Here is a 100954-nt window from a genome sequence, read left to right as displayed (position 1 = left end):
GTTTAGACCGAAGTTTAGACTGTCTACTTTTGGCTTTCAGATGAAGTTTTCAATGAAAACTTGTTTATTTACACTGTTTTTGCAACTGATTGATACCTGCAACGTTGTGCTCTCTCTCTCTCTCTATCTCGTGTGTGTGTGTGTGTGTGTGTGTGTGTGTGTGTGTGTGTTTGTTTTGATCATGCATGTTTGCTCACGTTTGAATTTACTTTTTCCTCCTATGCTTTGTGAAGCATCCATGGGACCTTGAAAGGCACTATGTAAATAAAGGAATCAATATTATCATTATTTCCAAAATAATTAAATCTGGGTTCATTCATTAATCATTTGAATTACTTAGCTACCATACATTCAGTTTAATTACCGAATAACATTACTTATATTCAGCACTTTTTAACGCTGTTCTAAAATTATTATTTATTTTAAGATAGCATCTATTAATTTTCTTGTACTGTTTAGAAATTTAGGAAAACAAAATGCCTGGGCTATCTCTAGTCAGTTGGGTTTGTAGGGTGACCAGACGTCCCGAAAAATTCGGGACAGTTCCGAAATCCAAGCAGTTGTCCCGAATCCCGAATCCTGCCCTAATTGTCCCGAAAATTAGAACAAAGTCTCAAGAGCAGACTCTCGAGTAGTTATAGTGTGATAGAATATTAAAAATTGCTCATTGCCGTCCTGCAGCCAGCTGCTGTCGGCTGCTCATTGCAACCATAGACAGTAAAAGAACGTAGAGAGCTGCAGTAGGCTACGTAGACTACGTAGGCGGCAAGGCGCGAATTTCATGCTCAAAAAAGTCACAAGGAGTGATTTGATTGGATGTTGCTGATGTTAAAGCGCAGTGTTTGTTTTATTTGTTTCATGATGACACTTGAGTTCAATGGTTTTTTTTATTTGTATTTCCGTGTTTACATGACAGACAGTCATTTCATTCAGAATTCCTCAATAAATAATTTTGCCCAGATTTTTTAAATTCATTAACCCCCCCTAAGTCTAAAACCCAAAAACTTAACTGCATGCTTTGCAAACTTTCTAACTAGACAAGAATGATGTTTGTCTTAGATTTGATACATTTATTAACCCATATTAAGTAACTTTCCTTCACTGCACACAATTCCTTTATGTTCTACATTGTCAATGTTGTGATAAACTGAAATTATGTTAAATAAGTGAAAAGAGTCTCGATTATTCAATAGCGTCTGGCTGCAGACTTGCACTCTCAGACTTGCACGCTCAGACACGAGCGCTTCCGCTGCAAGTGACGTCACTTGCACGCTCAGACACTAGCGCTTCCGCTTCAGCGTAAACTATTGACTTGTTAAAAGTTTAAATAATGTAAATCGCTGGTACAATTTTCTGAATTGGCTGCAAAATGACAATTATATTATTATTATTATTACTGAACAAAACGAGCTAATGCCTGTCAGTCTAACTCTGTTTACTTTAAACAAAGACTGGCTGTGTCGGATTGAGAACAGATCATTCAAAAGTCGTTTCGTAAACATTATATATATATATATATATATATATATATATATATATATATATATATATATATATATATATATATATGCTTTTTCGTTACATGATAACATTTTTACATTTCACCTTAATACACGCTATTTTTTATCTCTGATACAAATAAAAATAAATTAATGTTATGCCTAACAACCACTCACGGTATTAAATACATAAAGGAAACTATTTAATAGAGTGCTATTACATGGTTTGCACGTTGAACCCAGTGTAGTTCAATAGCGTTTGGACCGTCCCGTCCTGTTTTAATGTCTACATTTTTTGTAAAATACGTACTGTCAAATACATGCAATATTCGGTCATTCGACCTTGCATCTCAGTTCAGTTCAGCACAGCTCATTACATTAGCGGAAGCGCTTGTGTCTGAGCGTGCAAGTCTGAGCGTGCAAGTCTGAGAGTGCAAGTCTTATTTGGGCGATTGAAGTTTCAAGATTTCAACAGTAGCATCTCTGGGATGATTTCCCATGAGCCTCTGCTCTGCATGCTGCTGTTGTTCTGTCTGACTCTGAATCAACACTCGTGTTGTTTGTAAATACTCCAAAATTGTAAAAGGTATGGTCGAGGTTCAGTTTTTAATCCGAATAATGTGTTGGATTTGTATTATGTTACAACCAAATGAACATTCTCAGCGTGGTTGAACCGTTTTTCTTCGTAACCGCCTGCTATTTTTCTGGCTTTTTAGCCTGTTAGCATCTAGACAGAAGAGCAGACATGTTAATGGTTTTTCCTTATTATACTAGATCAATGACTCAAACGTGAATGTCTCGGATGCCTTAATATTGAAGTGCTTTTCTCCTGACTGTCTTTTGATTCATACTAATAGTAGCCAGAGTTTAGCGATACTCGTGTGGGAATCTGAATTAGCTTGTTAGCCGGTTTGTCTCCGTTCATAGAGTCTCATGTGCATGTTAAAGGTGTTTAATCTCCACAATATAGGTGCTTATTAAATTCTCATTGATACACGTAGATATACAGCTCAAAACTAGCAGTTTCTTTGGATGTATTATTATTTGTGCAGTTGAAGTCAGAATTTTACATACACTTTAGTTGAAGTCATTAAAACTAATTACTTAAACAATTCGCAGATTTAATATTAGCAAACTGTAGTTTTGGCAAGTTTTTAAGGACATCTACTTGGTGCATGCCACGAGTAATATTTCCAACAATAGTTTACATACACTTCTTTTTAACTGTTAACTGTGCCTTTTAGTAGCTTGGAAAATGTTAGAAAATGATGTCAAGCCTTTAAACAATTAGTCAATTAGCTTCTGACATGGGACCATCATACCAGATGTGTCAAGAAGGAGACACATCCTGTCTCCTAGAGATGAATGTAATTTGGAGCGAAAAGTGCAAATCAATCCCAGAACAACAGCAAAAGACCTTGTGAAGATGCTGGAGGAAACGGGTAGACAATATCTATATCGATATAACCTGAAAGGCTGCTCGGCAAGGAAGAAGCCACTGCTCAAATAAATATATAAAATAAATAATTATCTGTGCTATTATTCTGATATTTCACAGTCTTAAAATATTTTGGTCCTAACTGACCTAAGACAGGGAATGTTTTCTGTGATTAAATGTCATTAAACTGAGTTTAAATGTATTTGTCTAAGGTGTATGTAAACTTCTGACTTCAACTGTAGGTATGTGTGTGAGTAAAATGAACGTTTTTGTTTTATTCTTTAAACTACTGACAATTTCTCCCAAATAAAAATATTGTTTTTTTAAAGCATTTTTTTTTTTTTTTTTTTTGCAGAAAATGACAACATGTCAAAATAACAAAAAAACTGCCTTGTTTCCAGAAGTTAATATACATTTTTAAACTACACAGTACAATGTTTGATCTTGGGAAGAGTTCAGAAATAAGTAATTGGTAGAATAACCCTGATTTTCAATCACAGCTTTCACGCATCTTGGCATGCTCTCTACCAGTCTTTCACTTTGCTTTTGGGGGACTTTATCCCACTCCTGGTGCAAAAATTCAAGCAGCTCTGCTTTGTTTGATGGCTTGTAACCATCCATCTTCCTCTTGAACACATTCCAGAGGTTTTCAATGCAGGTCTGGAGATTGGGCTGGCCATGACAGGGTCTTGATCTGATGCTACTCCATCCACACCTTGATTGACCTGGCTGTGTGGCATGGAGCATTGTCCTGCTGAAAAAAACAATCCTCAGAGTTGGGGAATATTGTCAGAGCAGAAAGAAGCAAGTTTTCTTCCAGGATAACCTTGTACTTGATTCATGCGTCCTTCTCAAAGAGGAATCTGCCCGATTCCAGCCTTGCTGAAGCACCCCAGATCATCACAGATCCTCCACCAAATAACACTGTGGCTTCAAGGCCTCTCCAGGTTGCCATCTAACCATTAGACGACTAGGTAGAGGATCAGTGATGGTCTGGGGTTGAATGGAGAAATGTTGTCAGTACTTGATAGAATAAAACAAAAATGTTAATTTGACTCAAACACATACCTATAAATAGTAAATTCAGAGAAACTGATAATTTTGCAGTGGTCTCTTAAATATTTGCAGAGCTGTAAATCCTCTCCTTTGTGTAGTGAATATTATTTTGACTCTATACATAACTGATTTTGTGGCATTGTGCACCTTTGTTTTGCTTGAGCTTCAAGCATTAGCTAGCATTCACTTATTGGAATAGTTCTCCCAAAAATGAAAATTCTCTCATCATTTACTCGCCCTCATGCCATCTCAGATGTGTATGACTGACTTTCTTCTGCTGAACGCAAACAAACATTTTTAGAAGAATATCTATTAGAATCTCAAAAAAAAGCACAAAGGCATCATAAAAGTAATCTATGAGAGTCCAGGGGTTAAGCCTATATCATCAAAAGCTGTAGGTGTGAGAGAGAAACAGATCAATATTTAAGTCCTTTTTAACTACAAATTCTCCTCCCTGCCCAGTAGGCTAGGTGGTGATATGCATGAGGAATTGGAATCACCAAAAACAAAAGGATGTGGAAGTAAAAGTGGACATTTATGGTAAAAAGGACTTAAATATTGATCCGTTTCTCACCCACACCTATCATATTGTTTCTGAAGATAGAGATCTATCCACTGGAGTTGTATTGATTAGGGATGGCACGAGGACTCGGGCACTCAGACGTGGCAGCAATGATCGATCATGAAAACGAATAGTGATCACGCATGATGTGACTTTTCACTTAATTTGAAATCCAGTGAGAATTACTTGACAACTAAACACAAACGTGTCAATGAGGGAGCTTATTTTTAATTTTGAGATTTATTATGTTGAAACTTTGAGGGGTACATTGATTATCAGAGTCTTCTCAAGGCAAACAAACTGATACATCGCTGCAATGCTATCATTACAATAATCTAAACAAAGATTTACTGTGTTTTGAAAACCTGTCTCTGTAAAAATATGATTCTTTATGTTTTGACTATGCAATCTTTTGTACATTTTGTAACATACTATTTTATAACAGCCTATAATAATGAATAGATGATACACTGGAAGAAGTCGCAATGCATTAGACATGTTATTATATATACAGTTATGAACATGTAATTGCCCCTTGAGTACGCAATTAATTAGTCAGAGTAGCCAAAATGCCCATCCCTAGTATTGATTAGTCCTACTTTTATGCTGCCTTAATGTGCTTTAAAATTCACCATTCACTTGCATTGTGAGGACCAACAGAGCCGAGACATTTTTCTAAAAATCTTTGTGTTCAGCAGAACAAAAAAGTCATGCAAATCTCAGATGGCATGAGGGTAAGTAAAATACATTTTCATTTTTGGGTAATCTATTCCTTTAATAGTGTTGGTATATTTATGCTCAGTCAGACATTTTTGCTGTCATAATGTAATTTGTAAGAAGCTGACATGGTTTGATCAGCAATTTAACATTGTGCCAACATCCTCTTTTTCCCTTCAGATGTCTGAGTTGTTTATGGAGTGTGAAGAGGAGGAGTTGGAGCCATGGCAGAAAGCAAAACCAGAAACAAATCTAATAGATCTGATTGATGATGACGATGATGATGATGATGAACCAATATTTGTTGGTGAAATCTGTAGTTCCAAGCCTAGAGCCAAAAAAAGACCAGGTACAGCTCATATTTTACTTGCACACTGCTGCTTCTGTTTTGTTTTTAGTTTTTTTCGGACACTTAGTTTTTTTTATTCTTCAGATCATTGATTCTGATAAATGTTTTTCTTGTGATATTCAGGTGTTGGCAACCAACGGAATGTCTCCATTTCAAGAACTCATACGGTGGCATCATCACAAAAGACATCCCAGACGAACTCCACCAGGGTGGATACAGGTCCTACAATAATGGTTAGAGGCACAGCCCCTCAGCCTATCATCATTAACAATCAGGTAACTTTCATATGCAAGTCTTGTTTTTTTTACTACCACTATTTTTTCCACTTTGCCATTTTTGTGCTAATTATATGCTATGCACAATGAAATGTGGCTAAAAATGTCTGCCCATTACAGTTTAACATTATATTAGTAAAGAATATGCTATGAGGTGGATTTAGTGATGCAGATTCTGGTAGGCTGGGCTTTTTGGCCTGGTTACTGAATATCTGTGAATATTTGTCTTTACCAGGGTTACATTGTGGCATCACCACAGAATCTCAACAGCAACACCTCATTCATCAGCTCTTTGGGGACACAGTATCTACCAGGAACGACTTTCACTGTTGTGCCAGGTGTGTTGCGTCTCCATTGTTGCTTTGTTTTTGGATGTATGCCAGTTTTAAATCCTGAAACTTTTTGTTTGGTTTCTCTCCATCTGAGGTGAGTTATTATGTGAATCATTCTTCACTTTGCTTGTTTGTTTCCTAAGCAGCAGGTCAGCAGATGGTGCCGCAGGTCAGTGCAGCACCACAGCCTGGGGTCATTCACAGGCCTCAAGTGCAGCTCATCCAGAACAATGTGGTGACCTTGACCAATGTACAGGCTCCTGCTAACATCTCTCCTCAGTCCCAAACAGTCTCACAAAACAATCTGGGTATCATTCCAGTAAATCCAGCCAAGCAGAAATCCTCAACCCCACAAACTATGAACAACAGAGGTAAATCTTTGTGTGTGTGTGTGTGTGTGTGCTAAATCTGTAAAATTTTGTTTTTTGAGCTCTAGCGCACTTTGTAATGGAATATATTATTGATATTGTATTTTTAGAGTCATTTTACCAACTTTTCCTGCTCTTGAGTCATCTGTTTATATTTTACTAATTTATTGACATCCATATAAACAAATTTAAAAGGCTAAAGGCATCAAAGTTTGTTTTAAATAAACAAAGGCTAAAGGCATCAAAGGTGTCAGTCGCTAGTGCGCCTCTTGAGGCCAGGGGAGTGAGGTTTACACACACTGCACAGCTATCACGTATTGGGGCAGGCTCTCGTTATACTCCCCATCTAAACCTCACTTCAATCCGGGTCACAGCACCACTGTAACAGTGCTACTCGATCCGCTTCTAGCGGGATTCGAACCGGCGTCAGTCGGCATGGGAGGCAGGCGTGCTATCGAGGAGGCTAAAGGCTCTGTGCCTCTTGAGGAAAGGGTAGTGAAGTTTACACATACCGCACAGCTATCACGTACCAGCTGGCTCCCTTTACACAACAATAAACACTTCAAATACTTGTATGCTACAACATTATCATCACATGACCTCACCACGATGTATGTTTAATTCAGCAAGTGTAGTTCAGTTATCATCTTGGAAATACATGTTTATTTTACATTTTAAAAAAAAGTTTTAACTTTTGGCAGCCTAATCCAAAAAAAAAAAAAAGATGTGACAATTATGGTTGGTTTTGGTTTTAAAATGAAAAAGGAAGGTTAAGTAGAGCACATCACACTGTGGTTTCCAGTATTTCGCACAGTGTGCTCCATATACTGCAGGTTTTTTGCAACTGCAGTAGGTTATTCAGGTATGCATACTATGCACTGTGTACATACTATATTTATCATTTTGCTTTGTGTCCCACAGATAATGGCACAACAGTAAACGAGACAAAAAACAGTGTGTCCAAAAAAGGTAAGCTTGATATGGCTAAGTGTTTGTCCATAATGTACTACAGGATTTCCAAAAGCAACAAGCTCGGTTCATCTTGAAGTCTTCAGCCTTTCTTTCTTTGACATCTGCAGAGAACGAATCACCCTTCACAAAGAAATGTCCCCAGTGTCAGAATTTGTTCTTCCTAGTTACTCCTTTAAAAAATCACATGAAGGTTGGTATGCTTTACAATCTTTCATAGTAAATCAGTCTTTTCCAATAGTAGCTTAACATTATAGAGCTGCTCAGTCGGGCAAACTTAAATTGAAAATATTAACATATACTCTTCTGACTTCTGGAGCATTGTGATATAGACCGACAGACTGGAGTGATCCATGAATTAAAATATAGTATTGAGATGGTATGACACTCCTCCCCTTTTCTGTCTTCTTCAGTTCTGCTGCCCTCATTTGTTGGATTCTGCGTTCCCCTCAACATCGAAACCTGACAAACAACCCACCGCAGCAAAAGTCTATGACTCTGAGAAACTCATCATGCTGGTTTCAGACTTCTACTATGGCAAATGTGAAGGAGACCCATCTCTGATCCCGAAAGCCAAGTCCAGCACCACCTTCAAGTGTAACAGTTGTTTAAAAATGCTCAAGAACAATATCAGGTATAAGTTTGATTGGAGGAGCCATGCTAAATATGACAAACCGTAACACACTGGAACAGGTTAGGTTATTGAAGAAACATCTTTAATCTCTAAAGTCTAGATCCAAAGTATTTAAATATCTGTAAAGCAGGTCACAGCATGCAGTACAGTAACTGTATTAGAGCTCAATGTAATGCGGATAGTCACTCTGCTCATGAGAGCCATTAGCTACAAGAGCCCAGAGACATAGAGAAGACGAGGGGGGATTCAGCCATTCACAGACCCCATCACTGGATTCCCTTCTCAGATGGATGACATTATCAGACCCCCGCTCCCTCCTGGGGCCCCAGATGAATAATGGAGGATAGTTTGGCTGCTATAAGAACTATTCCTGTGATTAAATAACTTCACTCAGCCACGCCGTGTGAAAAGCCATTGTAAGCTCCTTTTAATGGGGAGGTGCGTTTGCAGCGCACCCCCAGTTCTGGCAGCGGGGGTCATAGTTCAGCCGCATAAAAATCCCTATTAGGGGAGCTGAGGTTGCAGAACGTGCTGACTGAAAAATGGGCTGCTCCACGTCAGGGCGCTGATGGCAAAGAGGCTAGAGGCAGCCTGAGCATCACATCATTAAACAAAATAAGAAGCGGTGTGTAATTGCCGGTATTAAAATGACTATTATGCACAGTTAAATGTGAACTTTAAGTAGAATATTTGCTAATTTATCTCTTGAATACCCCTGGGAGCTCCAATGCTTCTTGAGTGCACGCAAACACAGGCCTTGCACTGTTAAAAGGTGATTTTTAATGGTGGTTGTTTGTAATTTGGCTAATTATGTTAAATTGTGCATGTGTATTATGTTGCTTTCCCAAACGACATTGAACATTAGCTACTTTAACTTTGGTCTCTTTTGGACACATTTGATGAATTAGGGTTTATGATGAGTTGATAGTTCAGGACACTGCTCATTTGTATCTTCCCATTCCAGCATAATCTATAGACAAAGCTGAAAAATAACCTGTTTAAAAAAAATAGAGCATGAACATCAGTGGCTATGTCTGAACTGTGCCATTTAGAGTTCTCTGAGGATGCATGTGCCTATTTTTAGATAACTTTTGAACAGCAAAAAGAAACTCCACTACTGAGAGTGTAGACACTTTGTAGTGGTTTACCTGTTTGAATGTTCTACATCTGTTTGACATTCACTTCCTCGCACTTCAAAGGCTTTCCTGTTTAGTTATCACACATTTGTCAACGGCAGCCCCACTTGTGTCAGTGCGAGTTCTCCCCAGACTGCAGCTGGGGCATTTAACTCATCGAGTGTCATTAATGTCACAGGTTGCAGGTGTCACGAATGGCTTCTCACTCTTACTGTCTCCATCTGCACTCCTTTGGTTTATTTTCACTCGTTCTCTCTGTAACACCATCCTTTTTCCTTCTCATCCCTCTGTTGTCATTTCCCTCCCTCTCAGGTTCATGAACCACATGAAGCATCACCTGGAGTTGGAGAAGCAGAACACTGAGAGCTGGGAGAGTCACACTACATGTCAACATTGTTACCGGCAGTACTCGACACCCTTTCAACTGCAGTGTCACATAGAGAGTGCACACTGTCCCTTTGAGTCCACCAGTAAGTCACAACCTCTATAGCAACCCTTAACCACCATTACACCACATTTAATTTACCAGTAATTCCAGGACTGAGTTGAGCTTTTTTTGATTGCCAGTCCCACTCCATATCCCTGGCTTTTAAAGATATGACTCTGATAATTAAATTGTGTCATTATTTACACATGTGTCATTACAAATCTTTAAGATGTAGATTAATCTTCATGCTGCTCTTGTAGTTCTTGTTCTATGATCAGTTCATATTTACCACGAGTGTCAAGCTCCAAATAGTACAAAAAACCACCATAAAAGTATTGTAAATGTAGGCCATATTCCAAGTTGTCATACAATACAACTGTTGAAGCTCTAAAATCAGCCGTGCTCATATTCAAAAACAAATATGGCACATTTAGATGCAATGTATCAGATTTGACATCATTGACACCAAATACTGTTGGTTTTTGCATGTCAAGTGACTGCTTGTGACATCAGTTCGGAAATGCAGAATTGAGAATGAGATTTGAAAGCTTATGCAGAAGGAAAGTTTATCAATGAATAATAACTTAAATTTGGCTCCCTTGTTCACTAAAACTTTTATGACTTCAGAAGACTTTGAATATAGCTCACTAGTCATGTGGACTAATTTAACATTAAATTCTGTCATTAATAGAGCTGTCAATCGATTAAAATTGTATATATAAATATTTAGCGGTTGACGATGGATGGATGGATATAAATATTTACTGAGAAAGACCCTCAAATAACTTTCATTCAAATTATTGATTTAAATAATTATTAAACAAATATTTATAAAATATATATAAAATTAAACTAATTATAAGGCATTACATTATTGTGGCAGATGAGTAAAGCGTTGATTAGACAATACAAAAATTGGCTTTAGGATCCAGTTTGTTTATCCCCATATTATTTATCATAATCGAATCATTGGCCTACAGTCCACAGCAATTCATTTAGCAATTGAATCTGTCTGAGATTTATAATAAGTGTTTGTCTAAGGACATGAACACAAGCATCAGACAGATGCTTTGGAGCGTCTTACTTTGGTTGCGTCACATCTCTAACATAAAATTTTAAGTTTAACATAGTTTGAAACTTCGATAAAAATGTCTTGAGATCCCAGCATTTGGATTATGCTCCATTAAGATGTGTATGAACTTAAGAACAAGACTCATCTTGCGCTGTCTGCTGTGGGTAAGTGTTTTTTTTTTTTTTTGGTCTGTATAAGATGCTTGTTGCTACACAGCTGGAGTTTTACTTACTGCCCCCTGGAGAAAAAAGGTGGTACTTATATCTTGAATTGCTCAGATGGTAGGAATATTCCTTATTACAGTCTGGGCTCATGATTAAATATATTTTTTTTTTTTATGCGTTATTTTTTTATAAAAATTAATCACTGAATTAGTGTTAAATCGACAGCCTTAATTTATAAACTATTTCATTCATTTCATTTTGGATTTGGGAGACACAAGTGTAAGTAAATAATGACAATTTAGATTTGTGGGAGAATAATTTTTTAAATGAACAGTTTAACAATAAAATTCTGTTTGACATTACCATCTTAATTTGGTTGGAAAAAATTGCCAGTGGTGATATCATTGGAATTATTAATGCTTCGCCAAAGGGAAATTAATGATAGATGTTGCTGAAGGTGCTGTAAGGGTTTTTAGCCATTCTAACTTACGTGATACTGAGCCACTGACTTATATACACTGATACTGTTGAGACTGGCACCAAGCAGAAGAGCAGAATTACTGCATCTTCCCATGAGAAAATAAATTTTTGTTTACTGAATCTAGAGCTGTTGCAGAGACCGGTGATTTCGCTGGACTCTTATTTCAGTTATGTCTTTCAGGGAGTAGGAACATTTTCTGCCTACCATTCCATTAAAAAAAAATCACAACACCTTAAAACATATTGTATCTTTGTTTTTCCGAAGCTAACTGTAAAATATGCGAATTGGCCTTTGAGACGGAGCAAGTGCTTCTGGAACACATGAAGGATAATCATAAACCTGGAGAGATGCCCTATTCCTGTCAGGTAAAGCTTATTCATTGTTCTGTGTCATTTTTATTTCAAGATGCTTGATTCTCACTTTGTTTTTGCTATTTTGAAGGTCTGCAACTACAGGTCATCCTTCTTCTCTGATGTGGATACACATTTCCGCACAGTTCATGAAAACAGTAAAGACCTGCTTTGTCCTTTCTGCCTGAAAGTCCATCGCAGTGGCCATATGTACATGCAACACTACATGAGACATCAAGTGAGTATCACTTCATATTTATGTATTTGAGTTTTAGGGAACAAAGTAGGCATTTGAAAATGGATTTATTGCCTACTTGTTTACTACTTTAAACCCAGTCTTTTGACGTGTTCTTAGATAGGGCTTCATCTTTCTTTCTGTCTGTGGATTTGGGGCTTGTGCTTTAGCTGAAGTCAGCACAATGTGCAACTCACTTGTGAGTTGCCCCATTGGCTCTCACTCCAATGTTGGATTGATTTGGTTGTCTGCTGAACACCTTGGTGCAATATATAACAGGCTGACAGTGGAGGCTTACTCTCCTCACCTTCCCTGGTTATTCCTTAAGGGTCTCTCCCTGGCAACAGCATACCAGACCAACCACAAGTCAAATTGGTCAAGAGGAAGAGAAAAGACTTTAAGATCTGGCTTGTAACAAAAATAACAGTAGTACAAGTGGGGGGGGTGATGTGGATTGGGGACATGTCTGCTAAGTTGAAGCTGAAGCGTGTAATTTTTGCGCACAAAACGGAATTGCAAACATAAACATTGTTTTCAAACAGATTTCCCACGAATACTCCCAATCTTATGTAGATCGAACAAACATAGTGCTGCCCCAAACTCACAGCATTGATTGTGGTTGTGTCAACATTGAATGTTGGTTGTGTCAGGTGTCTCATTTTTATGGCACCACAGAGAAATAAGTGTTTAAACTTTACAGTTTGAGAAAATCAACCTACGAATGGCTTATCTGTAGTAGTCCGAAAGCATTTTAATATAAAATAAGTTCAGCGCTTTAGCTTTAACCCCTTAACATCCAGCCTCTTTTTGTGGATGAGATTGAAAGCGACATACCCAAAGTAAAACTCTTACAGTTCTTGAACCATTTGGTCTACAAACACAAACTTTGGCTTGTTTGAAAGTAGACACTCAGACATTTGTTATTAAAGAGTAAAAATGTATCATTTTAGTATAATAAAATTAGTTAGAGCTATTCAAATATTTTGAAGAGTGACCACAAATATTATTTATAAAATACTTTTTTTATTTTTAATATTCAAGACTATGTACAGTGCCCTAACACATCTGATACAAAGCCACATGTCTGATGAAAGTTTGGCACAAAGTTTGAAGTCAGTATGTTTCAAAATTATTTATGTAAGTATACTTCCAAATAAGGTCACTTGGAGGCACCAATAGACCACTTGTTGTAACAACGTAAGCCAAATGTTGACATTGGTTCAAAACACACAATTTGTTTATATTTCAATGTAAAAAAAAAAAATACCACACAAACCAAAATATACATACAATATCATCATTTTATTATTTGAGAATATATTCTAATGCATTCGATATATATTTATGCACACAAACACAGGCCGCGGTTTTCCAATCCGAACCTTCGCAAATCAGCATCAGGGATATAATCAACTCTTATATCATTTTCATCTTTTCATTGGCTACACGACCCATCAGTCAAAAATGATCTAGTTTCTCATTAGCCGGCTTTATCCAGAGACAAACATGGATGATGGAAATCTTTACATCACTCCTGTCGACTGTCCTGTTTGGCTATTCTGAGTGACTACCCAATCACAACTGTACAGAAAATGTTGAGGGAGGGCTCATTTTGTTCATAAGACCCTCCCAAAAATCATGCTTTGTTGTTTTGCTACTGAAACACTACACCGAGTGCAAGTTAATGGACTTGAATGATAACGTGTTGAATATATAAAACCTGAGCAAAGATGGATCGATCAATATTCCTTCATATTTGTAAATGTTTAGACTAAAATCGCTAATAGATTTTATTTATTGGACTCTTGAAGTTTGGAGGATTGTTTTCATCTGTGTTTGGCTGGAAGACAATAAATGTAAGAGCTTCCAGTTTCAATTTCCGTGTTTTGATATTCACTCTTGACACATTTAATAAAATATTATTGTTGCAACTTTGCGATCATTAAAATTGTTAAGATTGTTAAAATCTTGAGACCAAGATCTTTCAAATGATATATTGGATGTCAATATTAGTTTACAATTTCACAGTTTAAACATGCATTAAACATAAATTAAATGTAAATAAATACGCAAGTGGTTCGTTTTTGACCCACCTGTCGTTAAGAGGTTAACAAAATTGCATTATTTGTCTTATGAGAAAACAGGACTATAATGGGAAATAATTGAATATGACTTCTCACTTAACTATATGTACTGTGTTCATCTGATTATATTTTCTAGAAAAAGGGAATTCAAAGATGTGGAAAGTGCAGACTCAATTTTCTCACCTACAAGGAAAAGGTGGAGCACAAAAAAATCTTCCACCGAACATATAAGAAGCCAAAAATTCTTGAGGGATTGCCTCCAGGAACCAAGGTCTGCTGGAGCTGACATCCTTTAAAATGAAATGCCACTTAACATGGAATATTGGATTCAAATGTTCATTATCATTTATTTTATCTTCTCAGGTGACTATTCGGGCTTCACTTTCTGGTGCACCAGTATGTCAAAAGACTTCAAGCAAATCTTACATTGTTCCCACAAGTCCCGAAACAACCAAACAACCCAATAGAACACCAGCACACACAACTAGACCCAGCATTATTTGGGCAAAAACAAAAACCACACACCAGCCAAGCTTGACTCGAACTGTCCACAATAATGAGCTTAAACATTGCATGTGAGTATTGTTAGTAGTCATGGCACTTACCTAGTTAATGTGTTGCATTACAAGTTAGACTAGAGAGTCACAGCCTATATGCTTCAGACTGTATTGACAAGACTTTATTCTCCACAGACTTCCAAGTGGAGGACATAAGTGTGCCGAGTGTCTCACCGAAGTTGTGGACCCTTACACTCATTACCCTTTGTCACTGAAGTGCAGCTTATGCAAGTTCAGAACTAGTTGCCAGAATGCATTCAGACAGCACATGGTCAGGTAAAGAGAAGGCAGAGAGACATTTTCAGTTTCAAATGTAAGTCATCAGATCTCTAGACAATGGTTGTTTCATCTCCAGGTTTCATGGCACTTCTAAAAAAGAACATCTTGGCAAATTGAGGAAGCCTCCACGTGGTATGCGGTAAGTTTTGATGCTTTGTGTCACCATTTACTTTTTAGCAGTGATGGAGGGTTAATGTATACATTTCGGAAATATATTTTTTCTTTTCAAGGAGTCTTACACTGGTGTGCCTCAAGTGTGACTTTCTGGCAGATGCCTCTGGCTCTGACCAGATGACCGAACATTTGCTCAGCAGGCCGACCCACACCTGCCAGGTCATCATGGAGCCAGGTATCATACTCAGTCATGATCTCTCTGCAGAAATTTCAGATTTATTTTGTGGCAAATGTCAAATTGTCTTACATACTGTTTTTACATTTTCAAGTTGCAAATGGGGGATCAAAAATGAACAGGTAAGAACATAATTTTCTTGTGTTTGCACATGCATCATTTAGTACAGACTGTTATACTATTTGTTTGAGAGGACACATGTCAGTAAAATTTTAAATAAGCCAGTATAGGCACATGAGATTTCAGTAGGCATTGTTTGGTCTTAATTTGGCTGTTCATGATTCTGTAATTTAAGTGTTTTACACTGTAATTAGGTTGAATAAAAGGTTTAAGTTTGTTGCTTATTGTTACGGCTTGATGTGTCCTTTTTAAGAAGTTGGTGGTTTTATTATAAATATTCTGGCATACCTTTCATTTGGGCTCATTGTTAGCTGTATGATGTATTGGTGTACAATGACACCATATGCTTATTTGTATTTTTTTTTTTAAATGTAGAGGTTAGGGCTGTGAAAAGAGAATAAAAATAGACTAGGAAGTGTAGCTTGCCTGATTGAGACAAATTACCTTTTCTGATGAAACAGGGGTGTGAATACAGTCCCTCTGACCTATGAATTGTTTGCAAAAATCATTTATTGTAAAAACAATTTATCTATATTTTCATTAGTGTAATTGTGATGCATATTATGTGGTATTCAGGAGACCTCGCTTAAATTAAAAATGGGAGTTTTGGCATTAATTAAGGCTGGAAAACATCTATATTAATGTAGACCACAGAGAGTGGTCCTTGTGAGTTGCTGTGAGGGGGAATTGGAAGAATTGCTGTATACTTACCTGGTTCAAATTAGAATTTCACCATAAAGTGAAAACAGATGAATTGCTTCATACTTGACTGTTTAAGAAAAACTAATCAGAATAGAAATAGAATAAAGTAGAAACAATTTTCTACTAAAGGTATCCCCCAATTGTTTGATAGGATTTATGCTGTGGTTTGTAATGTCATTCAGTTGAGGGCTCTTGAGTGAATCTCAAGAAATCTGCCAAGATCATGTCCAGGTTACAAAGAAATACCATCTTGCTGAAAGAAAATAAAGCCATTTTTCGACCAATAACAATTTTGCATTGTGAAATTTATTTTTCAAGACAGTCATGCGAGACAAACACTCAAGCACTTTATTAGGAAGACCTGTAATCCTACTTATTCATGTGATTTATCTAATCAGCGAATCATGTTGCAGCAGTGCAATGCATTAAATCTTGCAGATACAGGTCACGTGAACCCTAATGTTCACATCAAACATCAGGATGGGGAAGTAGGCCCGCCCTACTCCTCGTCACAATAATGTATTTTTCTTTTGCATTATTTTTCTTTCTTACTCTTCAAAGACACTATCATTAATCTTACAGTTCACACAATATCGTTTGGTTTTAAACATTGTCCACCAACATTTACTCTGACTCACATAAAACAAGACTTGCACCATTATATTCATGCTGTTTTGCCAGAGGGAATCTGGCTCCCCCAGCTGAGCCTGGTTTCTCCCAAGGTTATTTTTCTCCATAAACTAACATCTTATGGGTTCACTGGGGGCCTAAAGGCATGATTTTTAATCACGTATTAATTTAAACTGCTCAATGAGGACTTAAAGACATTACACCATATTTTTCTGTAAGCTGCTTTGAAACTATGTGTGAAAGCATTATACAAATAAAACTAACTTGATTTCAGTGTGAAATGTAACCTGGACATGATTTGTGGAATTAACATTACTATTGTAACTTAAGTTTTTTAAATTGTGTATCAGTCAGGGGATCATACAGTTTACAAATTTTAAAGGAAATTAGTTTCACTCTCACATTTCATTTTCCTTTGCTTTTCCCTTGTTTGACCTCATAATTCAGCTCAATGGAGACCCTAGATGACTCTGAACTTCTCTTTATTAAAACCGATTCTGAAATCATGGTTAGTGATGAGACGGAACCCGTTCAAATCAATGATATAAATCCTATACCAAACAAATACAGCACTACAGAGGATGGGTCACAGGTTCTAGAAACTGACCAAAGTGACCCAGCCAAGGGGAAAGATGAGACCATGCCCAGTGATGTGCCAGAAGAGGAATCACCTAAAAGCCTTCCCCCTCACTCCCCCTCTGAGGCTTCTGTCAGCCCACTTTGTTCCCTCTCAGATGGAGGTGGTGTAACACCCTTTGACTTTCTGTGTACAACTGATGGAACAGAGTCTGTGAACACAGACTTGCAACTAGAAGCTCTAACTCCATCTAAGGTCCTGGAGGACAACGTCACTGAGAACTCACAAGAGGAGATGGATGGTTAAATGCAACTCATTGCAAACAAGAATGAGAATCCCTTGAAGCATAGCAAGACTCCAGAAGCAGCAGAGTTTCTCGCAGACTGTCTCACTTTCCCCCTTTTTTAAAGATGTACATTAGTTGCAACTTTGTTTCTGGATCCAAGATTAGATGAAAAGATACTGTTGGTGCTAAAGCATGAGTTCAAAAATATTGTTTCTGTAGAAGTACAATATAACTGAACTAAATGCTTTGTCAAGAAGCACCCTCTAGTTTTAAACTGAGTTGCAATGGCTGTAATTAATGTGAATGTTCTTATACATATGATTGTTTTTAAGGCTTTAGCCCACAGTCATCATCTCCATTGGGACTACAGATTATCAAACAAAAAGTTACCAACTTGGTTACCATCTGCCTTTTCAAGTTCAGCAGGTTCTCAGTAGTCTGTTCATAGGAATAAATGCCTCATGAAAAATAAATATATATTTTTAGATTTGTTTAATATTTTATGGTTTGATGGATGGATGTACTTGATCAGGATAGGACCCTGAATTGAGGATCACGTCTCACATTGATTGAGAGTGAAAACAATGTAGAGATTCTCTTCATTTGTCTTGAATCAATAATAAACTTTTATAACATTAACAGGAGTGGAGTGTTCGGTTCATACATAAAGAGATGCATATTCTCAAGTTATATTATCTGAAGCTTTGTTCAGTAGTAATTGTGATGCTCTTTCTAGCTTAATTTGGTGAAAAGCACCCTCTTGTGGTATCATGCATTTACATTTCTGGATTAAAACAAATGTTTCGTCTACAATGTGTAGAATTACATTGTTAGTTATCCAAATATTATTTAAATATATGACACACAACGTGTAGCCTATAATATAAGGGAAAATATTTTTTTTCCAAGGAGATAAAATTAAGAAATCATTTAAATGTCTTATTTAAAACACGTGTCAAATTCGTGGAGCTGTAGACTTATGTTTGTCCATGATGACTTCAGAAGAATTTAAAAACATTTAATATTTAACTTTAAACATTCAAATTGGAGTAATCGTCAAGTGAAGGTATGTAACCTGGAATACAAACCTAAATCATACATTTCAGAAAAGTTTTCAAACACGAATATCAAGTTTTCTTAGTGTATCTCAATTTGACTTGTTTTCATAAAAATGTGCCTTTTCATAAAAATTTCAAAATGTAATATAAATATGATACTTTTTAAAACTTCACACTCAATCACATGCTTTATATCACTTTTAGTTTTTCTCTCTCACTATTTTAAAACAATATTTTTTTTTTTAAATTATATTTTTCTGGTTGCACCCACTGATCTATATATATAACTGGATAGCTCATGACGTCACAACAGTGAAGCTACTGCGCCGCCATCTTGGTATTCCCTAACGTTCTGTATTCCTATGGGTCTCAATGAGAAAACGTCTGTTTTGGTGAGTAATTTTTACCTATCCAGTCACATTAAAAACAATGTTTTACGTCTGCATACACTGCATCACAATGCAATCTTCCTAAATATGTAATTCATTATTTATTTTGACTTTCATTTTTTCCCCCTGCTTATTCTAAATGTGAGCGTGTTATGTTACTCTTTATTGCAGCAGCATTACGTTCAGCGGCGCACGTGTTACCTCAATAGAAATAAGTTTAAGAAACTGAGGTAAGATATCAATAGACTTTTTTTTGCAGGCTTTAAAGTTTTTATTTTGAATACATACTTATGTTTTGTAGCTTTTGTTTACGTTGAACGTGCATTGTGGTTATTTTCTTAGGATAAATGAATATTAGCTGTGCAGCTAACGTTAACTTAGGAAAATAACCACAATGAATAACAGTATAACTCACCAAGTTAGCTTTTTTGGTCAAGTTGAATATCTAATTGCAGATCAACACCGGTTACATATGATGAATATAATGTGGGCTTGCATTAATTCTCTGTGTGTGATTTGTAGTTTTTGCAGTGCACGCCTGAAACCGGACCAGCTCACGGGCATCATTTATAAAGTGATCAATTGGAATAGACGCGGAGCAGGGCTGGACTGGTAATCTAGCCTACCGGACATTTTTCCGGTGGACCGACGCACTTTGGGGCCGATCAGGGTGGACTGGCCATCGGGAGAACCGAGCGGGCCGCTGTGTCGGCCGCGATAATCTAAAACGAGCCGCCGCCGAACACTCTCCCCCAACAACTTTTGGGCCAGTTATGTCAAATCCCGGGCCGATTTCTCTTTTCAGTCCAGCTCTGACAAGGAGCACATGGATATTGTTGAAGTTAAACAAGGTGAGTTTGCCGTTTGGATTTCAATAAACATCCCACTGAATGTTAGATAAAACTGGAATTGGTTTGCAACAGGAGGAAAAGCTGTATGAGGAGACATTGTTAAAACAGCTCTTCAGTGAAGCCAGGCTGACAGAGTAAAACATATTATACTATCTGTTTTTATTTGCAATGAAGATACTTTTGCAACATGCAATATAAGTCTCATAAAATTACTGTTTCAGATAGTTATAACATTTAATATTAATAGAAAAGTTGACCCAAATATGTAAATTCTGTCATCATATACTCAACCTCATGTCCTTCCAAATCCATGTGATTTTCTTTTGCAGAACCCCCAAAAATGTATTTTGTATTCCATATAAGGAAAGTAAATGGTGAGCAAAATAGCTTGTTTTGGTCACCAACAGCTTTCATTATATGGACAAAAACATTTTTTAAAATGTCATCTTTTGTGTTCCACAGAAAAAGTCATACAGGTTTGGAAGGACATGAGGTTGAGTAAATAAATAGCTGTGCGTAAGGTCTTAAGTTGGGGTATAAAGTTCAAGGCTTCGTAACTACTAGTTAGTTTGCAACTAAGTCGGTGCTAAATTTGGTTGCTCCACCTGTTCTTAAGGCAAGTCTTAACTAGTAATTCGTAAACTCTCCGTAAAGTGATGCGTAGTCGCATACTATGACGTTTACCTGCATTGATCCAATAAGCAGCCTTCATATTTGTACACAGAAGTATTAAAAAGCCGTGAACTTCAATTTGATTTTGTTGCGGTTGAAGTACAAACCTTGTTTGCTTACGTAGAGGTCACAAGAGCAGCTCCCTTGAGAGACATATTTTGATAATTAAGATATTATTTTAATTAACATTTTATACTTTTATATTTGACTGTCATTCATATGTTTTTGCAGCCTGAAAAGGAAATCATACCCTTATTTTATTATATGACTCAAGCTTGTAAAAAATTGTATAAATGAATTAGTTAGTTTGTATGGTAATTATTCATCATATTTATGAAACACCTAAAACAGGCAATTAATTGTCATAATCACAATTATTTGATTGATGCCTGTTATGCATGAGCTTATTGATGTCATAAAATATCAGTCTGCTTTTTTATTCCATCAGTTACTCCTGCTCGGAGTCTTCCGTAAATATTTAGTTTATACTTATGGTTACGTCGTACTGAAGTTTAATGGTGCAATGCTCAATTATTTAGTAGTGCGTAAATTGTGACTTCATGCTCATTTACGCCACAACTAAGCTAAGTTTAAACTTTTGTATAGCTGGTGCAACCGGCTCCTGATCTTTATATCAAACTTTTCTTTTTTCTTCTATTTTGCAGTTCAAGCTTGCCCAGAGTTTTCTTAAGCCGTTTGGAGTGTGATGCAGCACATGTTTCCTTGGCAATGAAGTGGAGCCTGATGTTTGTGCAGCTTTCTGCAATGCACTGAGTATGAAGATGTGATTGTTGTACATGTGTGCCTCAAGTTCCTTGAATGCAGAACCACCATGGAGATCCAGAACCTTTGTGGGGACAGAGATGGGCCTTGTGAGTGTGTGCTGTTGAAGAAATCTCTCAGCTGTCTTGCAGACTTTCAGGACGCTGTCTGACGGTCTTATAAATCCACCTCAGGACTTCATGTCGATTATTGTTCATCTTGGGAAGAGCTCTCGACACTGAGTGCTGATAAACAGGTAGTGCACAGAATCATCTTCATAGTTGTTTTAACTGCAAAGCCTGCTATGTACCCCACCACAGCCTCTTTGAACATGGACAAGCTGGGACGACATACAGTGATGTTTTTCTCTGAGTCTTCTGTTTCAGGCTGAACATATCAGAAGATGTTGCCTCCAGTGTCACTGTGCTATCCAGTGGGGAACTGTTGCCACTAGCTCTGATGGCATGTCTTGCTACCATTCTTTTGAAAGCTGAATAATGTGGGATTGTTGTTAAATCCATTAGCAGATTTGTTCCCACATATCTGCAAATTTTTATTGTATTGTTCAGTTTAAGTCAATTTATGTGTGTACTTGGAAGCTTTTGTTATTGAACAAATAAATATGTATGATTTCCTTGTGTGCATATGTCAATAAACTTAATTCTAATTATGATTTAAAAGATCAGGGGATTGTTGAAATAATAAAATTCTCACAAGCTGGTATGTACATATTCCAGAAATGAATGCAAATGGATAATTCCATTAAGTAAAGGTAAATTAATTTATGTGTGTGTGTGTGTGTGTGTGTATATATATATATATACTATATATGAACTTGTGTATACTACGTTTTATATTTGATTCTTCTGGATTTATTCTGAAGAGGTACTGTCTAGTTACATTATCAACACAAAGCTAGTCGTTTTATTAACAACTTTAAAACTTGTTGATGTGCATGCCCCCAAATTAGTTCACATTTACTATATAATCTAGTCAAAAATGGTTAATAATGTTGGAAATTACGCAGTTGTATAATTTGTCAACATTATGAATAATGAGCATCAACAGATTTAAACTACGAAGGCAGAGAAACATTGCATCCTGTAACAATCTGCAGATGGATAACTTTGCTTTTAAAAGGGGTATTAATACACTTTGGTGTTGTATTTTTACTGTTGATTATTAAAGATTATGATCGTTATGCCCACTCTACATGGGGATAACGACTAATGTGTGCTTAATATGTACATAGTCATAAATTACAACCTGAGGGCACTTTAGCCGCATCCTTAAGTGAGTGTTGTTTCGCGGTTAAACGCTGCACATGCCACGATGCCCTCTGTCGGTAGGAAATAGTAAGATGGCCGCCAGAGCACTTCCGGTAGCTTCACCTACTGCTGGCAGTTTAGAATTCTATGAGCAATCCAGTTATATAGATCAGTGGTTGCACCACATTTTTACTGAAGCCCTAGAAAAAAAATATCACAATTAATTTGAACTCAGAAATTGAAGACATATGTTCATCATATTAGGGGATTATTAAAGGATTTTTTTTAGTTAAGCGAAAATCGGGAAATGACGCCACCTTCAATAAGCGCGTGCATGCATAACGCTTCTCAATAACATTGCAACATTAATCTGGTTTAGTAAAACTGATTATTATAATGGACATAATGTGGGCCCCTAACTGTGAAAAATGACTGGACAGTCTTGACTGAGTTTATGAAATGTTACATTTACTCTACTGGGACTCTTCGTGTTGATCCTTTAATCAATGCGTGACATTTCTGTAATTAAGGTGGAGGTGGCTATAATGATAGTGTCTGTCGCTTTTAAAGCATTATATTAGAAGATGTGGAACTAAACCATTTATAAGCCAAAGATCAAGGACGTCTTTGTGAAAAGTCATACCAGACACAAATGTATTGTTACTCAAACACCTGCTTCAAACTCACCCTTGCTAATATTATTCTTTGGAAGTGACGATTTTGCTGTAGAATCGTTGAAACTGCTACATGCATCTCTGTAAATATGTCCGGTCTGTATAAGTATAACTACATTTTGGGCTATCCCTCTGTTTCATCACTCATTATGTTGCTGTTTTGCTTTGTAGAGATGACACAAAACCTGAATCATAAATTCGCTTGAGATCGTGACATTGTCTTGTGATGCTCCAGTGCGGAAGTTTGCAGAGCAGCACAAACTTCCTCTACATCAATGGCCAGATGTGGACTTAAGCGCACATTTTGATGTGGGTGTGGTGGTGGTGTCCTGTTTAATTAAGGAGAACATCGTTAACAAAATGCCATATTAAGTTATGAGGAACAATATGAGGAACATGTGCAACAAGAAATGTAAATATATATATATATATATATATATATATATATATATATATATATATATATATATATATATATATATATATATATTTATTTATTTATTTTTAGTGACCGGTTAAGTGCTTTTGGAAAAGATGTGTTTTTAGCCGGTTTTTGAAGATAGAGAGTGAGTTAGCTTCCCGGATTAAGTTGGGAAGGTCATTCCACCACCGTGGTATGATGAAACTGAAAGTCCGGGAAAGTGTTTTGGTGCCTCTTTGTTTTGGTACGACAAGGCGACGTTCCTTAGCCGACCGCAGGCTTCTGGTGGGAACGTAGCTCTGCATAAATGTTTTTAGGTATGCTGGAGCAGCATGAACTAATAAATATTTGGTATGATTCTGAATGTGCACTTTAGTCTGCTCCAAACTTCCATACAGTGCTATAGTGACCGTGTCAAGGGAGTAACTATAATGCAAATAAAACCCAAGAGTAAATATAAATGTGCATAGTAGGACTAACAGACTAATATCTTAATATTAAAACATAATTCTTTCCTGCAATATATTTCACAGTATTCCATTTGATGTTGGCCCCATTCTCCAACAAGAGCTGCAGGTTCTAGTTTTTCTTGAAATATTGGCTTACATTTTATTTTTGTCACTAAAATCCAGACAGTATTCCAAGATTATTTATTTTCACTGTATCAGCACCATTTTTTTAATTAATGGCATTCACATGGATTATGTTTGTAACTGTTTAAGACACCTTCCAGAAAAGATAGCAAATAGAAAGGAGCAACTTAAAAATGGTGCAACCTTTAGTGTAATGACCTCTGCAAATTCTAAAGCACCCTTAAGACCACCTGTGTGAAAAGGATCTTCAAACAGACAAACTACATTATACAATCGTCTACTCTTAATTATTATCTTCAGCTCCCAAAACCAGTTCCAGAATGCCCAGTATAACATGGGAAGAGCACAGTTGTGACCACATTGATCGACTATGTCAAGCTATTGGATTAAGGGTAAGATTCTAAGAAGTATGTAAATGTTCATCATTTGTATTTTAATCATCATTAAACAAAGTGTTTACATGTTTTTATGCAACCAGAAAAAAAAAAGTTTTGCTCTACATAAAGATGGCCTAGGCTATAAGAAGATTGCCAAGACCCTGACACTAAGCTGCAGCACGGTGGCCAAGACCATACAGCGGTTTAACAGGACAGGTTAAACTCAGAACAGGCCTCGCCATGGTCGACCAAAGAAGTTGAGTGCACATGCTCAGCGTCATATCCAAAGGTTGAAGGGGTGGGGGGTCAGCCTGTCAGTGCTCAGACCATGGTCTGCATGGATTTCATCCCAGAAGGAAGCCTCTTCTAAAGATGATGCACAAGAAAGCCCGCAAACAGTATGCTGAAGACAAGCAGACTAAGGACATGGATTACTGGAACCATGTCCTGTGGTCTGATGAGACCAAGACTTGAAACTTATTTGGTTCAGATGGTGTCAAGCGTGTGTGGTGGTGGGAGTGTCATGGTCTGGGGCTGCATGAGTGCTGCCGGCTCTGGGGAGCTACAGTACATTGAGGGAACCATGAATGCCAACATGTACTGTGACATACTGAAGCAGAGCATGAGCCCCTCCCTTCGGAGACTGGGCCGCAGGGCAGTATTCCAGCATAATTACGACCCAAACACACCTCCAAGACGACCACTGCCTTGCTAAAGAAGCTGAGGGTGAAGGTGATGGACTGGCCAAGCATGTCTCCAGACCTAAACCCCATTGAGCATCCTCAAACAGAAGGTGGAGGAGAACAAGGTCTCTAACATCCACCAGCTCCGTGATGTCATCATGGACGAATGGAAGAGGACTCCAGTGGCAACCTGTGAAGCTCTGGTGAACTCCATGCCCAAGAGGGTTAAAGCAGTGCTGGAAAATAATGGTGGCCACACAAAATATTGACACTTTGGGCCCAATTTGGACATTTTCACTTAGGGGTGTACTCACTTTTGTTGCCAGCGGTTTAGACATTAATGGCTGTGTGTTGAGTTATTTTGAGGGGACAGCCAATTTACAGTTATACAAGCTGTACACTCACTACTTTACATTGCAGCAAAGTGTCATTTCTTCAGTATTGTCACATGAAAAGATATAATCAAATATTTACAAAAATGTGAGGGGTCTACTCACTTTTGTGAGATACTGTGTGTGTGTATATATATATTACAGTGAAAATAAATAATCTTGGAATACTGTCTGGATTTTAGTGACAAAAATAAAATGTAAGCCAATATTTCAAGAAAAACTAGAACCTGCAGCTCTTGTTGGAGAATGGGGCCAACATCAAATGGAATACTGTGAAATACATTGCAGGAAAGAATTATGTTTTAATATTAAGATATTAGTCTGTTAGTCCTACTATGCACATTTATATTTACTCTTGGGTTTTATTTGCATTATAGTTACTCCCTTGACACGGTCACTATAGCACTGTATGGAAGTTTGGAGCAGACTAAAGTGCACATTCAGAATCATACCAAATATTTATTAGTTCATGCTGCTCCAGCATACCTAAAAACATTTATGCAGAGCTACGTTCTCACCAGAAGCCTGCGGTCGGCTAAGGAACGTCGCCTTGTCGTACCAAAACAAAGAGGCACCAAAACACTTTCCCGGACTTTCAGTTTCATCATACCACGGTGGTGGAATGACCTTCCCAACTTAATCCGGGAAGCTAACTCACTCTCTATCTTCAAAAACCGGCTAAAAACACATCTTTTCCAAAAGCACTTAACCGGTCACTAAAATAAATAAATAAATATATATATATATATATATATATATATATATATATATATATATATATATATATATATATATATATATATATTTACATTTCTTGTTGCACTTAAATCTGTTTTGTATACTATTATGATGATAGTGAAACTTTGTAATATGGCACTTTTTGTAGCTGTCTCCCTAAGTTGATTCGCTGATGTTCTTCCTCTTTTGTAAGTCGCTTTGGATAAAAGCGTCTGCCAAATGAATAAATGTAAATGTTCGAATTGTTTTGAACACAAGCTCACTGACTACATCAGACAAAATCTGTACATTGATTCTGCACCCAAACATTGTACTCAGTCACCGACCTCAAGCTCATTATGCGAGTCCTCATAACTTAATATGGCATTTTGTTAACGATGTTCTCCTTAATTAAACAGGACACCACCACCACACCCACATCAAAATGTGCGCTTAAGTCCACATCTGGCCATTGATGTAGAGGAAGTTTGTGCTGCTCTGCAAACTTCCGCACTGGAGCATCACAAGACAATGTCACGATCTCAAGCGAATTTATGATTCAGGTTTTGTGTCATCTCTACAAAGCAAAACAGCAACATAATGAGTGATGAAACAGAGGGATAGCCCAAAATGTAGTTATACTTATACAGACCGGACATCTTTACCGAGATGCATGTAGCAGTTTCAACGATTCTACAGCAAAATCGTCACTTCCAAAGAATAATATTAGCAAGGGTGAGTTTGAAGCAGGTGTTTGAGTAACAATACATTTGTGTCTGGTATGACTTTTCACAAAGACGTCCTTGATCTTTGGCTTATAAATGGTTTAGTTCCACATCTTCTAATATAATGCTTTAAAAGCGACAGACACTATCATTACTAGTCATCAATCACAGTGGGTTAGACTAAATAATATAGTTCTGATGTGAGGCAACAGGTTGTTGAGCTTCACAAAATAGGAAGTGGCTAAAATAAAATTGCCAAAGCATTGAAAATACCCATTTCCACCATAAGGGCAATAATTAACATGTTCCAATCAACTGGAGATGTTTAGAATTGGCCTGGAAAAGGACGTGTGTCTATATTGTATCCATGCACAGTGAGGATTGTGGTTCAAGTGGCCAAAAATTCTCCAAGGATCACAGCTGGAGAATTGCAGGAATTTGTTGGGTCTTGGGGTCAGAAAGTCTCATAAAAAATATCAGACGTCACCTACATTACCACAAGTTGTTTGGGAGAATTTCAAGAAAAAAAGCCTCTGATCTCATCCAACAACAAACTCAAGCGTCTTCAGTTTGCCAGACACTACTGGAACTTCAAATGCGACCAGGTTCTATGGACAGATGAAAAAGAAAAAACCCAGAGATGGGTTTGGCGCACACAGAAATGAAGTACCCAATGCCCACGGTTAAATGTGGTGCTGGATCTTTAATGCTGTGGGGCTGTTTTTCTGCCTGAGGTCCTGGGAATCTTGTTTGGATACATGGCATCACAGACTCTATACATATATAAGCCATAAACCTGGCTGCCTCTGCCAGAAAGCTTACAATGGGATCTTCCAGCAGGACAATGATCCAAAACAAACATCAAACTCAACAAAAAAAAATGGTTCACTGACCACAAATTCAAGGTTCTGCCATGTCCTTCCCAGTTCCCGTACCTGAACCCCATAGAAACCTGTGGGGTGAACTAAAGAGGAGAGTCCTCCAACATGGTCCTCTGAATTTGAAGGATCTGGAGAGATTCTGTATGGAGGATTGGTCTCAGATCCCTTCCAGGTGTTCTCCAACCTCATTAGGCATTATAGTAGAAGACTCAGAGCTGAAATCTTGGCAAAGAGAGGTCAATAATTATGGCCAATGCTTTTTGGAGGAAAATCTGTATTTAATAATTAGATATTTCCTCTATTTTAATTGTTTTACTGCAATCAAAGGTGTATAATATTGTAACGACCTTCTCAAGGAGGACAGGGAAACTGGGGATCTGGCACAAGGTAAGTCTTTTAATGGTTCTTTATAATGTGCAACCATACACACACACACACACACACGTAAGCACAGGAACGCTGAGTTGCTGTACGTCCGTCTCCCTCTGCTCTGTGGCTGCTGGCTTTTTATCCGCTCTCCTCGCTCTACTGTAATTAGAGACAGGTGTTAGACATAATTTAGCTCAGGTGAGAGCGCCCTTACCGCTTTTCTCTCCCGGACGGGCGCTTGACCACGCCCCCGCTGCCACATACCCCCACCGCCCGACTCAGGCCGGGGCGTCATCCGGCCTGCCTACCACTCCCCCCATTTCTGGAGAGGAAGTCAGCGGCAGCCATCTGCACCCCCGGTCTGTGGACCACCTTGAACTTAAAAGGCTGGAGGGCCAGATACCAACGGGTGATCCGGGCGTTAGTATCTTTCATGCGGTGGAGCCACTGCAGTGGGGCATGGTCCGAGCAGAGGGTGAAGGCCCGCCCCAGCAGGTAGTACCGGAGGGTGAGGACCGCCCACTTGATGGCCAGACACTCCTTCTCCACGGTGCTGTACTTAGTCTCCCTTAAGGAGAGCTTCCGGCTAATGTACAGCACCGGGCGCTCCTCCCCCTCCACCAGCTGCGAGAGTACGGCCCCCAGCCCTCTGTCTGAAGCGTCCGTCTGTAATAGAAAAGGGAGAGAGAAGTCAGGTGCATGCAAAAGCGGCCCCCCACAAAGTGCAGCTTTAATCTGCGTAAACGCCTGTTGGCACTGCTCCGACCACTGGACCGGATCTGGAGCCCCCTTTTTAGTGAGGTCAGTCAGCGGGCTGGTGACGTCCGAATAATTAGGCACGAATCTCCTGTAATAGCCAGCCAGCCCCAGGAACTGCCTCACCCCCTTTTTGGTCTTAGGTCTAGGGCAAGTCGCAATCGCCGCGGTCTTATCAATTTGGGGACGCACCTGGCCATGACCCAAGTGGAACCCCAGATACCGTACCTCCACACGCCCAACCGCGCACTTCTTAGGGTTTGCTGTGAGCCCCGCCCGCCGCAGCGATCTCAGGACGGCCCTCAGATGTTGCATGTGCCGCTGCCAATCATTGCTATAAATGATGATATCATCTAGATAAGCAGCGGCGTACGCGGTATGCGGTCTGAGGATCCGATCCATGAGTCGCTGAAACGTGGCTGGTGCCCCAAACAAACCGAAAGGAAGCGTTACGAATTGGTGTAATCCAAACGGCGTGGTGAAGGCTGTTTTCTCGCGGGACATTGGTGTCAAGGGGATCTGCCAATAACCCTTTGTTAAATCCAGGGTCGAGTAAAATCGAGCAGTACCTAACCGATCGAGCAGTTCATCAACACGGGGCATTGGGTACGCGTCAAATTTAGACACCGCGTTGACTTTTCTGTAATCCACACAGAACCGAACAGACCCATCACTCTTAGGAACAAGAACAACCGGGCTGGACCAATCACTGTGGGATTCCTCTATTACGCCCATATCAAGCATTGCATCTAATTCTTCCCGAACGATTTTCTTTCTATGTTCGGGTAAGCGATAGGGGCGGCAACGCACCACCGCGCCCGGTTCGGTCTCGATGTGGTGCTGTATGAGGTTTGTACGGCCCGGGAGAGGGGAAAACACGTCCGCAAACTCCTTTTGTAACTCAGAAACCTCTGTGAGCTGCCGCGGTGAGAGTTGGTCTCCACAAGTGACCGGAGTGTTGAGATTGTAGTCTTTGTTTATCTCCGGTCCGAGCTCCGCCCTCTCCGGAACTACCGTGGCCAACGTCACAGAGGCCGCCTCCTCCCTCCACAATTTCAGGAGGTTGAGGTGATAGATTTGACGCGCGCCCCCTCTATCGGTACGTATAACCTCATAATCGAGATCCCCCACTCGTCGTGTGACCTCAAAGGGTCCTTGCCACTTGGCGAGTAATTTAGAGCTCGATGTTGGGAGTAATACGAGTACCTTGTCTCCCGGTGCAAATTCCCGTAGCCGAGCACCCCTGTCATACAGCCGGCGTTGGCGTTCTTGAGCTTGGAGCAAATGCTCTTGTGTTAATCGCCCCAGTGTGTGGAGCTTTGCTCGAAGATCAAGAACGTATTGAATTTCATTTTTGGCATTAGAAGGTCCCTCCTCCCAATTTTCACGGATGACATCGAGGACACCGCGGGGGCGTCGCCCGTACAGCAGCTCAAACGGGGAGAACCCGGTGGAGGCTTGCGGGACCTCTCGTACCGCAAATAACAGGGGGTCTAGCCACTTATCCCAATTTCTAGCGTCATCGTGCACGAATTTACGAATCATGTTTTTGAGCGTTTTATTAAACCGTTCCACTAGGCCATCTGTCTGAGGATGGTAAACGCTAGTGCGAATCGATTTAATGCCCAAGAGCTCGTAAAGTTCGCGAAGTGTCCGTGACATAAAAGTTGTGCCTTGATCGGTGAGGATTTCTTTCGGAATCCCCACCCGGGAGATTATCTTGAAGAGTGCCCCTGCAACACTACGTGCGGAGATGTTGCTCAGAGGCACTGCTTCCGGATATCGCGTCGCGTAATCCACTAGGACTAACACGAAGCGATGTCCGCGTGCTGACCGTTCTAATGGCCCGACGAGGTCCATCCCAATTCTTTCGAAGGGGACCTCGATTAATGGTAGAGGGCGCAAAGGCGCTTTTGGGGTGGCCGGTGGGTTTACCAGCTGACATTCGCGGCACGCCGCACACCACCTGCGGACGTCACCGCCAATGCCCGGCCAATAGAAGCGGGCTATTAGACGGAGAAGTGTTTTTCGTTCCCCTAGGTGACCGGCCATAGGATTATAGTGAGCCGCCTGGAAAACCATTTCCCGACGGCTCCGTGGAATCAATAATTGTGTTACTTCCTCCTTTGTTTGGGCGTCCTGCGTCACCCTGTATAAGCGATCTTTAATAAGCGAAAAATACGGATATGAGACGGCGACACCCGGCCGGAGTTGTTGACCATCGATTACTCTCACTTGGTCAAAGGCGTGCTTAAGGGTATCATCCCGCGACTGCTCCAAGGGGAAGTCCCCTCCGGGAATTCCCGGAGAGGAGGAGCGTCCACCTCGCCCCTTCCCACGTCACTCGGAGCAGTCGAGGACGGCCCTGGCTCCGCCTCCCCCGCCAAAGCATCGCACATCACACACCCCTTCACTCTCGCGCAGGACCCATCCGCACAAACTCCCTCCAATAACTTTCTAAAATTCGGCCAATCCGTACCCAAAATTAGCGGATGGGTGAGGCGGGGACTAACCGCTGCCTCTACACTATGTTTTTCTCCCCTGAATTTGATCGCCAGAGTCACCACGGGATATTTGTGAATATCCCCGTGTACACACCTTACCCTCACCAGTTTAGCTGAGCCCAAAGCCCCGGGTTGAACCAAGCGTTGGTGGATGGTGGTCTGGTTACAGCCGGTATCCAACAAAGCTTGGTATGTACCCCCTGGATTCTTACCGGAATCCGGTACGCTCCAGCCCGATCGGGGGCAGCCTGTGGAGCATCGGAGACCCGTACCACCGCCCCTATTTCCATCAGCGGGCACTGATCCCGGAAGTGGTCCGGGTCTCCGCACCTCCAGCAGACCGGCCCAGACGCTGCGGCCGCACCCGTGCTGGCGGGCGCCCCCACCTGAGGAGGAGAGCGGCTGAAGGATGGAGAAGGGCTTGGTGGGCGTTCCCAAGACCGGGGAGCTGGGCGCGCGAACGCTCCACGCCTGCGGGGGGCAGGAACGGACCCTGGGGAGAGAGCAGAGCGAGAGGGAAGAGGGGAGGGAAAAAAACAGGGGAAGACACAGGGAAAGGGGAGACAGACAGAGAGGGCTCATCCGCCCTCGGAATCGCCGCCATGTGGTCCTCCGCGAGTCGGACGGCTTCCTCCAGCGATGCCGGGCGGTGGCACTGGACCCACTCGGCCGTCTTCTGGGGCAAACGCTGAACAAACTGCTCCAGTACCACCTGGTCGATTAGTTCCTCGACGCCGCGGTCCCTCGAGAGCAGCCACCTCCGACAAGCATCACGGAGCTGCTGGGCGAATGCAAACGGGCGGTCGGACTTATCAAGCTTCAAGGCCCGGAAGAGCTGGCGACTTTCTTCCGGGCTTCGACCAACCCGTTGCAAGATGGCCTTCCTCAGATCGGGATAAACCAGGAGGCTTGTTGCCGGCAGTTGTTGCGCCGCGAGCTGTGCTTCCCCGGACAAGAGAGGGACTAGCCGGGCTGCCCACTGGTCTTGGGGCCACCCCCAAACCTCCGCCGTTCGTTCGAACAGGTCGATGAATGCTTCTGGGTCATCTGCCGGCCCCATCTTCTGTAACGCGGGTGGGGGCAATGTGGCGCGGGTGTCCGGGGTCGCGGCTGCGGCTGGAGCGGCCTCCTGGCTGAGGAGGCTCCGGATGGCGTGCCGGTCCTCTGCTTGAGCCCGCATGATCTCGAAGAACCGACGATCCTGGTCTTGCCGGAGCTCAAGCAGGGATTGTTGGTGGCTCTGATGGAGTGTAGCGAGGGACTGGAGGACTTCCGTCAGCTGGGAGGACTCTATGGGGCGACTCTGTTCCATCATCAATTTTTCCCGGGTTTCGGCACCAGTGTAACGACCTTCTCAAGGAGGACAGGGAAACTGGGGATCTGGCACAAGGTAAGTCTTTTAATGGTTCTTTATAATGTGCAACCATACACACACACACACACACACGTAAGCACAGGAACGCTGAGTTGCTGTACGTCCGTCTCCCTCTGCTCTGTGGCTGCTGGCTTTTTATCCGCTCTCCTCGCTCTACTGTAATTAGAGACAGGTGTTAGACATAATTTAGCTCAGGTGAGAGCCTTACCGCTTTTCTCCCGACGAGCTTGACCACTGCCACAAATATATATATATATATATATATATATATATATATATATATATATATATATATATATATTAATCATTTAAAACCACATGATTGCAACAGGCTCCAAAACAGTTCAGACAGTCAAGTGTTTACAACTGTGTAACATCATTTTCTTCTAAAGGCACTTATTAAAGGGATAGTTCACCCCAAAATGTAAATTCTCTCATCATTTTCTCACCCTCATGCTGTGCCAGCAATGCCTCAAGACATTCTTTGTTCTGCTGAACACAAATGAAGATTTTTAGAAAAATATCTCCACTCTGTTGGTCCATTACAAGTGAATGGTGGCCAGAAAGCATGTAAAGGCAGCATAAAAGTAATCCATGACTCCAGGGGTTTAATTAATGACTTACTGACTCACTAGCGATATGATAGGTTTGGATGAGAAACAGATCAATATTTAAGTATTAACTATAAATCTCCACTTTCACATTCTTTTGTTTTTGGCAATTTGCATTCTTCATGCATATCACCACCTACAGGGCAGGGATAAGAATTTATAGTAAAAAGGACATAAATATTGATCTGTTTCTCACCCACACATATAGCTTCAGAAGGTATGGATTAATCCACTGGAGTCGTATGGACAGAGGTGGATAGGTTCGTGCTACATTTACTTGAGTAACGTTTTGGGAAAAAAAAAAATACTTTTATGACTGTTTTATGGTGGGTACTTTTCACTCTTATTCAAGTAAATTTCTGATGAAAAATGTACTTTTACTTCATTACGATGGGTAACGTTCCTGTCGTTGCATTCACAACAAATTCACACAGCTGCACACTGTCACTCAATTGCGTTCAACTCCACAGCAGCAAGCCTGAAAAACAAACATTTCTTCACCTCACAAATGCCTTCATTTTACACCAATACAAGAATATATTTCAAGATTAAAATTGCAGCTCCAACTTAAGAAAACACTATGAGGTAAATTTGAGTGATTGTGTTAATGTGGGCTTGTCTGTGTCATGGTGATTACTCATTCATTTTCAGCATGAATCTGTAACTGTGGGCTCTAAGACCTCAGTTTCTAAGTTTAAATTTTTATATCAGTGCCTACAGTGTACATTGTAAACAACCGCATTAAGTGCGATTGTGACACATGCACAGATTTTGACAGGTGTGGGAGGCTTTGTCTTATGGACAACACGCTTCCAAACACAGAGATAAGGTGCAATTTACTCCTAGAGTTCAGAACTAATTATCTAAATTCTTTCGACACTGAAAATGCTGGAACTACACTGAACTAAATTCAGGCAGGATGTATAAAGCTGTGAAATAACGACACAAAGGCATGAATAAACCATGATCTTGCTTCAGTGTAATTATACATTATATATCATTTGAGAATGTGTGATATTGTTCATGTTTTTCACCATAATAATTACTAGAAAAAGGTTTAAAAGAAAAGGCATCCTTTAAGTGATATTTCAGCCTTTATTTAATATTATATCCTCTTTTCCCTGCCCTGATGTTGTTCCAAACCTGTGTGACTATGTGTTTTGAGGAAATCTAAAAATATTAGACAGAATGTTAGAGACTGACAGTCTCAGTCACCATTCCCTTTAAAAATATGGAGGGGGAAAAACATGCAGTGAAAGTAAATGATGATTAAGGTTAGTATTATGTCTAACATTTCCTTAAAGGAATAATTTTCCCAAAAATGAAAATTCTCACAGCATTTACTCACCCTCCTGACATCCCAGATGTGTTTTTTTCTTCTTCTGCTGAACACAAATATTTTTTGTAGAATATCTCCGCCCTATTGGTTCAAAGAATGCAAGTGAATGGGTACCAAAAAGTAGAAGCTCATAAAGCACATAAAGGGAGCATTAAAGGAATTCAAATGACACTGGTTCAATGCATGTCTTCAGAAGGGATTTGATGGGTGGGCGAGAAACAGATAAATATTTAAATCCTTTTTTATTAATAAACTCCACTTTCACATTCTTCTTGTGTTTTTGGTGATCCAATTCTTTGTACATATCGCCACCTACAGGGCAGGGAGGAGAATTAATGGTAAAGAATGACTTCATATATTATAAAGTTATAGATATTTATATGTTTCTCACCCATCTATCATATTGCTTCTTAAAATCACTGGAGGTATATGAATTACTTTTATGCTGCCTCTATGTGCTTTTTGGAGCTTAAAAGTTCTGGTCACATTTACTTGCATTGAATGGACCAACAGAGCTGAGATATTCTTCTAAAAATCTTCAACTGTGTTCTGCAGAAGAAAGAAAGTCATACACATCTGGGATGGCATAAGGGTGAGAAAATGTGAGCATTTAAATTTTTTGGTGAACTATCCCTTTAATTTGATGCATGTAAGAAAGAAGTCATATGGGTCTGGAACAACATAGTGATGAATGATGGCAATTTCCATTATTGACAATAATATTAATAAACGTATTACTATTATTAATAATCATTCTGTAATGCATGTGAAATGTGTATCATGTACAGGAATACAGGAGAGTAAACACCCATTATGTTGTATGTGAAAGTAAATATAGTTACTCACTACTTGAGTATTCTTTTTATTGGATACTTTTACTTCAACTTGAGTATTTTTTTTAAAAGTAATTGTACTTTTACTTGATTAAAGTTTTTGGCTACTTTACTCAGTCACCACTGCATATGGATTGCTTTTATGCTGCTTTTATGTCCCTTTTGGAGCTTCACATTTTTGGTCACCGTTTACTTGCATTGAATGGACCTACAGATCTGAGATATATTTCTAAAGGTCTTTGTATTCTGCTGAAGAAAGAAAGTCATACACATCTGGGATGGTATGAGTGTGAGTAAATGATGAGAGAATTTTCATTATTTGGTAAAATATGCCTTTGAATGTTTGGGCAGTGAAGACTCAAGTTTGTGATGTTTAGCAAGCAGAATTTTCCCCCATTCATTCATTATGCAGGTCTTCAGCTGTACAACTGTACAGGGCCTTCATTCCCTTATTGAGTGCTCTATAATGCACCACACATTCTTGGAAGGCCAATCTATCACCCACACACATTGCTTATGGAGCCATGCACTTGTAATCTGGTATGTGGATTGCTGCTGTCCTAAAATATAGCACAGGTTGAATAGAATTTACAAATCACTTAATTTTGTTTTTATTAGCATTTTCCATACTGTCCCAACTTTTTCAGAATTGGGGTAGTGCATTATTTTGCATTGTAATGGCTTAAACGGCATTGTTGTACAATTGGCACTGTGTAATATGGCATTCTCGTGTCTTTGTCTCTTTTTCCACTCAATTACTCTATAAGGGTGGCTGGGTTGGATTCAAAACTGTGAAGTTTAAGAAAAGGTTGTCAACAGTAGATTTCTTTCCAGCGTGTGCTGAAGAAATATCCCTCCCTAACCACCTGTCTGTTCCATAGCTACAACGAGAGTTCACAGTCTCCAGGAGGACAGGACAGTAACATGCCACTGCAGAAAAAGACTTCAATTTAAAGAATGTATTGCAATCATGACATGGTCAATCTGAAATCAACAGCTCTAATTTAATGGTTTTGCCTGTTTTAAGACAATGTTGTATTTAGTAATAGGCTGTATAGTTGCAAAACTCTTCACATTTGTAAAGTCATAAGGGGAATGAATGTGAATACAATAAAATGAGTTTAGACATTTATTATACATTGAAGTTGGCTTAATTGTTTTGAGGTCTCTGGACCTTCCTGACTGAACAGGCTATTAAAATGTCTTTTCATAATTTAAAAGGCAGTTTGCTGGAGCTAACACCTTTTAATTTTGTCAGTTGTGGGGTGGGCACTTGCTGTTTTGTCTGTAACCTGAAATATCATTGGTTATTCCCTTTTCCAGGAAGTTAGTTGTTATTGGCTCCCTTTTATTTTGAAGAACCATAAACTTACCGGTTCTTCAGGAGAGCCAAGGCTTCATCAAAGGACACTGCATATTAGTCATTATTAATTTATTTGTTGCTAATTCTTCATATAATAGGGCTGATGTAATTTTATATAATGTTTGTAAGTACTGTGTATCATTGCCAGACACTTTAAAATATTAAGTTGACCAGCTAATTGTTGCATTCCTGTGATGTAACTATAGAACTTTAAGAACTGCTATTTATATATAATATAATATACAATCTGACTTGTGTCTTTGCAGTTGTAAGACACTTTATAATTAATTGAAAGGCTGTGAGACCAGGAAAATAAATCATAGCCTTAGTAACAGGAGGATAAAACGTGTCTGTGTCTTGGTGACTTTAAACCATTGATTTCAAGTTGCTATGGTGACTGTCTTTAGTTTGCATAATGTATGTCACTTTAGTAAAAAAAAAAAGTAAATTAGAGTACATAAATAAGCATGCAATATAAACATCCATCCATCCATCCATTGTCAACCGCTTATCCTGTGTACAGGGTCGCGGGGCAATATAAACATTTTAAAGAAAAAATATTTTGTTATCAGCCTGGATGTTGCTGTCTTGTCAATATGAGTGGTTGATTGTTTTATTTTGCGTTCCCTACCTACACGTCACCCACAGCTATGCCTTTAGGCCTGAACTGTGCCTAAATTGTAATTAATAGCTGTAGTTTACCACACCAGGGGCATTTTAGACTTTTTCACAGGATACTTTTCAGATGACTCTTTTTACATCATTGCTGTCAAACAAAAGCATAGTCAGCAGCTCCATCACCCTGTAGCTCAAGACCGGTTGCCCACTGAAGCTAAGAAGGGCTGAGCTGGATGGGAGACCACCTGAGGAAAACTATATATATATATATATATATATATATATATATATATATATATATATAGATCAGTGAGAATAACCAATATTTACGGTTACAGACAAAACAGCAAGTGCCCAACCCACGACTGAAAAAAATTAAAAGGTGTTCGCTGTAGAAAAGTTTGAAGAATGATTTTGCTCGCACGGCAGTTGCGCGAGAGTTTTATTGCATGTGCAGTAGATTTCGTGCGCGCGAGTTCTTCCTTTTTCCTCGCGTGGCTTAAATCTATCGCACGTGCGAGCGTCAATAACGCGCCCGGATTATTGGCATTTATTTGCCGCATAGGGAACCGTAAATACTAGAGTGGGAAAAAAAACTGTTTTCATTGCAGACGCACTGTGTATTTTTTTTGCTGGTAGCTGCTGCCACATACGTCCCGCCTTCATACCGCCTCGTCTCAGCAAATGCTGCTCTCTCATTGGCTAAACCCTTTGTTTATTTTCGCGTCCGAAGTCAAGTTCGGTTCCATTAACAACCTGTCAAATCCGAGGACTGCTGTGAAACCGTCAACGCCGCCTTGCATTTTTACGTAGCAAGTCGTCATTCGAAAAAAAGAGAAAAAAATGCCGTTTAGCAACGCGTTATGGCACGAAACTAAAGAGCTATGATATCCTTGAAACTGAGTATAATCTGCTTCGGTTGTTGTTTTGTTGAGGTAAAAAGAGAAGAGCGAGCTAACGAATAGCCGTGTCGTTAGCTAGCGCGAGCCCACACAGGCTACTCACATCTTTCCTTACATATTTATAAATGGCAAGTACACTTTTTTTATGTATTTATTTTATTTGTTTTTCTTTGTTGCTTTCAGCATTTTATGTGCATGTTGTCATGTAATGGATGTTGTTATGCTTGACTGCTCATGTTATTATCTTTGGGAAAGCCTGTGTTCTCTGGTGTAGTGATTTGAGACCGTTACCTAGTAACTTAATACGTGCACATGTAACACAATATTTATCAAACTCGGCACCAGCACATTCTGTGCTTTGCACGTATGTACTTTGTGACATTTCAAACTAGTCATTATTTGTAATTGAGTGCATTGTATCGAATATATATTATGCAAATGTAGGGCTAATGTTCAGGTTATGTTTGTGCTCCTTAACCAATTGAACAGTTGTTAGATGAGCTCGTAATACTTTTAAACTTATAATGCTTTGTGCAGCTGAGGGATAATCGTGTTAAGTATACAATCCCAAATAACAGACAGCCGTGGCCAAAAGTATTGTCAGTGACATACATTTTGTGTTTTGCAATTATTAAAAATGCATCTGATCACTCTGCACAATAATCTAGAGACAATGTGAATCAACACCACAACAACTGAAGCAGAAAACTTTGCAAAACACAAAATGTATGTAAGAAAGTTACAACATTTTCTTTTGTATTTCACAGAAAAAGAAAGTCATACAGATTTTTGGAGCAACATGACAGTGAGTAAATGATGAGGAAATTTCATTTTTGGGTGAAATTTCTCTCATCATTTACTCACCCTCATGACATCCCAAATTTATTTGACTTTCTTTTTTCTATAGAACACAAAATAAGATTTTTTCTTTTAAAGAATATATGAGCTCTGTAGGTCCATTCATTGCAAGTGAAAGGTTTCCAGAACGATAAAGCTCCAAAAAGCACAAAGATTTACAGTAAAAATGACTTAAATGTTTATCTGTTTCTCACCCACACATCATATCACTTCAGAAGACATGAATTAAACCACTGGAGGCATGCAGATTACTTTTATGCTGACTTAATATGCTTTTTGGAGCTTCAAAGTTCTGGTAACCACTCACTTGCATTGGATGGACCAACAGGGCTGAGATAATTTTAATATTACTCAAGTTAATTATTGAAAATAATTCCATATCAAGGTTTATGTATCAACTGACGTTAAAGGTGTTGTAAGCTGGTTTTTGTGTGTGTGTGTGTGTGTGTGTGTGTGTGTGTTTGTGTATGAAATGAGAAGCAGAAAATGACCCTATTCCCTGAAAGATATCAATGAAATAGGTTCAATGAAACATCACACCTGTCTCTGACGGCACTAGTTTCTATAAATGGTGATAAAAAATTGCAGTGGGCTGCGGTCAGTTTGACGGTTGTCAATATCATTTTAAGAAGGCTATTTTTCTACTGTTGCTTTTTGCTACGGGAAGACCTAGAACTGTTAAAATCGCCTATAGCACCTTTAAGTGTAAAGTGGTGGTTCATCAAGTTTGCAACATATTACATGTTGTTGTTTTTTTTTTATGGCTCAAATTTATTTTTAAATCTCTGAGAACAGACCCTGTGGCCAGTCTAGAGAATTTGCTAACATGTGGGCTTAAGCTGTAACATGATTCCAGGCATGATAATTACAATTTGCTTAATTCTGTTTGTTTACGAGGTTTACAGTAACCATCAGCCAATCATTTTTGAGCTAAAATGAACATCAGGCTTCTTACACGTGTCAAATTTTACATGTCCATTGGCTCATTGGATCGCTTTCCTATCTAGCATGATTATATGTTTGTTTGTTTTTTTACAGGAAAGAAGATGCTGTATTTTATCATTCTGTTCACTCAACGAGGAGCTGGAGAAAGATCCTTTGTGAAATAAGCTTGGAGAAAAAGCAACCTAGTTTAAGAAACAATGAGTCATCAGTCTGCCACTTCACATCCATCTCAATAATTTTTACATGCACTTGGGCAATCCTTATCCAACCTGCCTTCAACCTCACTCATAAGCACACTACCGGTGACCCCACTGCTGCTCCTTCAGGCTGGGTACGGAGCTGGTCTGGCCGTGTGCCCCTCCAGCACTGCGTGTTAGTGTGAGATGGAGCGGCAGGAAGCAGGTGGTCGCTGCCGCTGTGGACTGTAATGTCAGAGCCCAGCAGCCCCGGTGAGAGCCAGCGCGGCGCTCCCAGATTCTTCGTGGGCTGCGCAGAGGATGAGAGCGAGGGCCTGGACGATTTCGCCAGCATGAGGACAGAAATAGAGCTGTACGAAGATGACCTGGAGGACAACTCGGTATGGATTGAGTGCAGAACAATTAAGGGTCTGGCCTAATGGTGGTGTAGGTAACGACAGTTGATGTGCTGGACATCCATAACAGACATCATAAAATCACTCTCTTTTAGTGGTCGTCCGTTAGGGAAGTGTTACTGAATTTTATTTCCATACTGTGATGGGCCCAGACATAGAGGCTAAAAGAGATCAAAATGAATACAATTCCAGATGCAGTTTATTAATTAACCAAAATTCCAAAAAATGAATATTTGGTGCAGAATGTGGGACTTTTAACTACAAAAAAGGGGCTCATATTTTGAAATGATGGAGACATTACGATGTCAGTTACAATGCTCTATATTTAAGTCCTTACCAAATTACATTTTTTATAGCCTATATAATTGTCAAATGAAGAGTTTTGTATATATAGATATTTCACCTGATGAGGTTTAGTAAGAAATAAGGGTTATTTTTTTAAAATTATTATTGTTACAAGACATTAAGTTGGAGACACGATGTATGTGCTGACAGGACACGTCTCCATATAGTTGCATTTATCTTTGCATGTCCTCGCTTCAGTGTAGAACACTTGATCATCTAATTAAAATAACAAAATAAGCAAAGTGAAGATACAAATATGGAAGAATATGGTCAACAATGAAAGATTTAGATACAACCAATCCCTGTTAGTCACAAATAAAAAAACTATTGCTATAGATTTTTATTGATAACTGATAGTTCTAAGAAGTCGCAGTCAGCACTGATTAATTGGTAAAATCGATGTGTATCAGTCTAGCTCTACTTGTTCCAACTACAATCCAGTACACATTGTTAAATTGCAAAATTTTCAATGTGACGAATAGTTGACTATGGGCTGTTACTCTTGAGGTGAGCGTTAAAGGAATAGTTAACACAAAAATGAAAATTCTCTTATCATTTACTCACCTTCATGCCGTCCCAGATGTGTATGACTTTCTTCAGCAAAACACAAATGAAGATATTTAGAATAGTATGTCAGCTCTGTTGGTCCATACAATGCAAGTGAATGGTGATCAGCCCTTTGAAACTCTAAAAATCACATAAAGGAATCAAATGTAATCCATATGACACAAGTGTAAACACTATAACTTCAGAAGTATATATACATATCTTCAGAAGTAAAATAACAGGTGTGGGTGAGACCAACAGAGCTCAGATATTCTAAAAATATTATGGTTTGTGTTCTGCAGAAGAAAGAAAGTCACACACATCTGGGATGGCATGAGGGTCAATACATGATGAGAGAATTTTCAATTATTCAATGACCCAAAGTCAATTATTCTGCTGATGCTACAGTTACCACAAGTACAGCATGTTCATTTCAAGAAATTTTGTTTTTTATTTCTCGTAAAATGCAGCTGTTTTTAGAACTACTTCATGACACTTCTGTGAATGTGGCTTTCTTAGAAACAGCTCAGCTGTATTTACCAGTGGCAAAGTGATGCACAACTGTTATTCAGTCAACACATCTAGATCTACTTCACTGCTATACAGTTATATAAAATAAATAAACACCCATGGAATGTGTAACAGCCAATCAGAATCAAGTTTTCAATAATGCCATGGTATTCATTTAGTTTTTTTTGTTATTTTAGAATATTTTTTTATGCAGTGCCTACTGAAAAGACCATCTTAGACAAGATTATTTATGCTGGTTAGTGTTGGTTTGGTGCTGGTCTAGCTGGTAGACCAGCATAGCCTTGGAGTTTGTTCACCAGCTGGGGAAGCTCATCAACCAACATGGTGTTTCTGGTGAAGCTGGTAGACCAAGGTATTTTTGCTGGTTAAGCAAATGAATAAGCTTGGTGATGACACTAGCATCCAAAACACAACATATGTTGGCCTTTTCAGCAGCTATATGTCTCATATCTTCCTGTAAATCATTCTAAACTCTACTCCGCCATTGAAGTTTTTTGTCGAGGTCTGTACACTGGAGTTGGGCAACCTACACACTTTCGACACTGCGGTAGCAATCTTGCTGCCTTTATGCATCAGAGTTCAGAATGTTTTGGTAGAGATATGTCTCACTTAAATCTCTGCTATCTCTGTCAAGCCTCCAGAGCATCAGATCGTGGTGGGGATTTGCTGTATGATGAAGAAATCAAAGTCCAAACCCATGACTCAGATCTTGGAGCGTCTTTGTAAGTTTGAGTACATCACCGTGGTCATCTTTCCAGAGGACGTCATACTCAATGAGCCGGTGGAAAAGTGGCCGCTCTGCAACTGCCTGATCTCCTTTCACTCTAAAGGTATGTCTTGCACTCTGTATGAACTTGCCCTTTTGAGCTGGTCTTAGATCAGGTTTCTCCACTGAAATTCTAACCATAAAATTAGTTGCATTTAAATTATGAACCAGTTGTTGATGAGTAGTTACCTAACATGCTGCATCACTAATCCAATAAAACACCGTGAATCTTGTGTTGTGTAAATATACCTGTTAGGAAATCTACACTTTTTTTCATGCATGTGTGTTATGTCTTTATCGAGTCATTTGCATTCTGTACTTTCTCTTGAATTAGGCTTCCCACTGGATAAGGCAGTGAGTTATGCAAAGCTCCGTAACCCACTGCTTATCAATGACCTTAATATGCAGTATTACATACAGGACAGGTATTCCTTTTAATTCACCATATATTTTACAAGTCAAATCACAGTTTTGCATATTACCTTATGTTTACAGACATTTCATCATTCAGTATGACTACCTCTAGAACCTTTCAGTCATTTTTTATCATCTTTTAGGAGGGAAGTATATCGTATTCTGCAAGAGGAGGGGATAGATCTGCCACGTTATGCTGTGTTAAATCGTGACCCTGACAAACCTGAAGGTGAGTCAATGCTTGACATGGAGCAGTTTGTTTATGTAGATGTTGATGTATTGTTGTAGAGGTGGTCAAATGCAAATATCTACCATAATGTGACATCACAATGTGGAGGAAGTAGAGAATTTGTCGTTTTGGCGGCTTGGTTTTAGCAAATGCTCTTTTTGCGGTGAGGAGGAAGTTCTGAAACTTGCCGTATGTTTTTATTTACAACGAACACTTGCATGTCAGAAGATTAAGGAATATTCAATTCCTCATGTCATTACTCCTCTAAAATTAGGCTAGATGTCATCAATGTACGTGAGCAGAGGCAAAGCTTTCAGTTTTTCATCCTTTTTTCCACAATGACAATGTCTTGTGCCATAGTCATTACTATCGCAACCAAAGTAGATTGACTCCACTGATTGAACAAACAGATGTGATTTTATTACATGCAAAATGACAGTGTAGACAGTATTCTCAATCTCAGTTCTGTTTTTAAATCCAATATTTTCAGTTCAGACTAGGAATGTGCTGAACAACTAATTTCACTGACGTTTAAACGCAAATGTTGGAGTTGACTAGTATAAAATTAAGAAACCCTCAGAAAACAGTAAAAATAAATTGTGTGTTTATGCAACCCATTTAAAATACTATCTATTCCAAAAGTTGTATCTGACACCAAATTCTGCTGAAAAGGGGCATTTATCTGCAACATACTTGCCTTGCATTGTGATCATTGTACGTAAATTAAATTTAGAACATGACACACATTCTCTGAATCAACGTTAGCGAATACATGCATATTTATTGTAATTAATTGAACGAATAGGCAGTTCAGGTCCAATAGAGCAAACCTAACTGGCTGTTTTAAATGGAATTCACAAAGTAAAAGTTACTTAACATATGAAAACAGTCAGGACATTGAAAATAATGAACATAAGGCAAATCTACTAGAGAGAAAAAAAATTCACGACATGCATTAGCTCTAATCTGACAGCTGTTATGTAAAAATGTAAACCAATAACAGTTACAATGTAAATACAATAGCTATAGGATAGAAAAAATAGGATGTGAGGAATGTACAATAAACCAAATGTATTGTCTTAAACATGACGTGCACACAGAATAAAAGATAGTTTAACCAGTTAAGGTATCGGCACATTGTTGAAAATTGCCTTCTTGATCAGCAAGGTATTACAAAAATGAATGCCTAGCCTAAAACAAAAATTTTCTAGGCTACATAATCAAAGCATACATTTTTGACAAATAAAATTAACATATGTCAACATGGCCCAGTGAAAGATGGGACCTGACTCACCTGAGGCGATTATCCTGCATATTAAACTCGCAAGAGTGCACAGATTTAAAGAAGATTAAAATGTGAAAAAATCCGTAGCGATTTGCAAGCCAATGTTTCGGAAATCCGCTTCCCGCATTTTATTTTTGATGTATTAATTATATTTAAAATATGTAGCATTAACATGACCATAATTTAAGGGCACCCTTTTTCAATTATAAAGCCAGAGGTAAATGTGTAAAAATGTTGAACAACTAGTAATTCCAGTGTCAACTAGCAGCATCAGAACCATTTAGTCGACTGGTTGACAAGTCTCACAAATTCTTAGTTCAGACTCTGGTGCAGTTTGAACAAAGTTTTTTGTTTTTTTCTGATATTTTTGAAACCGCTCCTCTTGTTATTTGATTGCTTGAATACCTTATCGTTCAGTAGAATCATTCGCCAAATTATCTGAGTGTCCTGCTTACTCTTTGTCCTTATTCATTTTAGTCTTTGAGAAAATATAACCCCTTATGTAGTGCAATTTGAATGCCTTTTATAGGTCAAAAGTACAAACATTGAAAGTTGAATGACAATCAGAGAGCATAATTGTCTCTGCTATAAATCCACATTAAAGTCATATCTCAGATGTTGAAAATGTTGTTTCCATTCATTGGAACACTGTATTCATTGGCCTTTACTTTACTTCCTTTGTTTTGCCACAGAGTGCAACCTGATTGAGGGAGAAGACCAAGTTGAAGTTAATGGTGAAGTGTTTCTCAAACCCTTCGTAGAGAAGCCAGTTTCTGCGGAGGACCATAACGTGTACATCTATTACCCAACCTCAGCTGGTGGAGGCAGCCAACGCCTCTTCAGAAAGGTCTTTAAGCAATAGCTCCCTATTATCTGTCTTATAGAGGTTTAGCTGCAGCACTCTCAGTCATAGAGGCACATCATTTGTTCTAATTCCCAAAATAGAGCAAACTTTGATGCCGTGAAACAAAAAAAAAAACATGCTGATGTTTTGTGTTGGCCTCCCCTGTCAGCTGTTTTTTAAGGAAAAGACATAATTGCAGAGTTTAGTGCTATGATCAGTGTTGGGGAGTAACTCAAATTAGTGGTGCTACTCACTTAACAAGATTTTTCAGTAGCATGTCAGTGGCTTGTCTGTTTGCAAAATGGCATATTTTTTCCACTAACATGCAACATGCATAGTGGCGGAGCGTGACAAATTGTTAAAAATATTTTTTGGTTGGAATTCTTTTTGTTTTTTATTTTTTTTATCCATATGTATTTGATTCATTTATATAAATTAGTGTAAAGGGATCAATGGAAAGGAGGAGGCGAGAACCGGCTTGATAATATAAATTATAGTTTTAATGAGAAACTTAAAACAAAGACACAAACACATATGACGGACATGTCCGCTAACGATCTCTCTCTCTCTCCCACGATACACTGCAGTCGACCTTTAAACCTCAGAGGCTTGATTAGCCTAATACGGGACCGGGTGTGTAGGATCACGACCCGGCCCCGCCCTCCGCCCTGCCACATTCCTCCCTCGTTCTCTCAGGCTGGGGAGCCCCCGGCCTGACGTACATCCCCTTCCCTGGGGGAGGGTGTGCTTTACGTGTAGTCTGCCGGCAGGTCATCCCCATCTACCTGGACGAGGGAGGGGACAAGGGAAGGGAAACAGAAATGATTAAAATGGGGGGTACTTCCTGTAACAGTGTAGTACCCCCCAAAAACTGTAAAATTTAAAAGAGGGAAAAGGCCAACACAGAGCGACAGTGAGAGAGAGCGGAGAGAGGGATAAAAAATAAAAAAAAAACTCTTACTCGCCAGTTCTCTGATACGCTGCAGCTTGTTCCTCGGCCACTCCTCCACCCTTTATCGGACAACAGCCGCGCCTCTCCGGGCGGATCCGAGGCAGTCCTCCAGCCCCTGGCGGACGGAACACCCCGCCGTGTTCTCGGGGAACAGAAGGGGTCTCCCCCGCCCCTGGCAGCGGCTCTCTCGCTCCAGGCGGTCAACAGCGAGCCCCTTCCCGCTCGCGGCCGGCGGTCTTAAACCCCACCGCGTTTCAGCGGCCGGTAGGTGACTCCTGTGCCCCTGGCAGTGGCCCTGACCGCTCCAGGCGGTCGGCCAGGAGCCCTTTCTCCCCTCGCGGTCGGCGGCTCCGTTGGGGTGGACGGTAGTGGCGAGAACTCTACTACGGCATATCCCTCCTCCTTCCCTGGCTTCGGCACCAGTGTAAAGGGATCAATGGAAAGGAGGAGGCGAGAACCGGCTTGATGATATAACAAAGACACAAACACATAAGACGGACATGTCCGCTAACGATCTCTCTCCCACGATACTCTGCAGTCGACCTTTAAACCTCAGAGGCTTGATTAGCCTAATATGGGACCGGGTGCGTAGGATCACGATCTGGCCCCGCCCTCCGCCCTGCCACAATTAGGCTGTTTTCTTTTGTTCAATTTGGTTTTAGTATTAGTAGTAATAATATAAATATATGTGTTAAAGTTTGATGCTCTTCAAAAATCCTTGCTGTTTTTAGTGCCTGACTGCATTGATGAAAAAATAACTATAATCTGAAAGTTATATAATTTAAAACTTGCCATTTTAAATAGTATCAATGTAGTTAGCTTAGTAACTACATTTTTAGTAACTTGTAGTTTAGTTATCTACTTCAAAAGGGAAGCTTGAATGTAGTTTAACTACTTCAAATTATTAGAAACTTTAAGCTTTTCAAGCTACAGTTTCTAAGTAGCTTCCCCAATATGGGCTACAGTGTTGTGTGATCTATAGTTTATTAACCAGACACATGGATTCAATGAAAGTATGCACGGTGCACAATTTGAAGTGGAAAAACATTTGAGTGTAAATGCATTTCTTTCAGATTGGAAGCAGAAGTAGTGTTTACTCTCCAGAGAGCAGTGTGAGGAAAACAGGTTCCTATATTTATGAAGAATTCATGCCAACTGATGGCACAGATGTGAAGGTACAAAATAATTGACCCACTGTGCCACCCAGAGATTGCATTAACCTGTTTGTCTTGCTCTGTTAGAGAATGGATTTGTTTCTTACACCCTGTCTACACCGGGTACGTCTGTTTACGTGACGCAATGGCTCGAGGTTATCTACACTGGAAGCATCGCCATGAACATTCTAAACCTTTTCATTTGTGTAGTAGCGTCAACACGTGCAGCGCAAAATTTGTTGTCGCCGCGACAGACACGCCAGCAATGGATGCTTCCGGTGTAGACAGCATCATTGATTATAATGGGATTCTATTGCTTTTGATGCAACTCTCACATCCGGTGTAGACAGGGTGTTCGATTTCTTTTTTTTTTACCCAAACCATTTTACCCAATGGAGCCAATGTTTGGTGCTTGTTATACTGTTTGAGGAAATGTTTCTGAAAATCTTTGTTGGTTTTATAACTCTCCTTCATAAATCAGATAAGAAATGTCCTATTATCTTTTGATTCAGTGTATGTTTGTTTTGGGACAGGTGTATACAGTTGGGCCAGATTATGCTCATGCAGAGGCACGCAAGTCCCCTGCTTTGGATGGAAAAGTTGAGCGAGACAGTGAAGGCAAAGAAATCCGTTACCCAGTCATGCTCACTGCCATGGAGAAACTTGTGGCCCGCAAAGTCTGTCTGGCATTCAAGGTCAGATAATTTGCTTCGTTTTCAATTTCCCAAGAGTTTTCTGGTCAAATATATTTAAAGGGGCTTTAGGGTTTCATTTACGTCATTTCCAGGTTGGTTAAAAACAAATCATGTTGATTTTGTTCATAGCAAACAGTGTGTGGATTTGACCTCCTCCGTGCTAACGGCCACTCATATGTCTGTGATGTCAACGGCTTTAGCTTTGTGAAGAATTCCATGAAATACTATGATGACTGTGCCAAGATTCTAGGGTAAATCACACCTTATGATTATCAGTTAAGGTTCAATGTTTATTGAACCTTATTGCTGCAAAATAAATCATGCATGAGTTGTTTGTGTTGAGTTTGGCCTGAATGTTCTCTCTTTCAGAAATATTGTGATGAGGGAACTAGCTCCTCAGTTCCAGATCCCTTGGTCTATACCTACAGAAGCAGAGGACATTCCAATTGTCCCCACTACGTCAGGCACCATGTACTTATCACACGCCACACTGACTCTTTGCCCTTTGGCTTATTATAGTTGTCTGCGCTATCCATTATTACAGTACGACTTCAATTCCATCTTGTTTCTTCATATTAATAATGATCTCCGCAAACACAAAGCAACAAGAATACAGAAAACTTGCTTGTGGTTTGCTTTTTTGGTTTTGCTAAATAAGCCAAAAGGTACATTACAATGTTCTTGCTATAATACCATATTTTGTAGAATCAGAATTACTTTTGTTTTTTTTCTCTCCGTTTAGGATGGAGCTGCGCTGTGTGATCGCTGTGATCCGTCATGGAGATCGCACACCAAAGCAGAAGATGAAGATGGAAGTGCGAAATACAATGTGAGCTCCTTTCATCTACTTAATAAATAATTTACTCGAATAGTAATTGTCTAAATAGCACAAAATAAAAAAAAATAAAAATCATTGTGCTTTTTCCTTTTGTACAGGTTTTTCGAGCTTTTTGAAAAATACGGTGGATACAAAACGGGCAAGATAAAGCTGAAGAAACCCAAACAACTACAGGTAACTGGATCATAAATTCAGTTGCATTTAATTTATTGTCATTTGATGGGAAAACCTCTCCATATGTGTTTTACCATCCCCACAGGACGTATTGGACATCACAAGGACACTCTTGGCAGACATGGGACAGCATATTGACTGTGAGATTGAAGAGAAGAAGTCCAAGCTTGAACAACTGAAGACTGTTTTAGAAATGTAAGTTAATGTCAGATATTAACTGGGTCATGCTAACTGGCACACTTTCAGAATGCCTTGGTGGCCTCCTTTCATTCTTTTGACATGTTTTGACATATTTTCCAAAGAAATAGCTACATGGCTCTCAGTCGAAACGTTAATTATAAAACTTGTTCAGAGTTGCTTTGGTTTATAATCACATGTTTATAGTGGTGACAGCTTTGCTACTTTAGAGGGCAGACTACCAGGCAAAACACAAAAAGCATTTGATAATTGATAGGGTCAATTGTTATGTAAACAGCATTACTTTTATTCCATCCATGTTCTTAACACATTTTCTTACTATAAAATGTTACAATAAATTTAAAACACAGTACTTTCATATTTCTAGTTTATCAAATGAGATGTCTCTAATATTTCTTAAAGGAGATTCAGTTTGTGATATTGCCAACATGCTGTATTTTTGTCTCTTTTCTAAAGTTTTGTGGGGGGGGGGGTTCCAGGTATGGCCATTTCTCTGGAATCAATAGGAAAGTGCAGCTAACCTACCTTCCTCATGGACAGCCCAAAACATCCAGTGAGGAGGAAGGTATAAGTCTAAAATAACTCATAACAGGACTTCCACTGTACACTGTGGTATACAGATTTTAACACTAGGTGTGATTTTCCCAAAATGAATCACTGTGACACTGCTGGGGCCTCTTTAAAACAATAACACTTTTCGCAAAGCAGGAGAATACAGTTGTCAGTCCTGTTTTAGAATGCTAAATTATGTTCTGTTCATACCCAATTCAGTTAGTTTTGAGAGTAAGAACTGCATTCTGTGAATGTAGTGACTACCAAAGGTGAAAGTTCACCTGAAAATGAGAATGGTCCTCAGTTTCTCACGCTCATGTTGTGATAGTCACACCTGTTAGTAAATACTGTTGTCAATCCCAATGTAGCCTTGGTAATGTGAAACCCCATTGGTTTCATAATTTGATTTAGCCAAATGGCACGTGATCCTGGATCAATATCCTTTGTTGGGCCTTGAACAACAATCCTGTCAACCAGTCAGATTTTAGGGGTAGCTTAAGGGTTATTGTGAAGTTGAGTTTAGGGCTGTGGTTAGGGGTTTCTACAGCATTCTTATGAACCAATGATGTTCCCACGGGGGCCTGGGTAGGTCAGTGAGTAAAAATGCTGACTACCACCCCTGGAGTCGAGAGTTCGAATCCAGGGTGTGCTGAGTGACTCCAGCCAGGTCTCCTAAGCAACCAAATTAGCCTGGTTGCTAGGGAGGGTAGAGTCACATGGGGTAACTCGTGGTCACTATAATGTGGTTCGCTCTTGGTGGGGTGCGTGGTGAATTGTGCATGGGTGCCACAGAGGATAGCATGAAGCCTCCACACATCTCCTCTGTAATGTGCTCAACAAGCCACGTGATAAGATGTGCGGGTTGACTCTCGGACACGGAGGCAACTGAGATTCGTCCTCTGCCACCCGGTTTGAGGCGAGTCACTACGCCACCATGAGGACCATCAAATTGGGGAGATAAAGGGGTGGAAAAAAATAACCAATGATGTTTCCTTTTATTTGAGGGGTAGGTTATGGTTATAGATGGTTTACGTTTTATGGTTGTTTACTTCAGAGTTTGCTTTACGGCAGGGGTGTGGAACGTCAGGGCTCAGGGCATTATAAGGCCCGCAAGACAATATTAACATTTGAGGAATAATCTGAAAAGCAAAAAAATGGCCTTGATTCAATCAACTGAATTTTGTAAAAAATGTTAATGATTACAAATAATTGTAAACAATAATGACAATAATTGTATAATATATAAAGACTTTTTAAACGTTTTTTTCTTGGTGCGTGAGCATGTAACAGAATGCTTACATTAATTTCAACCCACAATCAAAAATTGCAAGCAATTGTATGGCCTGTGAATAATTTGGTAAATAATCACATGACCCTTAATAGGAAAAGGTTTACAGCCAACACAGAATGTTAAACTAGGAAGATGTCCAACTTGGCTAAATCACATTGTTTCTGATGTCACTGTCGTGTGTATTGTGTGCAGAGACCCGTAAGGAGGGCCCCTCTATACTTCTGGTGCTGAAGTGGGGGGGAGAGCTGACTCCAGCCGGCAGAGTTCAGGCAGAAGAACTTGGCAGAGCCTTCCGCTGCATGTATCCTGGAGGTCAAGGTAGACTGGATCCTGTTTCTCAGTCTATCTCACTCTTTTATTCATCCTTTTGCATAAGGACACAGACAGAGGCATAGCACAAAATGTTGATCTCTGGGCACAGAACCATTTTAGGACCCCCTAAATAATTTGGGTTTGTGGTGGGGGTTATATATAAATGGTTTTAGGTGGATATTTAACCATGCTAAATTATTTATAAGTAATTCACAATTTTTTATTTTCAAACACAAACATTCTTTGAATCAAGCAATAAAAAATGTACATTACGTGTTCACAATTTGCACCACAACTGGCTGAACATAAGGACCATACCACTTTCAATTTCATTTGGGAAAAAAAAGCCCATAAAACTTATGCTTTCAGCTCCACATGAGTAATGCTTTCCTAAAGCAACAGCTCTTAAAAACATATAACAGCCGAAAGCTGATTCATTAACACACCTTCAGATTAATGATGTAATACAATATTGGACACCATTTTATTATAACTTCCATAAGTCATTAGCAAACATAATATAATATATAAAAATTTAAGTAGATGATAAAAATAGAAATATGTTGTGGCAGGGCGGAGGGTCGGGGCCGGGTCGTGATCCTACACACCCAGTCCTGAATTAGCCTAATACGGGACCGGGTGTGTAGGATCATGACCCAGCCCCGCCCTCTGTCCTGCCACATATGTGAATCTGAGTTTAATGCCATTTTTGACTGTCAGACATTTGACTAAAGACTCTAATAATTCTTTCTGAATACACCTTAATTAAAGACCTGTTTTTAAGCCTTATATTTTATGAAAATATTTCTTGGTGTTATTGATGAAAGTTATTATGAAGTGTTGCCCAATGTTGGTATATATGGCAGAGTTCTCTGGTTTGAAAACCCAATGTCTACTCAGCAAACATCTAATTATCCACTTCCCTCTTTTCTTGTTACTTTGATTTCATTTCTGGATATTTTCTTTGTCCTTCAACATTTTATGCCATGATTTTTCCACTGTAAATCTAGTTTCTGTTAATTATACCACTGTGTTCTCTACAGCACAGGAAATGTCTGAAATTATCAATGTTTAGTAATGTAGATCAGTGGAAAGAACACTATGTGGCCAAAGTATGCAGACACCCAACAGGTTTTGCCTCATAATTCCAGTGAAAACAAATCTTAACGCTGTGGCATGCAATTAAATTCTAAAGAATTGTGTGCTTAATCTTTGTGGTATCAGTTTGGGGAGGGGCCTTTTTGAAATCATTTGAGATGAAGTGGACCACCGTATGCAAGCCAGGCCCCATCACCCAACATTAGTGCCTGACCTCAATGTTGCTCTGAATGGGAGCAAATCCCCATATATCTAGCGGAAAGCTTTACCAGAAGAGTGAAAGCTGTTAGGCTGCAAAGGGAAAACCAATTAAATGTTCAATGAGTATACTGTATAATACTGGTATACTGATGCTCTAAAACAGCATTACCATCATCAGGCCGAACGGTTCTGAACATGATGAGAAATGGCACCAGTAGTATTTACATTAGGATGCGATTTGGTACAGTAATTTTAAACCATTCCCCATACAGATTTCTCAGTACATTTAGCTAACAGGACTCAGGACAGGAGAACCATGCTACTGGAATGGCTTGGTGAATCACGATTTGTGATTTGTCAGTTATTTTCATTGTAATCCTGAATTCGCAGCACCACAATGGAAAAAGAAACCATAACCATGTCAAACTGGAGCCCAAACTGGAGTTGAACAGTACAATTCAGCAATGGTAACTTCTCAGCCTGATGATGGAGATGAACTATAATAGGGTTGTGGTTACTGGTCGAGAGTGATTCACTAGCTAGGCTAATGCACTGATAAAATATTTATATATTTCTGGATGAGAATATGAATATGTTTATGTATGTTATGTTTTTGTCTAATTAAAGGAGATTATGCTGGCTTTCCAGGCTGCGGCCTGCTCAGACTACACAGCACCTATCGCCATGACCTCAAGATCTACGCTTCTGATGAGGGCAGGGTGCAAATGACTGCTGCTGCCTTTGCTAAGGTCCTCAGCCAAAACGGTCCTAAAAATTTAGGTCATCAATGGATCAAGTATATAATTACTTAGCTGGTGTTTGTTGTCTGCCTGGCAGGGTCTTTTAGCACTGGAAGGGGAATTGACACCCATCCTGGTCCAGATGGTTAAGAGTGCGAATATGAATGGCCTTCTGGATAATGACATTGAATCCCTCAGTGGATGCCAGCAAAGGGTGAAGGCCAGACTGCACGAGATCATGCAGAAAGATGAAGCCTTCACAGAAGAAGACTTTGACAGGGTAAATCAGAGAATCGAACCCTGCAGTGACTTTCTGTGAAACACGCATTTGTGTCCATTTTTTTCACATTTTCATCCATATCGTTTGTTTCTCCAGCTGGCTCCAACATGCAGCAGTTCACTGGTGAACTCTATGAATGCCGTGGAGAATCCAGTGAGCACATGTGATCAAGTCTACACCCTCGTTCAGAGCCTCACCTCACAGATCCGCAAAAGACTCGAAGACCCCAAATCAGCAGGTGATTGTTCTGTGCTTACATTTATGGAAACACTTTAGCAACCACAAATACAAGTTTTAAATTACCACATCATGTATCTCACATAATAGGAACTCGCAGAAAAGAAAGAACGTATTTAAGACCCCATGAAATGGCTTGCTGTATGCAGTTTTCTTTCCTGTGATGACATATTTGCTATTGAAATAATTTGCTTGTCGCTTGTGGTATAAGGGGTAGGGACATTCTCATTCTAGATATCATTTGAGATATATATATCTATATATATCTCAACAACACCAATAACTAAAAGGTATGAATACAGTACATGTTGTCATATCTTTATAAATTAATTAATTTCTTGAATGGATGCTGCATTAGTAAAGAACAGCAGTATATTTGCAGACCAGGCTGTGAGGACGATAACATTAAAGCTAACCTCAAGCGGTTAGAACAATGTGACAAAAGTCCTACCCAAATGTTTAAATAAAATGTATTACCATCTATTTGCGTTAGTTTATATCCAGTCACATTTATGCTTTAGCCAGCTAAGTTGTATATTTAATGGTAGCGAGAGATTTGAGAAAAATAGCTTCATGCAGTCAAGAGAACCATATAAACAAATCAGAAATACATCTGATTTTAATTCATTTTTTATCCTCACAGTAATGCGTATTTTTGTGATTTTGATTAGATAATCATCAAGTGATCAGTGTGTGTGTGTGACGAGTTTCTTGGAGAATTTAAATGAGCGTAACGGCGCAAAAAACAAACAAAAATATCACTGAATCTTATAGAAGTGTTAAAAAAAAAAGCACAAGACATTGCAATTCACTAGTTTGCCCTAGTTTCACATTAAAGACCCCTCACCAGAAGTGAAGTGATCAGCCACTTGAAGATGTGCGATAGCTCTGTGAATCACAAAAGGCTGTGTTTAATAAGTAAATATATAAAATGCACGCACCGCGCCAGCGGTCAGTGAATGGTCTCAGATGTAGATGCTCAATAGTTCAGTTCACTTATAATATGCATTTAGAACAGCACCAGAGGTGCATTTGACCAGAATTTGAATAAGAAGCAAATTAAACTACTGTGAACTTGCCTACAAACAGAGTTTGGATGGAATGTAAAATTTAAAGCGTGAGGGTTTAAAAAGTGCACGACTTGAATATATTACTGTTGTATTTAAAAAAATTATAACAAATATTATTATTATTGTCATCATTTAGTATTTGTTTACAATTTAAAACAATATTTAAATTGAATGGTTAGGGTTTTTTTCACACAGGAAAAGATTATTGTGTGAAGGAAAAGTGGACTGATGTCTTACAACTAAATTGAACAAAAAAGATATCTGAATCCTTTGAAGTCCAGATGTAAGTTGAACAATTTTTGGAAATAAATAAAAATAAAAAATAAAACACTGGTTTCTTTTCTACTGAAGACTTGAAGACTGGAATTACTGTTAATTTAGCTGCTTCATTATACAGTAATCTAGTTATTAAAGTGTTTCTTAATAAACTATACATTTATATTGAAATAATGTGCAGTTAGAGGTTTGTGTTTCTTCACATATTAAAGAGTACTCTCAATTAGTTCCACACAATAATATAAAGATATTCTAAACTGATTATGCAAAAAACAACACTGGTATCGTATCTGAATCGGTATTGGCCGATACTGAGATTTCCGGTATCAGAATCATATTGGAAGAGAAAAAGTGGTATTGGTGCATCCCTACTTTAAATGTTGTTTTTTCATTCACTATCAATTTGAAAAACTAGCGGCCGATTAATCGGTTATCGGCTTGTCTTCTCAATTTAGTTATCAGTATTGGCAAAATCCTATATCTGTCGACCTCTAATATATATGTTTTATTATATAATATGATATTATATTATATTATGCAATAGTAAAATATTTCTGTCCTAATATCTTCACTTTCACACATCATTTGAATGCTGTTTTTTTTTTAACCCCACAAGCCTTTATTTCTGTGGAGTGATAAAATAATTAAACAAAATATCAAACGTTTTGTTTCATGAGAAATAGTGTAATTGTGCGTCTCCTCCTCTGTGTCACTGCGTGTCATTAACATTGGAGTGTAAACCTGCTATGGCGACGATAATTTGCCATTACACAATCTTTTAAAGTGAAGCTGTTTATATATGTTAGTTTATATTTTTGTGGGAGTTTGGCACGGGCCTCTGCTGACTAAAGTGAATATATTTGGCAACTGGCTGGTAATTTTTTTACATTTCACACACCAGTAATTGTGTAGTTTACTCTTGAGGTTTCAGCAGGGAGATCCTTTCACAGCGTGTTGAGTTGTTCCGTGTGTCCAAGACCAGATCCATGCAACCCATTTGTCATTGAATATGGTGCTCTTAATACCTTGTAACAAGGGTTAAGGAGGAGGCGGGAACCAGACAAACCATCAAAATAATGTTTAATGAAAACTTAAAAAGACACAAATAAATACACACATGGCAGCTGGGTGTGGTTCTCTCTCTTTCCCAAAGTGCCGCATCTGGCTCGGCTTTATCCCTTTCGGCCACGACTGTTTGCAGGCTTTCCCCACCTTTTGAGACCTAGGAGTGAGACAAGGGGAGGGTAAAGGGGAGAGGTAAAAAGCGAGGCAGTGAGATATAAAAAAAAATTGAATTGCTTGCCGGTTCCCAGACACGCTGGGAACAATATAAAGGATGGGCAAGGAGGAGGCGGGAACCGGACGATGTACCAAAGTACACAAAACACACATGGCTGCTACGTTTGGCTCTCTCTCTGACGAACTCTCGGCTTTATCCCTCTCCTCGGCTGATTAGACCGATTGGGGGCCCCGCCCTCCTCCTTGTCACATACCCTTTCTTTTTTTTACCCTTTCTAGTTCTTGTGGAAATCTGTATCAATACCCAGCCCTATTACACTTTGAAAATCCATGCACTTCATGGCTGTGAATATTGTAAGTGCTTAGTGTATAGTGCATCATTTGGGGCATAGACAGTGACTAAAAGTTACAAAAACCTTTTGGTTTTAAGGGGTCTTTAAAAAGCACCAAAACAGGCCCATTCTAAGAACCATTTGAAAAAAACACCCTGAATAATGAATCCAAATCTTTGTACAGTAAGTCAAGGTTAATTTGATCTGTTGCTTTCTCAGACTTACAGCTGTACCACAGTGAGACACTGGAGATGATGTTGCAGCGCTGGTCCAAATTGGAAAGGGACTTCCGCATGAAAAGCGGTCGCTATGACATCAGCAAAATTCCTGACATTTACGACTGTGTTAAGTATGACGTGCAGCATAACAGCTCTCTGGGCCTGGAGGACACAGTGGAACTCTTCAAGCTCTCTCGAGCACTAGCCGACATTATTATACCACAGGTGTGTGATGGTCCTTTTCAGAAACATGGACCTTTAGCTTGTCCTCTGCGATTACTTGTTTTGTAGCTAATTCCAATGGTAGTGGCCATTGTATTAAAAGTATTCTTGACACATTTCAACTAACAGAAAGAACATTCAACTAGTGTTTTTTGTTGTTGTTTTTTTGTCATCCTGTGACTGTTCAGCTAAGCCTTCTCCATTGCAGAATTTGTAATTTTTCCTTCCGCAAACGGATTTGATTCAGTATTACCAACACTGTGAAAAAAATGGTATTATTACACTTGTATTAATTTGGTACTGAAATACCAGTGCTTTTGACAACCCTATATGTAAATACTCTATTCTTGAAATAATGAAAAATTACAGTAAATTATTATACATTTAAAATGATATACATGTTAAAGTATAACTGTTGATTGTGGTTGAATGTCAAAATAGAGAAGTTGATTTTTGTTTCTGTCTTCAGTTTAACAAGCATAATGTTTTTTAACCAGTATGCCACACAAAGTTGGAATTGAAATTGTTCAGTTGTTTAAAGTTAATGCTGATTCCATTTTTAGGAGTACGGCATTAATAAGGTGGAGAAGCTGGACATTGCATATGCCTACTGTCTGCCTTTAGTGAAGAAGATTCAGCTGGACTTACAGAGAACACACGAGGATGAGTCTGTAAACAAGCTGCATCCACTGTGAGATTCTCTCACCATCTCTCTCTATTTCCTTCTTCCTGTCCATAATTTTTTTCCTCTCATCTCTCCTTTTTTTATACGTTTTTTTTCTCTACTGTTGATTTTAAGAGCTTATAAGTGTCCATCTCATTGTGTCCCAGATATTCACGTGGAGTACTTTCACCAGGCAGGCACGTCCGAACTCGCCTATATTTCACCAGTGAGAGTCATGTGCACTCCCTTCTTAGCATATTCCGTTACGGTGGCCTGTTGGATGTAAGTATTATAGCTATGATAATATGTTAAAGATGCTGTAAGTGATTTTAGCATTCTCAAGCTTTCACATATCTGTGCTGTTGAATAAGCCACGCCCCCTCATTCCAAAACCCCACCCTCCAAAGACAATTTTGAGACCAAAACTGAGCAAAAGAGCAGCATTGTTTGTTCCTGTGGCTGTCAAATTCAACAGTGGCACAGTAGCACCCTAAACTGACAAACATAATGAAACATAGCCTCTATGATATGCTTCAAAAACTACAAAATGAGAACGAGCAAAATGATTGACAGGTGAAAGCATCAAAGTCCGTGGACACCTTTTTGTTTGCTGTTTACAAAGTCTTCAGCGGTCAGTGACACCGGTGACATATCTCAAGACACAAATGACATTAATATCTAAGGGAGCTGGAACTTTTTTAGCATGCTTTTCCTTGATAAAATCACTTAAAGCACTTTAAGCCTGGTTCACACTGCCCCAATGAACTCTTAACTCTTCAAACATTCTGAAGTTGTCTGTTGGATTTAGAATGTTGATTGCCATTGTCACACTGATCCAACAAACCTAACAACTGTATTTGTTGGTGCAGTGTGAATTAGCCTTTAGAGAGTGAAATTAAAGAGAAAGAGGGAGAATTTGTGTGAAGTACACAGGTTGTGTCTCAAAGGAAGTAAACTGCCTACCTAGACAGCATTTTGAGCATAGCACATTTATGATATGAGATGGTCAGCTCGCTAGGTTTTAAGACCAAGCCATAGGTCTTAAGAATAGATTCTGATGTGTCTCCTGGTCTTTTTGCAGGAGGAGAAGGACCAACAGTGGAAGAGAGCCATGGATTATCTGGGTGCAGTGTCTGAACTCAACTACATGACCCAGATAGTCATTATGCTCTATGAAGACAACAAAAAGGTACATGCTGTTCTCATTCTCTGTTCCTTTGAGGCAAAGTGTAAACATGAGCAAACTGTCATAACAGAGCAGACCCATGTTTAGTGGGATCTGTGTAATCTCAACAGAGTCCTTCAGGATAATTATGAGAGTTGTGATCATTGTGTTAATTTAGGACCCATCTTCTGAAGAGCGCTTCCATGTGGAACTGCATTTCAGCCCGGGGGTTAAAGTATCTGAGGAAGAGAGTGCTCCAATGGGCTTTGGCTTCCGACCAGCCTCTGCTGAAGTATACAGTTTCCTTTGTTTCATTTTCTCATCACTTATTGTATTAGAATATTATTCAACTCACAATAGCTATTTTTTTTTTTGTGTGTGTGTGTGTGTGTGTGTGTGTGTGTGTGTGTGTGTGTCATAGAATGATCAAAAGCAAACAGACCCCGGTAGTTTGGAGAACCTTGCACGAGATGAACCTGATCGGGCCTTACCCCTGTCTGAGGCCATTATCACACACAGGAAATCCCCTCTGATCCGGAATCGCAAGACTGGCTCCATGGAGGTATCACAGATTATCACAAATAGTTTGCCATGTATGTAGTATGATGCAGTAATTAAAAAAAAAAATTCTGTCTTAATTTACACATATTGTTCCAAACCTGTATTAATTTCTTCCTTCCGCAGAACACAAAATGTGAATTTTGGAAGAATATCCTGGAGGTGAATGAAAGTGGTCCATACTACTTGGGTGTTATATTTTATGTCTTCACAAGATAGCTTTGTATAAAGAATTGATTGAAATTTAAAGGAATATTCTGGGTTCTACAGTGAGGAAAATAAGTATTTGAACACCCTGCTATTTTGCAAGTTCTCCCACTTAGAAATCATGGAGGGGTCTGAAATTGTCATCAGTAGGTGCATGTCCACTGTGAGAGACATAATCTAAAAAAAATCCAGAAATCACAATGTATGATTTTTTAACTATTTATTTGTATGATACAGCTGCAAATAAGTATTTGAACACCTGAGAAAATCAATGTTAATATTTGGTACAGTAGCCTTTGTTTGCAATTACAGAGGTCAAGCGTTTCCTGTAGTTTTTCACCAGGTTTGCACACACTGCAGGAGGGATTTTGGCCCACTCCTCCACACAGATCTTCTCTAGATCAGTCAGGTTTCTGGGCTGTCGCTGAGAAACACGGAGTTTGAGCTCCCTCCAAAGATTCTCTATTGGGTTTAGGTCTGGAGACTGGCTAGGCCACGCCAGAACCTTGATATGCTTCTTACAGAGCCACTCCTTGGTTATCCTGGCTGTGTGCTTGGTCATTGTCATGTTGGAAGAAAAGCCTCGACCCATCTTCAATGCTCTAACTGAGGGAAGGAGGTTGTTCCCCAAAATCTCGTAATACATGGCCCCGGTCATCCTCTCCTTAATACAGTGCAGTCGCCCTGTCCCATGTGCAGAAAAACACCCCCAAAGCATGATGCTACCACCCCATGCTTCACAGTAGGGATGGTGTTCTTGGGATGGTACTCATCATTCTTCTTCCTCCAAACACGGTTAGTGGAATTATGACCAAAAAGTTCTATTTTGGTCTCATCTGACCACATGACTTTCTCCCATGACTCCTCTGGATCATCCAAATGGTCATTGGCAAACTTAAGACGGGCCTTGACATGTGCTGGTTTAAGCAGGGGAACCTTCCGTGCCATGCATGATTTCAAACCATGGCGTCTTAGTGTATTACCAACAGTAACCTTGGAAGCGGTGGTCCCAGCTCTTTTCAGGTCATTGACCAGCTCCTCCCCTGTAGTTCTGGGCTGATTTCTCACCTTTCTTAGGATCATTGAGACCACACGAGGTGAGATCTTGCATGGAGCCCCAGTCTGAGGGAGATTGACAGTCATGTTTAGCTTCTTCCATTTTCTAATGATTGCTCCAACAGTGGACCTTTTTTCACCAAGCTGCTTGGCAATTTCCCAGTAGCACTTTCCAGCCTTGTGGAGGTGTACAATTTTGTCTCTAGTGTCTTTGGACAGCTCTTTGGTCTTGGTCATGTTAGTAGTTGGATTCTTACTGATTGTATGGGGTGGACAGGTGTCTTTATGCACCTAATGACCTCAAATAGGTGCATCTAATTTAGGATAATAAATGGAGTGGAGGTGGACATTTTAAAGGCAGACTAACAGGTCTTTGAGGGTCAGAATTCTAGCTGATAGACAGGTGTTCAAATACTTATTTGCAGCTGTATCATACAAATAAATAGTTAAAAAATCATACATTGTGATTTCTGGATTTTTTTTTTTTAGATTATGTCTCTCACATTGGACATGCGCCTACGATGACAATTTTAGACCCCTCCATGTTTTCTAAGTGGGAGAACTTGCAAAATAGCAGGGTGTTCAAATACTTATTTTCCTCACTGTATATAAGTTAAACTCATTCAACAGCATTCGTGGCATAATATTGATTACCACAGAATTTTTTTTTAGACTTGTCCTTCCTTTTCTTTAAAAACAAGCGAAAAAAAATACACTTTAGGGGCCTGGGTAGCTCAGCAAGTTTGAATCCAGGGCATGCTGAGCGTCTCCAGTCAGGCTTCCTAAACAACCAATTGGCCCCATTATGGTTCTCGCTCTTGGTGGGGGCTCGTGGTGAGGTGCACGTGGATGCCGCGGAGAATAGTGTGAAGCGTCCACACGCGCTAGGTCTTCACGGTAACGAGCTCAACAAGTCATGCGCGGATTGACGGTCTCTGACGCGGAGGCAGCTGAGATTCGTCCTCCGCCACCCGGATCGAGGCGAGTCACTACGTCACCACGAGGACTTAGAGTTCATTGAGAATTGGGTATTCCAAATTGGGGTAAAAAAAATCTGGTGTACCAAGGTTCATTGTTGAGTGGAAAGGAGGAAGCTGGGATCAGGTTGAACAATACAACGAGACATTTATTGCTGCACTCTTCAGTGACACACAATAAGACACTGACATGCAGACACACACACACACACACACACACACACACACACACACACACACACGCTGCTGCGTGGCATCTCTCTCGAACTGGCATCTCCTACTCCTCTTATACCCTCCCAGCTGATTGGGGTAATTCAGCCCCGGGCTTCAATTCTCACGGCCCAGCCACGCCCTCCTCCTTGTCACATCTGGGTTCCAGTGAGGCACTTAAAATGGAAGTGAATGGGGGCCAATTTTTTAATAAAAAATACTCACGGTTTCAAAATTATAGCCACAAGACAAACATGTAATCATGATTTTAGTGTGATATTATTGTTTACCAACCTTTTCTGTGTAAAGTTATATCCAATTTTACAACTTCTTTGCCATAACGATGTAATGTCAACAAATCCTAAAACCCTAAAATAACTAAACATTACAATTTAAAAAAAAAATAAAAAATCACCTTTTGTGTTCCACAGAAGTAAGAAAGTCATACAGGTTTAAAACAACTTGCGGGTGAACAAACAATAGGGTTATGGTTAGACTTATTATTTTTGTACTAACTATTACTTGAATACTCATTTTATACTTGTTTAAATCTGTGTGATAACAGATTGAAATGTACTGTTAATCAACAGTGCTCATGTTTGATTGCACAGGTTCTGTCAGAAAGCTCGTCTTCTAAAGGGGGCAGCTACCGCCTCTTCCCTTCCTGCTCACGTCAGTCTCCAGAGATGAAGCAGAGTGGATTAGGTTGGTATCATGTGTCTGTCCCTCATTCAGTCCCAACAACTGCTGTTTATCTCTTCTCTCTGACAGGAGTTTACCTTCTCAATCCAAGACAGATCTATATTGGATGTTATTTTGGGGTGTAAAAGCCATTAGTCTACTGCTTACTTTGACATTGCCAAGGAAATAAGTGGATCCACATTTCAGATCTAGACAAAGATTTAATTTGTTGTGTGGGGCTGGGAAGCTGTTCTTCATTATTAGACATTTTGGAGAGTTAAGCAGGATTCTGTGTTTCTTCTCTATTTAATACTGACAGATGTGTGATCTCTGATACAAGGACATTTCCAACTCTAAATTCTGATTGGATCAGTCATGTTCAGTGCCATAGTAAAATTACTATAAATGTGCATATTCTATTTTAATGTGGCAAGTTGCTGCTTTGCTTAGAAACCACAAGCAACCTACAAATGGGATAATGAACTACAGTATATTACTTGGCAGAAAAAAAATATTCTGGTTATTAGTAATAATTAATTGAACAGTGGAATTTTTATCATAGTACTTTTAGCACTGTTTTATAAAAGCGATAAGCCATTCGAGTGGTCTTAGTAGCTTTTCGGTTTAGTCAATATGAGAAAGACAGATGAGAATTTTTTTCAACCTTTGTGCTTTAAAGTTTTGCATGATGAACAACAGATTTGATAATAAACAAAGTAATCCTGCATGTAGTCAGCATTTTTTAAACCTAACAATCTGATCTGTTGTTTTAAAGATAAGAAGCACAAGTTGTTAATTTAGGTAATCGTTTTGATAGTATGAAATATGAACACTGATGTTCATCAATAACCTACTCATCCTATCCAGCATTGTTCAGTTTAGCTCCTAATCGATAAAAGGTATATATTTTCATATATACATTTTTGCTGACAAGAACATTGCTTTTGTCTTTTGTTAATCAGATTTTCCTTGACTACACTCTGTCATTGATGTCCACCAAACCGTAGTGGTTTTGGCACAAGTCATGTATTATGACTTCATAATCCTCTCACCTTCCCTGCAGTAACTTCTCTGTTTTGATTAGTAATGCATGTGGTTGGAGTGCACACTAATTCCATGATCTAACCCCCTCTGCAGGCTCACAGTACGCTGGTCTCTTCAGCACCACCGTCCTGGGGGGCTCCTCTAGTGCCCCCAACCTTCAGGACTACGCTCGCACACATCGCAAAAAATTTTCCTCTGGCAGTTTGACCTATAAAGACGGTATGTGCTCAGTCCAGCTGCTTGTGTCATCTTAAGAGCTTATGAAAGAAAAAGGTAGACTCTATAGGAGAAGGGCACTTCATTTAATTGTAATGTTTAGTTAAGGAGTAGGAAAATAACTATTGTGTCCTTTAGAGACACTTTCTGGTTTGTGGTGGCATTGTTAAAGATGCTGTATCGCACATCTCATTTCCCATTATACGTCTTGTTCATTTTTATGGTCTTAGATCTACTTTGCCATTCACTGTCTTTCAGCAATTATGTCTTTGTTTCTTGTCATTTTCCACATTTTGTGACCAGTGTTTTGTTTGCGACATAATTAGATTGGGAGCACAAGTTATGTGAATTACAAGAAGGGGGTATTTTTTTATGTACCTCTCTGTAGGACCTTCTAGTAGCAAAAACATGTTTAATGTGAATAGCTCTCCATTAGCTAAATGAGGTTCAAGCTGCATTGTGAAGTTTCTACGCCACTAGCATTACTGAATTGAAGTCCCCCATACCCGTCATTGCTCGGGCAAACCGTACCACCTCAAGCAAACATATGTTTTGATAGTTCCATAGGGACGCAGTGTTTACACTTTTTGGGAAATCAGTTTACAAATAGCTTACTTATAGTTTTCTCTGAATATTAAGCTGGAATATGATTATTTTAATATAAAAAAAATAATAAATTAATTTTAATATAAAAAAATTAAATAAAAATATTTATTTAGTCATGATAATTCCTTAAGGTTTTTCTCATATATATATATATATATATATATATGTCATTTGTTACTCTAAAAGTATCACATAAATTGGGGATTACACTAGATTTGATTATCATGAAATCATTCACATTGGATTTCAATCTCACCCAACACTTCATTTATGAACTGTGCCTTCAGTCCTAAAAGCTCTAACTAATATCCAGAGTCCTTCCAGAATGTTCAGTTTGTGTGTGTGCAGTGCAACACTTTGCCCTCAAGGTGTCAGTGTGACATTGAGCTTCAGTTACCATTTTCCGTCTTGTTTTGTTAACCACTTTTACTATATTTATAACAGCTTTATTCTCTCATTCGTTTCTATCATATACACTAGCCTATTCATATCTCATTTAACTTTATTAGCTTAAGCTTAAACCTCTTTATTTGTTATATGTGTAGATATGATAGGGCGGTCATTGAACACAGTCTTTGTCTTCACTGTTGTTTGTTGTTGTGTTCTGTGAAGGAATGTCTGTTGCATTAAAATCACTCAGGGCTGCTGATGTGATATGACAGAAAGCGAGTGGTCAATCTGACGGTCTCAAGCTTTTCACACTTCTGTCCACCATTTTGTTTGTTCTGAGAGACGACATTGAATAAAATGGCATCTGTATTTATAGTAGAGAAGTTCCCATTAGCTCACATGCTGAAGATACAACTTCAGTCAGCCAGTGTCAATATTCTGTATTAAAGGGATAGGTCACAGAAAAATTACAATTCTGTCATTTACTTACCCTCATGTTGTTCCAAAACTGTATGCCTTTCTGTCTTTCCTGAAACACAAAAGAGATGCTAGGGAGAATGTTAGCCTCAGTCAGCCATTCACATTAATGGACGCTTTTCACTCTTCTGGGTTTTGAAACACAGAGCTAAACGACTGCAGGGTAAACTTTGATTGCTGTGAATGGGAGACCGAGACCACAGCAAAAATTATTTTTGCTTACTCATTTGCTCCAACATAAAATAAATAATAATAATAGTAATGCAGCACAATTATGCTTCCACTGCTTTTCAAATGAAGACAAAAATAGAATGTGATGGATTATGACTGTCAAAAGAGAGGAGACTGTAAACTTACTGTTACTCTCAGCAGCTGAGTTCGAAACCTCATGCATATGTGGTTACTCGTTTTTTAAAACCAATTCCAGGTAAATACTATACAGTACTATAAGTATGTTGTTATACATTTACAATAAATAATACAAAATTTGCAAATATAAGAAGTTTGTTAGATTTATGTTGCTAAATAAGACAGAAACATCTATGAAGAGTCCATTGTGCAGAAAAAAAGATACCAAGTGAATGGTGATTTGATTCTAACATATATAATTTTGTATTTCACAAAAAGATAGATTGTCATGTGGGAACAAAATGAAAGTGGGTAAACAATGGCAGAGTATTCATTTTTGGGTGAACTATCCATTTAAACTAAATCACTGTGGCGACTCAATTTTAAACAGTTGGAAGATAAACCTGCCCTCTTTTTTTACTTTTTTACTGCCCTTTAATTTTACTAAATTTAGTTGTTGAAATTCTTGTTCAAATATAATTTATTCTTTTGCAGTAAGCAAACCCTAGTGGACTCATCAATGAGACCTGTAAAACATATTATACATAATCACATAACTAGGAATATTGTCACATTGAGGCATATCATTAAATGCTGCTCTTCCGGCCTTCTGTTCCAATGCCTCTGAATTGGTATCCTGCAGTAGGCACTGTAGCAACATGGAAATTCAAACCCACACTCTATACCCTATTATCCCTGACAAAACTCACACATTCAGCACTATAACACCATTCCCATCCTGTCCAGGTGTACTGTAAAATATGGTAACTAGTGACCTTTTTTATTTCCTCAGAGTTGTTGTCTATGCCGGCAGTAAAGCGATTTTCGGTGTCATTTGCAAAGCATCCGACTAATGGTACGTCTGCTTCTCTTCAAGTATATTTCCACTTTCTCCCCTTCTTTTGTTTTGCATGTCAATGGAAGAGTCTTCTCATATTGGTATTTTGTTTTTGTTTGTTTTATTTCATGTGACTACTGCCAAGTTTCCTTCAGCCCCTCCAGTTTCATCATCCTTTTTATTCCATCGAACAGTCTCATGGCCCCTCACACACTACTATCGCTGTCTGTATCTTTGTGCGTATATACAGTATCTCTCACTCTCACCCAGTGACTCAATGTCGATCAGTTTACAGATGATCATTTATGTGGATGAGTGTAAGCACATCTTGGTTTTTGGTGTGCCTGTACACACTAATCTTTGTGTAGGTGGGTTTATTAGAGTAAAGATCACAAATATCAACCACTATTGGACAACACACATCAGTGGCAGTGATTAAACCCTTCCCCTGTTAGCAATTCTCATTTTGACAATATTTAACCGTAAAAGACAATGCAGTGATTGTTAACATGGAACTGGTTCTCCTGTCTCTCCTTTACACCCTCATGCTTCTCTCTCTTTTTTTTTTTAACTTCTATTTCATGAAATTTTGTTCAATGTCAATGATGAATGTCAAATTACAAAGTGAAAGAGTGTTTTACGCTGTTTCACATCAATTCTTTGTGGTAAACTGCTTAAAATCTCAATGCTTTCTTCACTAAATCAAGCTTTGACATTTAGAAACCACAAACGACAAAGACTAAAATTTCCTTCAAATTAAGATATAATTGCATCAGAAGTAATTATATTTGGAAACACTTTACAATAAGGTTCAATATGTTAACATTAGTTAATGCATTAGGTACAATGAAAAAACAATTGACAATTTTTTTTTTCCCACAGCATTTATTAATCTTTGTTAATGTTAGTTAATTTCATGTTTCTTCATAGTGCATTGCATTCACTTCCATTGTAAGTGCCTCAGTGTAACCCAGTTTTTTACTATTTTCAAAGGAAAGGAGGGGCAAGTCCATATTAATTTTGTGTATCAACATTGTCACAAATGCTGTCGATTGAGCTTGCATTGTATTGAACCCTGAATATTCCTTTAACAAATAAAACTTTTGATTTAAAAAAATTATTATTTGTTAAAATTAAAATTAACCAAGATTAACAAATGCTGTAAAAGTATTTTTCATACAGTAATTAGTTCATGTTAACTAAAGTTGTTAGCTAATGTTAATATATAGAACCGTATTGTAAAGTGTTACCTTATAGTCTCTTCAATTATTAACGTGACTAAAATTTACCATCTGTAACTTTGTAATCCTTACTTGTGTCTTTTGTGGTAATCTAACTAAATGTATAAATACACATGCTGTGCATACAGATTGCATGTTGATAGAATGTTGTTTAGGTGTTTTTTTCCTTCTGTTAAAGAATCATTTTGAATATGTTGTGATCATCTGGAAGCAGGGGAGATGTAGCTCAACAAATCCAAACTGAGACTATTTTTTTATGTTTTTTTCCATATGCTGGTTTGAATTCATCTTGCTATATATACTACTTTTTACTTAACTGTACACCGTATATACAGTTGAAGTCAGAAGCTTACATACACCTTAGCCAAATACATTTTATCTCAGTTTTACACAATTCATGACATTTAATCTTAGAAAAAATTCTCTGTCTTTGTACATTCTTAAAATAAAGTAGAGATCCTAACTGACCAATGTCAGAATAATACTAGAGAGAATGATTTATTTCAGCTTTTATTTCTTTCATCACATTCCCAGTGGGTCAGAAGTTTACATACACTTTGTTAGTATTTGTTAGCATTGCCTTTAAATAGTTTAACTTGGATCAAACGTTTTAGGTAGCCTTCCACAATCTTCTCACAATATGTTGCTGGAATTTTGGCCCATTCCTCCAGACAGAACTGGTGTAACTGAGTCAGGTTTGTAGGCCTCCTTGCTCGCACATGCTTTTTCAGTTCTGCCTACAAATCGGATTGAGGTCAGGGCTTTGTGTTGGCCACTCCAATACCTTGACTTTGTTGTCCTTAAACCATTTTGCCACAACTTTGGAGGCATGCTTGGGGTCATTGTCCATTTTGAAGACCCATTTGTGACTGAGCTTTAACTTCCTGGCTGATGTCTTGGCATGTTGCTTCAGAGTATCCACATAATCTTCCTTCCTCATGATGCCATCTGTTTTGTGAAGTGCACCAGTCCCTCCAGCAGCAAAGCACCCCTTCATGGTTGGGATGGTGTTCTTATGCTTGCAAGCCTCACCGGTTTTCCTCCAAACATAACAGTGGTCATTCTAGCAGTGACTTCTTCCTTGCTAAGCAGCCTTTCAGGTTATGTTGATATAGGACTTGTTTTACTGTGGATATAGATGATTGCCTGTTTGCTCTAGCATCTTCACAAGGTCCTTTGCTGATTCTGGGATTGATTTGTACTTTTCGCACCAAACTACATTCACCTCTAGGAGATGGAATTCGTCTCCTTCCTGAGCGGTATGATGGCTGCATGTTCCCATGGTGTTTATACCTGCGTGCTATTGTTTGTACAGATGTACCTTCAGGCATTTGGAAATTGCGCCCAAGTATGAACCAGACTTGTGAATGTCCATAATTTTGTTCTGAGGTCTTGGCTGAATTCTTTTGATTTTCCCATGATGTCAAGCAAAGAGGCACTGAGTTTGAAGGTAGGCCTTAAAATAAATCTGCAGGAACATGTCCAATTCCGTACACCTCCTGTCAGAAGCTAATTGTGTAATTGCCTAAAGGCTTGACATCATTTTCTAACATTTTCCAAGCTGCTTAAAGGCACAGTTAACTTGGTGTATGTAAACTTCTGACCCACTGGAATTGTGATATAGTCAATTAAAAGTGAAACAATCTGTCTGTAAACAATTTTTGGAAAAATTATCCTTGTCATGCACAAAGTAGATGTCCTAAGCGACTTGCCAAAACTATAGTTGGCTAATATTAAATCGCTGTAGTGGTTAAAAATGAGTTTTAATGACTTCAACCTAAATGTATGTAAACTTCTGACTTCAACTGTATAATGATGTTGCTTTAAGTGTACATGCTAATACAAGAATGCTTGAGTGGATGTGATATCCTAGGTCAAGAACAGTAAAATTACTGCAGCATGACATGTTCGCATGTATGTGTATTTGGACACTCTTGTGCATGTTTTCGGTACATCTCAGGCAGAGCTTAAAGATGGTCCCTCTTCCACCCACACACTCTCTGCTAACCACCACACTGGGTTCCCTGCCATCCAGCTTTTAAAACATTTCATGTAGGAGCCTTTTGCCCACACAAATTATGTCACTGTAGTTAATACGAAATACTCGCCTTCATGTTTCTGAAATTAGTGCACACTCTGTAAACTATTTCATTTGCTGTTATTTTATTCCTCAATTTTATTTGGCCTAATTAGAATTTGTATTGTCTGTATTTTACTGGAAGGTTTGTGTGCCTCTGTAGATTTATGTATTTATGTGTATAGGTCAGGTTCTGCTATCTTTTTGGAAACCAAATGTCCCTATAATGATAGTAATACTTGCATTGCAGGGACCTCCCAATGTTCCCAATGATGAAAACATCTGAATAGAGGGACTTAACAACTTTTTAATTAAAAGTTAAAACTCAAAAGTTGTCTTTAAGGAGTAGGTGGACAGTTAGGGTATTGAAAATATAATTATCTTAATATAAAAACAATAGAAGTCTCCCCCAATATGATATTAAAAAAAGTATGTCTGTGAGTGTGTGTTTGAAACTTTAGATGTGATTTTATGGCCAAAACGTCCTGTTCCACCAAAGGGCCGATTGGTTCTGAACATGGTATGTAACTGTTCCAGTAGCAGTAACTGTTCTGGTGGAACGGCTTTACTGACATAGCAACTCATCTATCCAGTCAGCCCATTCTAATCCTGATTTCACAGCACCATAAACCGTAACTGTGTCAACAAGCCTATATTGGTACAGAACTGCATGGTTCCTCAATAGGAATTGTTTGGCCTGATGGTGGAAAAGTGCCTAAAGATTGTGAACCTAGTAAAACTCAAGTGTGTACTCAGGATGACTGGCTACCAGTGTAAGAGTGAAAGTGCCCTTCATTTCTTGTTAAGCGTTAGCATTTATTTACATTTCATTACTTGAATAGGTTGTTCTTGTGATTTGTGATCATTTACAACTGTTGGCAAAAAGGTAAACATTTTATAATGATTACTATTTCATACATTATTAAATGTGTGATATGGCAATTATTGGTACTGTTTAATTAAATAATCATGTTCATCTCTATGATAAGGATCTATAACGATGGCTCTTGTATATTCAGGAAATCTTAATAATGTGACCTCTTCAAAGAGTAGACTAGGAATGAAAAAGGAAAGTTTGACTCCACTGAGCACTGTATTTACTTTAGGCACACAGGATGATACTTCTGCAATGTCGGTTAAACCATTTCTGTGGTGGTATGGCTCAGGTAACGAAAGATCTCTGTCCTCACTGCAACTTTACACCAATCATGTTGATTGAGTGAATCGGCTGGGCTTAAATGCGTAATGTCCATATGCACGCTCAAGAATTTGCACAGTGCAACAACTTTTTAGAAGTTATAGATGTCAGAAATCAGGATATAAAGACTCATTATTTTAACAGTCAGCATGCCATTTTATAATTTAGTGAGTTGTTCCTTGAATCCCTTGTGGTCTTATGCCTTAATCGATGAAGTTTGACTGCAGCAATAGAACTGTATCCTCTGTACTCTCTTTCAGAGTTTTGCACAGAACAGTAAATAATCATTTGTGAGTGAAGGCGTTGGACTACAATGGACTTTAAGTGGTGCTGTGTGTCTGCTTGGATTACCTGTTTTGGTATCCAGTCGCTCAGGCTTTGTTTAGAGGAGTTTAAATGTAGTATATGGAGAAGTGACTTTTAAACCCTTTCTGAAGTGTTGTTGAGAGGTCACTGTCCTTGCATGAAACAGGAATATCAGAACTGTACTGTCCACGGCATCCCCATATTGGTCAGTAATTTGGCCCAAGCACCCATCCACCTACCAAACCCTTTCCACCCCACTGTTCTCTTCCCTGCTGTGCCTCTTCTTCCTTAGAGCCCCTGGAGGAGCATCAGGTAGCCCAGCTGCTGAGGCGCTTTTCTACAGACCCCAGTATTGGCCACCCTATTTCTTTGGACAGTGCTTTTGCCCACCACCTCCATCAGTGCTCCTACCATCTCCGCCTCTTCCGCAACTGGTTAATCTCCGGCCAGGACCCTCTTGAGTACCTCTACGGTCAGGCCTGCGGAGTTTCTTCCGTGCTGTGCTGTGCTGTGCCGTGCCATGACTGCAGTAATGGCTGCTGCCACAGCTGCATCAGCTTTGCTATTGTGCATCTGCTGTTTGAACCATGCTTGTGTTATTGGGAAAAGCCGCTTGTGATGACATGGCTCTTTTTTTTAACGTCTTGAACTGTAGGAAGACTGTATCTTTAAGGGCTGTCAATAGATTAGAGTCTTCGATTAGTAATTCATTGTGATTAACCTCTTGATATATATTTTTTCTTTAGTTTGATTAATCTGTGATCTTTAATTTGCTGAGTTACATCAAAACCTTCTCTTTTATTGCATCCATTTCCTCTTAAGGAAAGAAACATGATAATAAGAAATATTTAGCTATTAGCCTGCAGTTGACCACCTGTGGCCTTTTGATTAACATTGTGATTTACCTGTAGAACAGTTTTTTTTCCTTATAGGTAATAATTTGAATTCAACATGAAACACTGTTTATAACCCATTTTAATTTAAAACCTGACACATTCCTGAGAAAAATGGGATATTCAATCCAAAAAAGAAAAATATTGGCCAGGACTTGATCTTATCCTTTGGGAGTTGATTGGATCATGAAAAGTAGGTACGAGCAAGGTATAACATTTTGATAAAATATTTAGAAGACACATTTTTAACTTACTTGAAATACCGTGCACCGACGAATCATGCTCAATAAGATCAGTAACGTGCATTAAAGGCATAGTTCACCCAAGAATGATAAATCTCTCCTCATTTACTCTGTCTTATGCCATCTCAAACCCATTTGACTTGCTTTCTACTGCGGAACACAAAGATGTTTTGAAGGATGTATGAGGTGTTTTTGTCCATACAATGCAAGTCCATGGGGTAAAACCAAGGAAGTTGGTGAATGGGAAGACAGATGTCAATATTTATAGTGAATAAATATTTACATTTTGGTCTGTTTCTCACCCAAAACCAATCATATTGCTTCAGAAGACAGATTAAACCACTCAAGCCATATAGATTGCCTTTTATGTCCTTTTTGGAGCTTGAAAGTTTCGGACCCCATTGACATTTATTGAATGGATATAGACACATATATCCTTCGAAATATATTTGCATGTGTTCTGCAGAAGAAAGTAAGTCATTCCCATGAGGCAGCATAAGGGTGAGTAAATGATCAAAGAATTATGATTTTTGTGTGAATTCCTGTAAAAAAGTGACTTTGTTCAATTTTGATTCATGCTGACTTGAACTGCAATAAATGTAAAAATGTTAATTTACCTCAAAAGTGAATGTGTTACCTTTGGCAGCCCTTGTATCTCTTAATTAACAGCTATCTTTTTGGTTGAGTGCTTAGTCTGGAAATGTTTGAATTAGCATTTAGAGTGATCTCTTACTGATAAGTACTGGGGTTTGAGGTGTGGTAGATGCATGCCCGTGGCATTGATTGCAGCTGTGTCAGCTTTCAGTCACATCAGCTCTGTGAACTATTAAACAGTGAGTGACCTGCATGATTGTGGCTAATGATATGCATGCCACAGGTCTGCAAAGAATTGAAAAACAAAACAAAACATGGAAGTCTCTATTAAACTGGTCAAATCTGTTAAATATTAATAAGGACTTAGTTGTGCACGTTACACACATAATTAAACATTGTTTGTTTTTTCCGTTGTCCTCTTCTCAGAAGTCAGGTTTGTTTTCATAATTAATACCAAGTAATGCAATGAATGTTGAAATACGGGTCCTCATTTATAAAACTCACACACTGATTACGTCATGATCAGCATTGTGTTCAAGCATTTGACAGATATTTGATGTGTTTCTGCTAGCTCCTTTCTAACTTGTGTGTTGCGTTAATCCTCATTAAAAGTTAGGTTTTTTTTCTTCAGCTATATAAAATGCCTACCATACTATCTCTAACAGCTAATTATTTTTATTTTTTTGCTTGTTGAAGTTGCTTAATTGAATCAGAAGTGTGTGAGAGCGAGAAGACGTGCCATTATTATCACCAGATTGTGTTTTAGATTTTGGGTGTGTGTGTGTGTGTGTGTGTGTGTGTGTGTGTGTGTGTGTGTGTGTGTGTGTGTGTGTGTGTGTGTGTGTGTGTGTGTGTGTGTGTGTGTGTGTGTGTGTGTGTGTGTGTGTGTGTGTGTGTGTGTGTGTGTGTGTGTGTGTGTGAGATTAGAACACAGTGGTTTCTTATCCAAAAAGTGCCAAGTCTTTAATGAATGTCAAGCTGATGTGGTGTTTCATGTGTTTGTTTGTGTGTATATGTTACTGTTTCCTGCACTTGACTGTGGTTCTATCACTAACAAGGGTGTGGCAGTATGTGGAATGGCTTTTCACACTCGTTCAGTGGTTATAGACTGTTGTTGTGCATCACTTCTCTCATCTGCAGGTTTTGAAGGCTGCTCCATGGTGCCCTCCATCTACCCTCTTGAGACTCTGCACAACTCCCTCTCGCTCAAACAGGTGAACAAGTTCCTGACAAGTGTGTGTGAGATTGCAGGAGATTCCCACACCAGGACGACCAGAGGTGATGCCCTTAGCACCATTCTACTTGTACAACTTTTAAGACACTTACGTTTTTTTGACACTTATGTTGTATATTAAGGTCCATGTGATTTTGTAAAATAAAATTAGCTTCATAAAAGGTAATTGTGTGTGCTCCTTTTCCCTACTGTAGCACTGTCAGCTATGTTTGATTCTCAAAACCAGCCATCAATGGACTCTTACATCCCTCACAGAGTGATGTCAACCTCTGTTTCACTGCGCCAGCGGTCTGACCGCCCACCTTGGTGTGAGTACTGCTGCACTTAGTTCTTCAGTGTACGTCCACATTAATCTGGATACGTTTGAAAATGGCATTTTCAATGTCACTGAAACCCAACTCTCCTCATGTGCCATGACCGGACTGCAATTCTGAGTAAACGTCCCATCACCTTTGAAGGAATGCAATGTTAAGGTTGTACAAATTAACATTTATATTTTACAATGCTATCAAAGTGGAAAGCAGACACAGAGTGTGTGTGTGTGAGTGTGCGCGTGTGCGTGCGCATGCATTTATCACTTGTGGGGACCGAATGTCCTCCAGAAGGATAGTAAAACCTGAAATTTTTGACCTTGTGGGGACATTTTTTCGGTCCCCATGAGGAAAACAGCTTATAAATCATACTAAATGATGTTTTTTGAAAATGTAAAAATGCAGAAAGTTTACTGTGAGGGTTAGGCTTAGGGGTAGGGTTAGGAGATAGTATCTATAGTTCATACAGTATAAAAATCATGATCTATTTTGGGAATGAGATCTATTTTGGGAATGAGATATCCCCACAAGGATAGTAAAACCAAAAATCACATATATTATGGGGACCAGCCAACAAGACACTATCATAATAAATAATGTCTTAATGAAACTCTGAAAATGTAAAGGTTTCAATGATTTTCTTGACTTTTGGTTACATTAATGTGTCTCAAACATGCATTCTTCCACTGGTACGGTCAGGACACCGTGCTAAAATATATTGTTTCATGAGGTACTGTTCACTATATCTGTAACACCAATATTGAAACTGCATTACGAACGAAACATACAACTAGTGTAGTCTGATTCCTGAACAATTGACTCTTATGATCTTTGCATCTCTACCACTTAACATACAACTTTATCTCCTGAACAAATTACTCTAAAGAGGCAGTTCCCACTCTAAATGAGCCAAGAACTATTTCATGTTCTGTGTATAATGCTCATGAAACTTAAGGCCATAGTCACATTTACCTTCACACAACAAAATTCCATGGGTGAAATGGTCATCTCAATGGGAATATGGTGGATTTCTGGTGGTGAAGAATTTTCCCTTGTGTGAAGTTTAAGTTTGGGGAACATTGACAGGTAAATTTGCTGCTTTGACCAATAGTTGTTTGGTTTGGTGGTGCTTCGTACACAGCTACACTAGATATTGGCATTAAACAAGAATATAATTTAAGTGGTGAGTTTCAGTCTCACAGAGTATAAAATGTAGCATTAAAAAGAGTCTGTTCGGCAATTAGTTATTTGCTCTTCTCACTCGCTCAACGTCCGTAAATGTGATCACGCCCATAGGGCAGATAGCCTACTGTATGTTGATATGACAATGTGTAGTTAAATATACACATTATGAGATTTGTTATGTAGATTAGTGCTATATCATAAGAATTTCATATATAAACATATATATTTATAAATATCTTAATAAAAAAAGTCACACACCATTTGCAGAAATCTGTTATATTAAAATATTAAATGATCGCTGCTGAGGGCAGGAATCCAATAAGAATTGTTTGTTATTTACAAATATTTCTTCCTCAAAAGTACTAAAAGAATAATTTGAGGAACAGTTAAAGGGATAGTTCACCCAAAAATGAAAGTTCAGTCATTGTTTAATCACCCCTGTGTTATAACATCACATTACTTTCTTTCTTTTTCTTAACACAAAGGAATTGTGAAAACATTTTGTGCTCAGTGATGTCATACAATGTCAGTTTATGGTGAGGATGCAAAAGTATAATTCAGAAGTCTAATAAATTGCAGTATTCCACTAGACACAAGATTGCTATGAAAACATATGAGGTTTGATGAGAAACTAACCAAAATCTAATGTTTTACTTGGTGAAACCGTTGACTCTCCGTTGCTCTCCTTTAGTGCGTTCATGAGACTACATGAGAGATAGGGCGTTCAAGTGAAAACTTGTTTTATCTAAAAACAGGATCTCTAAAATATCTTTTAATTTCAAGTTTAGTTCTCTTCCTTGTTCCTGTTTCCTGTCAAGTGTTTTCCTTGTCTTGTTCTCATGTTTCATGTGTTCTGTTATGATTAGTCTTTAGTTTATTAGTCTTGTCTTTTATTGGTTCATGTTTTGTTGTCTTGTTTACCTGTGTATTAGTTATGTCATTTCATTAGTTGTCTTGTTTCTAGTCTTGTTAACATTGTTAACTTGACTTAGACTTCAGTTAGAGGTCTGTCACAAATGCTCACCGATTCAGAATGGAGAAGAGGTAACACATTCCCTCCTCCATCTCTCTGTTTGATTGAATACTTCGTTTCAAACAAATGAGGCTGGGCATATAAATGCATCTATTTTCAGACTACAAACTCTTCAGATATGTTTAGTAAGTTCGGTTCTCTGGTTTATGTTCAACTGTGTTGTGTTCTGTTCGCTGTGGCGGAGCTGTTTTTAAATAAATAAAATTTGTTTTCACTTAAACGCCCCATGTCGCAAGCGGGGGCTGCTTGAACTTGCTCTCATGCAGGCTCATGAACACACACAGGAGAGCAACAGTCGGTCAACAGTTTCACAAAATAATACATTCAATTTTGATTTGTTTCTCACCAAGCCTTACCGAATGCTTTCAGAACAATCAAGAGTCACATGGAATCATTTATTAGACTTCTATTAGAATTATACTTTTGTGTGCTTTTGAAGCTTAAAGGGTTGAGGTTATCACCGTAAACTGACATTGTATGGCATCACTGAGCACAAAGTTTTTTCACAATTTCTTTGTGTTAAGAAAAATAAAGTAAGTCATATGTAGCTATAACAACAGTAACCAATGACTGAATTGTCTTTTTTAGGTGATCTCATTAAGAAACCAGAATTGTTTAAAGGAATTGTAACGGTAATCATAAAATGTAAATAGCTCAGTATATAAACAATGGAAAGTCCCTACCATGATAAGTAAAGGTGTATGTTTCTCATGCAGACAGCAGTGGTCCCTCCAGTACTGTGTCTAGTGCCGGTCCCTCGTCTCCCACCACAGCTGACACTTCTCCACACTTCAGCTTTAGTGAGAAGATAACCCTCACCCCTCAGAGCAGCGAGGAGATCCATTCAGCTCCACACAACATCAGCCAAAGTGCTTCCACCACCTCCATATTCAGTAACACTGAAACCAGCCTCCACTCTGAGAACCCATACCCTTCAATACCATCTCCCATTCAGGAGAGACCCAGTGAAATATCACTGGACAGCACAGAATTTGCAGACCATTTGCAGACAGAGAGCCCCTGCTGTGATGAAGCCCAACAAGTGTTAAGTCAGACCCTCGCTGAGCCCAGTCCTCCCTGCTTAGACTTGGCTGACAGTCTGCCGAGGGAGGCCTACTGTGGGCCGCCCAGCTCCCTGCCCGTACTCTTTGAGCTCCGAGAGAGCAGCTCAGAGGCCGGCTCCAGCGCTCAGACTCCACTCACCCCCGAAGATCCAGATGAGTTTTACGATACCCAGGAAACAGTTGAGGCCTGGATGGGAAGCCCGGGGAACCAGCCCCACTCTGGGACTCCTCTGGAGGTGGGAGCACCACATGTGCCTGAGCCTTGAAGGAAATGGGACATGGCATCTTCCTCATACGTGCAGCTCTGCTGTCGCCCATGTGTCCTTTTACCCTGGTCTAGAGCTCAAGCGTGCCCACGCTGTAGTGCCTCAAAGTCCTTTGTCAAGCCTCAGTCCAGTCCACCATTGGGACATTTGCCTAAATAATTCAAGGGACGTTTGGGAAATGGAGGCCCTAATAATTTGCAATCAGCTTGTGTGAGTCTGTACATCACATGTTACCACTTGAGACTGATGTTCATGCTTACTCTCATGAAATTTCCTGATGTGATTTTTACTGTAGTGGTCATTCAGAGATGCTTGGCATGTCACCATGCACTCTCTGTCGCAATAGTAAAACGGCCAGTGATAAGCTGTTCGATGCACTGAAATTCCAATGTTTTTATGTATACATAGTGGTAGGCAAGATAACATTGTCTCCAGAAGACCATTTTTATTCATTGGCTGGTCTGAAGAGTATTTTTATAAGGGACATTGTGTTTTAAACTAGCTTATGTTCGGTGAAGTACGTTGACTGAGATAGGCAGGCTGAACTTTTGAGTACTTGTACAGCTAAAGGCATATTAATCAAAGCTAACAGTTTTATTACTATTTGCCAAAGTGTGCAATACCACTGTCATAATTTATTAAATCATTATAAATTACATACTGTGTGTATATATATATATATATATATTAGTATGTATATATTAGTATACAGTGGGTACGGAAAGTATTCAGACCCCCTTAAATTTTTCACTCTTTGTTATATTGCAGCTATTTGCTAAAATCATTTAAGTTCAATTTTTTCCTCATTATTGTACACACAGCACCCCATATTGACAGAAAAACACAGAATTGTTGACATTTTTGCACATTTATTAAAAAAGAAAAACTGAAATATCACATGGTCCTAAGTATTCAGACCCTTTGTTCAGTATTTAGTAGAAGCACCCTTTTGATCTAATACAGCCATGAGTCTTTTTGGGAAAGATGCAACAAGTTTTTCACATCTGGATTTGGGTATCCTCTGCCATTCCTCCTTGCAGATCCTCTCCAGTTCTGTCAGGTTGGATGGTAAACGTTGGTGGACAGCCATTTTCAGGTCTCTCCAGAGATGCTCAATTGGGTTTAAGTCAGGGCTCTGGCTGGGCCATTCAAGAACAGTCACGGAGTTGTTGTGAAGCCACTCCTTCGTTATTTTAGCGGTGTGCTTAGGGTCATTGTCTTGTTGGAAGGTGAACCTTCGGCCCAGTCTGAGGTCCAAAGCACTCTGGAGAAGGTTTTCGTCCAGGATATCCCTGTACTTGGCCGCATTCATCTTTCCCTCGATTGCAACCGGTCGTCCTGTCCCTGCAGCTGAAAAACACCCCCACAGCATGATGCTGCCACCACCATGCTTCACTGTTGGGACTGTATTGGACAGGTGATGAGCAGTGCCTGGTTTTCTCCACACATACCGCTTAGAATTAAGGCCAAAAAGCTCTATCTTGGACTCATCAGACCAGAGAATCTTATTTATCACCATCTTGGAGTCCTTCAGGTGTTTTTTTTAGCAAACTCCATGCAGGTTTTCATGTGTCTTGCACTGAGGAGAGGCTTCCGTCGGGCCACTCTGCCATAAAGCCCCGACTGGTGGATGGCTGCAGTGATGGTTGACTTACTACAACTTTCTCCCATCTCCCGACTGCATCTCTGGAGCTCAGCCACAGTGATCTTTGGATTCTTCTTTACCTCTCTCACCAAGGCTCTTCTCCCCCGATAGCTCAGTTTGGCCGGACGGCCAGCTCTAGGAAGGGTTCTGGTCATCCCAAACGTCTTCCATTTAAGGATTATGGAGGTCACTGTGCTCTTATGAACCTTAAGGGCAGCAGAAACTTTTTTTGTAACCTTGGCCAGATCTTTGCCTTGCCACAATTCTGTCTCTGAGCTCTTCAGGCAGTTCCTTTGACCTCATGATTCTCATTTGCTCTGACATGCACTGTGAGCTGTAAGGTCTTATAGGCGGATCTTTTGTGACGTCATTGTTTATGTTTGTTGCGTTGCATCATGGGAATTGTGTGGCAGGAAACTCCGCTAGATACCTGTAATTTGATTGTTTTGCACGTTTGGAGGAGGATTTAGAGAAGAGGATGGTTCACTCTTGCTGTGTGGTCGATTGTACGGCTCGTTGGGGGCCTGATAAAAAGTTTTTTCGAATTCCCTCCGAAAAGGATCGCGAAAAACGAAAGAAATGGTTGTGTGCAATTACATTCTGTAGCTGTGCTTTGATACCTGCAAGCCTCACTAGTACATGCAGCATTTGTAAGTCCTATCCTGACAGCTGCTTCTACTTTAAACATTAAAGCTGCTACATGACTGCATGTTTCTCCAAGACTGGATGTGAAAGAAGGAGAAATGTGTAAGCTGTGATATACAATTTTTCACCATAGTACAGACGCCATTGAAAGTCTCACACTGAACACAATTTAATTGGTACAACAGTCACTACATTTTCAATAAATAAATAAGAACACTGATCAATGAAGACTTACCCGGCTTTGCAGTCGCAGTGAGCAGTGATTATTTCGCCATTCTCTTTGGCGATCACCCACGGGAGATGCGAATCACGCTGTGACTCTGCTTGGCCAGGTCTAACCTCTGCTTTTAGCATGATCACTGCTTTCTGTTTGGCAGAAAAGATCGGCCCAACTTTTCGAGAAACAAAATAATCATAGGCCTCCAGGCTTTTGAAAGCCTTTAATCTTTCATGAGTGAAGGGTCCAGGGGTTTCTATTAAATAAGAATAAATGTCTCCCCAGCAGATTGGTGGCCAAGACACGGGCGAGTCGGACCAACGTTTTTTGTCATCCCAGATCTCATTTGGGCTTTGAATAACTTCGATTTTGTCACCAATACAAATTTTGAGCTTCTCTCCAAACCTCCTCCGGTCTTCAGATGTTAAAGTGCTTATATATTGTGGATTTCGCCCGCTAACTCTCTTGAAAGTGCTCGTCGCGTCTTTACAGCCCGCCATACTGTTTGTTTTTTTGCCACACAACCACTCGCGCATGCGTACAAAGATGTCAACAAAGATCCTCCTATATAGACAGGTGTGTGGCTTTCCTAATCAAGTCAAATCAGTATAATCAAACACAGCTGGACTCAATTGAAGGTGTAGAACCATCTCAAGGATGAGCAGAAGAAATGGACAGCACCCGAGTTAAATATATGAGTGTCACAGCAAAGGGTCTGAATACTTAGGACCATGTGATTTTTCAGTTTTTCTTTTTTAATAAATGTGCAAAAATGTCAACAATTCTGTGTTTTTCTGTCAATATGGGGTGCTGTGTGTACAATAATGAGGAAAAAAAAATGAACTTAAATGATTTTAGCAAATGGCTGCAATATAACAAAGAGTGAAAAATGTAAGGGGGTCTGAATACTTTACATATTACTGAATAATCTGAATATTAGTGTGTATATATATATATATTAGTATGTATATATTTATTGACTAATACACAGCATACTTTTAACAACAAGACAGCAATGATTATGGTCTAATTTTCTATATATTTTTGTTTTTATATTTGTAAAACCTTTAGTCCTAATACAGTTTTAAATAATCAAGTAATGGTCCTTAGGTTATCATGAAGTTCATTTAAAGTAGATTTCTCTCCTGCTTTGTAGCGTTCACCTCTATGAAGCACTAATGTTGTACCAAGATTACAATGGCATGAAAAAAATTATTTAGTTCTCTTTGTTGTTTTCAATGTGCAGTAAAAAAACTAGAAAATATGTTATTTAATATGAATATTGGTCAGAGAAATATGCTGCTTTTCAGAAGCATACACTGTTCTGTTTGTCTGTTGATCTGAGTAATTCATCTTTGTCCAAGATAAATCCAAAAATCTTTTGGACATTTAGGTAAACCTTGGATGGTGGACATGGCTGTTTACTCGACTCTCACTGATCTAGGACCAGCTTCTTGTCATTTTTGTCTTGAATTTCAAATGTAAGACCTCTAGAATTCCTCCAGCACCATCTGTGATGCACACTGAACTGACAGTGAACTGATTAATTTGTAATCACTGACATATTAAACCATCTGCATCTGATAGATTCAACTCAAAGTCATTGTACTGTTTGGTGCTCTGTATGCAGTCTGTGCATTAGTATTAAATGGCACATTTACAGTGTTTGAAATAAAAATGACTGTTTAAAAAGAAAACAATAAGTTATAAACATTGATTTGACAGTTCTTTTATATTTTATAATTTCTTGTGTGTAAACGGTTTATAAAAAATGAGAGGATGAAACCTGATTTGCCTGCTTAATACATGTGGACAATCTCTCATTTATAATTTCACAGTCTCTTCTAGACTTTCACTTGTACAAGAGCTGGTCAGAGAATTCTTCCCTAGCATTTCCATATTTTAATACCTTTTTACTGGTGTTTTAATGTGTATACTTTCATAAGCATCATTAGCTCTTACTGTTATTCATCCTCATGTTGTCTTTGACTGCTGAAGGGTTGGCATGACAACAAGGTTCTTAACATTCATCACCTGGAGTGTTCTCATTCTGTTAACCATGACTGCCCCATGAAACCGATTCTACAAGATTGAACAAACAAGTGTCACAGTATTTAAAATAAATCAGTAATCGAGTCCCATCAGCAGCCTTTATCCAAAATGTTTTTATTATCATCTGATTAGGATCGTTGAACAGTGGGGCATTGTTGGCTATTTGCTGCTGTGCCAAGCACTGCATTCTAACACAAGGGCTTTGTTCATTTCCATTCCTTTTCTTTCACAAACCGAAAGGGAGGACAGAAAATATGGGTATTAACAGATAACAGGCATGTGACCAAGAGAGTGATGTCATGGTCATGTGAATTCAGCTTGCTTTTCTTTGGAGTGGCTGCCACCTGCCATATATAACTCTTTAGCTTTGAGCCCTGTTGAGTATATGTTAACTCTTGTGTGAATTATTCTAGAACTGTTTAGAATAAGCTGTTAAAGGAATAGGACTACCACCCTCGTGTAGAACAAAATAGTCTTTTCTGATTTGATTAGGATGACTGAAATGGATAGTTCACCCCAAACATTTAATTTCTCATCATTTACTCACCCTCATGCCACCCCAAACATGTATGACTTTTTTTCTTCTGCAGAACACAGAGTTTCAGATAAATATCTCAGCGCTGTAGGTCCTCATAATTCAAGTCAACAGGGTCCAAAGTTTTGAAGCAATAAAAGCACATAAAGGCAGCATAAAAGTAATCCATACAACTCATAGTGATTTAACCCATGTCTTTAGAAGAGATATGATAGGTGTGGGTGAGAAACGGATCAATTTTTATCATTTCTGAAGACGTGGATTTAACGATTGGAGTTTATGCTGCCTTTATGTGCTTTTTTAGCTTCAATATTTTGGACCCCGTTCACTTGCATTGTGAGGACCTACAGCGCTGAAATATTTTTCCAGAAATCATTGTGTTCAGCAGGAGACATAAAATCACACATATAAGATGGCATGAGGGTGAATTAATGAGGAGCGAATTTGTAGGCTTTTGTTTAATTATTTTGTTTACTGCAATTAATTAATAAAACATTTGTTTATTTTATATTTTTTCTAAGCCATTCCAGCTGTTGCAAATTGAAGCAGTTCTGAGAAATACTCGTATTTAGGTAATATACAAGATTAGGATAATTCTCAGAATAATTCCAAAATAGTTTTATTCACAAATGTCTTTTTTTTTTGTTTGTTTACAAAATGTAATTAGTAACTCTTTTGCTGGCTCAAAAAAATTCAAGAATTTGTTTATATTTCCCATTAACATATTTTATTAGTGATTATCAGGTTTAACTTTCTACAACATATTTGTAGACACTCATTTAGTGGGCGTAAAGAAGATACAGAGTATTGCACATAAAAAGAAAGAAAAAAAACTTGGAAAGCAAAAAAAAAAAAAAAGAAATTAAAGTACACATTTTTTTTTCTTTTTGAAACACTGCAACCTGGAAATGATAGCACAGCATGATTATATGTGCCTTTCAGTAAAATTGAGACTATTAGCATTTAAATATACAGTATATATTTTAAAATTGCACTTTATTTATATAACTCCAAACTATTACATGTACGTTCAAACTTAAGATCACATGCATTAAATTGCTATAGGCTCATTGGAATGCTATGCAGTATTTCAAAGATTTGACGCTATCAAGATGGCAAACTCAACACTGCAACTAAAGGATGTTTTGCACAGCACATAGTGACTATTTCGCATTTTGTTTTTAAACATTTAGTCTTCAAAAAAAAAAAGATAATCACACGGACACTTACAAATCTTGAATATAAAATGTGATCCGTGATCTAGTCACTTGATCTGGCAGTCTACAGTCTGGTACATGTTTGTTTGTTTGTTTGTTTGTTTTTCTCTGTGGTACAGCGTAGTGGCATCTGGGTTTCACCATGTCAGGCAGAACATCTCTGCAGCACAGCCAAATAACCAGTAGCTCAAAAGTTACAGCACCTTTAAAACATTACAGGTGAGCATTAGCTGTTAATCCTCATCAGTTATTCCACAGAGAAGTTAAGGTCTATGCTGAACCATTTCCCATAATCTGTCATCTTGTATAGATCTAAACATTGTTCTTAAATCATGGTCATTTTCCTCAAAAGACATTAATTGAACCTGTCAACTTTTAAACATAAATAAAGACTAAAATCAATCAGAACTGTAACAGAAATTTAAAAATTACAGCATGTTGTTTCAAATGTATGAAGAATAAGCATTAAATTAGAATTTTGACTCAAATGGGATTCTACAATCTTAGTTTTTAATCAAGCAGTAAATTTGGACCCAAGCCCCTAAAAAGCACAGCAGTACTCAAATGCACATTCAACCTTTAGTTTTTCTTACAATAATGTACATGCAGTGTATATAGTACTCTTTACAGAGAGATTCTGATTAATCGGTTAAAGATACGTTTACCATTCCTCCCTATATATATATATCCAAAACTCCAGCACTATTATTAATTTTACTTAATCAGTTTGTTTTACACGTTTTCCTATTCACCATAGTTAATTCTGACAGATGGAATGGAAACATAGAGGTAAAATGTGCTTTACTAATCCTTAAAAAACACTAAAAGATCATTCTCTTGGAATAGATTTCAGTGTTTAATTCAAAGCTCACATCTGAACGTTCATACGATAACCATTCCTTTTCAATTCTGGCAACTTACATTATTCTCAGTCTTCCTCTCTCCACATCACAAAAGTCATTCATTTTATTATCATATATATATATATATATATATATATATATATACATATATATATATATACATACATACATTGTTTTATAGTTGTTATTTTGAAGCTCTTCAAAATATGTGATGAGATCTGTAATAAAACATCATTTTCAACTCCATAAACACTAATATAACCATAAACTCTTTAAACTTACTGTTTATACATCATGACAAAAATAAGATTTGATTCCAGTCAAGTGTTGACAAACTCACCAACATCTACACCTCTCAGAATTATTCTTATTTTGTTACGTTTTGTTCCAATTTTGTAGTATGTTGTTATAATATCATTATAATTAATGATATTGTTGATGCTTTTGTCATCCAATTACACAAATTATTTTATGAAATTCATAGCATTAATCTCTGAATGCAGGAATGTAAAGCAATTATTTGACAAGCACACCAGCCATACCACAACTCTCCATCTCCAGCATGCACGTTTATTTATATATATATATATATATATATATATATATATATATAAAATAAACATGTGTGCTACAGATATAGTTCTCTGTTCATCATCTTTATTTACTAATGTTCTTTTTCTGGCCTCAGGCACAAATTTTAGTGGAATTTTGTAATTATGGCACCCAGGTGTTTGCTAAGATCTCTGTTGATGTATATAACCCCAACTGTTATTTGAATGTGAGGTAACTTGATTAATTGATGAGTATAATATGCACAGTGTGAAAAATGCATAAACTAAAAGCAGAAAGTTAACATTGAAAGTAACATTGGACAATCTACAGTAGTTGAGTTGCAACATTTGATAGATCCCAGTCTCTGGTGCTTCTTGGTCAAAAGAAAAGTAAATAGGTAAGCTTGTGCTTTATTTGAAGGGACAGTTCATTATTTATTCACCCTCATGTTTATCCAAACATATGTGAATTTGTTCTTGGAACAAAAAGTAGATGTTATGCAGAATGTTAGTCTTAGTCACCATTCACTTTCATTGTATAGAAAAAGATGCAGTGAAAGTGAAAAGTGAATATCTTGCTGTTCCATGGAAGATAGCAAGTCATACAGGTTTGGGAAAACATACTGTATGGGTGAGTAAATTATGACAGGATTTTCATTTTTGGGCAAACATTACCTTGAAACAGCAAGGAACGACAAAATATTTTTGCAAAATTGTGCCAAATTATGCAATTTAAAACTGTGTGTATGTACAGTATGCCTTTTAAAAATTAAAGGGAAAAGCCACCCTGAAAGATATACAGTGAAAGGCACATCTTCCTGATCTCCTGCACTCTAACAAGTTTTTTTTACCATTACATAATCATCAGAGCTTGTACCTTTTCATTGGGCTTTTGGACAATATAGAATATGTGTTGTCTTAAAACACAGAATATGTGTTGTCTTAAAACACTGGTTATTGATATCAAAGTTTTAATTATTGTACACAGAGTAAACCACAATTAAGGCTGCAACGGACCATTTGAGAGTAAAGTTGTGATCCTGGGAGCCATGTTGTATTTAGAACTCTATTTTGCAGGCTGGGAATGACTCATCTTGCATTACTACTGTGCTGCTGCTGGCCAAGACCATGATGTTCAGCTCCTGCTGTTTCTCATGGGTCTGTTGGTACCAATCTCGGGTCACTTCTGTGTCATGAGTAGGTATCAATGTCACCTAAACAGACAGAGTCAGACAATAGTATATTATAACCCCTAACTCTTAATGCTGAATTGTTTAATTTCTGCACCACTAGCACCACCAATGAAATTGCACATATAAACTTAGTTTTCAACCAACTTTCAAGAATACCCCTTTCTTTTTTCCCCCTTCTGCTGTTGATCGAATAAACAGACAGTCCTGCCCCGAACTCAAGCCACTGAATGAGTCGGACAATTGGGCCACACAAACAAACAGAGCAATATTTGATAGTGCCACAAAGACACAGTGTTTACAGTTTTCAAGGAAATTAGCCTATGAGTGGCTTACTTATAGTTGTCTTTGCATATAAAGCAGGAATTTTAACATTGAAAATGTTACACACTTCAGCTATAAACCATTAACATTTTTTGTTAAATAAACAATAAAAAATAACATTTAAATACATAAAGTACCATACATCCATTCAAATATCTGGTTTTTGAATGGATGTATGGATGTAAGGAATTTAATCAGCAAATTACAAACTTTCACTATTGATGTCTACCACAGAGAGAACAGTTAAACAATACTGCACCTGTAGGTTGGATCCCCACTGTGCCTTTCCCTCAAGCAAGGCATCTAGTACACTACGGCTCGGCTCTCCACTGCTGGAGTCATTTCCACTCACTACATAATATGCAGAACGAACACGTTTGAAGAATTCCTGGTCCACATTTTTAGCACTGCAGTGATTGGGAATGTAGGCCAGATCCACATAAATAGGAGGTCCAGGTGGCACAGATGTGCTGAATTTCGCGGAATTTGAACCTGTCAGAAGTGCACAGAAAACTTGCTGTCAATATGGTGTTGGCAAACAAGACTATTGTAATTTGGACTGCCATTTTCAAATATTTATGTTCATACCTGCGCTGTTCTTAAAACCACTGACGAGGCCTTTGCCAGTGTTGTGGCTTGACCTTGACAGGTCGTCCTCTATGTCCTTCTTCTTAAGAGCTGTGGTGTGAGTGGAGGGTTCCTTGGATGGGGACTTCTTCCTGGCATCAGGCTTCCTAGCCGGAGATGAGGACTTTGTCTTGCCTGATTTACGTAAGCCCTTTGTTTTGGTATCTTTCTTAAGCGGTTTGTCTGTTAGGCTTGACAGAGCCTCAGGATCTACCATACACACATCAGGGTGAGGGGGATAAGGGGCAGGATCCATCATTGGTGAGGGGAAGGGATCAGGATTCTTGTCAGGTGACCTAGAGTAATGTTTTCCCCCATAAGCTCCAGATGATTTATCAACAGGCAGGTAATCCGCATCCTCGTCAGAGTCGATGTTTCCTTCTGTTGTGATTGGTGGAACATCAGAATCTGATTGGGAATTTAACTGTTCACTGACTGAGGTCGGAGGTGTGTCCTCTCTGCTGGCACTAATACCAGCAGCCATGGCTCCAGAGAAGTGCTGCAATTCGCTGTCATCACCATGTTGACTTCGAGAATGGTGGCGAGGCTGTTTGTGGGATCTTGTCTTGCCAGAAGGCTGCTGTAGATCAGTTGTCTGTTCCTCGCTCTCCTCGTCACTTGAAAGGTGACACAAGCTTGGGTTGATGAAGGATGGAGATGTGTCTCCCCTACTCTGCTTGTACTCAAAGGATGAATAACCTGGGGAAGCCGTGGATGAATGTGGACGAATACTAACATCTGAAGGATGGTCGGATTTGTCACCTCGTCTGCTTAGGTCATCAGTGTAATAGGAGGATTGGAACGGTTGGTCTGTGGATGAGAGGGAAAGAGGACGGGCTGGGTGCTCTGACTCTGTCTCTTCTTCTTCTTCTTCTTCATCCTCATCCTCATGACGATAATGAGGCGGTGAGGCCTCTGGGTAGATGTCTCGTTGCTGTAGCATTTCCCATTCACTTGGGGTCCTAAATTGTTTGGTGTCAATTTCTTGGCCTTTGATCTCTATATTTGTTAAGTTGCTGGTTCCACTAAAAGTCTCTGGTGCATTCACACTGACTTCTGCAGGCCCATTTGCTTTGTCTGGTTTTGTGGGCTCAGGAAAAGAGGAAGGGTATGAATTAAGCACATTTGGAATACTGCTGCCCATACCTGAAGGTATGTCCATTGTTAGTTTCTCACCCAAAGAATAGGTGGCATCTTTCTTGTCCACTTGGGTTGTAAGGGGAGATTTTGGGTACTCTAGTTTATCTAGTTCAGTTTCATACATATGATCCTCTTCCTCTTCACTGCTCTCAGTGTCTTCATAGTACTGTTTTTCAGGGCACTCATATTGAAGTGTTGATGAAGCACCATATAGACCTTCAGGCATGGATTCCCTTGGTGTGGATTGTGAGAGAGAGGAATACGGTCCAGTTGCACCAATTTCAGCTTGTATTCTTGAGTCAACTTCCCACTCTGGCTTGTAAAAGCATTGACTCTGTGGTCCTTGGTCTGAAATATTGCTTGCAGTGTTAACAGGATCTTTCTTATCACCTATACAAGCACCAGTGTGCGGAGGGAAAGGTTTGATTTCTTCAAAGGGTGATAATGGTGAGAATCTCGCAAGGCTTGATGTGGATTCAGCTGTTGTGGTTGCAGGTGTAAACTTCTCTGATACTTCTAAATATTCGTCCTTTATCTGCCCACCAGAACTGGAGAAGGGTGAATCAATTACTGGTGAATGTTCATCTTTGAAAGATGAGTATTCAAATCCAGTGCTGGCTGGAGTCACAACCTCATCTCCAAGCTGGCGGCTAGTGGACAGAGATGCCGAGGCTGAAGAGGAATGACTGTAAGAAGAGGAAGAGGAATATGCTGTGGCTGACGTTGTGTAACTGAAACCCAAAGAAACAGAGTCTCCTGTTATTTTATTCACTTTATCTGGTGTTTTTTGCTTGTCAAACGCAACATCTTTGCTATCATAGTTTTCAACAGACCTTGTTGATAGTGGTAGATATGACTGAACATCTATCTCATTTTTTCCTACAAGCTCATCATTCTCCTCACTGGAAGATCGTTCAAATCCAGAGATGCCCGTAATGTGGCCTTCAGCAGGCAAATATGAGGCATTAACTTTCGCAGTTTGCATTGAGTCCTTGGGGCCCTCATGGCTTACAGTGGATTCAAATGTTGATGAACCGAGAGGTTTGCTATTAGTGTGGAAGCCATAGCTATGGCCATTTGAAATGGTCTCTTTCTTTTCATCCTCAAATTGAGTAGGCACAGAGCTGGTGGCACTACTCAATGGGCTCTGGAAATCTTTCTCTGGTCTGTCTTTAGAACCTTTCTCAATGTCACTATCACTTGCATGCTCTCCATCCTCCAACTCATCCTCATCATCTTCTTCTTCTTCTTCCTCTTCCTCATCATCATCTTCATCCTCTCCATCGGCAAACATCCTTATGTCTGCAGCCAAGAATTCTTTTGTGCCAATTGCAGATTGGCCCACTACAGAAGTGGGACTTTTGACACTGAAATCAGAAATGACTCTGTCATCTGTATAATGGGCCGAATGTGCTGCCCCAACCTCAGCTATCCCGCTAAAATCAGGCTTCTTTAATTTAACTGACAAGGGGTCTCGCTCTGTTGGAACAGATTGGAAAGTTTTCTCAGCTGTCTCCTTTTCAAACTTATTTATCTTATCAGATTCTTCTGACATGTCCTTAAACTGTGATGCCCCATAGATATTTTGTGTTTCACTAGAAGAAGCTGATGGCATTTCCATTTCATGTGATTCTTTAAAGTCAGAAATCTTCCCAGTGAAAGAATCCAGGCAATCTACTTTCTCTGTTTTCTTTAGGGCAATATCAGTATCATTAAATGTGTGATCAGCTGGCAAACTGGGAGAGTGTGAATCCACTGAACTCATTTTACTGTCATATACATCAGAGTAGGTAAAGCTCTTAACAACATAAGGTGTATCTTGCCTAACAACCCTCTCAATTTCCCCTTTGAGGCCTTTCTCACTCTCAGGGAAGGAATACAAGCTGAAGTGGACACTTTTATCAATGTCTTTAGAGATCACTTTTGGGTCACCTAACTCTGAGAATGATGCATCTTTTTTGCCCTGGCCTGCTGACATGGAATCTAACTTGTCCTGGGGTACTTTAACGCTCGAGTAAGTACCATCATCAGTGTCACTTTCTTCTTCTTCTCCTGAACTGAGCATATGAGATTCATACTCTTGCCCCAAGTAAGTCACATTTTGTGGTTTTTCTTCTTTATCCAGAGCTTCTATTTCATTTCCAAAGAGTTTCACTTCCTTTGAGAGTGTTGCCTCATAGGTGTATTCTTCATCAAGAAATGTGCTTTCCCTCTCCTCTTTGTATTTAGTTTTACTACACTCTTTATAGCTTCCCTTTTCATAATCATTATCATCTTTCTCGTCTACCTCTTCATCCGAGTCATATATTGGTCCCTTAGTGCTGGAGAATCCCTTTTTGAAAGGGTCCACTTCATTATCAATTATTTTCACTAACATTTTGTCAGCAGGAGCATCTTGGGTAAAATATATCTTAGAGTCAAAAGTGTCTTTGTCTTTTTTTTCTTCTTTCTCCATCATCAGAGGCTTTTGAGTCCTCTCCTCAGTTGGAGAGTAGCTACCACTGGTAGGTCCTGATTGTGTGGGTGAGGCAAACCTCATAGTGCTGTCATCTGGGCTGAGACATCTTTCCTCACTCTCTGAGGATGCTAATTTAGGTGTATCCTTAGAGAGTGTAAGTAACTTTTCATATTTTTCTTCTGTGCCATCATACATCACAGAAGAAGAAAGAGGGGTCATTGATGAAGGAGCATCACCTAAAGAATGTTCCCTGTCTTGGGTCATGGCAGCAGATGCATAACCCTCATGGAGCTTTCCAAGTGGCATGTCAACATTTGGTGTCTGATCCTTATCCTCTTCTTCATCCTCTTCATCCTCATAATTTGTGTGAGTTGTAGCCTTCCTAGTAGTTTCCATATCTAGCACAATAGGTTGATATTCCTCTGATGGAGGTGATTTGAAACACTTGTCCTCCTCTAAAGAAGAAGTTGGAGAAATAGTTCCTGCAGAGTGAAGGTACTCCTTTCCTTGAGTTGCATCTGTCTGTACGGACAATGGTATACTATTTATAGTATCCAAGAGTAAAGAGCTTTTTCCTGCTTCTTCAGTGGGTGGTGCAGTCACAGATGCTACAGACTGATCTTCATTAACAGATGTCGCAAAGGATGATAATTTGTCATATTCAGTGATGGAAGTGGCTGAAGTTATATGCTCTTCTTCAGCCAATGGAGCCGCTATTATATTGGTTGCATAAGCTGACAACACTGGCACCTGATCTACTGCAAATCCCTTAGATGAGAACTCAGAGGAAACAGATATGGTTGGTGGTTTCATGCCATGGAGGGTTTCAAAATTCCCTGGTTCATCAGGAATGGAGATTTCGTATGAGCCAGCATCATATTGGAGATATATTGGACAAAGTGGGATTCTTTCCTCTGTCTCCTCATTAATCTCCTCATCTGAGATTGTCTGCTCCATCTCAGAGTAAACTGGAATGGTCTCGTGTTGGATGAAAGAAATGTGATCTGCAGCTACCTCAGGTTTGTCAGATTTAATGTCACTTTGTTTTGTCTCCAGATCCTTTATGAGTTTCTCTTTCTTAGCCTCATCTGGTTTGTACTTGAGCTCCTCCTCATGTACTAAATCCTCAGCTTCTTCTAGCTCTGCTTTCTCAATCACATCCTCATCCTCTTCACTGTCACTCTTTTTTGGTTTCATTTGGAACTCCATCTCTTCCTCTTTTACCTTGTCTTGGCATTTTTTATCATCTACCTTCTCAACGACGTTAGATGTTTTAGCACTTTTTAGCTTTGCAGAATAGTAATCTTCTATGTCATCTTCTGTAGCAGCACCTTCATTCTCAAATTTATCAGCTGTTTTAGAGTGGGATTTACTTGTCATTTCTCTATAGGGCACCCTCTCCTCATGAGGGGACTCGGTTTCAACATCTGTTGTAGTTATTCCCTCATCAGGAGATCCAATGTGAGGGACAATGGTGTCCACTGATGACTGAAGACTTGAGTGTATTTTACTCTCTGCAGTCCTGGAAAGCCCCTCTTCAAGTTGCAAGGCTTCAAAATCCTTGGTAAGATCCTCTGGGGAGGAGACTAAAGACCTGTCACTCTCCTGTTTTTCTATTGAAGCTTTCTTAGCAGCAGGCCTGTTTTCTTGCTCTTTTGCAGCTTTTGTTTTTTCTGCTTTAGGCTTTACTTGAACCTTTGCTTTGTTCAGAGTCTTCCTGACCTCAGGAGTGAAGGGCTTTAAGTCTGGTTTAGTGATTTTCCTCAACTCAGACTTAATTTTTTCTTTTTCCTTTTTCTTCTCCTCCTTAATTTTCGGTCCTTTTTTAACCAAGTCCTCTTTCTTTAAATCTATCTTTTCTTTCTTTGTGTCTTTCTTTTCTTGATCTTTATTTTCCTCCATCTTGGAAGCCTTGTCCTTGATATGTTTTTTAGGAGATTTTTCTCTGTGGAGTTTCTTTTTCTCTTGTTTAACTGAATCGGGTGATGCTGTCTTGGGTTTTGCTGGTTTTGGCGCTTTGACACTCTCTTTTATTTTCTTCTCTTTCTTTTCAACTTTGTTTTCCTTTACAGAGTCACTCTTGGACTCAATGTCTTCATTTGCTTCTTTCTTGCTTGCTTTTGTTGTGGAAGACATTTTGGGTGATGACTTCAGACTTTCTTTGCTATCAGTTCTCAGTTTCATTTTAGTTTGTTTTATCAGTGGAATTGGAGCTCCAGATGACATTTCCTTTTGAGTGGCTACTGGATATCGCAAGAAATCGAGATGCCTCAGCTTTTCCAGGCCCTCAAATATTTTGTTTTGTGGGGCATTTCCAGGAAACAGTACCCTCACAATCTTCTCAGTTGGACTTGCAGGCACCCACACAACCAAAGCTGTTACTGATGTGAGGTAAGGTACAGAAATCTCACCCTCTTTGCCATTTTCCAGGATGATACCAGTCTTTGCTTTACTGTTACCAGCCCACTTCTGCATAAAGAATTGCATTTCCTTACTGTCCTTGAGGGGATTTAGAATATACATGTCTAATTTGCCAACACCCAACTTGTGAAAGAGTGTTAAAGGCTCAATCGTGTTGCTCACAACTCTGTATAAAGGCTCAGGTTTGATGCCCAGTTTCTGAAGGTTTTGCAGTGTGAGACAGGCCTCCTCAATGCTCCTCTTTCCTTTAAGTGCTGTTTCAGGCAGTTTTAGCTTCTCAGGAACATTAAAGAAGACAACACCAAGCTCTGGTGAGATCAGATTTTTCATCCAGTCTCCATAGGCATTTGAACTATGTGTCTTCTCTTCTTCCTGCTCTGCAATTTTTCTCTGTAACAGTCCATTAATGCCAGGCAGATTATCTGCTCCTATATGGGTAAGGAGAACAGAATCTATCCTATCCAAATGTCTGACAAGCTTCCAGAAGCAAGACTTTTGGTCTGACCCACCATCTATTAAAATATTAAAGCCATTGACTGCAAACAAAGCAGAGTCTCCCCGTCCACCAGGAAAGATATAGCAGCATGGCTTGGACAACTTGAGGAACCCTCCTGAGGTTGGTGCATCCAGGAGCTCAAAAGGAGAGGTCACATCCACTTTCTCAGAGACATATTCTGTTAACTCTGTCTCACCTTCCATTGTAGGCAGCACAGGCTCAGGGTTCAGTCTGAACAGCAATAGCTTCTGCTCCTGTACGTACCCTAGGGAGCTCCAGCCCCCCTCTCCTTTACAGGACACAGTCAAACTGTGCAGTCTGCTGACCTGCAGGTGGCTGGTTTAAGAGCTTTGATCTGTTAAAAAAAGAAAGAAAATAAAAAAAAAGAGTCTTTTACAGTTCATTATTCCAATGCAAAGTAAATGCTTTTGTTCTATATGAATTATTATGGAATCTGTAATACTGCAGCAGTAGCCACTTACCCTATGATTTGAGATAATGTCAGAGAAGTTTTTCCAGCCAAACACTCTACTTTTCAGGATAATATCACCACCCTGTCCAGTACTCTGCCCACTTAAGACCAACAACTTATGTCCTGAGGAGTCACAGAGCAGTGTTCTGATCTACATAAGTGAAAAGGACATAGAGAATTCATAGTTAAGTTATAGAAGTTATCTTGTATTGTATAGCATTTGACTGGTTGTTTCTAAGGCTGTATTGATACAATTAAATATCAATATTTGGCAATACTTTTTCTCACAATATAGTATCGATACTTTTGATTCATGTATTGATATTTATATTACACTATTTTTGTATTCATGTTAACACACAACAAAGCAATTTACACCCAATTCAATTTAATAAGCTTAACAAGAGACATAAATGTGACTTTCGGGTTGCATGCTCTTCATTAGACATCAGTATATAATGCAATTTAAATATATTAAATATTCCCAGATTAATTACAATTGTAAAGCTCAAGATACCATGATGTATCACAATATATAGAATCGTGACAATTGCATTGATTTGGAAAAAACTTGAGAAATGAGCACTTAAGAATTATTACCTCTATAGCAAAATTCTCCTCGGATGGATTTACTAATTCAACAGTATCAAGCAATCACTCTTGTTTTGTAAAAGTCTTTGTCTTAAAAAAAAAAATAATCCAACTATTGGACCGATAATAAAGAGTGTCAAAAACAGCATCTATTATTATGTTTCTATCTCCGTAGAATCTTTCAAATGTTATTATCATGAGAGCAAATGAGGAGAGATAGAAACACTGAAATTATCATTTAAATCCACAAAAATTCATTTAAATCCACAAAAATTCGTAATCTGATATACAGTACAGTTTAATTAGGGCATATTGATTGAAAAGTATTTATTGACAAAAACTCATTGACAAATTTCTGCTATATTGAGAATAATCAGAGACAAATGGTTGCACCATATTAGAAATGATGCAATCACTTCCTCCATACATCTCCTTGTGGTTTTTCCACTGTTCTTTGTCACTTCCTGCTGCTGTGCAAGTGTACACTAATCCTGTGAAAACAGTCTTCTCAATTCCATGCAATCAAAACAATATTGCAAAGCTCTGACATGCAAATCTTTTGGCTGTTGCCATGGGAACAGTGAGCTGGCGATTGCCACCAGCCGGGTTACACTGACCCAGTCTTGGTGCTGCGCGACGCATTGCAGCATTTCTGAAAAGGTTCAAAAAAACTCCCCCTAGCTGAAAATGTAAGCAAGCATGGCAGTTGAAACATACAAACAAATCCATGACCAGGTGCCTTTAAAGGCTACATAAAGAATTAACTTCTCATTGGCTGTTTAACCATAAAATAACAGCTTCAGATCTTTCTGTTGTGTATCTATAGTCATTCTCACTCCAGTGAGAATGGAACAAGGTCTTTGGGACTTAAATAGCAGACTGATTTTCCTTTAATCTTCACACACTCTCAGCAGCTTAACGGAAATGTGTGTGATGAGCTTGTTAAAAAAATAGCACAAATTAGCATTTTAAAGCATGGCATGTTGCTGGGTAAAACCAAAAAAGGTTAAGAATGAGTGGGTAAAAAGCAAGATATCGTGTGTGAAAATGTGTAACACAAGGAAAGAATGAAAGAATGTTGACTGAACTGCAAACATAATATTTTAATGCCATAAAATGTGGTAGTAACTGGACACTTCAGGTCATACAATGACCTCCTGATGGTAGCAGTGGACTACAAACAGCGTAAACCCGATTGAACTCACAGACCCTTTTGACACACTCTCAGTGTGTATTGAGAGTAGAAGCACTTTGGCCCTCTGTATGCTAGGTTATGTTTCGACCTGAGAGACATTTGACATCCTTTTTTATTGAAGCAACAGAGGGACTTATCTTTGTGTACTGTTACAACTAGCCTTAAAGATACTTTGGGACAGCTGTCAACATGACCTTTAGATGGGCTTTCACTTTGAGAAGGAGAATGGATAATGTAATGAGCATCTAAATCAGGCAGCATGGTCTCCTGTGACATTGACCATGCATTGGGCAGCATGGTCTCCATATGATCTGTGTATGCCACACCTCTTCACCTTACACTTTCAGTTTTTCTAAAGTAATTCATGTCTAACATACACCTTACAGTTATTTATATCAGTTACAATAATTTGGAGGAGGATGTGAATTGTACTTTTTATAAAAAGCTAATTCTAAAGATAGATTTTATTTATGTACTTCTTCAGTATTTCTTCAGGGGTTTGTTTGTTTTATTTTGCATGGAAATAAATACGAATGGAACTACATTTAATACACATATCCATAGTTTTCATTACCATGGTAATTTTTTCAGCTAAATACAGAAATAGCACTAGGACCTATGTAATACCAATAATGATTGTGCACCTGAAAACATACAGAAGCAATCCGGTTCCACGCTACCTTAAACTGTTCCCTCCAAGGCCGGGGGTGGGGGGGGGTTGTTGATGGAGGGGTGGGTGGGGGGTGTCGGTAGAATGTGAGTTGCGTGGTGTGGAAATTGTGAGGCACGGGACGAGCGCGTGGTGATATAATCTGTAGGTCCTTGAATAACATATAACATGCAAATAATGGCAGCCAGTGGAGTTTCTGGTGCATTACTAGTGTAAGATGGTGCACCCCACGGAGTTAGTGCCCTATGCAGACTGCATAATATGCGTGTGTATAGGAAGCGACAGTACTGGAGGCCATGATTCATAATGTTTGTCAATTGAGGGTGCTATTGTGCCACTGTTGAATTTGACAGCCACAGGATTAAACTATGCTGCTCTTTTGCTCAGTTTTGGTCTCAAAATAATCTTTGGAGGGCGGGGAATTGGAATGAAGGGGAGTGTTTAATTCAATAGCTCAGTCACGTGAAAGCTTCCAAATGCTAAAATCGCTTACAGCACCTTTAATGGTTACAGGAATGGGAAAATATTATCAAACATGACAGAAAATATAGTATTCTTGTGTTCTTTTAAAGTCATCAATGAGCTTCTTCTTTTACTAAAGAACTGACAAGACGTCAAGCTGATATGAACGTTTTCATCGCACTCAGCTGCATATCATCGCAAACGCAGATTGTAATCCACAGTGATTCTGTCACCAGCTGTTTTACATGTGGTTATTCTCCTTACACTAAAATGACTAATGACATCAGGAAGCAGAGGCACAGCAGCATGTTTTTATTGAACTTAATTTTTTTACTGACTGAAAGCTGCATATGGAAATACATTCTCAAGGGATAAATACACAATCACACACTTTCAGAAAGTAAAGTTACTCAATGAATCACATTTTAAATCACTATTTTACAATTGTTTATGCTCACATGGAGAGAGTTTTGCGGTGAGTCGGTATGTTTGTCACCCCTCCACCATCGGCAAGTGTATCATACCAACTAACTGAAGAGAGCGAGATCTCAGTAAAACAGTCAGCAAGTGTGACACCCTCGGTCAAAACAGAGTTGTTTGCCCTTACAAAAATAATCTGCAGTAAAACGGCAGTGATTGCAGTATCACTGCAATCTATGCTATAAAAAGTGACGTTTTGTGTAGTAAAATGGTGCTGTACTGCACAATGACAGATGGTACTGCACTTACAATGCCTTTTGACTGCTGTACTGATATAGTGCAGTGCAGTACAATTGCAGGTCAGTCAGTGTAACACTACTACAGTTCAGTGAAGTATATCTGTATTCCACAAAAGTATAACTGCAGTGCGTAGCAAAATAATTGCAGATCAGTGTAGTACAATGTCAAATCAATGCAGTAGGAACTGCAGTTTGTGTAGCTCAACTGCAGTTCAGAGCAGTTCAACAAGCATGCACTCCAGTACAAACTATGTTGCAATTGCAAATGTAGTTTTTTCACATTGAACAAAACGCTATTCTTAAATATCTAGAGCTGCCAAAATGAACGTGTTAATGTTGTAACAGTTTTTGTTTGCAGTGGGCATTTACTGTTAATTCACTGTTCATTCTTGTTATTCTCATCCTGACCACTGGGGGCACTCAAGAGATTTTTGAGCTAGGTGTCTAAATAGGCTAGGTAACAAAATAAGGAAGTAGAGAAGCAGTTAGGGGTAGGAAGCATACCTGTCAACACTCCAGTTTTTCCCTGGAGTCTCCCATATTTCACTAAATATACATGTAAATTTAACAACAGCTGAACGGAAGAATTTAATTTCGGCAGATAAGTGCATCCTTCATCAAATACAATACATAGAGTGACAGAATGCGGTTTCGGATGCAGCAAGAAGGTTTTGGTGTGAAGCTTTCCTCTTCATCTCCTATTTTGAGGAATATGTGTTCTGAAGTTCAATGTAAGAAATTTGTATTTTTATTTATGTTTGCTTTATTTTCTGTAAAATTAGCATAGTCGTGAATTTAGTTGTTAGCATATGGTCTTTGTTTTGTGTTTATGCACAATAATTCATTGTAGTCATATGAACCACTCTTATGGGCCTTTGAGCAAATCTTGAATTCACGAGTAATACCTTGGACTACTGCTTGCATTACTTTTTGGGCTAAGTAATTTATTTCCTCTTTTTATTTTCACTATTTTGTCATGCAAAAGACTGGGCAACTGCTATTCTGCCTTTGAAACCTGACCTGGACTCTAAAGGCTTGTGGGTTATATTGGGACTTGAGGGTTTATGGGGATTGTGTTGGGCCTACTCTGCTGTGTTACAAGTTTGTATTGAAACTAGGGATGGGCATTCATCAATAATTTGGTATTCGAATATTTAAGCTCATAAAA

At 38.9% G+C, this 100954-nt stretch overlaps 3 protein-coding genes, 1 long non-coding RNA gene and 1 pseudogene across 5 annotated transcripts; 4 read left to right on the top strand and 1 right to left on the bottom strand.

Moving 5' to 3' along the window:
* The first annotated feature begins 1989 nt into the window (after positions 1-1989).
* On the top strand, positions 1990-18270 carry LOC127641179 (zinc finger protein 280C-like). The gene is made up of 18 exons (XM_052124401.1): positions 1990-2085; positions 5453-5621; positions 5745-5896; positions 6132-6234; positions 6375-6599; positions 7518-7565; positions 7676-7758; positions 7979-8199; positions 9648-9805; positions 11744-11844; positions 11921-12067; positions 14285-14419; positions 14512-14723; positions 14841-14981; positions 15061-15123; positions 15215-15333; positions 15428-15455; positions 17233-18270. The coding sequence occupies exons 2-18, from the start codon at positions 5453-5455 to the stop codon at positions 17666-17668; spliced, it is 2541 nt and encodes an 846-aa protein (XP_051980361.1). The 5' UTR covers positions 1990-2085; the 3' UTR covers positions 17669-18270.
* A 743-nt stretch (positions 18271-19013) lies between these two features.
* Positions 19014-21974, top strand: LOC127651525 (uncharacterized). The gene is made up of 4 exons (XR_007971589.1): positions 19014-19098; positions 19267-19325; positions 19618-19946; positions 21284-21974. It is a non-coding gene; the product is annotated as an uncharacterized LOC127651525 (long non-coding RNA).
* A 1180-nt stretch (positions 21975-23154) lies between these two features.
* On the top strand, positions 23155-26981 carry LOC127645483 (methionyl-tRNA formyltransferase, mitochondrial-like; annotated as a pseudogene).
* A 13701-nt stretch (positions 26982-40682) lies between these two features.
* Positions 40683-80066, top strand: ppip5k1a (diphosphoinositol pentakisphosphate kinase 1a). Its single transcript, XM_052131842.1, has 30 exons — positions 40683-41161; positions 43233-43428; positions 43699-43789; positions 43922-44007; positions 45985-46139; positions 48162-48263; positions 48776-48937; positions 49067-49188; positions 49307-49408; positions 49680-49766; positions 49874-49949; positions 50035-50144; positions 50627-50712; positions 52183-52308; positions 54229-54350; positions 54439-54621; positions 54718-54859; positions 57995-58218; positions 58779-58906; positions 59047-59161; positions 59961-60068; positions 60223-60336; positions 60466-60606; positions 63664-63757; positions 64871-64996; positions 72077-72136; positions 72767-72946; positions 75344-75481; positions 75632-75745; positions 78683-80066. Exons 1-30 carry the CDS (start codon positions 41012-41014, stop codon positions 79294-79296), a joined length of 4254 nt encoding a protein of 1417 aa, XP_051987802.1. The 5' UTR covers positions 40683-41011; the 3' UTR covers positions 79297-80066.
* Positions 80067-85107: 5041 nt separating this feature from the next.
* LOC127645024 (microtubule-associated protein 1A-like) lies at positions 85108-95895 on the bottom strand. 2 transcript variants are annotated; one of them, XM_052128629.1, is made up of 4 exons: positions 89124-95895; positions 88795-89027; positions 88039-88235; positions 85108-85810 (listed from the first exon to the last, which is right to left on the bottom strand). In XM_052128629.1, exons 1-3 carry the CDS (start codon positions 95878-95880, stop codon positions 88080-88082), a joined length of 7146 nt encoding a protein of 2381 aa, XP_051984589.1. In that variant the 5' UTR covers positions 95881-95895; the 3' UTR covers positions 85108-85810; positions 88039-88079. The 2 variants fall into 2 exon arrangements, with proteins under 2 accessions (XP_051984589.1, XP_051984519.1); XM_052128559.1 differs by having other exon boundaries at positions 85108-88235.
* Between the last annotated feature and the right edge of the window lie 5059 nt (positions 95896-100954).

The sequence above is a fragment of the Xyrauchen texanus genome, chromosome 1 (genome assembly GCF_025860055.1).
Source record: "Xyrauchen texanus isolate HMW12.3.18 chromosome 1, RBS_HiC_50CHRs, whole genome shotgun sequence".
Lineage (NCBI taxonomy): Eukaryota > Metazoa > Chordata > Actinopteri > Cypriniformes > Catostomidae > Xyrauchen > Xyrauchen texanus.
Note: the sequence above shows the minus strand (reverse complement) of the source record. Positions and strands in the feature narration are given on the sequence as shown.

What these genes read in the sequence shown, in the direction of transcription:
- LOC127641179 (XM_052124401.1), top strand. Translation starts at nt 5,453, where the DNA reads ATGTCTGAGTTGTTTATGGAGTGTGAAGAGGAGGAGTTGGAGCCATGG. An exon ending in CTTTAAAAAATCACATGAAG is followed by an intron (nt 7,759 to 7,978) that starts GTTGGTATGCTT and finishes TGTCTTCTTCAG; the next exon opens with TTCTGCTGCCCTCATTTGTT. An exon ending in CCAGGTCATCATGGAGCCAG is followed by an intron (nt 15,334 to 15,427) that starts GTATCATACTCA and finishes TACATTTTCAAG; the next exon opens with TTGCAAATGGGGGATCAAAA.
- ppip5k1a (XM_052131842.1), top strand. Translation starts at nt 41,012, where the DNA reads ATGTCAGAGCCCAGCAGCCCCGGTGAGAGCCAGCGCGGCGCTCCCAGA. An exon ending in AAGTCTGTCTGGCATTCAAG is followed by an intron (nt 48,938 to 49,066) that starts GTCAGATAATTT and finishes TTTTGTTCATAG; the next exon opens with CAAACAGTGTGTGGATTTGA. An exon ending in TCTGTGGTGGTATGGCTCAG is followed by an intron (nt 72,137 to 72,766) that starts GTAACGAAAGAT and finishes CTTCTTCCTTAG; the next exon opens with AGCCCCTGGAGGAGCATCAG.
- LOC127645024 (XM_052128559.1), bottom strand. Translation starts at nt 95,880, where the DNA reads ATGGAAGGTGAGACAGAGTTAACAGAATATGTCTCTGAGAAAGTGGAT. An exon ending in TGGTTTTAAGAACAGCGCAG is followed by an intron (nt 89,028 to 89,123) that starts GTATGAACATAA and finishes CACTTCTGACAG; the next exon opens with GTTCAAATTCCGCGAAATTC. An exon ending in AGTGGGGATCCAACCTACAG is followed by an intron (nt 88,236 to 88,794) that starts GTGCAGTATTGT and finishes CTGTCTGTTTAG; the next exon opens with GTGACATTGATACCTACTCA.